Genomic DNA, 135,799 nt, shown 5'->3' with positions numbered 1-135,799 from the left:
ACCAAATCAGATTCTCCAGATTTGGAGACTTCCTTTGTACCCGTTGGTACCCGACGAGAACATGCGGACCGAACGGGAAGCCCCTGCTCCGCCCTCATTAGCCTTCCCCTGCAACATCCTTTCCCACATTTGTAGGGCGGAACCAGTCCCTCCCGCCAGGACTCAGCGCCTCGCAGCTCGAGTTAGGTTTTCCTTCCCCGCGCCTCTGCCGTGCAGCTTTCCTGTGGTTCCCCGGATCCAGGGGCCTTCTACTTTCTGCTTGGCCCCTTTTCCTCTTTCGTTCCTTTCTCTATATCCTTACTCTCCACCTTTGGTGTAGCGTTGACTTAACGCCCAAAAGAGCAGTATCCAAGCCCAGGGACGGCGTGGGGGTATAGCTCAGTGGTAGAGCATTTGACTGCAGATCAAGAGGTCCCTGGTTCAAATCCGGGTGCCCCCTCGTAGTTTTTTCCTAAACTTATGTAACTAATATAATTCATTCTTGACTCATATTTTAACCTTGGGTTCTAGGTTAAAGAAAGAACTGAAAAGCTATTTAAAAATTCCTTCCTCATTTTCCAACCGTAACGGAAAGCTTTCGGCTTTATTTCGTACTCCGCAGGAGGAGGGGGTGGGTACAGGCACAAATCAGGTACAAAAGCTGCAGGTCCCCACTACCCACGCCAGCGGTATCAGGATTTCTGCGGTCACCGCTGGCAGCCTCAGGGGTGTCAGGCAGTTCCAGGAGCTGGTTCAAGAGACAAGACTCCCCCAAATTCGTGTTCAGTTTTGGGTGGGGCTGGGTCAAGGGAAGGAAACCCACAGACACAGACTTTCTCCAACTTAAACTTTCTTTATTACAGGTGACAGGCGCATGCCGTGTTCACCTTTCCCTATTGCTCATGCCACCGGCAGAGTGAAAGCACTTCGAGAACGTGGAAATGGCCAATGCCGACCCAAAAGTTCATTTACAAAAATAAAGTTACATCCGGATGTAAACTGATATAAACTAATGTAGTGGTTCTCAAACTTGAGCTTGCGTCAGAATTACCTGGAGAGTTTGTTAAAGCACCTCCCGGTTTCTGATTCTCTTGGCCTGGAGTGGGACCCCGAGAATGTGCATTTTTAACAAGTTCCCAGGGAATGCTGATGCTGCTGGACCACACTTTGAGAACCACTGAACAAATAATAAAAGGCCATCAAGTTTCATAACCTAAAGACAGGGACAGATATCTATTGGCTGCATGACTGACAGTATCACTGTTGGATCCGAGGAAAACGAGAAGGGAGCAAGGCCTCTCGACTAGGTTTTGCCCAAAAAAAGGAAAAAGAAAGGATAGTGGGAGAGGCATGCTTCTTCAGACAGGGGGCAGTTGTGATATTTTAAACTCGGAATTTGGTTGTGTCAGCCCTCGGGGCCCCGGGGGAATACTACTCGAATGCATTTTTTCCCCACGGCTCCCATTACTGTGTGATGCGTCGCGAAGCTGGACATGGCGATTAAACAGATCTGCTGTGCGGTGCAAAGCCCAGACCCGAGAAATAACTAATTTTTCATCCCTTTCCTGGACACCAGGCCTCAATCTCACCACCTGTAGGTGTAACAGGCCAAAGCCCTGCCTTTGAACTCATATAAAGAAGGAGAAAGCTGTCCACTTTTCACCCTCCTTCTTACATCTATGCTGTGTCCCGTTAAACTTCGCCACTATATAAACCTTCTGAACTTGGATTCTCTTCTAATCTGCCTGGTCAGAGTATGAACTAGGCAAAATAATATTGCCCGCCCCAACATTCCATCACTCACCCACCCCACAAAGAAACTGTTATTAACATTAAACCAGTAAGTCTTGAAGGGTCTCAGGGACTGGAATGGTCTCAGCCTTCTTTCTGCCTGCTCAAGCTTCTTGCCACTGAGTGGGGGTATTCAGTTGAAACATGGTAGAGTCACCCCGTGTGACTTCTGGGGAGAGAAAATATTCACCAGGTGCAAGAGGATCTCCAGGATCCTCTTTAGATCCTGGATTCAGAAACCTCAGACTCCTGCAATACTCGGGGTTAACCTGAGTGGCTGTGAAAAACAGACAAGTAGACAAGGGGGCACCCGGATTTGAACCGGGGACCTCTTGATCTGCAGTCAAATGCTCTACCACTGAGCTATACCCCCTCTATGGACAAAATGTTGGTAAATTCTTTTTAAATCCATTCCAAAGTTTTCCTTCTGAAAACATCCAAAATTAGTTTCTTCTTGTTACATGATACTGAATTTAGTAATAACGAGTTTAAAAAGACTAACTAAAAACATGGAATTTTGAAAACATGTGAACTTAGGTACCAATCAGCCTTTTCTAGGTTCAATTCTTTATCCACAATCCCACTCATCTCTTCACCCTAAGAAGTCAGAGAAGAGCTTCTTGCAAAACTGAATAGAGAATCCTTTCCCCTGGTCTCTCTAAAAAGAATGCAAACACCAGCTGAACAGACATCTCCACTGAGAGACTTTCCTGGGCTGTATTCTCTAGTGGTCCCTCTCTCTTTTTATGAAGCAACTACTATGTGCCCCACTCTAAGTGCAGAACATACTTTCAAATAGAAAGACACACAGGTTCTCAGTCTCACTGAGTTTAAAATCTAGTGGAGTCAGAATAGAAACAAATGAACAAATGAATAAACAAGGAAATGCCCAGTAGTAATAAGAGAAGTGACTAAAATGAAAAACAAGACGGTGTCTTAGGGAGGTCCAGGGGGGTATTTCAAGGCGAATAGTCATGGAAAACTTTTCTTTGCAGGTGAGTTTGGAGTTAAGATGTGAATGATATGAAAGTGACAGCCATTTGCCCAGCCCATCTGTCAGGGGCAGGCATTCCAGCTAAAGGAAATGGCCACTGCAAAGGCCCTAGGGCCAGAGTAGCTGGAGGAACAGGAAACAGGGGAGAGTGATTCAAGAGAGCTGGAGAAGTAGCCAGAGGGCCTTATAGGCCCAAGTAAGGAGTTTGGATTTTATTCCAAATGGATGAAAAGCCAGCCGTTGGACAGTTTTGAGCAGAGGGACTGGAAATCATCATTCACGCTATTGTGGGGGAGATTTACAGGGAGTGAAGAATAGAAACAGAGAATACATACAATGGAATACTATTCAGCCTTAAAAAGAAGGAAATTTTGCAATATGCAACAACAGGGGACATTATGCTAAGTGAAATAAGCCAATCATAGAAGGGCAAATACTGCATGATTCTACTTACATGAGGTACCTAAAACAATCAAACTTATAGAAGCAGAGAGTAGAATGGTGGTTGCCAGCGATGAGGGAGAGAAATTGGGAGTTGCTAATCAATGCGTACACAGTTTCAGTTATACAACATGAATACGTCTTAGAGAGCTGCTGTTGAACATTGTGCCTATAGTTAACAGCATTGTATTGTGCACTTAAAAATCTGTTAAGAGGGTAGATCTCATGTTAAGTGTTCTTACCACAATAAAGGAAAAGAAGAAAAGTGGACACAATAAAATTTTTAAAAAGAGAGAGAGAGAGGTTAGGTAGGATTCTATTGCAACAGTGCAAGTGAGAGATGGTAGCGATGTCTGAGACGACAGTGACGTATTAGTTTCCTGTTGCTGCTGTAACAAATTACCACATACTTATTTGCTTAAAACAACACAAATGTATTATTACCTTACGGTTCTGGAGGTCAGAATTCCAAAATCAATTTTACTGGACTAAAATCGAGGTGCTGGTATGCCCGCATTTCTTCTGGAGGCTTTAGAGTAGAAACAGTTTCCTTGACTTTTGTAGGTTGGAGAGTCCGCCAGCATTTCTTGGCTCATGGCCCCTTCCTCCATCTTCATAGCCAGGGTTGCATCTCCTTACCTTCTGATCTCTGCTCCTGTCCTCACGTCTCTCCCTCTCTGACTCTGATCCTCCTGCCTCCCTCTTATAAGGACTCTTCTGATTACTCAGATAATCCAGGGTAATGTCCCCACCCCAAGACCCTTAATCACATCTAGAAAGTCCCTTTTATTATGTAAGGTAACATATTCACAAGGGCCTTGGGATGTGGACATATTTGGAGGCCCATTTTTTAGCTTATCACAGGGGCAACAGCAGAACTAGAGAGGACAGCAGGCATCCAGATTGACCATGGCAGGGGAGCCATGTCCTTCCTGTACACTGGATGGCTTGAGAAAGATGAGGGAGAGAGAAGAATCAAGAATGACTCTTCTTTAGAGTCACTGTTGGTGGGAAAGTAAATTGCTGCAGCCACTATGAAAAACAGTATGGAGGTGCCTCAAAAAACTAAAAATAGAGTTGCCATATGATCCAGCAATCCCACTCCTAGGCATATATCTGGACAAAGCTATAATCCAAAAAGATACATGCTCCCCCGCGTTCATAGCAGCACTATTCACAATAGCCAAGACATGGAAACAACCTAAATGTCCATCGACAGATGACTGGATAAAGAAGATGTGGTACATATATACAATGGAATACTACTCAGCCATAAAAAAGAATGAAATAATGCCATTTACAGCAACATGGATGGACCTAGAGATTACCATACTAAGTAAAATCAGAAACAGAAAGACAAATACCATATGATATCACTTATTTGTGGAATCTAAAATATGACACAAATGAACTTACCTAAGAAACAGAAGCAGACTCACAGACATAGAGAACAGACTTGTGGTTGCCCAAGGGGCGGGGGAGGGATGGCTTGGGAGTTTAGGATTAGCAGATGCAAACTATTATATATAGAATGGATAAACAACAAGGTCCTACTGTATAGCACAGGGAACTATATTCAGTATCCTGTAATAAACCATAATGGAAAAGAATATGAAAAAATATATGTATAACTGAATCACTTTGCTGTACACCTGAAACTAACACAAAATTGTACATCAACTATATTTATTTATTGATTGATTGATCAATATATAGTTTTACCAAGTGAATCTCTATGTTGAAGGTATCTAGTCAAATCTTGCCAATAGTAGACATTATTTTAAAGAAATACACTAATACGCCAGCTCCCCCAAAAAACATGTTGTTATTTTACTTATTAGACATTACAGTGTCTTCCTTTGTTATATTACAAAGCTCTTAGGCTCTAAATTAATTAAAGTATGAGATGGGCAGAAAAATAATTGGAATGGGTAAAAAAATTTAATGTAGCATATTACAGACATGGCATTTCAAGTCATTTATGAGGAGAATTTTTCCAATGGTTTTCAAAGTACTCCCTGGAGCCTCTCCTGTAGGGAGGGGGCGAAATAGGGGTAGGGAGTGTTGCCAGGTTGGAATAACTCTCATCCTTCCCCATTTGAACCAAATTTAACTGTTTTACATAGTGAACTTATTGGTAAGCTGATCTGAAGGGTTCTGGACCTAGGATCCTGTGCTGCCAGCAGACTCTGGTCACTAAGCCCTTCCTCTCCCTAGACATTCCAGAGCTGTCACTGCTGCTCTCTGGAAAGAGTCACGCTGTCATCAGGATAGAAAGACTCTGAGGAGTCCTTCTTCACCGAGAGCCTTTCATTCCCCTTCCCTTCTAGGAGTCGTGAACTTCAGAACCTCTGCCTCCGACACCCACTCCCTTTAATTCTCCAACTATATTTTAATAAAATAAAATTTTTAAAAAAGAATAACTCTTCTTTTTTGTCTTCACTATCTGGGTGGATGTGGTTTCCTGAGATAAAGAACTGAGAAAGGAGTAAGTTTAGGAAAAACAAAAACAAAAAAACCCCTCAAGAGTTTCTTTTTAAAGCTCTGAAACAGAATGTAATAAAGTACAACCTCCTAGCCTCATAGACTTCACATTCTAGTATGAGGTCAATATGCTAAGTTTGAGGTGCCCTGTAGACATTTAAGTGGAGATGTTAAGTGTGCAGGTGGAGATCCAGTTAATTCTGAAGTTCAGGGAAATGTCCAGGTTGGAAACATAATTTGGGGAGTTGTCAGTGTATAATTGGTAGCTGGTGAAAGAGGGAGTCAATCCCAAAAGTGTGCTTCGACTCATACTTCGACTCATACTGCCTTGTGAGAACCAATTGTTAAATTTTCAGGAATTTTTAAAGCCAGTTGACTTCACTGGAAATTGACAGGTGGGCGAATTTGCACTATGGGAATTGGCAAATGCTAAAAATCAGGTCCCCTGGAGCCAGTCGTCAGCCATTTATCAGCACAACCCTGCTCCTGACGGCTTCTGACTTTCTCCAGAAAGGAAGAGGCCAGCTCTTCAGCACTCTCTGAGGAGGAAAGATAAGGTGTAGAAGGTTTGAGACTGGAGAACGTATGTGAAATAGTCATTTTAGAGAGTGAGAAAGTGAAACTAGTCAGTCAGTGGTGGAAGAGTCCTAAACAGGGAGACTGTCTGAGATTGGTGGAGCGACCCAGACTTCTGAGCTCTCCCCTAACAACATTTTGCTGCTTGGGTGCAAGCTCGGTAGAATGCCAGAGTTGAGTTTAATTAGGTTTGGCTGATAGGTACCACCCAGGGCTTATAGTGAACCAGGCACTGTGCCACTGTGGGGAATACAAAAAGAAATGCAACATGATCCCTGCCCTCAAGGAACTTACAGTCTAGTTGGAGAAACAAGATACATACTCCAAAGGGAAAAAAATACCTGACAGTCGAGAGAGTAAATGTAGAGAGTAACAGAACTATGGAGACAGGTTATTGATAAGGAGAGAAATGAAGTCACAGACTTTCTTAAAAATTGGTAGTGAGAAAGAAGAAATGGACAGGCGATAACAGCTAAAGGGAAGATTTTCCAGTCTAGGGAAAGCCTGTTGATGTTTGAAGGAGCCAAGCGAGTGGAAGAGACTGAAGATACTGGAGAGAATGGAGATACTGCGGGCATGTCTGGTACAAGAGCAGGGGTGTCTTGGGAAGGACAAGGGAAGCACTTCCTCTCCTGTGCAAAGCACAGGCTGGGGATCCAGTGCAGCTCGGGGTGCAGGCAGGGAGTATGGAAATTAGACTTAAAGAATTCCAAGATGCCAGAGGTACAAGAGGTGGTTGTTGTTGAAGGAGAGAAATCCCATCGCACACCCCACAGGACCTTCAAGCCCAGCTCAGACTGGACTTCGCCCTCCCCTTCTACCACCTGGGTGCGAATTGCCTTTTCTCTTCATTCTTTAGCATCACCCCAGGAAACCTGAAGCAATTGGTCATACATATCAAACTACTGTTAATCACCAATGCACTGTCTGGTCAGTAAACACTACAAATAAGCTGTAATCTCCTATTTGCCAGTAGAGGGGGTATAGCTCAGGGGTAGAGCATTTGACTGCAGATCAAGAGGTCCCCGGTTCAAATCCGGGTGCCCCCTTGTGCTTCCCTTTTAAACCTTAAATCATCCCAAAGATGGTACAAAAGAAAGGTGGTACTAACCAAGCGAATATTTGGTCATTCTTGAGTGTTTTCTGGGAATACAAAAAGTAATAAACTACAGCATCGTAGATTTTATATTCCAATGAGGTCAACGCGCAAAGGAATTTTCTGTGTTCTCTATCTCTACGTCAATGGTTCCCAGTCTGTGGTTTGGGAGTTGAATTCTTGGAGGTCTGCCTGTGAGACACTTTCTACATAGGGAAAAAGAATTTATTTCATACTTGGTTACTTACCTGTTTCATTCTTATCCATTCATGAGTACAGTGGAGCTTTCCAGAGGCTACATGATGTCACAACAGACTAAATGTGGAAACATGAAAATCCAGCTGTCTTTCATTAAGCCAGATATTAAAGGGATTTCTAAAAGAACATAAAGCAAAGCTACTCTTCTCATTATTTTTAAAATTTAAATACAGTTCTTTTTCATTTTAAAATGTTATGTCTTTTAACAGGCAGTGGATTCATTACCTTAAACATTTCACAATTTAAATTTCTAATCTGGTAAATGTCAATAGATATAACTGTATAAACACAACCTCTTTGGAGTTCTCAATAACTTAAGAATGTAAAGAATATTCAGACAAAGATATTGGAGAATGACTGCTCTAAGTAAAGAGGTGGTTTGGGGAAGAGCATGCTGGGGTTGTGAAATGGCACAGGGAAGAGATGGCTTGTTCAAAAATACATGACATCGAAAAGAGTTTTGAAGAACATGTAGTGAATAAAGCAAGAAAAAGTCCTGAAATCCTAAGCAGTTTGGTGTTTCTGGAGTGTGAAGTGTAAGAGGCGAGGTGATGGGAGATGAGTCCAGGGAGAAGGTAAGCCACTTCGGGAAGAGATTCCAATGCCATCCTAAGGAGCTTGGACTTTATTCCATAGGCACTAGAGGGCCAGTACAGGCTTTTAAGCAACCAGAGGTTATGGTCAGACCATTTGGAGGCTGTTGCAATAGCTTTGAACCAAGGGCAGACTTTTAGATGCACGGACAGAAAAATTAGTAGCACCAACCAAGACAACTAATATAGGCAGAAAAGCAAAATTTCTGGGAAAATCATGATTTCGGCTTTGGACATCAGGTTGGAAGTGCCTGTGGGGTGGAGGTGTCCCAGTCATTGGTTCCATACATTGGCTAGAGCTAAGCAGAAATGTCTGGGCTGGAGATACAGACTTGGGAGTTCTCAGCATATTGATGGTAATGGAAGCTACTGGGTGGTGTGATCACTCAGGGAAATACACTGAGAAGGGACAATGAGTAAGGAGGAGAGAGCAATACAACAGAGTGGCTTAGAGTCTGTGCTTTGGAATCAGCCAGACTCAGGGTGCCATTCCATCTCTACCTTTCATGATCTGTGTGATCTCGGACACATGGCTTAACTTTTCTATTTCTCAGTTTTCTCATCTGAAAAATGAGAAGAATAATACCTAAATCACAGGGTTGTGGGGAGGATTCAAGAAGCCACATTCCTGTAAAATGCTTAACTCAATGACTGGTACTTAGTAGCACTCCAAAAATAGTAATTTCTATTATTATTAGCATCATGGAAACCATGGGTGAAGAGTGTCAAGAAGATGGGAAGGGCCCCAGTGTGAAACGTTGTGAGGTCAAGTAAGATGAAGACTGAGGAGGGTCCTTGGATTTTGGAAAGAGTAGGTCATGGTGACCTTTCTAGTATAATTTTTCAGTATATATAATTTCTAGTATAATTTCAGTCATGTAGTGAGGACATAAACTACACTACAGGGGTTCAAGGAACATGTGCATGCAGGAAGTAAGGAAATAGAGACAGATCATTCCCAGACCTTTGGTTTTCATGGACCACTGAAATTACAAAGAGAAAAAAAAGGGCAGTGTTGGGATGGTAGAAAGTTGACAGTTGACATAGGAACATTTTTTAATTTTTTTTTTTTTGCGGTACGCAGGCCTCTCACTGTTGTGACCTCTCCCGTTGCGGAGCACAGGCTCCGGACGCGCAGGCTCAGCGGCCATGGCTCACGGGACCAGCCGCTCCGCGGCACGTGGGATCTTCCCGGACCGGGGCACAAACCCGTGTCCCCTACATCAGAAGGTGGACCCTCAACCACTGAGCCACCAGGGAAGCCCAAAAGGAACATTTTTAACAAGAAAGATGAAAGAAGATAATCCCAGAATAATAGGCAGTCCTTTAAATTGAGCAAATGGAGCTTTATAAGAAACTGTGTTTTTCAAATATTTCTAATTTTGCCATAGATGAATAAAAATTCCTTCACGCAAGGATGCTGACGTATGGAGACCATAGAGGTAGACTTCTTCATTTGTTCAGCAATCATTCAGCATGTATTTACTGAGCCAGGCCCTATGCTGAATGCTGGGGATATACCACTGAACACAAAGGAGAACATGGACTCAGCCTTTCATGGAGCATATAGACTAGTTGGGGGAGATCGTTATTCAACAAAGTCATCAAATATATATTGAAGAATTGAAATAAATAGTAAGAAGGAAAAATACTATGTAAGAGAGGTCAGGGTAGAATTTCCCTAAGGAAAAGATTTAAGCTGAGATCTGAAAAATCAGTACACGTGAAATACGTGATACGGGTAGGCAGGGTAGAGTATTCCAAGCATGTGTGAGGCCTACGGGTATTCAGGAGCATGGATGGTATCTGGTACCAAAACGTCAACCCTGCAGAGCAAGACAGAGCACAGTGCAAGATGAGGTTAAGAGGTAGGACAATGATCAGGGCCTCGTAGGCTGTGATATGGATTTTAACTTTGATTCTAAGAGTACAGAAACCATTGGAGGATTTTCAGGAGAGTGACATAGTAATGTTTACGTTTCTGAAAAATTATTTCTGGCCATTGTATGAAGAGTGAGTGGATGGAGGGGGGAGAAATAGAGGTCAAGAGACATGTTAGGAAGCTTCAGAAATAGTTTAGGCAAGAGATGGAGGTGACTAGGTCCAGAGCATTAGCAGAGGAGATGGAGGGAAGTGGATATATTTGAGAGACATTGAGAAGGCAGACTGAAGAGAAATGAACAGGAATCCCAGAGGGACACCTGGATGGATGCTAGTTTCATTTATCAACAGAGACAAATATGATAATGAAATCATATATTCAGAAACACATGGAATTTGGCTGAGAAGTGAAGGAGAGAGAAAAACTGGTAACTAGAGAAACTGGCAGGAGCAAGTGAAGGATTTAAGAGTGATAAGAGAAATTTATAAATGTATAGATTTATAGACCTCTTAACGTTGAAGTACCCCAGAGCTTAGCCCATGGTCTTTTTAATTTACCCTTGCTTCTTTGTGAACTCATCCACTATCATGTCTTTAAATATACTTATATGCTGACGACTGCCAAATTTATATCTCCCTCTTTCTGGAACTCCAGGCTAATATGTCCAACTTGCTATTTAAATCTCTTTTGGTTGTCTAACAGACATCTAACTCAACATATCCAAAACTGAACTCATACTCTTACCCCCAAACCTGTTCCTCCCATTGCTTTCCCCATCTCAGTTGATGGCAATGCCATCTTCCACTTGCTCAGAACTAAAGCCTTGGAAACATTTTCTTCTCTTTCTTTTGCACCCCACATTTTGTTGGCTCTACCTCCAAAACATATCCAGAATCTGATCACATCACATTACTTCTATTGCTACCTCTTTAGTCTAAACCACCATCATTTCTCTCCTGAGTTACTGCAAGAGCTTCCCAATAGATCGCCTTATTGTATCTTTGTGTTCCCTCCCACAGCCTAGTCTCAAATAGAGTGATCCTTCTGACACGTCAGATCATGTCCCTCCTCTGCTCATGGCTCATTGTTTTCCTATTTCAGTCTGTAAATGTCAAAGTTCATAGCAGTGTACAAAGCTCTAATGATCCAATTCCATTACTTCTGACCTTCTGTCCTACTACTCTTCCCTTCACTTACTCTGTCCAGTCACTCCTGGCTTCCTTGCTGGTCCTCACATTGTTCAGGCACAATCCCACCTTAGGGTCTTTCAATGGTTGATGACTCTATCTGGACTGCTCTTCCCTAGACAGTCATATTGCTAGCTCCCTCACCTTAAAAATCTTTGCACTAATGTCAACTTCTTCCATGAGGCCCACACTGATCATTCTATTTTGAAATGCAATCTGCCTCTCCTCCCACTTCCAGATCCCTCTTACTTTTTTCTACTTTTGTTTTCATAGTACTTATCACCATCTAACATACTATATACTGCAATTACTACGTCTATGGCTTAGTATCTAATACCCACCTTCACCACCACCCTGGCTGAATGTAAGCTCCACAGGGCATGAATGTTGATCTGTTTTGTTCTCTCATGTAGTCTAGCGTATGCCCAGAACAGGATCTGGCATAAAGTAGTCGTTTAATAAATATTTGAATGAATATATCGGCAGAAAGAAGTCCGAAGAATGGGAGAAGTTGAAGCAATGAAAGGAGTAATGAATAAAGATATCTAAAATACAGATGGGTATGGGACCAAGCACACACATATGGAATTATCTGTAGCGCTATAATGGTACTTCTCAGTTATATCACAACCTAATGAAACCGTTTCGAACTCTTTCCCTCTAGCCCCCGACGCCGTGTGTTCTTTGGAGGCCCCTATACAGCACAGACCGTTTAATCATTTCTGAACCTCTAGCGTCCATCCAAGTCCCTGGCACATACTTATTGCTCAGAGAGGTTTTCCGATAAATTAAACCAATGTTTCTGTGTCCCAAACAACTACTTTCGAGTTCGTATTCGGCGTACTGGGTACCACGTACACTCCTGCAGCCCTCAACCACTCCTCCGCCCACTTCACAGAAAGAGTTCTACGCTATGTCCAGGATTTGTGACGTAATAAGACCGCGCCCTGGGGAAGAGAGGCGGATTGAACGAACATCGGGTCACGTGACCATGTTGGGCGGGGCGTTGGGGTTGAGATCTCTGTGGCCTTTATCCCTACTTCCTTTTTGTCACTTTCCGGCTTTCAAGATGTCGAAGCGAGGTAATTTTTGGCCTTGGGAGATCCTTCGCCATCTGTCGCGAGGTGGCTGCTGGCCTCGCCGGGAACGGCGGCCATGGACAGCTGGGACGCTTTGCTCTGCTCCGGGCCGGAGAGGGAGGGGAGGGACACCGCGAGAGCACCGGGAGAGCCCCCGAAAGTGACGGGAGGGCCTGGAGGGTTGAGTTCGCAGGATCCAGTCGTGATTCTTGGCTGAATCCCGCGGGTTCACTCCGCGCCTAGCGCTTCAGTAATGGGGTTGGAGTTAGACTGGCTTAATCCCCAGAGTGGGCGACTTGTGCGGTCTCTCGCCTTGTAGGAAGAACTACGTGGTGCAAAAGTTGGATCGAGAATTGAGTCGTCCAGGTCCCTTAATCTCAATGTAACGTGCTAAGAGTGAGGAATTGGCTATTTGCCTTGAGAACTGGGTGGCACATGGGGAGGGGATAAGGAGTCCTAGAGAGAGCGAAACTACGGTGTACAGCTCCCCGAAGCACATGCGAATGATTATATAGCTTAAGAATGTGAAGGGACCTCTCCTGATTCCCTTCTTACTTACAGGACGTGGTGGGTCCTCTGGTGCGAAATTCCGGATTTCCTTGGGTCTTCCGGTTGGAGCCGTGATCAACTGTGCTGACAACACAGGTGAGACCTTCGGCTGCACTCTGCCAAACTGCCCCTTTTAAAAGCACTCAGTGGGCCTTTTGCTAATGACCCACTGAGCCGTCAAGAAAGGGCAGAGTGAAAACACCGCTTTTGGGTGAAGCGGCAGCATGTTGTGTTGTTTTGCTTCAATCGGTGGTGTGACAAGGTGTTCCACCTGGGGGAGGACTAACTTCTTGGGAGTGTGTGTGGAGGGGGAGGCCTTGGAGGTGTTGGAGAAATGCAGAACTGCCTAACAGGCTCTCAAGAAAAACGTTTTGTTGTTGTTTACTTCCTTGTATAGGAGCCAAAAATCTGTATATCATCTCTGTGAAGGGGATCAAGGGACGACTGAATAGACTTCCTGCTGCTGGTGTGGGTGACATGGTGATGGCCACAGTCAAGAAAGGCAAACCAGAGCTCAGAAAGAAGGGTCAGTAGAGAGACCAAATCCTCCTTTTGGTCTGTGGACAGTTGAAGGACTTCTCCCTCTATTGGAAAATAGAACAGTAGTTTTACCATTCTCAGGGCCTCTTAAAGCTTGATTTTCTTTGAGAGGCAGTGTGAGTTAACCTGCAGTTGAAGTTCTATTCTTGCTGTCTTAAAGACCATTCTTTTATTTTTATTGGCATATAGTTGCTTTATTTACAATGTTGTGTTAGTTTTTACTGCACAGCAAAGTGAATCAGCTATACGTATACATATATCCCCTCTTTTTTGGATTTCCTTCCAATTTAGGTCACCGCAGAGCATTGAGTGGAGTTCCCTGTGCTGTACAGTTCATTAGTTATTCTCATTAGTTATCTATTTTTCACATAGTATTGATAGTGTATGTATGTCAATCCCCATCTCCCAATTCATCCACCACCACCACCCCACCCCCAGTTAAGTTCTTAGTTGGCTTCCATCGTAAGCTAGGGGCTTTTCATATTTACCCTGCCATTTCTCCCAGCAAGTTCAGCCAATAGTTAACAGACCACCTCACATATTTATACCGATAGAAACAAAAGCTCTGTCCTTCTGGGATTTACAGTCCATCCACGTAGTTCTTTCCCCAGCTCTCCTTTTAGTTCTTGGTTTTTTTGTTCCAACTTAAATCCCTTCCTTTGTGCCTCAGATTTTTGCTGTGCCCCCTACTAGGGTTGTCTCTTCTATGAGAGCAGGTCTTTAATTAATTGCTGACTCCTTGGCTACAAATGAACATGGTGGTTCCAGGTGAGATCACAGCCTTAAGACTTAAGTCACCTCAGGCAAGTTTCCTTTTCAGGAACTACTAATTTGAAAAGGAATAATTATACATAGATGAGATTAACTCAGGGTTGTGACTTGTCAAAAGTTTGGCATGGTTGCTTCTAAATGTCTTCTGGTAGAAAGTAAAACAGGGAGCTGCTCATTGCTTAATCGTGGACAACCCCCGAAAGTTTTCCTACTAGATGTATGGGTTAGAGGGGGGGCCTCAGACACTTCTGACTTGACTGACTTTAGAGCTTCTGATACTCAGTGTACTTGAGTTTCCAGCTCCTGAACTTTTCTCCTGTGCCTGCTTAGTCTGTCCCTGGCCTGGGATGTTTTGCTTTTCCTGAGAAGTCCTCTTAACGCACAGTACACGTGTGACAGGTCTCAGCCGTGTATCACAGTTACTCTTTGAAGGTCTGTATCCTACTCTATCCCCAGGTGTTTAGCCTTTTGGTCAGAAATCGTACTTTGTTGACCTCTAATATTCACTTGGCTTGGTAGGCAAGGAATAAGCATTGTGCCTAAGCATTGATAAATCAATGTGTTGATTGGGATCAGCATGCAACTAGACAGGCTTTCCTCTTAGAACACTTGCTGGGTCTGGTGTGTGGCCTGGGGAGCTGTCAGGGAAGGGCAGAACAATTGTCCATCACTATGGGTGAGGTGGCAGCAGGGTGTGCTGTCTCTCTCAGTCAGTTGTGGGACAGACCAGAGGACACTCATGGTTTTAAAAATAGTTCTGACTTGCCAACTCTTAATTTTTTCTTTGGTCCTTGTTTCTTCTAAATGAATACAGTTGACCCTTGAACAACGAGCAACGTGAGTTTGGACTGCATGCATCCATTTACAGATTTTTTCCCCCCACAATATATTACTGTACTACGCTATCCGAGATTGGTTGAATCAGTGGATGCAGAGGGTCAACTATAAGTTACACATGGATCTTAGACTGCACAGGGCTGGCGCCCCTAACCCTTCATTTTTCAAGGATCAGCTACATCTCCTGGCCTTAGACTTAATTATAACATAGAGAAATGTGGCAAGGAGCAGGACTGCAGGACTGGAAATCCAGAGTCCTGTATTTGTGTGGCCTTATTTGCTGGATGCATTTGTGAGAATTTAACTAAGTAGATGAGAGTCCAATGGAGGAGGGTCTCAGCCAATATTATCTGTCTCTCAGTGTGTTTCCCATTGTTAAAAAACTCAGAGACCATCTATGTACATAGATAGTACTTGCTTCAAGGATAGCCAGGACCTCTGTCCTTAGAAGATCCTGCATTTCTAGTGTCTGATATTAAATATGGAAATGTAACTATTATCCCTACTTTAGAAGAGGAAAACTTGAACTCCAGAAGATTAAGTAACTTGTTCAAGGTCTCCAGGTTACTGTCAGTCAGGATTTGAATCCATGTTTTCTTTTAAGTGCAGTAGATGCTTTGAATGTCTGGAAAAATGTTCACTTTAGGAGCAGGTAGCGTTTTTTGTTTGTTTGGTTTTTAAAATTTATTTTATTTTTACTTATTTATTTTTGGCTGTGTTGGGTCTTTGTCGCTGCGCGCAGGCTTTCTCTAGTTGCGGCGAGCGGGGGTGGGGGGGACTGCTCTTCGTTGCGGCGTGCGGGCTTCTCATTGTGATGTCTTACCTTGTTGCGGAGCACGGGCTCTGGAGCGCATGGGCTCAGTAGTTGTGGCGCACGGGCTTAGTTGCTCCACGGCATGTGGGATCTTCCCGGACCAGAACCCATGTCGCCTGCATTGGCAGGCGGATTCTTAACCACTGTACCACCAGGGAAGCCCTGGAGCAGGCAGGATTTAAAAGTTACTTATGACCCTGGAAAACATTTCCTCAAAAAGTTAAACCTAGAGTTAATTAAATAAGAAATAGAAGTTGAATTTCAGTTACCCAGCTCTTAGACCTCCAGGGGATGATCGTTTTTAATATTTTATGTCCTACTTTCCAATGTAAATGGGACCATTACCTTCCCATAACCCATTTTTGCTTCACAAATGATTGTCTTGCATATTAAAAAATTACAGAAGTACATAATCATTTAAAATGGTTCTGTTCTGTGCATGTGTCCTGAGATATTTAGGTTAATTCCAGGTTTTGCTCTTAAAACAACATGTGCCCTGCAGTTAGGCATAAAGTACTAATTTTTAGGTTAAGGTTTGTTCTTGGAAGTTTTGATATAAATTGGGATGGAATATTGCATAATGAGTTAAGAGCTTGGCCTCTCCACTCATTCAGTGTGAGGAGGGTCCCATTCCCAATTCTATGGCATTAGGATCTTTTAAAAATTTATTTGGCTGTGCCCAGTCTTAATTGTGGCACATGGGATCTCTTATTTGCGGCATGCAGGATCTAGGTCCCTGACCAGGGATCGAACCCAGTCCCCCTGCATTGGGAGCAAAGAGTCTTAACCACTGGACCACCAGGGAAGTTCTGACATTAGGATCTTAAATAGTACCCACCTCTTGGGTGAAGTGAGGAAAAGTATAGAAAGTGCTTAGCAAGTTTCCTGCTGGTGTGTTGCTAATCATCCTCCCAAAGTACAGATTCACACCTGCAAGGAAATGCAGGCAGTTTGGACTTGAAATGAGTAAGGTCTTTCCTTAAGGGGTGATTGGTGTTTGCACTGTCTTTCACACTTGATTTTAGGAAATGAAAAGCTAATGAGTATACATTCTGTCCAAATGGGAAATGTTGGAGAGCTAGCCAAGGTGTAAGTTGCTTTCTCGTGGTGGCACTGGAACTTGGCAGGTTAAATGACAGCTGCTTTTTTTCCCCCCCTCAGTACATCCAGCGGTGGTAATTCGACAACGAAAGTCATACCGGAGAAAAGATGGTGTGTTTCTTTATTTTGAAGATAACGCAGGGGTCATAGTAAACAATAAAGGCGAGATGAAAGGTAATAAAGAATGCACATCATTGTTAGGCTTTTGAGATTGGATGATTTAACTTGAGTACAAGGAAAGGGCCCTCTGAGCTTATGTGTCACATCATTCTTTTATGCAGGTTCTGCCATCACAGGACCAGTTGCAAAGGAATGTGCAGACTTGTGGCCCAGGATTGCATCCAATGCTGGCAGCATTGCATGATTCTTCGGTGTATTTGTAAAAGAAAACAATGATAATAAAAATTATTTGCTCCATGTCACTCTTCTTGACACCACCTAACCCTTACCCCCTCTGTAAAATAAAACTACCCAGTGCAGACTTTCTGTGGGCATGTGTAAAAAAAGATAAACAGTCTTTGCACTTCTGTCAGCGTGCAGACTTTGGGGACTTTGCAATTTCTGCTGTAAAAACTTGAGTTTTTTAGTTCTTAAAATAAATTTCAGGTGGTAGATACCGCTTGGTGACAGGTTATCCCAGGTGACTGCCTTACAGTTAGAAAGGTATTTGAGATAAGGTAGCGTATGGTCAGATCCTGAACACTCATGGAGTTCAAGGAGTGATGTGAGTAGGAACCAGGTATACGCGTATATATGTGCACTTCTGCAGTTAACAGGTTTCCTTTGGGTAAGTTGGCACATAAATGAGTTTATATTTATAAAACCTGCCACATAATAATTGCTCTCATGGAAGATGACTAAGTTGTTAATATCTGCAAGTTTTTTGCTATCAAAAGTATTTTGACACGATGGTCTTATATCTGCCAAACCCTAGCTTGAGAATAAAAGATAATAGAATGCCAGCACGACAGGCATGAGCCCTGGCAAATTCTGCCTGAAGGTATTGAGCATTGTAGCTTTTTTTTTTCCAATCCATGACAGTTGATTTAGGTGACATTCAGGGTCTGGGGAAAATGAGCACTCCAGTCTGGCCTAAAGATGTTGGAAGAGGATTTTTACGCTAAGTTTGTGTCCACTTATCTAGTATCTGGAAATTGTTTTATCTGTAAGATTGGGTACGATGAAAGGCTGAGGATTAGAGTGTATGTGAAGACCCTAGCACAGAGTCACTTGGTGAGATGACTTCTCTTGTACTTCAGATTGATGTCCTTCAGATGTACCAGAACTAGAAAGCAGTGATATAAATTTATTCATTTATTTTATTAATTTTTGGCTGCATTGGGTCTTTGTTGCTGCGCGCAGGCTCTCTCTATTGCGGGGAGTGGGGGCCACTCATTGCAGTGCGCGGGCCTCTCACTGTGGCTTCTCTGGTTGCGGAGTTTGGGCTCTAGGCGTGTGGGCTCCAGAGCACAGGTCCAGCAGCTATGGCGCACGCAGCATGTGGGATCCCCCCAGACCAAGGCTCGAACCCATGTCCCCTGCATCGGCAGGTGGACTCCTCACCACTGCGCCACCAGGGAAGCTTGGTATCAAGACTTTCTAAAGGTCCCTAAGAGATTCTGAAGTGCAGCCAAGATTGAGGACCAGTCCTTTGTCTAGACTGAGTCAGTCTTGGTTTTAGGAATATTAAATTCCAAAGTCTAAAATAGACTGGTCTTCCTCCCCTACCCCATCCTCCAGGCAGGTGAATTTCAAGTCTTTAATGTGACATGAAGTCCCCAGGTACTCCATTTAAAATGAATCTTTTTTTATCCCATTGCATAATATGAAATTTCTCACCTGCCTTCCTCAAATGTGAGGTGAGAGTTGGGCCTGTCATTTTTTTTCCCCTCGTCCTCTCATGTTCTTTCCAGGTTCTCTTCACGTTTTAATAGAATGGGCTCAAATTATAGACTTCCTATAATTTCAAATTTGATTGCTAGGAGCTCGCCTGTCATAGTGTAGAAAAATTACATATGCTGAGTATTGAGATGCTGGGATTGGTGATTATTACGTGTAGGTATAATGCAACCTTTTTCTAATTAATACATGTGCCTTTGTATTATATATAATGTTTATGTTACTAGTATTATAATAACATAAAAGAATTCCTGGATTTATTGCTTCATCTGTAAAATGATAATAGCACCTCAGAGTTGGTGTGAGGAGCAGAATAATTTGTATAAGCCACTTTGATATGTAAAGCATCCATGAGTTTATTCAAGGGGGAAATTTGGGAAGTAAAAAATATAAAGGAAGGAAAAATCACTTGTAACAACAATAGGGAAGATCACTGTTCATGTTTTGCTGTATCCTATCATACATACATAATATTAGAGGGAAGTATGGTACTTACTGTTTTATTGATAAGTATACAACTTTTACTGTTGGTTTTTTAAATTTTAACGGGAGGAGGAATAGCTGATGAAAAGAATTGGGTGGGGAGGGGAGAAGTGCTTTAAGTGGGTTTACTGGAAATCAGGAGATCTGAATTCTGGTTCTGGATCTGCCACTAAATGGATTTAGGGAATATTCCAACATTCTGAGCTTCAACTTCCAGTTCTGTACAACGAGAGTTGGACGTAGATGCTCTCTGAGCTCTTTCTGATCCTTTGTGGGTACAAGCTTTTCAAGGGAACTGGGTTTGGGAAATGTATATAATAAAGTGGGAGCAGAGAACCTTGCTCTTAAAAGGAAAACAGGGAGCTGGGCCCGACTGCGTTAACACTGCGCACATTCAGTAACCCACCTTCTCTTCAATCTCTTGATTCCTCTTGCATGGTTCCCTCCTAGACATCCCTCACCTCTGGACCATTTAAGCAACTTCCCCCGTAGCCCCGAGAGCCTACCTCGTAGGATGGGGACAGTACGGTTTGTGTCACAGGGGTCTTTGACATAACGTAACAATGCGCAGGGGAGCCCCTACCTAGGACCCTCCGCTCCCTCTAGAAAAGTCCTCGGAGGCTGCGGTGGTTAGGATGGGGCATTTTTGCGCGTGTCCCCTGTGGCTGGAGAAGCGCTTCATCTTGGATGGAGTGGCCGTGAGCACCATGGCCCGCACCTATGAGCACTTGAGGCCTAAGCTCTGGTCGGCGATTCCACCCTACAACGCGCAGCAGGACTACCACGCCCACCGGTACTTCCGGAGCCGCGTGGTTCCGCCCATCTTGCGGAAAACCGATCAGGTACAGGAGCGCCGTGGAGGACCCCACCGTTTGTGCCCGCAGAGCTTGGCCCTCGTGGCGGGGCCGACTTCTCAGATCCGTCTCATGGCAGCGCCCTCACCACCAGGGAGGCTCCCCGACTCGCACCCTCTCAGTTTTCTTAATGAAACCCGGGAACTGGCGGAGGCGGGAGACAGGTGTTGAGCGCGAGCTCACTGAGCTCACAGAACCACCTTCCACGCCTGAACTTGAGAATGATTTCATTTTGGGTTTCTGCAAGCCTCTGCCAAACAAATGGGTTTCGTTGTCGTTTTTGGCATCACGGATCCACCCTTTTGGGTGACCTCCCGCCGCAAATTCTCAAAAAGCCCGACAATCGGTAAAAAGACAAAGAACTGCCTAGGTGAGGCGCCCTCGGTCCGGTGACGTCATAGTTCAAGAGGGCTCGCTCGCTGCGACCTTCTGTGAGCTGACTGGAAGGAAACCTCCCGAAGTTCTGCAGCCCTCGCTTCTCCCCAGGCCTTTTCCCTCGTGGATGTTGCCCCTCCCCCGCAGAGTACTTCCCCTGGATCAAAGATTCTGAGGCTATTATAGGCTCAGCTCCAATGTTTTTCAACACTTTTGCTTCCAATATTTGTGTCTATAATACATGTCAGTGACTTAGGGAGAGGAGGACTTAATGCGGGTTATTCTATTGAACAAATCTTGGGAGTTTTTGTGGTCCCGGGTGTTCGTGTGTGCACATGTGTGTTCAGTACATGCATATGGACACACACATCTGTGTGTGCCATGTTTGTGTGTGCTTGCTGTCTACTCGTGATTTTTATAGCAGAAGGAGCCAGAATCTGGGGGAAAACTCGAGAGTTTAAAAGCTTGAAAAATAATATGGTGTACACACTTTTGAATTTTTCTATGTTCCATTTTGTAAGTATTCTTTAATCGTCACAGACACCATTTGTGGTAGGTATTATTTTCATTTAAATGAAGATCATGTTTATTGAAACTTTAATATGCCAGGCCCTTTATTTGAAGGCCCTTTATATCTCACTTAAATTTCAAAGCAACCCACCATTTTACTGATGAGGAAATTGAGATCCAAAAAAGCTGTGTCATTGTCCTAAGGTCACACAGCTTGTTAGGGGTAGAGCTGGAATTAGAACCAGTCTCTCTGGTGTTAGACATTGAGCCCTTAACTGCCAAGCTACACTGCCTCTCCCTGAAAGGCAATAAGTCACTAAGTATATTTAATCTGTCTGGCCCTGTTACCCCTGGCTGTGACCTCTCCCTCCCTCCAGCAAGCCCAGAGGCAGGGGTTGGACTGTGCATCTCTCTGCATCATGACTGATATAGTCTGCATTTTCTCCCTCATTCTCAGGATCATGGCGGTACAGGAAGGGATGGCTGGATAGTGGATTATTTCCATATCTTCGGGCAAGGACAGAGATACCTCAACAGGAGAAACTGGTCAGGGGCAGGCAAGTGCGACACCTCCCTTTCCAGTCTCACCATGGTCCCACCTAGGAAGAGTGGTGTGCATTCCATAGAGAGAGAAACTGGGCCATAAAGAGACCTGGTTGGGGGAAGAGACCCAGGGTCTGACTGCATCCTCTAGCTCTTCTTCTCATACATGAGCAGATGGTGTCACAGTGCTCCCTATTAGTTATGGAACATCTGCTGTATGTCAGGTGCTTTTTACCCTCAGAGTATCCCCAGGTTACAGCCAGGGAAATTGAGGTTTAGGGAGTTAAAATGATTTGCTAAGAAGGGCTGAGCTGCGGTTGGAATTCTCCTCTTTCCAACGAAAGCCTGTGTTCTTCTCACTGCTCCCAGAGCAGGCTGTGTCCTGCTCACTCTCTAGGCCCCATTTAGCAGCAACAGGAAAAGGGAGAGTTGAGACCTGTTTTTCTGGCAGGGTGAACCCTCCTCCCACCCCAACTCCACCACCCTTTGGCCACATTCTAGTCACATGTCCCCTGGCACCATTGGCCAAATTGAGCTCATCCATTTTCTCCAGCTGGGTCAGATGCAAGGGGGAAATTTTCTCTGTTCTCCTGGCAGCAAAGCAAGTTCAGCCAAGCCCAGAAGTTTCTGGCCCTTCCTGTCCCAGCATGTACCATTCACGCTCCCCTGCATGCTAGTCCTAGGATGAGGCTTGGTTTCTAGGATGCCATCTGCCTCCTCCACCTCACCAACCCTTGGCTTTTCAGGATTGAGGGTTCAGCTGGGACATGGGAGCACAGTGACTACACCTGGATTGGCCTCCTATACCAGCCCAATGGGAGTGGGGAAAGCAAGAGGGGGCTGAATACAGGCTCAGGCCTCTCTCTCTGTCCCGCAAGGGCATTCCCTCCAGCAGGTGACCGGACATGACAACTATAATGCCAATCTGAATGCGACCCAGGGGTTCAATGGTCGGTTTGGCTATCGCCGGAACACCCCAGCCCTCCGCCAGCGCCCATCTGTCTTTGGAGAGGTCACCCAATTCCCTCTCTTCTAACAGCAGCTCTTCTCTTCACACTCCTCGACCTGAACTTCTGAGATGTGTATATGAACTCTCAGTGTTATTTGATATTAAAACTTTTGTGTGTGTGTCTCCAAGTGTGCCGTTTCTTCTTTGAGGCTGGTGGAGGGGGCAAGCTAGTTTCTCCGTCCTCGGCTTCCCTACCCTATGGAGGAGGTGAGAGGAGAAAGGGCATCTCAGGCTGTGCCTTAGACTCCATGCAAACGGAGTGCCAGGCTTGAAAGGAGAGGCCTCAGGTCTCCCCTGCCGCTGCGATAAGGAGGAACGACACTACTTAAGCCCACATCCAAGCTCTTCCCCAGGCATCGGGACGGCCCAGGTCAGAAGCTGGCTACCGTTTCCATCAAGAACGGAGCAGGCAGTGCGGCCACAGGGATTGGCGTTGGTTGCCCTGAGAAGGAGTTCCTGATTTTCCTGAGTCATCCCATCCGAAAGAACTGACATCTTCCTTCTCCTTCCCACCCTCAACTCATCAAGAGGCAGGGGACGACCAGAGTGTATCTGGGGCCGAGGATTCTGACACAGTAATACCGTGTATACGGACGCTTTCTCTACTAATGCTATGTCAGCTTCCTTTTCAGCTAGTTTCCAGCATGTCATTTTTCAAGTGCCCCACCCGGTTTATTGGTGGCCAAGAGGAAAACCAGAGCAGATGATGGATAGAAAAGGAGGTGGAGCTTTAAAATACAAAGCTTGCCGGAATTCCAGAGTGGGTGGAACCTGTTCGTATTGAATCACCGTAAGTGGACAAGAAAGAGAGTCCCAGGAGGCCATGGGGTTATAGCTCAGAGATAGAGCATTTGACTGCAAATCAAGAGGTCTCTGGTTCAATCCTGGTTGCCCCCTTCCTCCTTTATCCTTTTACTTCCATTAAGTGGAAGTGAGTAAATATTTCTTCACTCCCAGCCCCAGGGTCACTAGAGGAGGAAACAAGAATTCTCAATGGATTCTTGTTCAGAAATACTAGTTACTCTCACATTCTAAATGACCACTGAGAACAGATCCCTGGAGGACTCCGTTGGGCTTCAATTAAGACAAAGTCCATGAGGAAATTCTTAGTCTGAGATTAGATCTGAGCGCGGTGAACACAATTTAGCAATATGATGTATGACAGAGTAAAGATAAAGACATTTGTACAACATGTATTGTTGAGAACTTAGTACACACAAGGCTGCAGTGAATTAAAAGATGAAAGAGGGCAGCTGTCCTCAGGGAGATTTCAGTCTAGTGGAAGTTGACACGTTCACACACAGCCATCAGAGGAAGAGCACTCTGTAGCTCAAGAAAGAGATACCTTTTAAAAAGACCTATTCAGGGACTCTCACCTTTTAAAAAGGCCTATTCAGGGACTCTCCTGGTGGTTCAGTGGTTAAGGCTCAGTGCTTCCAATGCAGGGAGTGTGTGTTCAATCTCTCGTTGGGGGAACTAAGACCCCACAGGTGCTGTGTGGCTAAGAAACTTTAAAAAAGACCTACCCACTTTTTCTAGATATAATTTAGAGATCCAGCTCAGTCTTGTCCCTGGAAGTGTCCACTGCTTGTGCCAAGAACCCTAGGCACATATTCAGGACGATACCTCAAGTTTGAAAATGCCAAGTGGAAGCATTTGATTGGCCGAGCCGTGGTCAGACATGCATGTCGTTTTCCTCCAGGAAGGGGAGAAGGTTGGCCTTGCCTCACCAGGTTTGACAACACGAGATATTACCCCAGAATTGGAGGGGTGGGTGTTTGGATGTAAAAATGAATGCAACCTTTTTTCCTCCTTGAAGAAAGTACTGTAAGGAGAGAGCATGATAAGTTATAAATTTCAGTCCTGGCAGTCAAAGGTTTGCTTTCTCATACCCCTTTATTTCCCATTGGCTAAAATTAATTAAATCAAAAGTTTGTATTAAATCGTGTTCACATTTTATCATGATCATGTAAATACTATTTATTATTGAGTCTATCCATATATACTGTGATAGTATTTCCTTTCTTGAAAATTTTTCTGAAGAAAATTACCTCATTTTCTCATTTGTGTATTTTTCTTTGTGCCGATTGGTAATTTGAACTTCAACAGCCTCACGGTACAATTATTCACCTGCTCCAAACCTACCAAATTAATTTTTCAAGGCAGTCCTCCTGACACCCTCCATCCTTCTGTTTCAGGCTGTTTAGACCCGCCACCCAGTTTGGGGTGCCTTGGGAATTCCCATTCTGTCTCCTCTGTGTTGGATTCTCTCTGTTTCCTGGGCAATGTCTTCCTTTTTCTTAGTTTCCTTCTTTATATGGTGGAGAATAATCCGCAGGAGCTTCTTGAGAAAGAATATATGGGAGGCAAAATTCTTGAGTCCTGGCATGTCTGAGAATATTTTTATTTTACCCAAACACTTGAGAGATAGTTTGTCTGGGAATAAAATTATTGTTGAGAATTTTTTTTTCAGAAGTTTGAAAATCATTGTCTTCTAGCTTCTCTTGGTAGGTTTGATGTCATTCTTATTTCCATATGTGACCTGCTTCTCTCTGTAAAATCTTAGAATCTTTGTTCCTGATGTTCTGAAGTTTTTCAATGATGTACCTGGTGATCCCTTTCAATCTAGAGATTCAAATCCTATCTTAAGTTTTATTTTTCTTTTATACTTTGTTCTCCATTGTTTGCTCATCTGGGGACTTACCTTTTCTCCCCTACTGTTCCTTTGTCTTTTTGTTCCCCCCTACTCTTCATTTGTCTTTTTGTCGTACTTTCTAGGAGATTTGCTCATTTGATCTTCCGACTTCTTTGTTAGCTTTTTGATTTCAGTTTTCTCATAGTTCCAACTGCTCCTTTGCTATTACATTCTGTTCTAGTTTTATGGATACAGGTTATTCTCTGGTTTCTTTAAAATTATGGTTGTTTCTGAAGTATTCTTCTCCAAGTACTGTCTGTTTTTCCTCAGTGTCCTTTTTGCTGCTGTTTCCTTTGGTTTTAGATTCTTGTGTTGAGAGCATTCACCAAATAACTGGCACTCCATAGGGTAAAGGCCATTGGAAGCTCTATAGTCTTCAGTAGGCTTGCTGACTGATGGATTTCCCTGTGGGGAGTCCAACGGTGAGCCAGCCTTTTCATTTGGGAACTTCCAAATGTCTGTATCTGTGGACCACCATGCCCCTATTCCTTGGGTCATTTAGTTTCTCCATAGAAAAATTCTGAGATCTCCTGCCTGGGGAGTAGAACAAGGAGGAGGAAGGGAATTAGTGACGCCATTTTTTAATAAGCAGACTTTCGCTTAATCCCTACAGCCATTCTGAAAGCCCTTGGCCACGCAGTTGGAAGTGGAGGGGTCTCACAGGTTCAGTCTCCCCAACAGATCTTTCACCCTTGGGACTGGGGAGGGAGATTAAGGATCTTAACTGCTCCTTATATAGACTTTCACCAAAATTCCCTATTTGCAGCCCACCTGGCGGTGCCAAGTTCCCAGCTTTTCTGGGATTCCTCACGTATCAATCAGTTCTCTTCTCTATTCCTCTCCACAGTTCTCACTCTTGGAAAGCACCATTCCATTTTCTGTCTGTATGAATTTGACTACTGTAGTACCTCATATAAGTGCAATCACACCGTGTTTGTCTTTTCTGTCTGGTTTATTTTACTTAGCATAAAGTCTTCAAGATTCCTCCATGTTGTAGCACGTGTCAGAATTTCATTCCCTTCTAAGGCTGCATTTTATATATATACAAACATATATATATAAACACTTTGTTTATCCATTCGTCAGTGGACACTTGCATTGCTTCCATCCTTTGCTTACTGTGTATAATGCTACTATGAACAGTATGAACAGAATATACAAATATCTGTTTGAGTGCCTACTTCAGATTCTTTGGAGTGTGTACTCAGAAGCAGAATTGTTGGATCATACAGTAATTCTATGTTTGATTTTTTGAGGAACTGCCATATACCCAGAGATATTTTAAAATTTGATGCCTAGTGGGACCCAGGTCTCCAGATTTGTTTCTTTATCTCCCAGGTCCTTTTAATGTGCACTCAAGATGAAGAACCACTGTCAGCGCCAATACTTAGGTTTCAGCTTCCTCTTCTCAGCTAAATCACACCCCCCCACACTGCTTTCCACCTTCAAAAACTGTTTGACACAGCTCTTCTGTTCCGTCTCCAGTTCTCTTTGTCCTTGTCAAGTTATATATGCTATTGTTTTAGAAGAGTTTTGGGAGGGGATGGAGCTATTGATAAATACACGTTCCATGTTTGTTTCTCTATGATAATTATTTTTATATGGATTTTAAAGTGTGCATACATGTGGCCTATCTCTTGAGTTGGAATTCCTTAAGAGCGACTGCTTTGCTGTGCTTGCTCTTTCTTTACAGTGGCCAGGAAACAGTTTTCTTGCATTCTCCCATTCATTCATTCACTCATTTGTTCATGTAGCCACAGTACAGAACACCTACCACGTGCTGGGCGCACAGCGTATGCCCCACATAGGGGCAGTTTTTGGCCAAACAACAGATATAACTCTACCAACATACACATTTGGTCAAATGAAAGCTGTCTTCAGTTCCTTGCCCTTTTTGTTGTGTCTTTGTTTTGATAGACACATGCCAGGATGATATTTGAAGTTGCTTTCAACACACTGAGCCACGTCCACCTTTTAACCCTAGTAATTAAAAGGTCACCTTTCTATTTATTTATTTTTAATTAATTTATTTATTTTTTGGCTGCACTGGGTCCTCGTTGCTGTGCGCGGGCTTTCTCTAGTTGTGGCGAGCAGGGGCTGTATCAGTTGCAGGGTGCGGGCTTCTCATTTCGGTGGCTTGTTCCCAAGCACAAGCTCTAGGTGTGTGGGCTTAGTTGCTCCGTGGCATGTGGGATCTTCCCGGACCAGGGCTCGAACCTGTGTCCCCTGCATTGGCAGGCGGATTCTTAACCACTGTGCCACCAGGGGAGTCCCCCACCCTTTTAATTAAGTGTTGCAACACTTAACAGAATTTGGGCTTATTACAGCAGGACTAGAATCTTTCATTATCCAGCAGGAGTCCCAACCTCAAGTCCTACTGTTCCCTTTGCAATCACTGCACCTTTTCTGTGTCTTAGTAGTTTCCAGGAAACCTGGGGGCTTTGGGTCCAATTCTACCCAGTGTTGCTGAGAAAGTGTTTGAGAAAGGTCAGCTGAAACTGCCTTCATTAATTAATTAATCATCAAAGTGTGGAAGAAGGGACTTGCTGTCCCTTCCTTTTGCTCTCACAGGGCCCCAGCTGGGGAGAGAGTACTTCCTTACAGTATTCAGAAGGAATGTCTATTACTGGATGATGGCAATGCGCTGGTGGAGGTCAGAACTCTGTGGTGGAATAGTTCATCGCAAGGCAGCTGGTCCCTATTTCAATTCAGTTTTCTTTCCCAGAAATTCCCCCTCTATTTCTAAGAGACAGCTTAAACCCAATTGGCATCACTTTTAGAAGCCTGTTTGTACATTGATAGCGGAAATGCTTTTATGTCCCTTCCTTTGCCATTTAGTAAGAATTGCTTAAGTGGATGGAGTACATGCCACACACTCGGTGCTGTACTTTGGCTTCACATCTTGTACCTCAGTCTGTCCCAAGGGTGGGATGGGTATGCAGGTACGTGCAATTTGACAGCAGCTAGCCAACAGGTCACAAAAAACACTGAACCACAGAGTGAAAAAATGATTCCTTTTTCAATTCTTTTTTGTTCCTGAGTAACTTAAGGGAAAAGTTTTCTTTGGTGTCAACTGTCTAACACTTCTGAATCCTCTCTTTTTTTTAATCAGAGAGTAAATGTAACTATCTTGCTAGTGGGTTTTTTTGTGTGTGTGTGTGGTACACAGGCCTCTCACCGCTGTGGCCTCTTCCGCTGCGGAGCACAGGCTCCGGACGCGCAGGCCCAGCCGCTCTGTGGTATGTGGGATCCTCCCGGACCGGGGCACAAACCCGCGTTCCCTGCATCGGCAGACGGACTCCCAACCACTGCGCCACCAGGGTAGCCTGCTAGTGGTTTTTATTTGTTTGTTTTTGCTGTGTCACGCAGCGGGCCCTGGGCAGTGAAAGCATGACGTCCTAACCACTGGACCGCCATGGAATTCCCTAACTAGTGTTTAATAATTTGTATTTGATTTTCCATTCTATTTATGGCAAGTGATACTGGTTTTCCTTTTTCAATGACAACTTTATTGATGTAATTCGTATTTGATAAATTTACCTATCAAACATGTACAATTCAATTGTTTTTAGTATATTTACAGAGTTGTGAAATGGTCACCACAATCAATTGTAGAACACTTTCATCAACCCCAAAAGAAACCCCATACCCATTGGCAATCACTCCCCATTCCCTCCAACCTATCCATCTCTAGGCAACCACTGATCTACTTTTTGTCTCTGTAGATTTGCCTATTCTAGACATTTCATATACATTGAACCATATAACATGTGGTCTTTTGTGACTGGCTTCTTTCACTCAGCATACTGGTTTTCAAAGTTCATCCATGTAGCATGTATCAGGACTTCACTCCTTTTTATGGCCATATAATATTCCATTGTGTGGATATACCACTTTTATCTGGCCATTCATCAGTCGATGGGTATTTGAGCTGTTTCCATGTGTTGGCTCTTATGCTGCTATCGTCAAAGAAAAACAATAGTTGATCTAAGAAAGAAATGGAAAATTTTATTCAAGCCAAATTGAGAATTATAACCCAGGAACAGTCTCTCAGAAAGCTCTGAGAACTGTTCTGCCCATTGGAGGTCAAAGCACAGTTATATATGGTTTTGAGACTGAGGACTGTACATTAAATGACAGTTTACACAATCCAGGTCTACAGGTACAAAGCAAGTAGTGGGTGGGTCACGGGTCACAAGATTAAGAAGAAGGTTATCTCCCAAGGAGTTGTGACCCTTGATGAGATTAAGAAGGAATGTTATCTCTAAAGAGATCTGGTTAATGCAGATGCACACTAAAGGGGAGGGGGAGGAGGCTCAAATGGGCAAAGACAAATTTTCTGTTTAAATTTTTCTTGCTATAAAATATGAGTTTCATTTCATCACTATGGATATTCATGTACAAGTTTTGGTATGGATATATGTTATCATTTAGCCTACATATATACTGAGGAGTGGACTTGCTGGGTCATTTGGTAATGTTACTGAAAGTGGGGTCCGGCTGCTCACCGCTCAAAAGACAATAAAGAGGCAAGTTTGGTGGAAAGGAAAATTTGCTTTATTTTGAATGCTGCAAACCGGGGGGAGGGCAGACTCCTGTCCAAAGGCTGACTCCCCACCACTGACAATCAGTGGGCAAGAGCCTTTATAGATGGAGGGAGGGGGCTACATGCAGAAAGCTCTGACAGTTATCTTAAAATTGGTCATGCGGTGGTCTGACCAGCATCATCTTGATTGTTGTAAGTACAGTTAATCTTCAGTTCCAGGGTCAATTTGTTCCCATTTCCTTGAAGCCGGTTCTCGGAATTGTAGCAGCTTATGTCATGGCTACAGTCTGGTCATCACATAGTTAACTTCTGGGGGGGGTTCTGTATCTACAAGACAGCTCACAGGACATGGCTCAGAATATTATCTATAGCCCTTGAGAAGGAACTAAAGGTCCTTGACTATGCTTAATGACTAAACTATCTTATTTCTCTGATTAAACTTATTCTTTGGGTAAAGTTTTTTCACAGACAAAAGGCAGGCGGAGGTTATGGCGGGAAAGGACCACAGGGTCCTGCTCTGCTTCAGTAATTATGTTTAACCTTTTGAGGAACTGCTAGACTTTTTTCCAAAGGGTTGATTTTCTGTTAAAGTTTCTTTTTCAAATAAATTTAAGTAAATATTGACTCCGTATACAACAGCTACAAGAACTAATTAGTGGGGAATTCCCTGGTAGTCCAGTGGTTAGGACTCAGCACTTTCACTACCAGGGCCCAGGTTTGATCCCAGGTGGGAGAATTAAATTCCATGAGCATGTGGTGCAGACAAAAGAAATAATAATAAAATAGCTTCACAGTGGTGATCATTTTGAAATGTATAGAAATATTGAATCACTATATTGTGCACCAGCAACTTACATAGTGTTGTAGGTCAATTATTCTTCAAAAACAAACAGGGACTTCCCTGGTGGTGCAGCGGTTAAGAATCCACCTGCCAATGCAGGAGACGTGGGTTTGAGCCCTGGTCCGGGAAGATCCCACATGCCGCAGAGCAACTAAGTCCATGCACCACAACTACTGAGCCTGCGCTCTAGAGCCCACAAGCCACAACTACTGAGCCCGTGTACCACAACTACTGAAGCCCGTGCACCTAGAGCCCGTGCTCTGCAGCAAGAGAAGCCACTGCAATGAGAAACCTGCACACTGCAACGAAGAGTAGCCCCCGCTCGCCGCAACTAGAGAAAGCCCATGCGCAGCAACAAAGACCCAATGCAGCCAAAAATAAATATTTTTAAAAAGCTGCTGGATTCTGAAAAATAATGTAGTTATTAAAAACAAACAAACTCATAAAGAAGGAGATCAAATTTGGGGTTACCACAGGCGGGGTGTGGGGAGAATTGGACAAAGGTAGTCAAAGGTACAATTTTCCCGTTATAAGATAAATAAGTCCTAGGGATGTAATGTACAACATGAGTAATATAATTAACACTGTTGTGTATTGTATATGAAATTCGTTAAAAGTGTAAATCCTAAGAGTTCTCATCATAGGGAAAAATTCTTCTATTTCTTTTATTTTGTATCTATATAAGACGATGGATGTTTGCAAGAAAAGAATATAGGTGAAAGAATACATCCATGAGAAGGCAAATTCTGCTCAGGGAAGGAAGGATATAGAGACAAATACATCCAATAAATATTTGTTGTGTGTTTACTACATGCCTGCAGTGAGATCACACCCTAGTTGGGGAGACAGAAAATAAACAAATGCATAAATAATCCAATGTTAAGTACTGATATGGGCATAACCCAGGCAGAGGCATCCCCAAGCAAACAGCTGCATTTAGTGCTCAGCCACAGCAACAGAGAGGTGCTCATTCAAGTTCTGTGCCAGGTTTGGGAAGCATGCTTGGACCTACAGCCCCAACCCTGCTTCTTGAGCACTTAGGGGTGACATTTTGCCTTACCGAGTAGCTCTGTGTTGATTTCTTTCTGTGTGACTTTGATGCATACACAGAAAAGAGCACATATCAAGTGTGCTCCCACCCCAAGCACACCTGGGTAACCAGCATGCAGCATCCCTCACCAGGTGCCCTTGCAGTCCCTCTGCCACTAACGGTTACCAGTGTCTTGACACGAACACCATAGATCTGTTTTGCATGGTTGTGAACTTTATATAAGTGGAATTAACAGCACATGCTCAGTGCATACTCTCTGGTTCTTTAACTCAAGATTAGGTCTGTGAGATATATTCATGTTGTCGTCTCTATCAGTGGTTTGTTTTTTTCATTGTCATCTTTCATTGTCTGACTCTCACAGTTTACTTACACATTCTCTTAATGGACATATGAGTCATTTCCACTATTCTCTCTCTCTTAAAATTTTATTGGAGTATAGTTGATTTACAATGTTGTATTCGTTTCAGATGTACAGCAAAGTGACTCAGTTTTATATATGTATATATATATATTCATTCTTTTTTTGATTCTTTTCTCATATAGGTTATCACAGAATATTGAGTAGAGTTCCCTGTGCTATACAGTAGGTTCTTATTACTTATCTATTTTATATATAGTAGTGTGTATATGTTAATCTCAATCTCCCAGTTTAACCCTTCCCCCCATGTTTCCCCTTTAGTGTCCATAAGTTTATTTTCAATATCTGTAAGTTTTCCACTATTCTTTTTTTTTTTTTTTTTTTTTTTTTTGGCCAAGCCACGCCAAGTCCTAACCACTGGACCGCCAGGGAATTCCTTCACTATTCTTTTAATAATTTTTTTCTTGCTAAAAAAAGAATAAAAGTGAAAGAAAAAAAACTATCAAAAATAAAATAGCATCACACACACACACAAATACTGGGACTTCCCTGGTGGTCCAGTGGCCAAGACTGCGCTCCCAATGCAGGGGGCCCAGGTTCGATCCCTGGTCAGGGAACTAGAGCCCACATGCACGCTGCAACCAAGAGCCTGCATGCTGCAACTAAAAGATCCCTCATGGACTTCCCTGGTGGCCAATGCAGGGCACACAGGTTCGAGCCCTGGTCCGGGAAGATCCCACATGCCGCAGAGCAAATAAGCCCGTGCACCACAGCTACTGAGCCTGCACACTAGAGCCCGCGAGCCACAACTACTGAGCCCAAGTGCCACAATTACGGAAGCCCGCGTGCCTAGAGTCGGTGCACCACAACAAAGAGTAGCCCCTGCTCGCCGGTACTAGAGAAAGCCTGTGCGCAGCAACGAAGACCCAGTGCAGCCAAAAATAAATAAATTAAATAAACTAAAAAAAGAAGATTCCCTCATGCCGCAGCGAAGATCCCACGTGCCGCAACCAAGACCCGGCGCAACCAAATAAATAAATAAATATTTAAAAAATACTTAGGGGGGCTTCCCTGGTGGCGCAGTGGTTGAGAGTCCGCCTGCCGATGCAGGGGACACGGGTTCGTGCCCCGGTCTGGGAAGGTCCCACATGCCGTGGAGCGGCTGGGCCCATGAGCCATGGCCACTGAGCCTGCGCGTCCGGAGCCTGTGCTCCGCAGCGGGAGAGGCCACAACAGTGAGGCCCGCGTACTGCACAAAAACAAAACAACAACAACAAAAACTTAGGAATGAACTTAACAAAAGATGGGCAAGACCTCTATTCTGAAAATTACAAAACACTGCTGAAATTAAAGAACACTCAAATAAATAAAAGAATATACCATGTTCACATATAGAAGACTCAGCAATGATAGGGGATGTCAGTTCTCCAGACCCATAGAAACAGCACAATCCCAATCAAATTCCAGCATTTTTAAGTTGTCAAGCTGATTCTCAAATTTACACGGAAATACAAAACTCCTAGAATATCCAAAGTCATCCTCAAAGAAAGGAACAAAATTGAGCGACTTAACACTGCCTGTTCTCTATACTTTATATAAAGCTATGGTAATCAAGACAGATGGTACTGGCATAAGGATCGACAAATAGATCAGTGGTGGAGAATTGAAAGCCCAGAAATAGATCCCACTTATGTGGTCATTTGATTTTTAACAAGGCACCAAAATAATTCAATGGGGATAAGAAGTCTTTTCAAAAATTGGTGCTAGAATAACTGGGTACCCATATGGAAGAAGATGAATCTCATACCATACACAAAAATAAATTCCAGAGATGGCTCATCACTACCTAGGGTAGACCCAAAATGTAGTGATGTGAGCTAGTTAAGCCTAGAGTTGACTATGATTTCAGTGACATCCAGAAGTGTGTACTCTTCAAGGCTCTCTAGAATACAGGAAGTCTCCTTCTCAATAACCACAACACCAGGCAAATGCTACGGGCTAATGACCCAGCCACAGAAAATGCAGACTGGTGAACTGGAGACTATTATTATGCTCTGTGACTCCTATTAAAAAGCAAAATTCAACTGAATAAATTTGAAGATCTAGTTGGTTTTATATAACAATTCATAAGGAGCTCTGAGGAGCTGTACAAAAATGGAAAACTTATCGGCGGAAGGGGGCAGAGCAAGGAAGTTATTCTAGCAAAGAATGGATTGTTTCAGGCAAGGTCACCTTTCTTTGGGGATAGTTGGGGGGGGGGGTCTATCAAGTAGATTACCTCACTAGTGTTGACCAGGTAATTCCAGATTGGTCACATTCCTGGGAGAAGCTGAAACTGCAGTTACATTAGGTATTAAGTCTTGGTTTGCTGATGTGAGACTTAGCACAAGTGACTCCATTTGGGGGCCTGTTGTTTACTTTTTTAACACTCTCTAATAGTTTCCTAAGCATTGTGGCTTGTTTTTGAGTGGCATGTCAGTACCTTCCTGGTTGTATGTGGCCTCTTTCCATTGGAGTTGTGAGCATTGATGCTTGCAACCCCAGGCTGAACACATTTTTATGATGTCCCCCTGTTTAAATGACCTTATCCTGTGTAATAAATAAATGATTGTCTCCAAAAAAATTAATTCTAGAAGGATCATAGACCTAAAGATGTTAAAGGAAAACATAGGAAAATATCTCTCTGACTTTAGGCTAGGCAAAGGTTTCTTAGTGCATGACTAGGAGTCTCTCCATGAGCAAACTTAGGCATGCACACTCTTCTGAGTTCTCTCCAAACTAAGCCTTGACTTTTGGACTTCCGTGTTCCTCTCTGCATTGTCCAATTTTAGCAAGAATCTTGCGAAGTCAGTTTAGTTAGAATCAGAATCCTCCCTCCACCATATCTGACCTGGTCCTTCATCCCCCATCATCCTGCAGGTGATGTGTGATCATTCTGGCCTGCCTTTAGTTTGATTTAGCCAGAATTCTATCCCTACCCCTGATGTTTTTTCTTAGTGATTTTCCATCCACTAACCCCTGCACTGCTGCTTGGCTGTAAATTCCCACTTGTCCATGTTTCATTCAGAGTCGAGCCCAATCTCTTTCCCACTACAAGACCCCATTGCAGTGGTCCCTATTGGCCCTAATCTTAAATAACATTATTCTTTAACAAGTGTCATGAATAATTTTTCCTTTACCAAGAGGACACAAGAAGCATAAAAGAAAATATTGATAAATTAGACTTCATCAAAATTTAAAGTGTCTGCCTATCAAAAGAAAATGAATGGGCAAGTCTAGACTAGGAGAAATTATGTGCAAAATATATATCTGACAAAGAACTAGCATCCAGCATGTGTAAAGAACTCTTACTACCTGCAAGTAAAAAGATTGTAAGCAATCCAATTAAGAAATAGAGAAAAGATTTGAAGAGACATTTCACAAAGGAGGAGATACAAATAAATGGCCAATAAACCCACGAAAAAATATTTAATATCATTAGTTACCAGAAAAATGCAAATTAAAATCACATTGTGACACTCCACATGTATCAGAATGTCTAAAATTAAAAAGACTGACAATATCAGATACCAACTCTCAAGCAAATTGGTGGGAATGTAAAATGGTATATACCATTCGGGGAAAAGGTCTGGCAGTTCATATAAAATAAAATATATTGACCTACCTCTCAGCAATCCCATTCTTAGGATTTTACTCAAGATAAATGAAAACATATGCTCACAAAAGACCTATACAGAAACATTCATAGCAGGAATTCTCCGGTTGTCCAGTGGTTAGGACTCTGCACTCTCACTGCCAAGGGCCTCGGTTTGATCCCTGGTTGGGGAACTAGATCCCTCATGAATGACACAACTAAGGAGTCCACATGCTGCAACTAAAGATCCCGCATGCCACAACTAAGACCCGGCACAGCCAAAATAAATAAATAAATATATTTTTTAAAAAAGTGGTTGCCTGTTGGGGGGAGGGACAAAGATTAACTGGGAAGGGGAATGAGGGATGATGTCAATGTTCCATTTCTTGCTGGAAGTTTGGGTTACACAGAGTTAGTGAACATACACCTAAGATTTATGCATTTCATTTAATGTAACTTTAACATAAACACTGTAAAAACTGAATATCTAATTATAGTTAATGATATGCATGCTGAAGTATTTAGGAGGAAGTGTACTGTGTGTCTGCAACTTACTTCAAAATGTACTTAAAGGGACTTCCCTGGTGGCGTAGTGTTTAAGAATCCGCCTGCCAATGCAGGGAACATGGGTTCGAGCCCTGGTCCGGGAAGATCCCACATGCCGCGGAACAACTAAGCCCGTGTGCCACAACTACTAGGCCTGCACTCTAAAGCCCACGAGCCACAACTACTGAAGCCTGCCCGCCTAGAGCCCGTGCTCCGCAACAAGAGAAGCCACTGCAATGAGAAGCCCGTGCACGGCAAAGAAGAGTAGCCCCCGCTTGCCGCAGCTAGAGAAAGCCCACGCGCAGCAACGAAGACCCAACGCAGCCAAATATAAATAAATAAAATAAATAATTTTTTTAAAAAATGTACTTGGGCTTCCCTGGTGGCGCAGTGGTTGAGAGCCCGCCTGCCGATGCAGGGCACACGGGTTCGTGCCCCGGTCCGGGAAGATCCCACATGCCGCGGGGCGGCTGGGCCCGTGAGCCATGGCCGCTGAGCCTGCGCGTCCGTAGCTGTGCTCCACAACGGGAGAGGCCACAACAGTGAGAGGCCCGCGTACCGCTAAAAAAAAAAAAAAAAAAAAAGTACTAAAAATAGGAGGACTTACTGGATGGAGAGAAGGATAGATATATGTATAGAAATGTAATAAAGCAAGTAGAATAAAATGTTAACTCTAGAATCTAGCTGGTAGTTATATGGGTGTGTCATGTAAAATTCTTTCACCTGTGTTGAATGAAAAATTTTTGTAATAAAATGTTGGGGACTTTTTAAAAAAGGTGAATCAATGTAAGTAAAAGTATTAAATATCATTGTTTTATGAATGTGACAAAAATTTTGAGAGCAGTACTTGAATGACTGAAGTGGAGAAGTAGAACGTTACTTCATTGAATCTGCACAGCAACTTTATGAGGTCGGTTAGGTACTAATAAAATCATTGTTTTAGTAATGGGGGAACTAAGGCACAGAAAGGTTAACCGACCTGCAATGTGGCATGCCAGGATATTAACCCAGGTATGTTTGGACTCCAGCACACACTATGCTTCACTGTTTGTGCAAAAAATCTTTATTTCCCCGGGTTAATATATTACTTTGTATGTTTCTCAATTATGGCCTTTGCTACACTATAGTGATGTCAGGTATTTAGGCATCCGCCTCCTCTTTTATACCATAAAGGGGTATAAAGGCCAGGGGAAAGTTTCCATCTTTGTAGCCTCCATACTTAGCATTGTTCTTAGTATAGTGCTAACTAGCACATAATAATCTTTCCCTTAGGCTGCTGAATGGATGCAGGAAGGAAGAAAGGAATGCTCTCTAACTTGGATGATGCTTTCTGGCTTAACCTATCTCAACAGCGTACTCTTCCACCACTTTCTGCAGGATTCGTGCCTAACCAGACCGTTTGATCAGGGCCTATAGTTGTTAACCTGACTTAACAGCTGTGGGGCTATTTATGGTTACTTGACTGTAGGGCTGGCTTGTACAAGCTCCAAAGCAGCAGAATTTGGGAAAACCATCTCTGGAGTAGCTGAGGAGTAGCAAAGACCTGACTCTACCTTGGGAAGAGCATTTATCAGTTTACAGACTATGGCTATAGTACAATTTGGCCAGAGCCTGACATCCACTGAATGGACAAATGAATGAATAAATGATGATGAAAGGCAACACAGATCAGTCATGGCAATTAATTCCTTGATTTGCCTCTCATAACGCCTCTCTCCTCATTGGGAAAACAGCTCTGTATTACAGTGTTTGTAAATAACCTTTAGGTTTCCTGGCTTAAGACAAGACTATTTCATTTATTTATTTATCTTTGAAAACTAACTTTATTCTAAAGCAGTAGTTTTCAAACTCTAGTGTGCACATGAATCACATGAAGAACTTTCTAGAATCTGAGAATCTCACCCCTGGAAAGTCTATTCAGTGGTTCAAGGGTAGGGTCCAGGAACATGTCATGTTTAAGAAGACCTTCAAGGTATTCTATTATAGGTAGTCCCCAGGCCACACTTTGAGAAACATTAGTGAAAAGAAATTGGCTCATGTAGTTTCTGCAATTTCAGTTATCTCTGCCTCAAAAATAGCCTTGTCTTGTTTTCAAGTACTTTCCACCACAAAACTATGGCACCACTGACTTTTAGAACCATCTCCTTCCTCCTAACCTTTAGTGTCAATCAGCCCTAGAAGAGAAGTTACTATGGATATTGGTAACTTTGTGGATAGAATTGTTATCATTTATTGAGCATCTACTATCTACCAGAGACTATGTGAAATGCTTTACAAATGTAATTGCACCTAATTCTTACAACTTTGCAGGGTAGGTGGTATTGCTCTTATTTTAAGGATGAGGAAAAACTCTCAGAGAGGTTATGTAACTTGTCCAAGGTCACGTAACATAGCTGACAGACTTGTGATTCAAATGCAAGTCAAAGCCATTGCTTTTTCAAACATATAACCCCCATTATTATTGTATGAAATTATTAATATTAATGGTTATTATTATTTCTATGAAGTCATGCCCTAAGCAAAACACTTTGGTCAATGGTGACTTCAAAACACAGGGCCTTTAAGGCTCATCCATCCATTCATGTATTCACTTAACAATAATTAAGCAACTACTATGTGCCAGAAACTGTGCCAAGCACAAGGGACACAAAGGTGGAGGTCTCTAGCATTATGGAACTTACATAGGCAATTATAATACAGAGTAAGTGCTATAATATAATTCGCCTAATTAATCTACAAATTTAATATATCTCTCAATAATTACATAAAAAACACTGTCTCTGGAACTGGACAAGCTGACCTGAAAGTTCATTTAGAAAAATAAAATTGTAAACAGAACCAGGAAACTCCAGAAAAAGAAGAGTAGTGAGGGAGAAGTAGGCCTACGTCATTAAAATAAAGCTATTAGGGCAGTTTGATAAGACCACATGAATAGATGGATTAATGGAATGGAATAGAGAATCCAGAAACAGACTCAGATACAAATGGGAATATAGTATATGTATATATGTATGTATTTCACACCAGTAGGGAAAATATAAGATTATTCTGTAGAGGTGTTGAGGTGAATCAACTAGAAAGACCAAAAAAAAAAAAATTCCAAATGGATCAAAGACTTAAATATGTAATATAAAATTATAAAGGAAACATGGGATAAATGAACGCTGATTGAGGAGGGTATAAGGATGGTGGGAGGCTTCTACTGCATTGACTTTTTTTTGGCCTCACCACACAGCAGCAGGATCTTAGTTTCCTGATTGGGTATCAAACCAAGGACCCCTGCAGTGGAAGCGTGGATTCTTAACCACTGGACTGCCAGGGAACTCCCTACTGTGTTGACTTTTGTATCTTTTAAAACATATTTACAATGTATTACCCACTAAAAAATGTTTTTTTGTTGTTGTTAAGAGTGTTTGGCTAGGGAAATAAAAGTTTAGCTCTAGCATAGTGAGTGAGAGGTAGGGAGTCTTAATGAAGCTGGAGAGGTAAGAAGAGTCCGATCATGAAAGAACTCGACATGGCCGCACAGCCCGGCTTATGGGATATTAGTTCCCCAACCAGGGATTGAACCCGAGCCCTCAGCAGTGAAAGTGCAGAGTCCTAACCACTGGACCGCCAGGGAATTCCCAGGACTTCACATTTTTTAAACGCGGGCTCTATAGTATGAATAATGGGGAGCTATGAAACGTTTTAAAGCGGTGGGTTGATACAATCATATCTGCATTTTAGAGAGATCACTCTTAGCTATAAAAAGAGTGCATAGATCTATAAGGGATAAAACTGAAAACGGGGAAGTGGACTTCTACCGGGTGAGGGATGATGATGGCCTGAACCAGGTAGGTGGTGAATGTCATGGTGAGGTGGACAGATTTGAGAGATGTTGAGCAGTTAGAATCTTGTTGATTGGATGTTGGAGATGAGGGAGAGATCTAAGAATGACGTCTGGATGGAGAAGTGGTGGTAGTAGGGGATTGGGGGAGTAAGTATAGGTGAGATAACACATTTAGTTTAAGTGACTTCCAGATGTCCAGTTGGAAATGACTAATAGCCAGGCTTAAAACCCTGGAGCTTGAAAGAGGGCTATGAGTAGAGCTAATGAATTTGGGATTCATTAGCATATAGATGGTAACTGAAACCCTGTGAGTAGATGAGATCACCCAAGGAGAGCACCTTTCACCTTAGGTGAAAGGACCTAAGACAGAACGGATGAGGAAGAAAAAAAGAAAATGTTCCCTGAGAAGGATCTAGAGAAGGAAAATTTGGAGAGTGATGGGAAGAAGTCAAGTGAAAAGTGTTTCGATAAGGAGAGAGTGCTCCTCAATACCAAAGGCTAGGGGTAGTCCAGATGAGGATGAAATGTGTTTTTTGATTTAAATACAGGGGTATTACTGAAGATCACGGGAAGAATAGTTGAGCGGAGGGTTTAGGTTAAGCAGAAGATGAAGCGGAAACATCTTGTCTCCGAAGTGCAAGCATCTTGTCTCCGAAGTGGAGACAACTTGTTTCAAGTTCGCTAAAGACGGAGAGGAGAGTGCAGCAGCTGGGGGAAAGACATGAGCTTTTTTCTTTTTTAAGGATCAACTGAGCGTATCTAAAATGATGATGACAAAGAACCAATACTTAGGGAGATAGAGGAGAGAGGGAGGAATTGAGTAATACCAGATGCGAGGGGTGGGATCCGAGCAGATGAACCGCCGTGCCTTAGATTAGGAGGGATGCTTCTTGCAGCGTAAACGAAGGGGAAGGAAAGGGGAAAGCTGGCAGATTCTAAAGGTTTGGTGCAGGGAAGCTGATGGAATTTCGGTTCGATGGTTTCTATTTAACTCCGTAAAATACGCCTGGAGTAAGGGGGTTGGCTGTGAGTCGAGGTTTGAGGAGACTGCGGATTTGAAAGGCCGTTTAGAAATTCCGGGAGGCCCAGGCTGATCCACGCTGGGGCTTCGCTAGGGAGGCCCCGAGTGGAGCTCCGAGGGGGACGCCGCGGTGCGTCGCCATGGCAACCGAACCGCCGGGCTAGGCCCAGGACCAATTGTAACTCGAAACAGCCGCAGCGTTTTAACTCACTACTCCAGAAATCAGGGGAGGAGCCAACCCGAGGCGACCAAAGTGAAACCACAGATCCCGCGATATCACGGCCGCAACCTGCGAAGCTGCACGTGACGCTACCGCCACGCAGCGCGACAGCGAGTATTAAACGTCATGGTACCGCGACGCGGTCGCTCTAATACAACGCCCTCCCGGAAGTGGTCTCTGGATCGGGCAGTGAAAGTGGTAGCCAGTCGTCCCCGGGATCAGATCTCCGGAGGTCGTAGCTGAACTCTTTCTCTGCGTTTCGCCTCGATCCTTCCTGAGTCTTCCAGGCTCTCCACCATCATGGGGGGCGGAGACCTGGTAAGTGAGGGAGCCCAGGGCTGGGGCAAGACTGAGGCCGGAGACCGACTGAGGCTGGGGACGGAAATTGGTGGGGGTGGCAGTGGGTATTCTTGCAACGCAGCCGTTGGGGACAGGGAGCTGTAGCACTGGACAGGGGACGGATAACTAAGGCCATGAGGGACCGGGCGGAGACTTGGGAAGATATGTGAGGTGGGTCGCCAAGGAGGGGAGATGGTGTTTGTTGACAGGGAGCTCTTCTGGCTGGAAATTCTGGGAAGACTCGGGGGCGGTTGGAACCATGGCTAGGAAAGGAGGCAGGTATGGAGGACGTGTCACTTTGTTTTGTATATCTTGTCTTGGGATACATCTCCTTTCCTCAGCTAGGAGTTCAGTCATGTCCTGGGCTGTAGTAGGGGTGATTTGTGCCCCCGTTCTCCTCGTCCCTGAGCCATGTCCTGGGGTCACGGAAGATCTTCCTCATGTTCACTTTTCTGACTTCCACTCCTTCTTCAGTGCTGCATTCTGATCTGTAGTGGCAGAGCTTTCTTCTGAATTCATAGCACTTAATATAAGTTGTGTGGCTATTTCTCTTAAACTGTATAGTTCATTTGTAGGGGGCTAAGCCTCCGAATTGGGCAAATGTACCCATAAGAGCATGGTGCAAGATCAGAAAAATGCTAATCTCCTGAAAGTGTAGCTAATTGAATCAGCAAATAGATTCGTTTAGCCACCTGTCCAGTAGCTATATTAGAGTTTGTCAGGTGTTATCAGTTAGAATGAGTTCCAAGATACCATCAAGGTTCTTCTGACTTACTGTCTTCAAGTAGCTGCATTTAGGGATAGGAAAGCTCTAATCCAGAGTTTCTCAACCTCAGTGCTATTGACATTTTGGGCTGGAGATAATTCTTTGTTGTGTGTGTGGTCCTGTGCATGTAGCAGCATCCTTGGCCTCTAGCCAGTAGCACCTTTCTCCTTCAGTTGTGACAACCAAAACTGTCTACAGACATTGCCAAATGTTCCCTGGGAGGCAAAATCACCCATATTGAAGGCGAGAGACGAGGACCATTAGGACAAGGTGGAGGGTTGGGGAGGAAGGGAGGAAGGACTGAACAACCTGATGAGGGGAAAGGGAGTACAAGAAGAGAGAGAGAAAAGGAAGCCCTCATTAAAAAAAAAAAAAAAATTATTTTGGCCACACTGAGCAGCATGTAGGATCTTAGTTCCCTGACCAGGCATTGAACCCTGCCCCCTACAGTGGGAGCACGGAGTCCTAACCACTGGACCACCAGGCAGTTCCCTCATTTAGGTTTCTTAACTGGTCTCCTGGTTTTCAATCCTGATCCTCTCCAATCCATTCTTTACATGCTAGGCTGGTCATGCCTCCCACCTGCATATGAATGTTTAGTGTTTTCTGCTGTCAACAGGATAAAATCCAATCCCTTAACATGGCTTATAAGGCCCTTAATCTGTTGCTTTCTTAGTTGGCTTCATCTTGAGCCCCTTCCCATCAGCTTGCTCTCCTATCTCCAGCCATGCTGAATTATTTGTTCTTTCTCACCACTGGGCTGGCAGTTGTGTGTGCTGTTACCTCTGTGTGGAAAGCTACCCCACTCCTTCCCGCTTCCTGCATCACTGGGCTAATTTATAATTATCCTTGGATGTCACTTCCTCCAGGAAACCTTTCCTGGTTGGGAAGCTGAACCAAAGCAGTGGCTCATGGGGAGGAGGGAGAGGAGAAGCATTCCTTGAGGGTGAGGAGGAAGATCAGAACCAGGGGGAGATTCTTGGGAAGGAAGGTTGAAAGAGGTACTAGGTGGGGTTGTAAACCATGCAAGTTTAAGGCACGTTAAGTGGACTCAAGGAAAAGAAGGCTGTGTTCATAAGAATGAACGTCCAGTGCCAAAGGCACTTGAATTCTTTTGCCTTTCAGAGTCTATACTTTCCTGCTTCTCTACCCCATTCCTCCTGTATTGTCATCACCAACCCTCACTTCAGGCATGGCCAGTAGAAGTCAGACTCACACATTTAAGGATAGAAGTATTTGAAGGGAATCTCGGAGGGGCCTGTTTTATCCTGAAGCTTTATGTACTTGAACAACCTCTCTCCCGCCCCGCCATGTGTGAGATTTTTGGGTGCCAACCTTGCCATTGTTAAAGACGTCTTGCCCTTACATGCCTGCCTTGGCATGAATATAGGGGTGGGAAAGGGAGGGCCAGTTATACTCACCACCCACCCACTGCCCGCATTGTTTTCTCCCTCCTTTCATTTACCTCAGAATCTGAAGAAGAGCTGGCACCCGCAGACCCTCCGCAATGTGGAGAAAGTGTGGAAAGCTGAGCAGAAGCATGAGGCTGAGCGGAAAAAGATTGAGGAGCTTCAGCGCGAGCTGCGGGAGGAGAGGGCCCGGGAGGAGATGCAGCGCTACGCGGAGGACGTTGGAGCTGTCAAGTACGTGAGGAGCTGGAGCGATTTGGCCTGGGGGTGTCTTGGTGTGTGGGGAATTGCAGAACTGCCTGCAGGTGCATCGTCCAGTTGTTGCATAATAGCTGGTTAAGAGCGTGAGTTTGGAATCAGACTGGCCTGGGTTCTGAGGCTGGCATGGCATGGACTAGCCTAGCTGTGTAACTGGGAGCAAGTTTGGGAGCCTTGGTTACCTTGGTAGAACCGGGGTAATGAGAGTACCCAACTCCTAAGGTTTGTTGAGGATCAAATGAGATGACATGTAAAGGGCTTAGTGTAGACCAAGTTCATGGTAGATGATTGCCAAACACCTGTGGCTGAGGATGATTGCCTATACCCTGCTTCTCAGTACGTGTTGAGGCCTCAGTCCTGCTTTTGTTTATTTATGGATTGCAGGCTTATTTTAGGGAGGCAGAGAGGTCCCGTGGAAGGAGGTAGATGGTGTGTCTGTCAGTAAAAGCTGTGTGAATGTGGACAGTCTCATTCGATATTCCCTGACTTCAGTTTCCTCTTGTATAATATAGGATAGGAGTAACAGACAATAATTACTCTACCCATCTCATAAGAGGGGATGGGAATAAATGTGTTCTGAGAAAAATTAAAAGCATAAAATATGCAGTGCAGGTTTCCCGGAACCTGGGATTCTAATCTGGGGTGTGAGGATAGACAGTGGGAATGTTCTTCTTTACTGATTTCTGTAATTTAATAAGGCGAGATCAGCTCCGGGTCCAGCCGGGGCTCTTGACCGGGAAGTGGCCGCGCAGTGGGGAGGGTGCTCTCAAGCGGAGGTTCCACGGCCCAGGGAGGGCAAAAGCAAAGTCTAACTTGTTCTCAGAGGGAGGTTTCTTGAGCCAGGGAGGTGGTCTATGGTGGCGCTAATGGAGTTAGCACTGGATAGAAGCTAGGTGTTGTGAGAGCGCCCCAATTTTTTTTTTTTAAAGCCGATCCAAATTTCCATCTCTATTTTCTTTACTCTTTCTTGTTTCTAAATGTTCAATGTACTTTTTCTGCAGCTAATGAAAAGTGAAGGTCTTCAAATGTCATGTTTGAGAGTACAGGTAGTATTCAGTGGAAATTGGGAGTCGTCAATATGTTTTTTTTTATCCCAAGAACATAAAACAATCTGTACATACATATTTTTTGTAAATCTTAAATGTAAGAAAATATAGTTAAAAATCACCTGCTTTAAAATCAAATGTAAAATTATTCTTTGGGAATTGTTTTTTTAAAACAGTGAAAAGCAATGAGTAGTGAATATACTAAAGCTATTTATAATCTCTGACTTATTTTAATATACTTGAAATTTTGTTTCTGGTAAGAGCTATTGCTTTCTTGTTTGACTTCCTGATTAAGTTTCAGTAAAATGTGCATATAATAACAACAAACTGTATTCTGTATGAAAAAAACAAATCCGAGAAAACCCACGTCTTCACTGCAACGATCACCAATAAATCGGCATTTTTTAATTTAAAAAAAATATGCAGTGCATTCCTAAATCAGAATTGAATAAAAACTCCAGATAGACTAAAATTGACTTATCTGTACTATCCCTTGTTCATATCCTAGTGGGCAAGTCTCCAGGGTGACATGTGACATACTTCCCCTGTTGGATATACAGGACTTTTCCTTAGTAATTTCATGACAGGAGGATTTGTGACATTCAGAGGCATGTGTGTTTGTGAGAGAGAAAGAGAGACTTAGTTTCAGTTCGTGGAAATGGCATTATGGAATTTAGGCAGGATAACAATTACATTCTTTCTTTTTGTTTGTTTGTTTATTTTATTTATTTTTTATATAGCATGTTCTTATTAGTTACCTATTTTATACATATTAGTGTGTACATGTCAATCCTGATCTCCCAGTTCACCCCCGCCATTTCCCCCGCTTGGTGTCCATACATTTGTTTTCTAAATCTGTGTGTCTATTTCTGCCTTGCAAACCGGTTCAACTGTACCATGTTTCTAGATTCCATATATATGTGTTAATATACGATATTTGTTTTTCTCTTTCTGATTTACTTTTACTTCACTCTGTAGGACAGGCTGTAGATCCATCCACATCTCTACAAATGACCCATTTTCGTTCCTTTTTATGGCTGAGTAATATTCCATTGTATATATGTATACATTCTTTCAGGATTGGCAGAAGGCCATTCTGACTTAAGTATAAAATTTGAAATGTTTTAAAATAAATGGAGTCTTGGAGTTTTTAAAGTACAGCACAATATATTTAGGGCATTAATATATAAAATGAGGTAAAATAATGAAATTTTATAAGTTTTTTTTAACCATAGATACACATTAAATTATTTTACTTTATATACTTTGTATAAATTATATTCTTTATAATTTAAACTAAATAAATTTCACACATTTGAATTAATTCCTGGGCAGCTTATATGACATTTTTATATGTGAGTTTTGAGATTTTTTTGAACGCTTGATTTTAAAACAAATGTCAATTTTAGACGGAATAGCCATTAGTTATAAGAGTTTACTTTCCCACTAACCATAAGTAAAAAATTATTTTGAAATTTTTATTCAGCCAAGCATTACATATTCTGTGCCTGATACGTCAGAAATTTGGACTTTGCAGAGTCTAATTAATGAGGTCAGAGTATAGATGAGCAGCTTCAGAGCCGGGAGTCAGTGTATATCCTGTTGCTGACCCTCATGCTCTCTTGTCTGTTGGGAATGGGAGGAAGGTGATTTTATATTCTTTTGATTTTTTTGCCCCCTCACATATTCTCCAATGTTATGAAACTCAAAGGTTAGCACGTAGGTCCCTTTTTTTGGTCTTTACTTGCAGATGTATTTAGACGATCTGCTTGTCCAGCTGACTGGTTTGTGTAGTTCTTTGCATAGTGTCGTGCTTTTCATTTATCCAATACAACCCTTTGCTATTTAACAATTCACTTGTATGGTTCAGATAATCTTTTCTGTGTTTATTATACAGCTCTCTTAGAACAAAGAAGAAACCTCAATATGCATGTTATCCTTGATCTCCATCCAAATCCCTCTTTGCAGTAGAATGTTGTTTAAGTATTTACTGATAATATTAGAAAATTGTGTTTTCTTTACCAGCATTTTTCAACGCTTGCACTTTAGGGTGTCCTTGGAAGATTAGATAAATGAAGATGGGAGTGATTCCCACCCAAGCAGACTCTCTAAGATTAGCAGCGGGGGTCTGGGGCGAGGGCATCTGGATACTTTAAGAGCTCCCCGGGTGATCCTCATGGGCAGCCTCAATTGAGAACCTGTTCTATATCCTTAGTGATAGCAACAGCAAAAATCTATACACCATTTGGTTTTTATATGACTTTTACCCCAAATGTTCTCTCATTTAAAAACTCAGAGAGAGGGTCTCACTTTAAAAATGATGAGAAATGGCAGTTACTAGCTCCATTTTAGACGTGAGGATATGGAAGTGCGCAGAAGTAATTTGCATGTTTACCCACCTGGGTAGTGGCGGAACCAGGTCAAGTCCAGTGGCACTGGATCTCAGCGATACAACATGTTCTCTTACTGGAGGGCCTGAGCAGGACTGATATTAGTTGAGTCCTTTTAAGAGTAGCTGTAGCCCTGAAAATACTACTTTATAGAAGTATCTGTCTTCATTTTATCTATCCTTTCTTCTGGATACGTCTTGCTCCTTTGCCTGCATATTCCTGGCCCTCCTACCTCTTCATACTGTCTCTTCTCTTTTATTCACTTGCTTAGCTTCTTTTCCCTCATCCAGTAACTGCTCCTGCTTCCCAAGGCTCACTGTTCTTCTCCCTTCACTCCTGTGGTACCAGTGTCTGCTGCATGCTGACGACTCCCACGTTTATCCCACACAAACTCTTGTACCTCTGTATATTCAGGCAGTTCTTTTTTTTTTTTTTTAATTCAGGCAGTTCTGCTTCAAGTGTCCCACAGTTACCCATCACATACTTAGCGCTCAGCAGCACTGTTCAGTAATTAGTTGACCTCTGTGCCTCATCTGGTAGCCTGTGAGCAACTCAGCTGCCTGAATCTTTGTCATCTTTCTGACCTTCTTGCTCTGCCTGGCACATAGGAAATGTGCCAAGTCATTGTTTACAAATGAATAAACAAATATTTATTTCCAGTTTCCCCATCTGCATTCGTGTCAGGCATGCATAGACATGATCCCTTGAGCCATCTTTGACAAGTCCTTTTAGGATCCCCCCCTACTCGATCACTGAGACCTGCTTTTCATTCAAAAAGTACTGCCAGTTCCAGACCCATTGCCCATGAATTGTCAAACACTGAACATATTAGGCAACTGTCTGGATTCATTCCAGCCATCTAGGAGTTTAAAAAAACCTGGTGGGAGATACAAAACACATACATAGAGAATAAAAAGACTAGCTAGTGGGAACATCAGTGATTATCGCCAGGGTAAGAAGACATGACAGAACTACAGGGTAGGTTATGGGATAGGAGGGGCAAAGAAATTATGAAGTACATATTTTATCTCAATACATTTATGTTTCTTCTGCCAGTTGATGAGTTGCCCTTGAAGTAAAACAAAGACAAAACAAAACAGACTAGCTAGTGTTTATTTAGTACTTACTTTGTGCCATGCACTCTTCTGAACACCTTAAAAATTCATTGACTTATTTAATCCCCAACAACCCTATGAGGCAGGTACTCTTTTATCCCCATTTTACAGGTGAGGACACCAGTGCTCAGATGAGTTGCTTGGCTTTAGAGCCGGGATTCAAATCCGTGTTGCCTGACTCCAGAGCTTGTGCTCTTAACCATTATGTTATACTGCCTTTCAGGAAAATGAGCTTGCCAGAATATTCTAGTCACCACTGATCTTCTTGCTTAGACCTCTTTAAGCTCTTATGTAGTCTGCCTTTCACAGTCAGTTCCCTCCAACCCCCAGGAGTTTTTTATTGTTTGAATAACAGAACACACAAAACCAGGCAGAGAAGTCTCCAAGGAAATGATGGTTGTGTTTCACTGTTATTTGTCCCTTGGTTCTTCATCTTCTAAGCACTTATTACAGTTTCTTTTAAGGCTGTTAGACATGTATTTTGATTATAAATACAGTCCAACTGTGAATAAATAACTGTATTGTCTTTTTACACCCATCCCCCATGTTCCTTTAAATAGAAAAAAGTGCTCAATATCTCTTAATAGCCTATTTGGCCATGGTTGTCTCACCTGTGATTTAAAAATACATTGTATCTTGATCTTCCAAAATCCTTCTTGAATTACAGCTTATTCTGTTAAAGAAATTCTGGGAAAGAAGTCATTGATATTGTTGATAGTCTCCAAAAGGTGAGGGTGGTAACTGAGTTGAAGGCACCTGGGAGGGATCTTCAGCAAACCGAGGACCATTGGGAAACTACACAGAGGCAGATCTTGTCAGTAAGATACCAGCTCTTCCAATTAACCCTAGGAGAATGCCACCAGTCACAGCTGACCCAACAACTGTGGCCACTGGTCCCTTTTGGCTGCCAGTGTGACTCCTGTGAAGGCTGCACTTGTGACAGAATTCCAGAGGTCTTTCTAACATGCACCATCCAGCAGAGAATCATGGAAAACAGACCTCCCCAAACTGCAAAGCCACCTCCCAACTGTGGAGGCCTGCTTTTTTTTTTTTTTTTTTTTTTGGCGGTATGCAGACCTCTCACTGTTGTGGCCTCTCCCGTTGCAGAGCACAGGCTCCAGACGTGCAAGCTCAGTGGCCATGGCTCATGGGCCTAGCCGCTCCGCAGCATGTGGGATCTTCCCGGACTGGGGCACGAACCCGTGTCCCCTGCATCGGCAGGCGTACTCTCAACCACTGCGCCACTAGAGAAGCCCGGAGGCCTGGTTTTAATAGCTGTCAAACTCCCACGTAGTCTCTGGTTTACTCCCACTGGAGAATGGTGAAAACCTTTAATTGCATAAAAGACACTACTACCTGTGGTACCCATCATAAAGGCCCCACCACAGTCTTCCACATAGTTCTCCGGGGCACGGCTCTCACTCTTGCTCCTCCATCTTGACCCCAGTGGTGTGAGTGAGGTTGGGTAAGCTGGGTGGAGCCTGACCCCTGTGGCCCACAATCAATTCTTTTTTTTTTTTAATAAATTTATTTATTTATAGCTGCACTGAGTCTTTGTTGCTGCACTCAGGCTTTCTCCAGTTGCGTTGAGCAGGGGTTACTCTTTGTTGTGGTGCATGGGCCTCTCATTGTGGAGGCTTCTCCCGTTGGGAAGCACAGGCTCCAGGCACGCGGGCTTCAGCAGTTGTGGCACACGGGCTCAGTTGCTCCGCAGCATGTGGGATCTTCCTGGACCAGGGCTCAAACCCGTGTGCCCTGCATTGGCAGGCGGATTCTTAACCACTGCACCACCAGGGAAGCCCCACAATCAATTCTTAATCATAGACTATAGTGTTTCTCAAGCCAATCCTTATAATAGGAAAAGAAATCTGAAGGGTTAGACCCTCTATTATTGGTTTAAATTATTTTTATTAAAAATATATGCAAAGATATAACTAGGAAGGTATTATTTATGCTCATAGTTGTTATATAATCTTAAACAAAAATAAATATACAAAATTTAAAAGTCATAGTCAAAAACCATTGCACCTAATGTTATAGATAATATTGTTTCGATGAACCTACTTTGCTACTTGTAGTGTGAATGTGATATTGGCTGCTCCAACACATGCTCTTATGAATGAATTCAGCACACCTTTACTGTCTGTTGTGTGAAGGCTCAATTTTCTCACCACTTTTTTTCTCTTAGAACCACAGGAAAATATTTGGCATGATACTGTGACATAATTTGGCTTCCCTCTTTTGGCTTGAAAGCATAACTTGTTATTGCTGGTCTTTTCTCATTATCCCCTCGAATGTAGTATATTACCACTGGTGCCAAGGTGACAATAAGCACCAAAACACACAGTAAACACAACTGCATATGTGGTCACTGAAATCGTTTTGGTGATGAGCTGATCCAGAACATGCATGTTAGCTCTTTCAGATTATCCTCGAAATGAAAGCACAACATAAAGACTTTGTAAAGGAGACTTGAGAAACCCTGAGCAGAAGATCCATGCCACAGGCTGAGGAACTTTTTTTTCCTCAGAAATTGCTTTAGGTGTGTGGAAATGATCTCTCTCCTAAAATGTAAACTCCATGACAGTAATTACCGTTTCTTCCCAAGTGCCCCATGGAGTGTGGTGTTTAGCCCTTGCTAAGGGGCCTGTAGAATGAGTCCAGTTCTGACCAGCTGTGCCTTTTTTTTTTTTTAAAGTTTGGCCACGCCTTGAGGCCTGCAGGATCCTTGTTCCCTGACCAGCAATGATCAAACCTGCACCCTTGGCAGTGAGAGCATGGAGTCCTAACCACTGGGCCGCCAGGGGATTCCCCCAGCTGTGCTTATCTATCTCTCATGTTCAGGTTTTGTGTGTAGGTTTGAGAAGTCTACATTTTCTTTGACTGTATTTTTTTTTTTTCTTCAACTAGGAAAAAGGAAGAAAAATTGGACTGGATGTACCAGGGTCCTGGTGGGATGGTGAACCGTGATGAGTACTTGCTGGGGCGTCCCATTGACAAATACGTTTTTGAGAAGATGGAGGAGAAGGAGGCAGGCTGTTCTTCTGAGACAGGACTCCTCCCAGGCTCTATCTTTGCCCCATCAGGTGCCAATTCCCTTCTTGACATGGCCAGCAAAATCCGGGAGGATCCGCTCTTCATCATCAGGTACTGATGAGCGGCTGAGAAGGGGGTTTTTATTACAGAGATGCTTAGCAGAGATGTTATCTCACCTCTCGCTTTGCAGTTGGTTTCCTGTTGGCTTTTGTCTGCCATGTAAAAGGATTTGTCTCCATTTGGGCTTCTGATGTTGAAAAGGAGGCTCTATTAAGGGTGCCTGAACTAGGCTGTTTGGGAAGAGATTGGTAAATGTACCAGGCCAGACCAAATTTATTCACTTACCTTTGGCGCTTAAACAAAAATAAGAGGTAGAAGCAAGGTGAGAAAGACTGGCAGCTTCTTAGAAATTGGGGGATATGTGTAGAGTTGGCTGGGGGGTTGAATAGGCCTTTTCCCCTCCCCTCTACCCCTCCCTTTTGTTTGCTTTTTGCAGCAGAACCCTTTGAAAAGAAACTTTAGAATTTTATTTAACCCTGATATGTAACAGATCAAGTAGAGTTGCATTTTGGGTGTTAAATGAAATCATGTGGTGCGTTTTTTTTGTTTTTGTTTTTAATTTTCATTATTTTATTTCAAGTGTGTAAGGTTGAACATTAAAAAATGTTTATTTCTTATTTACATTTCTTTTGAAAATTCTTTTAAAGTTATCTATATATTACAGATATATATTTATATGTAAATATTTTCTCCCATTTTGTTAGCGTCTTAATTAATTAATTGTAGTAAAATATACATAACATAAAATTTACCATCTTAACTTTTTTTTTCTTTTTTTTTCAAGTTCCTTAAACTCACCAGCGTACAAATGTGAGCAGGCACTCTTCCCACACTCACATTGTATCATGAGTACATGTTTGGGTTTTTTTTAATAAATTTATTTATTTTTGGCTGCATTGGGTCTTCACTGCTGCACATGGGCTTTCTCTAGTTGTGGCGAGCGGGGGCTACTCTTCATTGCGGTGTGCGTGCTTTTCATTGCGGTGGCTTCTTTTGTTTCGAAGCACAGGCCCTAGAGCGCATGGGCTTCAGTAGTTGTGCCGCGTGGGCTCAGTAGTTGTGGCTCGTGGGGTCTAGAGCACAGGCTCAGTAGTTGTGGTGCACAGGCTTAGTTGCTCCGTGGCATGTGGCATCTTCCTGGACCAGGGCTCGAACCCATGTCACCTGCATTGGCAGGCAGATTCTTAACCACTGCGCCGCCACGGAAGTCCCATTTTAACTATTTTTAAGTGTACATTTCAGTGGCAGTAAGTATATTCACAGCATTGTGCAACCATCACCACTACCTATCCTTCTCCAGAACTTTTTCATCTTCACAACTGAAACCTTATACTCATTAAACAGTAAGTCCCCATTCTCTCCTCTTCCCAGCTCCTGGCAGCCACTTCTACTTTCTGTCCCTATGAATGTAACTACTGTAGTTACCCATATAAGTGGAATCATATGGTATTTGTCCTTTTGTGACTGACCTATTTCACTCAGCATAATGTCATCAAGGTTCATTTGTGTTACAGCATGTGTCAGAATTTCCTTCTTTTTAAAAACTGTGGTAAAATACACATGACATAAAATTTACCATTTTAACCATTTTAAGTATATATATAATTCAGTAGTAAGGGTATCCAAATTGTTGTGCAACCAACCTCCAGAAGTTTTTCATCTTGCATAACTGAAAATCTGTATCCATTAAGCAACAACTCTTCATTTCCTTTTCCCCCCAGCCCCTGGGAACAACTATTGTACTTTACATTTCTATGAGTCGGACTATTCTGAACCTCATAAAAGTTGAAATCTTTCAATATTTGTTTTTTTGTGACTGGCTTATTTTACTTAGCATAATGTCCTCAAGGTTCATGCATGTTGTAGCATGTATCAAAATTTCCTTCCTTTTTAAGGCTGAATAATATTCCATTGCATGTGTATACCACATTTTTTAATCCATTCATCTGTCGTGCACATTTGGGTTATTTCCACCTTTTGGTTATTGTGAATAATGCTACTATGAACATTGGTGTACAAATACTGTGCATATTATTTTATAAACTCCTTTTTATCACCTAGTCATATATATGGGACATTTTTCTGTGTTGCTGACTATACTTCTGTCACATCATTTTTAGTATCTATATTGTATGGATATACCATAATTTATTTATTTATTTTAAAACATTTTTTTTGACACCTTCCCTTTCTTTTTTTTTGTTTTGTTTTTTAAATTTTTTATTTATTTATTTTTGGTTGCATCAGGTCTTAGTTGCGACACGCAGGATCTTTCATTGTGGTGCGTGGGCTCTCTAGCTGTGGTGTGTGGGCTTAGTTGCCCCAGCATGTGGGATCTTAGTTCCCTGACCAGTGATTGAACCTGCATCCCCTGCATTGGAAGGCGGATTCTTAACCACTGGCCCACCAGGGAAGTCTCTACCATAATTTATTAATATTCTCCTGTTGGATCCCTAACTTGTTTCCAAGTTTTCATTGTTATAACATGAACACCTTTTTAGTGACCTTCCTTGATTATATCCTTTCAGTAACAAATTCTTGAGGAAGCATTTGTAAGACTAAAGAGTTTGTGAGTATGTACAGGCTGTGATAAATGTTGCCGAATTGTCCTCCGGGAAGGTTGACCAGTTTACCCTCCTATGAACCCTATGTGAGAGTAAGACTTCTTGAAAGAGGTATCCATTCTGTTTATTTCCCAGGGGTTATCATGCTAAACAGTGGAGGTAGTATTGAAATGTTGCATACGTTTGATACACAAGATGACATACATTTACTTGACCAGTTGGGAAGCCCTGAGCATGAAGCTTAATAAGCAACAGACCAAACTCACTTTCTTGCACAACAGGGAACCAGTGTGAACTTTCCCCACAATAGTCAATCCCTTATGCAGATTTGGGAAAGATTTCTGGCTTCCACGCAATCATGCAGATTGCACCATGGGGCCTGTCTGCCTGCACTGAGAAAAAAGATTGCTGTATAGAATTATGGAGAGTAGAATGAATGGTTTAATCCCCTTTTGCGAAAGAAAGAATCATGATTTTTATAACTTCTCTTTAGGAAGAAAGAAGAAGAGAAAAAAAGAGAGGTATTGAATAATCCTGTGAAAATGAAGAAAATCAAAGAATTGGTAAGTAGTACATCAAATAAGCATCAAGAGCTGCTTAACATGAAAACTCCTCTCCATTTACTCTTACGAGAGGGAAAGCAGCATGGCTTTAAACATTTTTGTCTAAATTTTAGAGACCTTCTCCTGGTGATTTTGTGCAATCTTAACATATAAAGCTTAATTATGCTTGATTTTTCTCTTTTATGTCTTTTGGTTGGAAAAACAGCATGTTATATCATTCTTCCAGAAAAAGAGGGGTATTGGGATATGCCTGTAGAAAGCATGATCATGCAGTGTGTTCAGGAGATCAGGTGGTATCAAGCCTTTAGGGCCCATTCATCACTCATGTGACATATTATGTGATTGTTCCTTGGATTAGTTGGTAAGGAAAATTTAAAGATTGATCTTGTGGTCCCTGATTACTGTCAGCAGAGTTGCAGTCTTTTGACAAATGGGAATTCCTAAGCAGTGGTTCTGGGGACTGTTTGAAAACACAGATTCCCAGCCCCACCCACCAGAGAGTCTGTTCAGTAGTCTAGGGGTGTTTGTGCACAACCAGGGTCCAGACCCTCCACTCTTGTCGACAGGGGACGTCTGATCATGTCCTGGACCCCTGTAGACCCTGAGGCCTGGAGGCAGGTAGTTTACACATGACCCTGTCCCCTCAGAGGGACTGACAGGGGTCCCAGTAATCTTGCGCGGTTATGTTCTGGGCATTTTCTAGTTGCAAATGAGTCTGGAAAAAAAGGAGAAGAAGAAAAAGAAGGAGAAGAAAAAGAAGCACAAGAAACATAAGCACAGAAGCTCAGGCAGCGATCGTTGCAGCAGCGAGGATGAGCACGGCCGGGAGAGGTGAGTGTGTGGAACGGCGTCCTGCACCTGGATTCACTCACTCATTCATTCCACAGATACGAACTGAATACTTGCTCCGGGCCAGGAGCCACCAGGTTTGGGGGTTCAGTGGAGAACACTTGCACACCGGCCCTCTGCCCCCAGAGCTGGCCAGCTAGCATTTGAGTTCCCGGAGGAGTTGGCGAAACCCCCAGGGGAGCTGGCTGTAGCTGTGTCAGTCTTAGGTCAGACGTCCTGGATATGACTTTCATCTCAGCTCTTGATTCCTGCAAGACTTACGTGGGTTTTATGGAGGCTTTTTTTTTTTTTTTCCAAATGCATTAATGGGCCCATCTGGACCTGTTCTGTGTGTCTCCGTTGCGGGAGCCGCCAATGCTGTCTCTGCTGACTCACTCGTAGTCCCTAGAATAGCAGCACGAGGTGAGAGGAGAATGTGCTCGGGCGCTGGGGCTGAAAAGCAAGGCCCACGGTTTTTCTCAGTAAAAACATGACTGTGCTGATGCATCTTCCCGCAAAGCTAGAGAAACACACTCCCATGTGAGAGCCGGGAGGTGGGAGAGGTCACGTTTGAAACAGGAAGCACGTCTCAGCACAAGAGCTGTAAACTGGACCTTTAGGCATTTTCTTTTTCAATGAATATGTGTTTTAATCTCTTAGATCTCAAAAGAAGATGGCAAATTCTTCCCCTGTTTTGTCCAAAGTCCCTGGATATGGCTTACAGGTAAGGATATGGGCTTCTCAAAGGGAGTGACTGTGGGACTGGAATGTGCCAACCTGGGTACCTTTTTGGACACAGAGCATGTTTAGCCGCCAATCAGACGTGCGGAAAGAAGGGAGTTTGGGCAGCACAGACTGGAGAACAGGCCCATTCCTTATCCCTGAGCCTCTGACTATGGCTGAGGGCCCTCTGAGCAGAGAGGCTAAACTACCAGTGGGCATTTAGGCATTCCGTCCATCCCTCTGCATATAACTTACATGAAATGCGTACATGTTAAGGGTTGATGACTTTCTGATTAATGTACATCCCTCTGGATTCCTTTTTTCCCCTGAGTGTGTTTAACCTGAGGTCCTGTCCTCCGTATTCTGCCTCCTGCTCCTCCTTCGGCTGTAGCAAAGAGCCAAGCCAATTTAGGTGGTTGGGTGATACATCCTTTTAGGGCGTTCTGAGGATAACTTTCCTCAGTTTATACAGCTCTCAGTGATAACTGTGTGATGGGATCGGTATACCCAGTTGGCTCCTTACAGAACTTCAGTGCTTACTCATTTTCTTGTTTCACTGCATCTTCTCCTGAGCTGCTAGATTTTCCTATGAATAACTTTTCTTCCTTTCCTTGATGATATAGGTCAGGAACTCTGACCATAGCCAGGGACTGCAGGGTCCTCTGACAGCTGAGCAAAAGCGAGTGCGTGGGTTGAAGAATTACTCCAGGTCCAGAAGCTCCTCTCCCTCACCTCCCAGACATGGCAGCAAGAAGAGCACCAGAGAAGCAGGGTCTCGGGACAGGAGGTCTCGATCCCCGGGCAGAAGGTCACGGTCCCCAAGGCCAAGCAAACCGTGAGTATGGGAATTCAGCGGGAAATAACCTGTGTATGTGGGGGCCTGGTTACAGCTGGTATTTGCTTTTAGCGATGTCTGTTCATCAACTCTTCCAAAGTCTTTGCTTTGTTATTATCTTTACTTTTTTTTTTAATGTAAAGCTCAGACCCCTAGAACTACATATTTATATATGTGGAATCTCTAGAGTGAGATTAATATCAAATCTTACGTATCCTAATGCCTTTGTTTTTCTTCCACTTCTTCCCTCTATTTTCTTCAATTTGGATTATAGTTCTAAAACTGTTAGCTTTTCTTCCATCATTTGAGGGACATGATACAAGCCACTGTATTGAAAAAGCTCTTCTCCTCTCTGCCCTCTGTGTCTGTTACAGGCACAACTCTAAGGTAAATAGGAGAGACAGAGGCCGAAGTAAGAGCCTATCACCTAAAAAAGACATCTACCAAAGGCGGCATGGTCATGGGTACACCAGGTGAGTCAAGAGCCCAGTAGGTTAACTTCAGACTTTCAGGCCTGAGTCTTGGAATGGCTCAGACCAGGGCAAGTGGATAATCTATATCACCTTTTTTGCCCACCCCTCTTTTATTCATCTTGGTCAACTTTTAACCATCTGCCCTGCCCCCAACCCCATGCGAGTCACATTGAAAGGACAAAGTAAATAGTTTTGAACTATTGAACTAATGACCAATTCACTAAGTGATTGTCTCTCAACACCTGTAAACATGTTATTCTCACAGAGATTTCTACAGGAAGCTTTTCTTAAGAGTGTGCTCCTTTCTTGAGGCATCAGCTGAAAGGGAAGCAGGAAGGTGGTCTCCTTGAGGGCAGACACCCTAAGATAAACTCTGTGTTTGAGTTGGGTGTGGTGTGGGTCAGACAGAACATGGGTGTGCAGTCATGGGACCTGAGGGGAGTTGGCTGTGCCCATGAAAGGCTGTCCCTAGGGGTCTCGATTGCTCTTAGAAGTTTAGATGAGGGAATTCCCTCGCAGTCCAGTGATTACGACTCGGCGCTTTCACTGCCGTGGGCTCCAGTTCAATCCCTGGTCAAGGAACGAAGATCTCATAAAAAAAAAAAGTTTAGTTGACTTGGGCAACTTTTGTGTACTTCCTTTAACTGCCTCCCCCAGTTGGCTGCACAGTAGAATCACCTGGAAAGCTTAAAGAAAAACCAAAATCCTAATCAATCCCTTGTTGAACCCCAGCCCTATTACATCACAATCTCTGGGGATGGGCTCAGACATCAGTATTTTTAAAGCATCCCAGTAGTTCCAGTGCACAACCAGCACTGAGAACCACTGAGAGTTCCTAACAACCTCTTTTATTCAGTATGCTGTTAGAAGAGAGGCAAACCCTAAAGTCCCTTTTAACTTTTAATTGCCTGATTCCCTAAGTTTAAGGTTTCATTTTCACTGGCAACTTTCCAAAATACCCATGTACATATTTCCCTGCCTTCCCAGAGAGGGAGGGTATATTATGCATAATTTAATCTTTTATTGGTGACACTGGGTCAGTTCTTCTGCTGTAATTCATGCTGTTCTTAGGGATGGATGCTCATGAGTGTTTTTTTTTTTTTTTGATGTATCTTAAGGCTCTTGGTCAGCGCAAGGTCTGCTTTTTCAGATCCCGCTTTGTTTTTCTGTCTCTTTTGCCATCTGCCATCACTTAAATTTGTCTCACTTTGTCAGCCTTTCTTATCGCCCTTAGAATCTTTGTTGAATTTTGTGGTTTAAAATGAGTTAGAATAAACAACAAGGTCCTACTGTATAGGACCAATAGACCAATACTTCAATAAAGTTTTTTTTTTTAAATAAATCTATTTATTATTTTTGGCTACGTTGAGTCTTCGATGCTGTGTGCGGGCTTTCTCTAGTTGCAGCTAGTAGGGGCTACTCTTCATTGCGGTGTGCGGACTTCTCATTGCGGTGGCTTCTCTTGTTGCGGAGCACGGGCTTTAGGCATGTGGGCTTCAGTAGTTGTGGCACTTGGGCTCAGTAGTTGCGGCTCACGGGCTCCAGAGCTCAGGCTCAGTAGTTGTGGCACATGGGCTTAGTTGCTCCGCGGCATGTGGGATCTTCCCGGACCAAGGCTTGAACCTGTGTCCCCTACATTGGCAGGCAGATTCCTAACCACCGTGCCACCAGGGAAGTCCCAGTAAAATTTTTAAAAATAAATAAATAAATAAAGTGAGTTAGAGCCCTCAAGACTTTTGTCTTCCAGGAATGGAAACACAGAAACTTGAAAGCGTGGATTCTATGATATCTCTTTGTTTTGGTTTGGTGTTCCAGGGAGTTGAACACCAAAGATGTAACCAAGATGGTGCTGAATTAAGACAAAAGAAAAGTTATGGCTGTGAAACCTTTCTTAGCACTAGTTCCACGGTTTCTCAGATTGAGAGTCACTGGATATTTCCTCAAGGGCCTGAGAGTTCTGTAAGGATTTAAAATTTTTTGAGTTATCTTTTGTATGTATGTTTTGTTTTAATTAGTGATCTAAAACAACTTTTTGTCAGCTGAAGGATGAAGCTTTTCTTTAGCAGTGAGGCTCTCAATTTAAAGCGATTTTTACAGACTAAGACTTTTTTTTTTCTCTTAAGTTTTTCTTTGGGGGACTGAGGGATTCCACATTATTTTTCCATTGCTTTCAGTGCTTCCTAAATTTCTTACAGTCAACACAGCACTTTTAAAAAAAAATTATTCAAGTATAGTTGATTTGCAATGTTGTATTAATTTCTGCTGTACAGCAAAGTGATTCAGTTACACACACACACACACACACACACACACACACACACACGCACGCACATTCTTCTTCATATTCTTTTCCATTATGGTTTATCACAGGATATTGAATACAGTTCCCTGTGTTATACAGTAGGACCTTGTTTATGCATTCTATATGTGATAGATATCACGATATCACAACACTTTTTAAAAAAATTTATTTAATTAATTTATTTTTGACTGCGTTGAGTCTTCCATGCTGTGCGTGGGCTTTCTCCAGTTGCAGCGAGAGGGGGCCACTCTTCATTGTGGTGTGCAGGCTTCTCATTATGGTGACCTATCTTGTTGCAGAGCATGGGCTCTAGGTGCGCGGGCTTCAGTAGTTGTGGCATGCAGGCTCAGTAGTTGTGGCTCGCAGGCTCCAGAGCACAGGCTCACTAGTTGTGGTACACGAGCTTAGCTGCTCTGTGGCATGCGGAATCTTCCTGGACCAGGACTCAAACCCACATCCCCTGCATTGGCAGGCAGATTCTCAGCCACTGTGCCACCAGGGAAGCCCCACAACACTTATAATTTTAAAAAATGTGTATGCTCAAAACAAACTAACAAAGATCACTACTCTAAGGTCACACCCCAGAAGTGGCTAAAATTCCTTCTGTTGGGCTTGTAAATTGCCCAGAACAAAGGTGGCAATAGGAAATAGAAAATGGAGTTACTATTCTTGCATTAATTACTATTATTAAGGCACAATTTCTTTAATTGTTTTGATCAAATAATAGACACCTTTTTTTTTTTTTTTTTTTTTTACGGTACGCGGACCTCTCCCGTTGTGGAGCACAGGCTCCGGACACACAGGCCCAGCGGCCATAGCTCACAGGCCCAGCCGCTCCGCGGCATGTGGGATCTTCCCGGACCGGGGCACGAACCCATGTTCCCTGCATTGGCAGGCGGACTCTCAACCACTGCGCCACGAGGGAAGCCCCAATAGACACCTTTTTTTAAAGTGTAGTTTATTTATAATATTATATCAGTTTCAGGTGTACAACATAGTGATTCAATATTTTTATAGATTATACTCCATTTAAAGTTATTATAAAATATTTGCTATATTCCCTGTGCAGTATAATATATCCTTGTATCATATTTATTTTATACATAGTAGTTTGTACCTCTTAGTCCCCTACTCTTATCTTGTTCCTCCTCCATCCCCCTCCCCACTGTTTACCACTAGTTTGTTCTCTACATCTGTGTGTCTGTTTTCTATTTTGTTATAGTCATTCATTTGTATCATTTTTTAGATTCCACATATAAGTAATAACATACAGTCTTTCTCTGTCTGAGTTATTTTACTAAGGATAATGTCCTCCAAGTCCATCCATGTTGTTGCAAATGGCAAAATTTTCATTCTTCTTTATGGCTGAGTAATATTCCATTATATACCACATCTTCTTTATCCAGTCTTCTGTTGATGGACACTTAGGTTGCTTCATATCTTGGCTATTATAAATAATGCTGCTATGAACATTGGGGTGCATGTATCTCTTCAAATTAGTGTTTTTATTTTCTCTGAATATATACTCAAGAATGGAATTGCTGGGAATTCCCTGGCAGTCCAGTGGTTAGGACTCTGTGCTTCCACTGCAGGGGGCACAGGTTCGATCCCTGGTCAGGGAACAAAGATCTTGCATGGCGTGGCAGAAAAAAAGAGTGGAATTGCTGGTTCATATGGTAGTTCTATGTTTACTTTTTTGAAGAACCTCCATACTGCTTTCCATAGTGGCTGCACTAATCTACATTCCCACCAGCAGGGTAAGTAGGGTTCCCTTTTCTCCACGTCCTCACTGACCTTTGTTATTTGTGGTCTTTTTGACACCAGCCATTCTTCAGGTGTGAAGTGATATCTCATTGTGGTTTTGGTTTCATTTCCCTGATGATTAGCAATGTTGAGCATCTTTTCATGTACATGTTGACTATAAGAAGACTAGCCAACATGCACAAGAAGATATAGAAGACTATATCTTCTTTGGAAAAATGTCTATTCAGGTCTCCTGCTCATTTTTTAATTGGGTTGTTTGTTCTGATATTGAGTTGTTTGAGCTGCATATGTAATTTGGATATTAACTCTTTGTCAGTCATATCATTTGCAAATATATTTTTCCCATTCAGTAGGTTTTTTAAAAAATCAGTTGTATTTCTTTTTTTTTTAAAGTTAATTAATTTATTTATTTTTGGCTGCATTGGGTCTCCATAGCTGCGCACGGGCTTTCTCTAGTTGCAGCGAGCGGGGGCTACTCTCCATTGCGGTGTGCGGGCTTCTCACTGCAGTGGCTTCTCTTGCTGCAGAGCATGGGCTCTAGGCGTGTGGGCTCAGTACTTGTGGCATGCGGGCTCAGTAGTTGTGGCTTATGGGCTCTAGAGCGGAGGCTCAGTAGTTGTGGCACACGGGCTTAGATGCTGTGCGGCATGTGGGATCTTCCTGGACCAGGGTTCAAACCCATGTCCCCTGCATTGGCAGGTGGATTCTTAACCATTGCGCTACCAGGGAAGTCTCATTTTTTTTGTTTTGTTGATAGTTTCCTTTGCTGTGCAAAAGCTTTCAAGTTTAATCAGGTCCCATTTGTTTATTTTGGCTTTTGTTTCCTTTGTCTGAGGAGACAGATCTAAAAAAATAATTGCTGTGACTTATGTCAAAGAATGTTCTGCCTATGTTTCTTTTTTTATATATTATTTAAAAAAATATCTTTATTGGATTATAATTGCTTTACAATGTTGTGTTAGTTTCTGTTGTACAACAAAGTGAATCAGCTATAAGTGTACACATATTCCCATATCCCCTCCCTCTTGAGGCTTCCTCCCATCCTCCCTATCCCACCCCTCTAGGTCACCACAAAGCATCGAACTGATCTCCCTGTGCTGTGGAGCAGCTTCCCACTAGCCATCCATTTTACATTTGGTAGTGTATGTATGTCAGTGCTACTCTCTCACTTTGTCCCAGTTTCCCCTTCCCGCTCTGTGTCCTCAAGTCTGTTCTCTACATCTGCGTCTTTACTCCTGCCCTGCCACTAGGTTCATCAGTACCGGTTTTTTAGATTCCATATATGTGCGTTAGCATACAGTATTTGTTTTTCCCTTTCTGACTTACTTCACTTTGTATGGTAGACTCTGGGTCCATCCACCTCATTACAAATAACTCAATTTCATTCCTTTTTATGGCTGAGTAATATTCCATTGTATATATGTGCCACACCTTCTTTATCCATTCATCTGTCGATGGATGTTTAGGTTGCTTCCATGTCTTGGCAATTGTAAATAGTGCTGCAATGAACATTGTGGTACATGTATCTTTTTGAATTATGGTTTTCTCAGGGTATTTGCCCAGGAGTGGGATTGCTGGGTCATATGGTAGTTCTATTTTTAGTTTTTTAAAAAACCTCCATACTGTTCTCCACAGTGGCTGTATTAATTTACATTCCCACCAACAGTGCAGGAGGGTTCCCTTTTCTCCACCCCCTCTTCAGCATTTATTGTTTGTAGATTTTTTGTTGATGGCCATTCTGACTGGTGTGAGGTGACCCGTGTCCCCTGCATTGGCCGGCAGACTCTCAACCACTGCGCCACCAGGGAAGCCCTCTCATTGTGGATTTGATTGCATTTCTCTAATGACTAGTGATGCTGAGCATCTTTTCATGTGTTTGTTGGCAATCTGTATATCTTCTTTGGAGAAATGTCTATTTAGGTCTTCTGCCCATTTTTGGATTGGGTTGGGGTTTTTTGTTTGTTTTTGGTTTTTTTGTGTGTGTGTGTGTGGTACGCGGGCCTCTCACTGTTGTGGCCTCTCCCCTTGCGGAGCACAGGCTCCGGACGCGCAGGCTTAGCGGCCATGGCTCACGGGCCCAGCTGCTTCGCGGCATGTGGGATCCTCCTGGACCAGGGCACGAACCCATGTCCCCTGCATCGGCAGGCGGACTCTCAACCACTGTGCCACCGGGGAAGCCCCTGGGTTGTTTTTTTGATATTGAGCTGCATGAGCTGCTTGTAAATTCTGGAGATTAATCCTTTGTCAGTTGCTTCATTTGCAAATATTTTCTCCCGTTCTGAGGGCTGTCTTTCTGTCTTGTTTATGGTTTCCTTTGCTGTGCAAAAGCTGTTAAGTTTTGTTAGGTCCCACTTGTTTATTTTTGATTTTATTTCCCTTAGTGTAGGAGGTGGGTCAGAGAAGATCTTGCTGTGATTTATGTCAAAGAGAGTTCTGCCTATGTTTTCCTCTAAGAGTTTTATAATGTCTGGCCTTACATTTAGGTCTTTAATCCATTTTGAGTTTGTTTTTGTGTATGGTTTTAGGAATTGTTCTAATTTCATTCTTTTACATGTAGCTGTCCAGTTTTCCCAGGTGCACTTATTGAAGAAGCTGTCTTTTCTCCATTGTATATTCTTGCCTCCTTTGTCAAAGATAAGGTGACCATTTGTGTGTGGGTTTATCTCTGGGCTTTGTATCCTGTTCCATTGATCTATATTTCTGTTTTTGTGCCAGTACCATACTGTCTTGATTACTGTAGCTTTGTAGTATAGTCTGAAGTCAGGGAGCCTGATTCCTTCAGTGCCGTTTCTCTTTCTCAAGATTGCTTTGGCTATTAGGGTCTTTTGTGTTTCCATACAAATAGTAAAATTTTTTTTCTAGTTCTGTGAAAAATGCCATTGGTAGTGTGATAGGGATTGCACTGAATCTGTAGATTGCTTTGGGTAGTACAGTTATTTTCACATTGTTGATTCTTCCAATCCAAGAACATGGTATATCTTTCCATCTGTTTGTATCATCTTTGATTTCTTTCATCAGTGTCTTATAGTTTTCTGCATATAGGTCTTTTGCCTCCTTAGGTAGGTTTATTTGTAGGTATTTTATTCTTTTTGTTGCAGTGGTAAATGAGAGTGTTTCCTTGATTTCTCTTTCTGATTTTTTTGTTGCTAGTGTTTAGGAATGCAAGAGATTGCTGTGCATTAATTTTGTATCCTGCTACTTTACCAGATTCATTGATTAGCTCTAGTAGTTTTCTGGTGGCATCTTTAGGATTTTCTGTCTATAGTATCATGTCATCTGCAAACAGTGACATTTTTACTTCTTTTTCAATTTGGATTCCTTTTATTTCTTTTTCTTCTCTGACTGTTGTGGCTAAAACTTCCAAAACTATTTTGAATTATAGTGGTGTGAGTGGGCACCCTTGTCTTGCTCCTGATCTTAGAGGAAATGCTTTCAGTTTTTCACCATTGAGAATGATGTTGGCTGTGGGTTTGTCACATATGGCTTTTATTATGTTGAGGTAGGTTCCCTCTATGCCCACTTTCTGGAGAGTTTTTATCATAAATGGGTGTTGAATTTTGTCAAAAGCTTTCTCTGCGTCTACTGAGATGATCCTATGGTTTTTATCCTTCAGTTTGTTAATATGGTATGTCACATTGATTGATTTGCGTATATTGAAGAATCCTTGCATTCCTGAGATAAACCCCACTTGATCATGGGGTGCGATCCTTTTAATATGCTATTGGATTCTGTTTGCTAATATTTTGTTGAGGATTTTTGCATCTATGTTCATCAGTGATATTGGCCTGTAATTTTCTTTTTTTGTGACATCTTTGGGTTTGGTATCAGGGTGATGGTGGCCTCATAGACTGTGTTTTGGAGTATTCCTCCCTCTGCTACATTCTGGAAGAGTTTGAGAAGGATAGGTGTTAGCTTTTCTGTAAATGTTTGATAGAATTCGCCTGTGAAGCCATCGGGTCCTGGGCTTTTGTTTGTTGGAAGGTTTTGTGGTTTTTTTAAATAAATTTATTTATGTATTTGTTTTTTATTTGTGGCTGTGTTGGGTCTTCGTTGCTGTGCGTGGGCTTTCTCTAGCTGCAGCGAGTGGGGGCTACTCTTCGTTGCGGTGCATGGGCTTCTTATTGTGGCTTCTCTTGTTGCGGAGCACAAGCTCTAGGCATGTGGCCTTCAGTAGTTGTGGCTCGCGGGCTCTAGAGTGCAGGCTCAGTAGTTGTGGCGCACAGGCTTAGTTGCTCCACAGCATGTGGGATCTTCCAAGACCAGGGATCGAACCCATGTCCCCTGCATTGGCGGGCAGATTCTTATCCACTGCGCCACCAGGGAAGCCCCTGTTGGAAGGTTTTTAATCACAGTCTCAATTTCAGTGCTTGTGATTGGTCTGTTCATGTTTTCTGTTTCTTCCTGGTTCAGTCTTGGAAGGTTGTACTTTTCTAAGAATTTGTCCATTTCTTCCAGGATGTCCATTTTATTGGCATATAATTGCTTGTAGTAGTCTCTCATGATCCTTTGTATTTCTGCCGTGTCATTTGTTATTTTTCATTTCTAATTCTGTTGATTTGAGTCTTCTCCCTATTTTTCCTGATGAGTCTGGCTAATGGTTTATCAATTTTGTTTATCTTCTCAAAGAACCAGCTTTTAGTTTTATTGATCTTTGCTATTGTTTCCCTCATTTCATTTTCATTTATTTCTTATCTGATCTTTATGATTTTTTTCCTTCTGCTAACTTTGGAGGTTTTTTGTTCTTCTTTCTCTAATTGCTTTAGGTGTAAGCTTAGGTTGTTTATTTGAGATGTTTCTTGTTTCTTGAGGTAGGATTGTATTGCGATAAACTTCCCTCTTAGAACTGCTTTTGCTGCAGCCCATAGGTTTTGGGTTGTTTTGTTTTCATTGTCATTTGTTTGTAGGTGTTTTTTGATTTCCTCCTTGATTTCTTCAGTGATCTCTTGGTTGCTTAGTAGCATATTGTTTAATCTCCATGTGTTTGTATTTTTTACAGGTTTTTTTCCTGTAATTGATATCTAGTCTCATAGCATTGTGGTCGGAAAAGATGCTTGATACGATTTCAGTTTTCTTAAATTTACCGAGGCTTGATTTGTGACCCAAGATGTGATCTGTCCTGGAGAATGTTATGTGTGCCCTTGAGAAGAAAGTGTATTCTGTTGTTTTTGGATGGAATGTCCTATAAATATCAATTAAGTCCATCTGGTCTATTGTGTCATTTAAAACTTGTGTTTCCTTCTTTATTTTCTGTTTGGATTATCTGTCTTTTGGTGTAAGTGGGGTGTTAAAGTCACCAACTATTATTGTGTTGCTGTTGAGTTCCCCTTTTATGGCTGTTAGCATTTGCCTTATTTATTGATGTGCTCCTATGTTGGGTTCATAGATATTTACAATTGTTATATCTTCTTTTTGGAGTGATCCCTTGATGATTATATAGTGTCCTTCCTTGTCTCTTGTAATAATAGTCTTTATTTTAAAGTCTATTTTGTCTTATATGAGTATTGCTACTCCAGCTTTCTTTTGATTTCCATTTGCATGCAATATCATTCTCCATCCCCTCACTTTCGGTCTGTATGTGTCCCTAGGTCTGAAGTGGGTCTCTTGTAGACAGCATATATATGGGTCTTGTTTTTGTATCCATTCAGCCTGTCTATGTCTTTTGGTTAGAGCATTTAATCCATTTACATTTAAGCCAGTTATCGATATGTATGTTCCTATTACCATTTTCTTAACTGTTTGGGTTTGTTATTGTAGGTCTTTTCCTTCTCTTGTGTTTCCTGCCTAGAGAAGTTCCTTTAGCATTTGTTGTAAAGCTGGTTTGGTGGTGCTGAATTCTCTCAACTCTTGCTTCTCTGTAAAGCTTTTAATTTCTCGATCAAATCTGAATGAGATCCTTGCTGGGTAGAGTAATCTTGGTTGTGGGTTTTGCCCTTTCATCACTTTAAATATATCTTGCCACTCCCTTCTGGCCTGTAGAGTTTCTGCTGAAAGAGCAGCTGTTAACCTTATGGGGATTCCCTTGTATGTTATTTGTTGCTTTTCCCTTGCTGCTTTTAATATTTTTTCTTTGTGTTTTTAGTTTTTGTTAGTTTGATTAATATGTGTCTTGGCGTGTTTCTCCTTGGCTTTAATCTTTGTGGGACTCTGTGCTTCCTGGACTTGATTGACTATTTCCTTTCCCATGTTGGGGAAGTTTTTAACCATAATCTCTTAAAATATTTTCTCAGACCCTTTCTTTTTTTCTTCTTTTTCTGGGATGCCTATAATTCGAATGTTGGTGCACTTAATGTTGTCCCAGAGGTCTCTGAGACTGGCCTCCATTCTTTTCATTATTTCTTTATTCTGCTGTGCAGCAGTTATTTCCACCATTCTATCTTCCAGCTCACATATCCGTTCTCCTGCCTCAGTTATTTTGCTATGGATTCCTTCTGCAGTATTTTTAATTTCAGTTATTGTGTTGTTCATGACTGTTTGTTTGCTCTTTAGTTCTTCTAGGTCCTTGTTAAAGGTTTCTTACATTTTCTCTATTCTATTTCCAAGATTTTGGATCATCTTTACTATCATTACTCTGAATTCTTTTTCAGGTAGCTTGCCTATTTCCCCCTCATTTATTTGGTCTTGTGGGTTTTTATCTTGCTTCTTTGTCTGTACGATATTTCTCTGTCTTCTCATTTTGTCCAATTTACAGTATTTGATGTTTCCTTTCCTTAGGGTGCAGGGTTGTAGTTCCTCTTGCTCCTGTTCTCTGCCCCCGGTTGTGGGGTTGGTCCAGTGTCTTGTGTAGGCCTCCTAATGGGAGGGCCTGGTGCCTGCGTTCTGGTGGGTGGAGCTGAGTCTTTTCCCTCTGCTGCGTAGGGCCGTGTCAGGTGGTGTGTTTTGGGGTGTCTGTGAGCTTAGTATGACTTTAGGTAGTCTCTGTGCTAATGGGTGGGTTTTTGTTCCTGTCTTGTTTGTTGTTTGGTGTGATGCATCCAGCACTGGGAGCAGCTGGTAGTTGGGTGGAGCCAGGTCTTGGATTCATATAGAGGCCTCCGTGAGAGCTCTCGGCGATTAATCTCCCCTGGGGCCAGGAATTCTCTACTGGTCCAGCATCCTGGACTTGGTGCTCCCACTCCAGAATCCCAGGCCCGACTTGTGGTTGAAGGACCAAGACCCCGCAAGTTGCTCATCCCAGCAATAAAGGGGATTAAAAAATAGACTAACAAAACCCCAGACAAATGGTAAACAGTAAAATCAAACAAACAGAAACAAGGAAACACACACACACACAAAAGAAACAAGAACAGAACTAAATAAATCAAATAGCAAGGTAACAACCAGACAAACAAAAGAACCCAAGAACGAAATCAAACAAGAAGAAAGCTGACAGAAGCCCCGAAACAAAACCAAAGCAGAGCACCAACCGAAGAATGAAGCAAAGAAACGAAACAAACCGACAAAAAGTGATGTAAAAAAAAGAAGAGAGAGAAAGGGGAAAGAAGGCAGAACAACAGAAAAGCAGCGTAGAAACAGAAATACAAAACAATAAAATAGAAAATATATTAAAGAAAAAGACAAAACCCTGGAGAAATGGTAAAAACAAAATCAAACAAAAGCAGAAACACTCATGTAAAAGAAACAAAAACAGAGCCCAATAAAACAAAAAGCAGAAGAACCAGACAAAGAGAAGAACTCAAAAATGAAATCAAACAATTAGGATTAAAACTAACAAAAACACATGATCTAAAAACAAAACCAAAGCAGTGTGCCAGCTGAGGAGTAGAGCAAGGAAACAGAACAAACCGATAAAAGTGATTAAAAAATAATAATAATGAAAGAAAATAAAAAGGGAAAAAACACAGGACGACAGAAAAACAAAGTAGAAATGAAAAGATTCAAAAAAGAAAAAGAAAATGAGGAAGGAAAAAATAAGGGGAAAGAACACAGAACAGCAGAAGAGCAAAGTAAAAATAAAATTGGATAAAAAATAAAAATAAACAATAAAAATATGTAATAAAACATGGAGATCCCAAAAGACTGAAAAAAAACTAAAGCAACAACAAACAAAAAAAGAAAAGAAAAAGAAACCAAAAAAAAAGCTAGAACCAACAACAGAATGAATCAAAACATAATAAAATTAATAGTAGTAATTATGTTTCCCTGGGGTCTCTGCTGTAAGTGTCCTTGCACATGCCATGAGCCACAGCCCACCTCTGCCTCCCCAAGAGGCTCCTCTGCCTCTGGGCTGGTCTCTGGACCTGCTGTGGGCCCTGTGAGCACCACTCAGACTCTGATCTGGCCCAGTGCCTGTGTGTGCTTGCCCCCAAAGTCCACAGCTGCCAGAGCTAGACCGTTTTCATTTGTGGGAAACACTCATTGTCTACTCAGATATTCCATAGATGCAGGGTCTACCTAGCTGATCCTGGGGATTTAATCTGCAGCTTGTATGCTGATGGAAAGATTTTCAGTCTTCTTCCTTAGTTTCCCTGTCCCTGGGGTTCAGCTTTGGTTTTATCCCCACCTCTGTGTGTGGTCCACCCACAGGAGTCTGGTCCTGAGGCTGCCTTGGAGCTCTTGGGTCTGCCCCTGTGAGGATGGGGTACAGAGGTGGTCTGACTGCTTGGATCGCAGGAGCCCGGACAGTGCCAAATGCACAGGGAAGCCGGCGGCCACGAGCGCACGAGATATGGCCCTAGTGAGGGCCTTTTCTGGCGCCCAGCATAAGGCACGTGAAGGCCAGCCCCGGCCGGGGTTTTTCTGGCATCCGGCAGTAGGCGTGTGAGGGCCAGCCCTGAGCGGGCTTCTTTTATTGTCATTGGCAGGCGCCGGCCGTGTGGGGAGAGAGAGGTTACAGTAGTGGCTCCTCCCCATGCATGTGACTCAGCAGTAGCGCCTGCTTTCATGGCAGTCCAGTCTTCCTGCATAGGCATTTCCTGCTGCAGATTTCCTCCCTCTCATCCCCTCAGTTCATCTTCCCACATCCAGCAGCGGTTCTCACTCTGGGCCCGTTCTCCAATCCCCATGCACCAGCTCCCAGCCCCCTTGCCCACCTGTGAACACATGTCCCAGTCTGGGGCACGCAGGCCCGCGGTATGGGCCATCTGTGTATTTCTCACTCTGTCCCGTCTGCCACAGATTGGCCACTCCACCCTCTTCCAACAGCCTCAAATGCTTCCCTTCTGTCCCAATCGATTTTCCCGTCGGAGAGGGGGTTTCCCCGAATTCAGGACTATCTCCTCTGCTTCAGTTCCCCCGCCCCAGAGTGCAGGTCCCCATCCGCTTCCTTTCCTCCTCCTTCTCCCTTCTTTTTTTTCCATCCTACCCAGTTATGCAGGGATCTTTATAGTCCTTTCTGGCGTCCAAGGTCTTCTGCTAGTTTTCAGCCAGTGTTCTGTGAGAATTGTTGTATTTATAGATGTATTCCTCTTGTATCCGTGGAGAGAGATGAACTCCACGTCCATAAAACTAGGAGTTTTATGGTTTGCTGTCTTACATTTAGGTCTTTAATCCATTTTGAGTTTATTTTTGTTATGTGATGTGAGAAAATGTTCTAATTTCATTCTTTTACATGTACCTGTCTGGTGTCATTCTCCTGTGTGGTTCAATTTCTCAGAAACTACTGGAGGGTCTACCTTCTAGAGGGTCTGCTGTAGATGTTTGGGAGAGTAGTCACAGGCTTCCCCGAGTCAGGCATGAGGACCCCAGAATGTCTTAATTGCTCCTTATACAGACCTTAAATTAGTCCCTTTGTTTTCAACCCTGTGCACCACCCTCCAAAGTGCTTGGTTCCTGCAGTCCCTGAACCTTTCCTGGGTTTTGCATTGTGAATATCTTGCTTCTGATCAGTATCAGGCACTTAGGATTCAGTTTCCTCTGATCTGCTAAAGTGGTTACTACTCCTTCATCCACTTCCATCTTCTGACAGTTTGTTCACATCTCTTATTTAGTGTTATTTCCTCTTCCATCTTCTTGTGCTTTTATGTATTTTAGTTAGTGGGGTGTTTGAAGGGGAGGCTTTTCGTTTCGCTATAGATAACTAAATGTCAAATTTTAGTATCTTAATTTTCTCAAAATTGGGCTCCCACTCCCTTATGGGACTCCGATAATTATTTTTCCTTTTAAAGGGGGATCAGTACATCACACAAATTTGAGAAGCAGTGGATTTGGATGTCTGACATTGGTAGTGATCGAGCTGGTTCATCACCTCCTCTTCTTGCTCTTCATTTGCAGTGAGTGCCAGGAAATACCTACCTATTACTGTCCGAGGCTAAATTGAATTCTTCAGGCATCTTGCTTCTAGCTTAGTCCTAAAGTGGTATACTCATGCACTACGTCCATGAATTTCTAAGCACCTCTAGTGGGTAGGTGGCAGATGTTAACCGTTACATGGATGAACTTAGTCCCCTGTTTTATAAGTTGTTGAGCAAACAACTGGAATATAATTGCCCTAGCCTGAGGCTCCTGATTAGTTCTCAGTTTATTTTTTGTATTTATTGTTTCAGAGTAATTACTCCCGAGATTATTGAGTGAGAGTATGGAATCCTTCACTAAAAGTCTTTGAAATTTGAGTGCAACCACCTGAACAAGATATTAGGAAGGAAGGAAACTCGTGCTGAGTGTGGCACTGGGCTGGGCATTTCCGAGAGAAGAGAGCCATGGGCTGGAGAACCTGGGGTCCTACTTGGTTTCTCTTCTCCCTGTGGTGTTTCTCTATTTGTTGTTGTTGCTGGGAGAGAAGTAGACCTTAGGGTGATTTTTGTGTTCAACAGAAAGCTCTCATCAGAGGAGCTAGAGCGAAAACGGCAAGAGATGATGGAAAACGCCAAGTGGCGGGAGGAAGAGAGGCTGAACATCCTCAAGAGGCACGCTAAGGACGATGAACGGGAGCAGAGGCTGGAAAAGCTAGACTCCCGGGATGGGAAGTTTATCCAGTGAGTGCATCATTTTCCTGCCTATCAGCTTTTGTGGCGATGGTCCCAAGGAGGCAGTTGGGCAACTGGTTCATTCATTGTGTTCCCAGTGTTTCTGTGTCGCTGCGGAGCTCAGCCCCCAGACACCATTGTTACTACTCCCAGCTTCTGGCCAGACAGTGGGACGTTTTTCATCTGAGGGGAGAAGTGAGTTGGTATTTTCAGTGAATCTCCTTGGCCTTCTCCTAAGAATTCATGGCTCAGGAAACCTTTTTCAAATGAAGCTTGGACTTACTTTCCAAAACAGATACATTTCCCTTATAAATTTATAAAAAATTGAGTTCCAGATGGAGTCACTCGAAAGTTATCTACATGGGCTTAAGAGAGCTTGTGCTTCTACAGCGGCTTTATGGCTAGCAACCTGTTTCTTCTTACTCTGCCAGATAGTTGACCAGTTGATAAGTGCATGTTACTTAACTTTCACCTGTCTTCTCTTCCCAGCCGCATGAAGCTAGAGAGTGCATCTACCTCCTCTCTGGAAGATCGGGTGAAGCGGAATATCTACTCTCTACAGAGAACCTCAGTAGCTCTGGAGAAGAACTTTATGAAAAGATGAAAGCCATCCCCTCTCTTGCTGGTTTTCCTGAAATTTCCAGGGAGGCTGCTGATCCCTTAAAAATTCTCTTTATAAGAGTTCAAATGGCTTCTTCCACAGATGTCAAACCACCACTGTTCAAAGTGACTCTCCTCTATGGATTCCAAAAACAGCCCACTTCTTTTGAGAACCAGTGTGACTTGCTCTATGGGACCCTCAGTAACTTGCTGGGTGCAGAGCAGGTCTTAACTGTTGTTAAATGGGTGAGCACTGGAACATCAAGGTGTGAGCACTCATCTTGCTCTGGAAGGAGGCTCCCTTATGCCTCTTCCCTCCACCTGTGTGAACAAACCTATTCTCCCACCTCAGAATAGACTGGACCTTTCAGAAACCTTTCTCCCCAGAGTCACCCAGATAGTTTGTGCTTACCAGGGTAAACGAACATTTACTTGATTTAGTAGATAATGTGACAGATGATGTCAGATTAGGGCAGAGCCAAGGGAGTGACAAAGAATCTGGAAGGGAAAACAATGCAAAAAAACCCCTAAATGAACTGTTGAACTATTTGGACTATCTTTCAAACTGTAAAGTATATTGTGTATATGTAGAAATGTGTAATTTTTACATGCTTTAAAAAAAAGTAGTTAGCTTTGTTAGAATATCTTGTTTGGTAAGTGACTTTACTATGTAATAGAACCACATTGTATCTTGTTATCCAGTAACACAGTAAGGCAGGTCAGCTTTTCTTTCCTCTTGGAATCTGGCTGGTTGTGGAGGGGCCTGGGTTTGTTGATAGGATCTAGGGTATCTCTCCATTTACACTGCTTACAGCCTCTGATGTGGGCAGTGCCGTGTTGAAGTCAAATGATTTTAGTAGTCAGGACCAAACTACCAGTATGCTCCCTGGCTCTTAAAAGAAAATATAATGGAAGCTGTTTATTTCATGGCTTCCCTTTTATCATGTAGTAATCTTATTACAATTCTAGATTTTCAGGAGTTGTTTGCTATTATTTTTTAGTCAGGTATTAAACAAAACAAAACAAAACAAAAAACCCAGACTCATGGGATCCATCTCCTTGTCTTTACCCCTTTCCCTTCTCTTTTATCAGAAGCCCTCCTTTGACCCAGGAAGTCCTAGGCACTCTTGACCCACACATTAGCTGGGCCAGTTCCTTGTTCTGCTCATTCCTAACTCTGCTTAAACTGAATTTGGATTTATATTTTTGAGCACTTATGATGACAGACACTGTTATGCTTAAAACCCAGTCTTTCCCCAGAGAGAAAGTAACATACACTTGTTATGCATTTAATCACCTTATCCTGCTTCCCTATACTGGGGTTAATTATGTCTTTTATTTTATTAATCGGTAATAAAGGCTACATTTATTTTTGTAACTGTGCAAAAAGCCACCTGTGCTGAGTAACGAATTCCCATACAGAACAATATTGATCCGCAATTTGTGTCTAGTATAAAATGGAGAGCCTTAGTCTGAGAGGAATTATGTAACAAACCGTGGACAGTTTACTCAAAGATTTCATCGAGTGAGCCAGAGAGTAAGATGATTATAATTCTCTACCGAAGGATAGGTGTCTTACGGTGCCGGCCTGTCCCTTAACTGGACCCTTTGGCGGGAGGAGGTCGGCAGCCAGTGGGTGGGAGCGGGACCCATTCATAAAACCCAGGGCTCCCGGCTGGCTCCTCTCATTGGCCCTGGGGGGAGGAGGCGTGTCCTGCGGGTGGAGCGAGCCCCGGGGCCCAGGGGAGTGGGAAGATCCACGCCTGGGTGCAGCGAGGGGGCGTTTCTTTGCTTTCCCGGCAGGACTTTACCCCTCGCTGTGGTCCTCCTCTCTCCCCCGGGGTGGGGATGGTACGTCCCACCCTCCTCGCATTCCCGCCCCTCCGCCCCTCCTCCCCTCCGGAGCAGTGGCGCCGCCGCCATCTTGGCACGTCAGGTTGAGGAAAGAGCCAAACGCTAAATTTTGGGGCCCCGAACAGGGAGACCCTCCCGCGGTAGACAGCGAGACCTACCCAGCCCTCCTCCCCTCCCCGCTCGGCCGCGGGGCTCTGAGGCGCGCGGAGGCCGGCTCAGTTCCTGTCAGGCCCGGGAAGGAGGAGCGGGCCTGGCGGCCGCTGCCTCCCCAAAACGGGCGATACCACCCAGGCGGGGAGGAAAGGGCCTGGTGACTGCGGGGCTGCTGCACCGCCCGGGGGCGGGGTGCGGAGCGGGCCTGCCGGCTCCCTGGGGCGGGGCGAGAAGGGCGGAGCGTGGGGCGGACGGAACCACCGGGGCGGGGTGGGGAGGTAACGGGACGGGCGCGACCATGGCGCGGTGAGGGAGCGGGGGTGGGGATCGGTCCGGGGGAGGCCTGGGACCGCTGGCTTGTGTGCCGTCTCGGACGCCCCCCCTTTCGCTGCCGCCGCCGCCGCCCCGGGCATGTCGTCCAACTGCACCAGCACCACGGCGGTGGCGGTGGCGCCGCTCAGCGCCAGCAAGACCAAGACCAAGAAGAAGCATTTCGTGTGCCAGAAAGTGAAGCTATTTCGGGCCAGCGAGCCGATCCTCAGCGTCCTGATGTGGGGGGTGAACCACACGGTAACCAGCTCCCCGGCGCGCGCCCCTCCGAGCGCGGCCCCGCGCGTGCTCACGCCCCCCGCAGTCCCGGGCCTTTGCCCGGCGGGCCCCGCCAGTGACGCCTGCAACCCCTTGGCAAGCCAGTTGCACGCCCACCCCACCCTTGCACGCCGTCCCGGCCGGGTGTGCCTCCCCGCGCGCCACGCGAGGCCTGGTGTCACCGTCGGTGGTATGCCGTCGCGTCGTTCCCTCCTCTCCAGTCCCTCAAGCTTCCTGCGTCTGGCTTCGAGCAGCTCCTGGAGCGCAGAGGGAAGGCCTGGGTGGGGTGGAATGGCTTTCATCCCTTCTTCCTCTCTTCTCGCCTCACCCCGTTTGTTGCATTTGTTTTCCCCCATGTTCCTTATAATTGGCTGCCTAGCTCACTGTCCAGTTGACAGGGCAGGTGGCACTGGCCTGCCTGAGTATTCCTCTATTTCTGGTCGTTTGGTTGGTGTGACTGCTCAGAGTTTCCCCATCCTCCAGACCTCCTGGCCACTGACTGGAAATCCTCCTTGGGTTTCCTTTTTTCCTTCTTGAACGAGATGTATCAACTGAAGAAGCACAGGCTTCCTTGGACCACAGACACTTTACCAGGGTCTTCCTGGGTTAGGGAGAAGGGAGAATGTAACCATTTGAGAGAAGGTGAGGCCTGCTTATGAGGACCACTCATAGTAGAAATGATGTGTCTTCCTGAATACTGTGGTGTTCTTGTCAAAGATGTTGACTTCTCAGTTACTGAGCTTTCTACTGTATGGTCATGAGGATGTGATAATGGACAGTGATTAAGGTGAGAGAGAGGTTTCCTGGATCCTTGGGGTGTTTTGAGATTGGCCAACAGCTCCTGTTAGGAAGTTGGAGCCCCGCACAGTGTTTGATCTGGAGGACTTCGTTTGTGTCCTGTTTGTTTGGGATCTTCTTTCTCTTCCAGCCACTTGCTCCTTGCGTTCTGACCATTTCATTGAGTCCCTACACCGGAAATGAGAAGAGGAAGTAAGAGGACCTGAAATGCCAGCTTCACCAACTAAAAGTTTGGAATGAGAAAAATGAAGCTAATGGCTTGAGTTTCCCGTGAATATCAGTTCTTTAGGCTCCCTGACTTTTCTGAGCACTTGAAATTGCCCACAAGACCAAATGATGACAAAGGGGCGCAGGGCCAGCAGGACTTTTTGCTTTGCTTTTCTAGAAGAGCCTCTGGCTGGAGATTGATGAACCATAGTCTGAGCCGGGGTTTTAGATCCTTACTGCTAATACAGAAGTGCACATGGGGGTCTTGGGCAGGTTACTGTTTTCAGTAACCCCACTGAGGTGGACATCCTGGCCAGGGTAGGGAGAACCGCTGGTTTAATGCCTAGACTTCTGGGAGCTGCTTTGATTCAGTAGTCCAGCAGCATTTGTTGCCACTGCTTCCTGCTGCCTCAGGGGTCATCTGACAACATTGCAAGGGAAACTGGGTCATCAAAATGTGAACCCTGTGTCCCTGCCTTGAAATCAATCCTTGATTTTGTTGTGCAGCTTGTTTCTCACTAGAAAGCATCCTGTCTGTATGGAGAATTGGTAGAGGTCTGAGAGTCAGGAATGTTACAGCTAGTCGTAAGGGACTTCGGGCCCCTTATTTTATACGTGAAGAAATGGAGGCCCTGGATGGAGGATTAGGTCGCCTGTGGTTACAACAAAAGACGCAGCTCGTTGTCCAGTACTGTGGGCTGTGTTGGCCGATGGTGGTGCTTGAATAGGAGGTCTCGTTTTCTTTGCCTCCTTTTCCTTGTCCTGCCTCTCATCCAAGTGCCAGGACAGATGGGAATTATGGTCTTGTTAGAGAACCTGAATGTTACGGTCAGGAGTGTGTGCCTGTGCCTGCCAGTTCCCAGGAGTGTATGTGGTGCTTGGTTTTCTGATAGGCAGGCAATGAGTCTCTGGCAGATGAAGAGGCATCTGTGATTCCTAGTCACCCTCTAGTTTTGCTAACTTTAAGAAAGTTTGTTTGAGAGCTAGCTGGGAAGGCATTGACTTTAAGCAAGACCCAAGCCTCTGGACATAATGAGCGAACACCTCAGGGGGAGATGCACTGGGCACCACTGCCCTGGACAGGCCGAGCTTTGGAGCTCAGTTAGTCAAAAGTTTTCTTGCTTTCGCTTAGCCTGCAATAAGGTCTAGGACTTCGTGGGTCCCCTTGGGAAATGGAGCATCTCCCCAGAAGACTATAAAATCTTGCAGTTCTCAAGGGGGTCAGGACCACATTGTTTTGGTGGATTGATGGCCTTTCTTGGAGGTCACCTTCCTTCAGAAGCCCATCGTTGCAACTTTTTGCAGTCTAAGTTTTCAGATACCACCTTTTCTTTGATTCTTTAGTTTCTCACCCATTTAAGCATTTAGGCTGTGAGGGTCTATGGTTGATGGTATATGAGACATGAAGGATGGATATGTCTTTATCTGTAGTACAAGTCAGTTACATACTCTCTCATGAGGTGGTTGGTTTACTTCTGGGTGGAAAAAGAGGCCTTTGAACTCAGTGTTGTAACAGGAGCTCCTCTTGTGGACAAGAGATGCAGCCCCTGGACTTTGCAGAGGAAGACTGTGTAGGAAACAGGGAGAAAAAAATAAGAAGACTTTGGATCTGTCAGGGGAGAACTAATAGAGAGAGAAAACCAGAGTTTTAGTGAATGAAATACAGCCCAGAGGGTCTGGAGTTAGGGAAGAGGTGGCTTGGGAGAGGGGTGTGGAGACCGGAGGAGGCAGACCTGGCTTGATAACCTGTTGGCCATTTTAGGAACCGGGTATGTATGAAGCCTCATCCCAGTGATTAGAAGGAATAGGGGAAGTTGATGGTAACTATGTTTAACTATTTGGAAAGCTGCCTGACTGGTTCTTCAAAGTGACTGCACCATTTTACATTTCCACCCGCAGTGTGTGTGGGTTCCAATTTCTCCACATCCTGTCAACACTTGTTATTGTCTGTCTTTTTCATTACAGCCACCCTAGTGGATTTGAAATGGTATCTCATTGTGATTTTGATTTGCATTTCCCAGATAGCTAACAACGTTGAACATCTTTTCATGTGCTTATTGGGCCAGTTGTATATTTTCACTGGAGACATATCTATTAAGATCCTTTGCCAATTACTTTTTGCCCATTTTTAAATTGGGCTATTTGTCTTTTTATTATTAACTTGTAAGAGTTCTTTATATATTGTAGATACAAGTCCCTTAGCAGATACATGATTTGCAAATATTTTATCCCATTCTTTGGGTTATCTTTTTTACTTTCTTTTTAAATTAATTAATTAATTCATTTTTGGCTGTGTTGGGTCTTTGTTGCTGTGCGTGGGCTTTCTCTAGTTGCAGCGAGCAGGAGCTACTCTTTGTTGCAGTGCATGGGCTTCTCATTGCAGTGGCTTCTCCTACTGTGGAGCATGGGCTCTAGGCACGTGGGCTTCAGTAGTTGCAGTGTGCAGGCTCAGTAGCTGTGGCTCGCGGGCTCTAGAGCACAGGCTCAGTAGTTGTGGCGCACGGGCTTAGTTGCTCCGCGGCATGTGGGATCCTCCCGGACCAGGGCTTGAACCTGTGTTGCCTGCATTGGCAGGCGGATTCTTAACCACTGCGCCACCAGGGAAGCCCTTTTTTACTTTCTTGATGGTATCTTTTGAAGCTCAAGTTTTTAATTTTGATAAAGTCCAACTTATCTATTTTCCTCTGGTTGTTTGTACTTTTGGTGTCATATCAAAGAAGGGTTTGCTTAACCCAAGATCGTGAAGATTTACTCCTATATTTTCTTCTAAGAAAAACTCAGCGTTTTCTAAGAAAAACTCTTTTAGTTTTAGCTCTTACATTTAGATCTGTAATCCATTTTGAGTTAATTTTTGTGAATGGTGTGAGGAACAGATTTATTCTTAAGTCTGCTCAGTTCTCTCCCACATTCTACCCCCATTCTGTCCACACATTTTCTTTGCCTAATGCAGACCCAGAACCTCCTTTCCCTGCCTTTTTCTCTTTTCCTGCTACTTTAAAAATCTTTAGTAAATAGGGGCTTCCCTGGCAGTCCAGTGGTTAAGACTCCGCGCTTCCAATGCAGGGGGCATGGGTTTGATCCCTGGGAGCTAAGATCCCATGTGCCGTGCAGCGTGGCCAAAAAAAAATCTTTAGTAAATATTCCTGCTCTAGTGAAGCCTTTGGATGAATTTGTCCTTCAGCACACCTTCCCACCTCACAGAGAACACTGGGGACTCAAACAGGAAAAGAAAAACCAAGGTGTAAAAAGGAGGAATAAACCCAGGGGTGGATTTGTTGGCACCTGTGGCTCTCTGTTCTTGCCCCTTTCCTTTCTGGAGTTTCACATCTCGCTTGGACCTCCTTGGTCTCGGGAATGTGTTCCCCAACACGTCATGTTTTCTGATGGTGGCAGGTAACAAATGATTGTCAGTGGTGGCCAGCCCATTGATGAGCCACCCACAGAACCCTGGGACATGTCAGGAAGCCTGCATGCCCAACGCGCGCCTCCTGGGTAGCAACCCCTATGAAGGTCGCAGAGGGAAGTGGAGGCTTCTGGAATCAGCAGTTCACCGGGCTAGAACTAGTGACTGAATTCTCATGTCCAGTAGGATCAGCACAGGGTAAACCCTCTGCTTCTAAGTTGTTTCTCACTCAGCTTGTTTAGCCTCCTCATTATTTATGCTGATGGCTCATAGAGTTCATCTTGTGGATAATCCAAAAACCACTTACATGATGTGAGATACAACAGATTTACCATCCTAATATGTTCTGTTTATCGTGCTACTCCAATGAGTTTGCATTCCGCAAGTGCACTTCTGCTGAAGGTGAAGGAGGTTGGCCGAGAAATGTGCTAGATAGTAAAGGAAAGGCACGTCTTCCCGAAACATTGCTTTAGTCACAACCTTTCATGCTTCAAAGCTTTTGGTCACTCTCCTTTATTCTTCTCTCCCTGGCATTTAAGACTCTTTACATTCTGGTCATAGCCTCAGTAGCTAACCTTAATCATCTTTCCCATCTTCCAGGCCATGAACCTTAGGCATGGTCACAGCAGCTTTGCTATCTCTTTTTCTTTTTATCCTAGTGTTAGCCATCTTTCAGTCCCCCTTTTCTAGCCATCCATCCCTCCAACCAACATTTATTGTATAACTAATTGTGCCAGCCATTCTGCTAGGGACATAAAAATGGGTAAGGTAGTCTCTTCCTTCTAGGGGCTCACAGTCTAGTGGAGAAATGAAACATGTAAGCAAACAATAACCCAGGCGAATGTGATATTTACGATATAAAGATGCACATGGGAATGAGTAACTAGTTCAACCTGGGGAAGACAGGGAAGCTTTCACAGAAGTGTTATTTAGTGAGATCTTGGCTGATTCTGTTAGCTTTATTCAAGCTTCTTCTAGTCTTGCTGCCATAGTCTACTACCTGAACTATTGTAATAGCCCCGTAAATGGTCTTGCTGCTTCTTACCTTTGCCCTGTCCAATCCTTACTTGATTTTGATTTCAGAATTACCTTCCTGTATCACCCATCTGATCATGTGAATTCCCAGACTTAAACCTGAGAGGACTTAAACCTGAGAGGACTTCCCATTGCCTGCAGAGTTAAGTCCAAATTTATCATATAGTGGACAAACTAAGTTCAAATTCAGGCTATGTCCCTTAGTATAGCTTTGGCGTAGTAATTTTTCTCTCTGAGATTCATTTTCCTTTTCTATAAAATGAGCATAACACTTTCCTTGCAGATTATTAGGACAGAGGAAAGGAATGGAAAACACTACCTTAGCCAGGGTAGCTGCCCATAAGAAGGATTGCACAGCACAGTGTAACAGAGCCCAGGTTTGGGCACCAGCAGACCTGGGAGCAAATCCTGACTCTACACATATTGTCTGTGTGACCTTGAGCGAGGTGCCTTGAACCTTTTGCAAAAGGCAAAATCAGATTAATAATAATTAATGTGACCATTAAATATTAGAAATATAGAATAGGATATATATGTGAGATATATGATATATATAATAATATAAAGCACTGGCCACTTACAGACATTCCATAAATAGAAGCAGCTGTTATTTACTAATATTGATAATATGTGAGGCTGCTCACCTGTCTTTCCTGTACTGTCTCCCTCCACTACTTATTACCTCTGTCCTACCCTGCCACTCTCCCCCCGCCCGCCTACCTAAAACGGGCAGTATACTTTTACAGCTCTGAGGCTTGTTTCTGACTGTTCCCACAGCTGGGATTCCCTTCCTCGGGTTTTGTGTTTTGTTCCTTTTTTTTTTGGAGAACTACCCTCGTAGGCCTTTCTCACGGGTATTTCTCTATAGCTTCCTCTAGCCACCAGCTCTCCCATGCCCAGGCAGAATCAGTCATTTCTTAAGCTACTTTTCCGTCTACCTTTATTCATAACTCTATAGCACTCATCACGTTGTATTTGTTATTTGTTATCTGTCTTCCCAGGTAAACAGAGACCATATCTTTTCATTTTTGTATCCCCAGCTTCTGGCACATAGTAAGGCTACACTGAGTAGAAGTTAACTGAATAGAAGTTTGGCAGAGTCTGAGCCAGATCAGGAAAGACCTTAATTGCTAGGCTGAAGGAGTTAAAACTTTACCCTGAGGTTGGTGAGGTGCCGTGGAAGATTTTTAGGCAGGGTGTAACGTGATCTTGTTGTGGGTTCTTCCAGTGTCAAGTGCTCTTGGCAATACCAGGAGGGGCATTAGGTTCCGTTTCTAGCCTGAGGTGTAAGGGCTGGGCGTCTGACTCTGACCATATTAACCTCACCCTCCTCTGACATGGCTGTTCTGTTCACCGTCCCTGTGTTCTCACTTACTTAAATGCTCCTTGACTTCCAGATTTACTGTATCATAGGTTTGTGTCATCTCCCGGATAAAAGGATAAGCCTCCCACTTTTGTGTGCACAGTGCACACAACGCTTCCCTTGCTGCACACCCCCTTCTCCCTAACATAAAATGAAGCATGTAGTAGGTATTTCGGTAAGTGCTTGTTCAACTGAAATTGAATAGAACTCTCTGGGGATGTAAAATTTAGCACAACTAAAAAAAAGAAAAAATAGTACAGCTGATCCCTAGAGTGAATCATCTGCATGTGGCCCAGTGGAAATGAGGGTGAGTCTACGTAGTTCAGCTTATGGATTGTTCAGCAATATATTATCTGTTAGAAATTCCTATAGTCAAGAATAGAGATGAATTGAGAACTAAAAACTGACCAGCTTACAACTATTCAAACTATGCTGCACTTAGAATTACACAGAGAATTAACGAATGGAACATCCCTGAATAGCTCTTATTAGAATAATTCATCCTGGCTAAGGGGCAATTGACCCCTCGCAAGCAAGTGTTTTAGTCTTTCCTAGTTCTCCCAGTAACAAGCCCTGGCCATGGCATAGAGTCTGGATTTTAGACTAACCCAAATCAATCAGTAGCAGATACTAGAACCTTTTGGTATAAAACCATATTCTTTGAGCCAGTGTTATGTTCTTTCTAGCATGGTGGAATAAGCTAGAAAAGGCAGAACTTAACTTTTTAAAACTCTCAGAGCCAGGCTTAATATGCCAGGAAAAAGGAAGTGGGACAGCTACAATGAATTGTTTCTATTGGCAGAAAAATGATGCGAAATGGTTTCCTCTCTAGTCGCTCACTAAACAACCAGCTTGCCCTGTGAGCACCCCCTGGAATGGTAACTGGCAGAACTTTTTTTCTGTGGCTGTTGAGCCAGTGGTGGGCATCTCAGACCTGGATGCTGGGAATTTTAAGTGTACGATTTGAGGACTTTCGACAAAATGATGTACTCATGTAGTCATCATCCTAAACAACATATAGAACGTTTCTAATAGCCTAGAATTGCGCCTCTTACGTCCCTTTATAATCATCCACACCCCTCACAACCCAGGCAGCCTCTTACTGGATATCTGTCACCATAGATTATAGAATTTCATATAAATGGAATCATACACGCTGTACTTTTATGTTTATGCCAGTCAGTTATGCCAGCAGTTTATTGTCTCTGCCCCACTGCCAACTTACACTGCTACCCTACGGCCCCTCCCCATACACATACACTCCTATGCCTTCCTTCATTTCCCTGTGAGTAAATTGAGTTTTTCACCAGTTCTAGGAAGGTATGGTTTCCCCAGCCCAGTTACTACATTAACTTGAACTTCCTCCATCCTCTGACATTTCTAAATAAAAAAGGTTTGGAACATGAAAGGAGCAGCAAATTACACGGTATTTCCCCCCATTTATGCTCCTGGAGGAGTCCTAATGACTAGGTTATTCCCTCACTGCCACATGGGGCCTCATTGAGATAATAGGATTTGCAACGAAAGTATCCAGGAGACACAAGACTGTGCTCCCCCTGCTCCCTATCCATTAAGTCGGGACTAAGGTTTCCTCTCTAAATCCTGAATGCATTAGTGGCAACTGGGTTGAGGGTCAAATGTCAAATACTCTGCTGTGATGGGAGAGGACATCTGCGGCTAATTAGACCACTAATTGGCTAAACTGGGGATGGGGAAGGGCAGGAGCTGCCCTCTCAGCTCTGCACCAATGGGAAGCCAGTTCCCTGTGCAGCCTCCAGCTCCCTGAAGGGGGGATGAAGGACAATGAGAAGGTTTGTTTGCAGTGGGGGCAAGGCACCCTCCCGCATCTCCCCCAGTTCAGCACAAGAGAGGACACGGCTTTAGGGCCTGGCCCTGCTTTAATTAGGAGAGTAAGAACGAGCCAGTGGCCAGATGTCTACCTCTTCTGCTCACTTTAAATTTAATCCTTTACTTTGGAGATAAGAGTTACATACCCACATAAACCCATCCAGCTTTTTTCTTGCCCCAGGCTGATTTCTTGAGTGATCCCCAATTGTAATGAAGATGTTCAAAGCCCTCAATTAATACTCACATAGGTTGGGTGATATTTATTCATAGATCCATGTATTATTGCATTTGATAAATACATATATAGTACCTGCCATATGCAAATCGTGGTGCCAAGTACCATGTGTGGAGCCTCCAAGGTCAATTAGATGATCTTTGCTTACAAAGATCAGTGATAGGATCTTGCCTAGCTTATAGTCAAGCAGGCTTGTGAGGTTTGTAAGCATTAACTGCAACGTGAGGGAGGCTGTGAGATGGCCAAAGGATGGATACAAACAATGCTTCAGGAATCCCGAGATAGGAAAGAACATTTATGGTCTAGAGAATCATGGAAAGCTTCATAGGGGAGGTGCCTTTTGAGCTGGACCTTATCAGGTGGAGAGAATTTCAGTAGGTAGAGATGAAGTTGGGAACTTATTTGAAGAAAAGAACAGAAATAAAGACAAGGAGGGGGGCTTCCCTGGTGGCGCAGTGGTTGAGAGTCCGCCTGCCGATGCAGGGGACACCGGTTCATGCCCCGGTCTGGGAAAATCCCACATGCCACGGAGCGGCTGGGCCCGTGAGCCATGGCCGCTGAGCCTGCGCGTCTGGAGCCTGTGCTCCGCAGTGGGAGAGGCCACAACAGTGAGAGGCCCGAGTACCGCCAAAGAAAAAAAAAAAAAAAAAGACAAGGAGGGAATCCATGGACATGTGTTTGGTGAGATGGTGGCATCCACGGTGTAGCATATTTTCTCTCTGAGGCAGGTGCCTTGGCTGAGAACCTCACTTTGCCCTTGCTTTGCAGATCAATGAGCTGAGCAATGTCCCTGTCCCTGTCATGCTAATGCCAGATGACTTCAAAGCATACAGCAAGATCAAGGTGGACAATCATCTCTTCAATAAGTAAGTTGCCTGCTGAGTGGGCTCAGGTTTTGTGGCAGTTCCTTCCCTCAAGGCAGAGAGCTTCCCAAACCTCACCGTGGTGAGGACAGGCAAGCACCTAGCAGGGTGTGACAGCAACACCTGGCTCACAGAGCTGAAAAACTGGCTGGGAAAATGCATTCATTATGTGCCTCTCCCCCTTGTGCCGTCCTGTCATCTCAGTCCTTTATCAGCCTACCTCCAGTGTCCCTCAGGGCTTGTGGCTCAGCCCAGAGTGATTCATCTAGGGCCAGTTTAGTTAACAGTGAGCTGCTCGGGAGCTGAGGTATCTAGTACGAGGCTGACAGCAGTGGCCCTATCTTGATCTTAGTCTGAGGCAAGAAGCTGCCAGGCATGTTCCTGGCCTGGGATGCAGCCAAGCTTCTTTCTTTCCAACTAGCGTGTGAACAACAGGCTGAGCATGGTGCCCAGGGGCGCTATCTAAAATCATTCTTCCCATTTTTGCTCATTGTGGCTTCTTGGATTAACACTGGTGTCTTTGTCTCGGACTTTGATGGCGCAGCTGCCTCACCTGGCACAGTTTGGGGCTTGCTGTAAGCCCTTTAGAGGCCTTGCTTTTTCATCCTCCTGTGGGTCACCCAAGGAAATATTTGCAGCTCACACTCTCTTCCTTTCTGCATTTGAATCCTGGTTCCACTCTCCATTGTCTCACTGTCTCCACCACCTCACCAGCTGGGCTCTGTCACCCCACCATTCCCAGACTGTTAGCCCAGAGGAGAAGCTTGATTTGAAAAAATCCATTAGTGGCCTCTCTCTGCCATAGTAAGTAATAACATCATATTCTAGAAGCTGTCTGTCTTCATAGCTGCTACTTGCTAAGTGGCCACCTGTATAGAAGAAAAACTGTTTCTCCTCTACTCTCACATCACTACTCACTTCTAATACCAAATGTGTGTGTTTCCCACACATCAAGCAATTCTGTAGGACACTAACTAGGTGTCCTACAATTCAGTTCAGTTCTGACACTCTCGACCTGGAGTTAGCATCAGGTCTCACAGGTTAAGGGCTGAGTCCCACAGGACTGCCCCTCCACCCCGCTTCGGACCCCAGTCTCCAGTCCAGGTTGTCACCTGTGCTTCTGACCAATTTGCTGTAGCTCAGAGGTTCCCATGACCCTCCCCCTTGGGTTGGATTAATTTGCTTGAGTAGCTCACAGAACTCAGGAAGACAGTTTACGTACTAGATTACCGGTTTTTTATAAAAGGATACAACTCAGGAACAGCCAGATGGAAGAGAGGCATAGGGCAAGGTATGTGGGAAGGGGCAGGGAGCTTCCATGCCCTCTCCAGGCACACCACCTGCCCCAAACCTCCACGTGTTCACCAACCTGGAAGCTCTCGAACCCTGTCCTTTTGGATTTTTATGGGGACTTTTTTATGACAGCGTGATTGATTAAGTCGCTGGCCACTGGCGACTGATTCAGCCTCTAGCCCCTCTCCCCTCCCTGGAAGTCAGGGATATGGGACTGAAAGTTCCAACCCTCTAGTCCTGGTTGGCTCCCCTGGCAAAGAGCACCCATCCTTAGAGGCTTAACAAAAGTCACCTCGTTAACATAAATTCAGGTGTGATTGAAGGGGGTTTGTTACAGATAACAAGACACCTTTATCACTCTTACCACTTAGGAAATTCCAAAGATTTTAGGAGCTCTGTGCCAGAAACAAGGACAAAGACTAAATATATATTTGTTATTATATCCAGTATCACACCACCTAAGGAAAGAGAGGCAGTGCTACCCTGTGAGGCAGGAAAGGGGATTGTTCTGTGCCAGAGGTCCGGGCTCAGGTGTGGCCATTATTGTACCAGGGTCCATGGTGTCCACCACATTGACATCTTGGCCTAAAGTGGACATCCAGTATCTTTATTTGTTTTTTCATCTTTCTTGATTCCTTTTGTCTTTTCAACAACTGTTTACATGCTAGTTATAAGACTGCAGTGCTGTTTACTAGAAGATCAGGCCCCTGCCTTCATGAGAGGCCACTGCTTTTTATTTCCTTGAAGTCTACCATCCTGGAGTAGTCAGAGGGACGTATTTCTTTTTTTTTCCCCTCAGTTTTATTGAGATATAATCGACATACAGCACTGTGTAAGTTTAAGGTGTCCAGCATAATGATTTGACTCACATACGTCATGAAATGATTGTCACAATAAGTTTAGTGAATAGCCATCCTCTCATATAGACACAGAATTAAAGAAATAGAAAAAAAATTGTTTTCCTTGTGATGAGAACAGAGGGCCATGTTTCTGAAAGGGAGTTCCCAAGCAGGTTGACTGTTGTCAAGATGGAGGATTTGGAGGAGGCATCCCTTCAAGGTGATCTCCTTCCTCCTGGGAGTCTGTGGATTGACTAAGGAGTGGGGAGGACGTAGACTGCTGCCAGCAGCCAGCAAACGAGGCTTCATGGAAAGATGGGATCCCAGTCAGTTGACTGAGGACCTCTTCAATCTAAAGCACCCTCTCCTTCCATCCCAGTGGAAGCCAAGGGCAGGACTTGCTGGGTGTAACCATCTTCAGGATGTATTGATAGGAGCATCTCCAGAGGAGGGGGGTCCTTTGATGAGAAAAGCCTTTCCCTTTAGCAGTCAGACTGACATTTACCTCACAGCAGCTCTTCACATGCGGCCACCTACCTGCAGCAAGTACAGCACTTGTGAAGTAGGGCCAACACTCAGTCTCACTTCTCTGCAGGTAAGGTTTTTTTTCCCTTTAATGTAAATTTTATTGAAAGATAGCATGTACTCAGAAAAAGTACACAAATCATAAGAATACAGCTAGATTAATTTTTACAAAGTCTATACAAGGAATGTGAGGTTTTTAAACTTTTACATGCTCAGAATCACCTGGAGTGTGTGTTAAAAATGCAGATTTCTAGACTGACCTCGAGAATGCTGAGGGCTTAGCAGCCTACATTTTCAGTGCTGCAGATTGTTCCGATCCAGGTGACCTGTGGACCACACTTTGAGAAGTCCTGGTGTATGAGTTAGAGGAATAAGAAGTTCACAAGAACATGTCTCTGCTTTTCCCCAGAGAGAACCTCCCCAGCCGCTTTAAGTTTAAGGAGTACTGCCCCATGGTGTTCCGAAATCTCCGGGAGAGGTTTGGGATTGATGATCAGGATTACCAGGTATGGGGTGTCTTTGCAAAATCGTAGGGGTTAGGGAGTGGAGGGGGGTCAGGAAGCCACAGGACAAGTAGGGAACCAAACGTGTCTACTGTTCTTGTGCTGCGTCTTCCTGTCATGTCTCACTCCAGCCCAGACAGTCTTTCTCCAGTGTTGGTGGGCTCTTGGAGGAGTGAGGGCCTTAGAAGTGCTTTTCATGATGCCTCACAGGCTCAGGCTCCTCTCCCTGGGAGGGAGCACAGTGGGAGGGAGAGGGGTCTACGGAAGCTGCTTCATTTTAGTCTGACATTCCCAGTCTAGGCTGAAGAACCCTTCTCCTTCGTAGTTTGACTTAAAAGAGAGAATTATTGCCAGCGGGAGATGAGGCCTCTTAAAGCTGATAAGACAGATTATAAAAGGAAGACTTCAAGGGTAGTGTAACTTCTTGCCAGGTATGAGTGCCACCTCCTAAACTCCCCTGTCCTAACGTTGGGAGGGGGGCTAGGCATGGCAGGGCAGCTGCCCCCTTCGGGGGGTGATCATGTCACAGAGGCCTTTGGCCTATTGGGAGGAATCAGTCCCAATATCAGGGACATTCTAGTCTGACTCATTGTCTGGGGCTTCTGTTACTTCTCCACCCAGCACCTTCCTTGGACTTCCTCCCCTGGCAGACAGCCTGGTGGTGAAGGTGGGAGAATTTTCCACTTCACTTGTGCAGCAGTGAGAAATACAGCTGATTTTCAGTTGTCTGTTGGGGGAAAAAAGGAGAGTACAGCCTAGTGAAATCTAAAATGCATGCTCACATCTTGTAAGATGCTGTCATTCCTCCCATCCCGCTCCCAGGAAGTCTTTCACAGAGTAGATCATGAGAAGCAGGGTCTCCTTCTCCTCTGTCCTCCATCCAGGGGGCCTCCTGAAGAGGAGGGTGAGGGAACGTGAGAGGAGGAAGAGATGCCAGAGACTTGCACAGTCAGGACCAGCCGTGTCCAAGAGGTGCTGGGAGGGCCTCCAGCCCCTCCTATTGGGACCAGACCCTGAACTAAGTCATGCCCTGATGGGAGCATGAGGTTTTTGGAAAACTTCTTGCCATTATTGGCAAGGTTGCTCGGGTATCTTCCTTCCATGGTGGCTCTTTCCCTTCCCCTTGGCCATCTAGCCACATCCTGTATTTTTTCTCTAATAGACTTTTGGGCAAATAATGGTGCTCAAGACTGAAATAGGGGCAGGGAAGATGGTGTTCAGGGAGGGGACTCTCTGCTCTTAGACTACCAGTGACTTAAAGAGACAGGAAATGCTGCCTGGAAATGAGGCAGGGGTAGAATTATGCTTGTCAACCCTCTGTCTTGTGACCTCCCGAAGGTCTTTTCCCAGCATCTGCTCGGTGAACACATCTCTTTGGTTGACTCACACCTTCCCCTATTCCCTCCCCGCTTGAGGCTTCTCCTGCCTTCTGATCCTAATGGGAATGGGCCTCCGAGAAGGAGCAGGGACAGAGCTAGAAAAGCTCCCCGGATCTGCCTCGTAGCTCTGCAAAGACAAACAGGAGTCTGAGGTCAGGGGAGAGGTGTTGGGCAGAGTGGTGAGGACCAGCTTCCTGCTTTGGGAAAGGTTTTCCAGCATGAGGGTACATACAGGAGATAAAGATGACTGTGTCCACTCCTCCTTTATGCTTGACTTCTTGAATATTTCCTAAGCTTTGTCTTCGTCACCCCCAAGAGACTGGGACAATCATCTCATGTTGCAGGTGAGGAAACTCAAGAGTAGAGAAGTTCCGTGGCTCACCCAAGGTCCTATTACACGTGAGCATCAGGATTAGAGCCGAGGCCCCTAACATCTGAGGCCGAGTTTTAGTTTTTAGAGCAAGTTCTCTAGGATCAGAATGAAAAGAAATATTTCAGTCAGTCCTCTTCCCATCCCAGTCAAGGATTAGGAGCAGGTGGTAAGGAACAACCCTTGTCTCTCTTATGGAAGACTTTTTGGGAAAGATGTGAATTTCCCATGAGAAATGGGGTGGGTAAGGTCCCATCTGTCTCAGTGTTGTTGGCCTTAGAGCAGTCTGACCCGTAAGAGAAGACTCAGAATACAAGTCAGAATCTTCATTCCCCTCCCAAGACCAGCTTTTGTCTTGGTCCATCAGAATTCAGTGACGCGCAGCGCCCCCATCAACAGCGACAGCCAGGGCCGGTGCGGCACACGTTTTCTCACCACCTATGACCGGCGCTTTGTGATCAAGACTGTGTCAAGTGAGGATGTGGCTGAGATGCACAACATCTTAAAGAAATACCACCAGGTATGGTGAGTCAAGAGCCTCAACAGCAGAGGATGGGTTGGTGGAAGAGGGAGAGGAGCCCCCGGTAGAGCTTCTTGGGGAGGGCTTGGTCCTCTTTGGTAATGGCAGGTACCTCCTGATAACCAAGCACTTGCCCTCCCCCAGGGCCGTGTTTCTGTGAGGTGAAATGCCTACTTGAGAAAAAGAGAAAAGAAATGAAGGCACGTTATGGATGCAGGCCCAGTTGAACAGCTGTGTCTCGTCAGAGTTGGAAAGTTTTCACACTCTGGCACCTGCCTCATTTCTTCTAAAAGAGGTCCTGTCGGCTCAGCAGGGCTACTGCTTTTCCCGCTCCCATTCTCCTCTCATCTGGAACTTGCCCATGAGAAAGGCAGGGAGTGCCTGTCCGAAGCCTGCCTGGGTCTTCAGGGAAAGCTGGCTTCTCTCTGGCCACCTGAGAGGTGGTGAAAGGGACTTCTGGTGTTTCGGGAGTTACAGCAGAAAACCCCGGGGCCTGGCATGGGCGAGAGCTTTGGGTACGAAGCCATTCAGTTTTCCCAGGCGACCCCATCACAGCCCTGCCTCTGCATCCTCTCTCTGCCCTTTGGCTTTCCCATTTCAGGCTGGCAGAGAAGATGCAAGTCCTAGATCAGTGATTTTCCTGCAGAATCCCAATCGGATGAAACCAAAGGGGCTCTGCACTGCCTGCTCAGCCTCTCCCTCTGCCTTGCCGGTTAGGGGTGGTGGCAGCTGTTACCTGTTGTAAGTCTGAGGAACCCCCATGACTTCACAGAATCCAGTTTGGAAACCACTGGTCTAGAGGCTAGAATCCCAGGGAGCATGTTAGCCCAGGAAGAGCCCCGTCCATCCTGGCACCTTCACCTGTTCCTTCCCTGCCTTCCTTTCTAGTTCATAGTGGAGTGTCACGGCAATACCCTTCTGCCACAGTTCCTGGGCATGTACCGCCTGACTGTGGACGGCGTAGAAACCTACATGGTGGTCACCAGGAATGTGTTCAGCCATCGGCTCACTGTACACCGCAAGTATGACCTCAAGGTAAGGGGCCCTGTGTTTCCCAGCTCTGTGGCCTCCCTCTCCCTGAGGCTTGGAGGGGCCACGACTCCAACTTCCACATAATGGGAAAGCCGGAGTGTATGTTTTCGCATGGGCAAGTGGCTCTGGAGTTGATGTGCCTAATTCTTAGGAGCCAAAGGCTGTCTCAAGTCCAGGTGACAGTGACAAGAGGTTATTGAAGCCCCCAATGTACCATATTTATGTAACAATTGATGTTTTTCCACCCCTGTCAGGGGGATGTGCGCACAGAGGGCAGCAGTACGGGGACAGGCTGTGCAGACGCAGGCACCCTGGCAGCTGTCCAAGCCCCATGGACTGACAGCACAAGCACATTTCTAGACACGGACAGAAACACACGTGTGCCTGTGAACCACAGCACTCCGTTGTTCTTGAACCTGGCTTCCTGACTCCTGTCTCCTCACACCACTCTCCCTCTCTCTGCTGCGGCTGCACTGGTTTCCTTTCCGTTCCTGCAGTGCCCGTGCTCTCCGCCTCCCCAGATCTCACATAGGCTGCCTGTGATCTTTTCTCTCCCTGCCCTTTTCTCCACCTCCACCTTCCCCCACCTAATTACGTCCTACTTAGCCTTCCGAGCTCGGCTCAAAATCAGTTCTTCTAGGAAGCAGGCTTTGGCCACCGCCCTTCCCCAGTCTGGACCCTGCCCCTGTACTACATGCTCTCAGAGTCCTGCCTTCTCCCCTGTACCACTGAGCACCATTGGAATTAATGGATTAATTAATCGTGTAACTCCTGCTTACTATCTGTCTCCCCTGTTAGAAGGAGAGTTCCTTAAGGGCAGCGACTGAGTCTCTCCATTCAGCCCGATATTCTGAGCATGTGTCTGGTATATAGTCAGAGCTCTGTAAGCGGTCTGTGACAGAGGAAGTGAACAAGTTGCTGCCTCCTGGCCCCTCTAGGAGTCTAACCAGCCTACTTGAGTTCACCTGCTGCCTCTCCCTAAAGACCGGTGCATGTTTTTTCGATCAACGGAATTTGCCTCAGCTGGACTCCTCCTGATGGCTCTTATCCTTTCAGGGTTCTACTGTTGCCAGAGAAGCGAGTGACAAGGAGAAGGTATGCTGGGGCCTGTGCTGATCACTTGTGGAATGGGTCGCTGGGAATCAAAAACACCTTCTGTTGGCCATCCTGTCCCTTCCTCTGCTGCCGCCCCAGCCTAGTTCCCAGACATGCGGTCTGTTGATGTGAAATGCTGTGTCACTGAGCTTGTGTCTGTCCTCATCCTTGGCCTAGGCCTTGGTCTCCGGCCTTTTCCGTTGCCCTTGCTGGGTTCTTCGTAGTCCTGGAGGGCTAGCAGTTTCCATCTCAGGCCAGCCTGAATCCGTGGGTGGCTGGCTGCTTGAGCTCTGAGGTAGTCTCAGGGCTCAGCAGGAAGTCCTTTGGTCAGTCCTCATTGTCTGACTCGTGCTACATATTTGCCATCCCTGCCTGCCCGAAGCTGGGACTGTAGACCCCTGGACTGAGCTGTTGATTTGGCAGCTTGGCCACCTTTGTGCTGAGGATCCTTTCCTTTCCTGTACCATTGCCCCCAGCAGAGGACTCCTTGGGGTGAACAAATCAGGCCACCAGCCTAACACTGCTATTGCTCTCTCAGGCCAAGGACTTGCCAACCTTCAAAGACAATGACTTCCTCAATGAAGGGCAGAAGTTGCACGTGGGAGAAGAGAGTAAAAAGAACTTCCTGGAAAAACTGAAACGGGATGTAGAGGTATATATTTACCCTCGTTTTTACTTTGGTTAAACAGGACCTCCCCTTGTCCCCAGAGCAGAAACCTCTTTAATCTTAAGAAAAATTGAATTCACCACTTCCCAGGAGTGTAGACAAGAGGAAGGGTGGTGATTTGAGCCATGTAGGTAGTTATTTGCATCTAAAGCTAGTGCAAATGTACATTCCATTTGGGGGGACACAATTTGTGCCAGTGGAACGTGTGTAACTCGGTTTGGAGTGCTTTCCCTCATCTCTTCTCTAGTCTGTTCCAACCCCTCTTCAAGCTTCCTTTCTGGTGGTGTCCCCGTAGTGGAGGGGGCATCCAGCTGTCAGAGTGACAGGAAACCAGCTGTTAAGATCTGCCAACCGTGCCTTTCTCTGGCTCTGATTCTGCACTTACCTAGCAGCATTCTGGTTGGAACAGGACTTCCTGTGGAGAAGTTCCTTTGGGGAGGACAGGTGGTAAATAATGAATGTGATGTCTGATAATTCAGTGTCTCCTATTTTTTTTTTTTAATATTTATTTGGCTGTGCCAGGTCTTAGTTGCAGCACGCGGAGCTTCATTGCTGCGTACGGGATCTTTAGTTGCGGCATGTGGGATCTAGTTCCTTGACCGGGGATAGAAACCGGGTCCCCTGCATTGGGAGCACAGAGTCTTAGCCACTGGACTGCCAGGGAAGTCCCAGTGTCTCCTATTTTAATCAGTTGGGAGCCTGTTCATTAAAACCAAATTCTATAAACTTCAGCAAATGTTTTATTTTTTTTATTGTGGTAAAATATGCATAACATAAAATTTACTATCTTAACCATTTTGAAGTTGAGTGGCATTAAGTACATTGACATGGTTGTGCAAGCATCCCCACCATCCATCTCCAGAACTTTTTCATCTTCTCAAACGAGAACTCTGTACCCAGGAAACACTAATTCCCCATTCCCCCTTCTCCCTTGCCCCTGGCAACCACCATTCTACTTTGTGTCTCTGTGAAATTGACGGCTCTAGGAATCTCATATAAGTAGATCATACAGTGTTTGTCCTTTGTGTCTGGCTTATTTTCACTTACCGTAATGTCTTCAAGGATCATCCATGTTGTGCTATGTGTCAGAATGTCCTTCCTTTTTGAGGCTGAGTAATATTCCATTGTATGAATATACTACATTTTGTTTACCTGTTCATCCATTGATGGACACTTGGTCACTAGTTAAGGTTAACTAATTAATCTAGTTTCTAGTCTCCAGAGAAACAGAATGGGGTGTAGAGAGATAGGTAGATGTTTATTGTAAGGAATTGGCTCACATAATTATGGAGGTTGACACGTCCCAAGATCTGCAGTTGACCAGCTAGAGACCCAGGAGACCTGATGGTGTAGCTTTAGTCCAGAGGCCAGCAGGCTTGAGACCCAGGAAGAACTGATGTTTCAGTCTGCATCTGAAGGCAGGAAAAAACTGATGTCCCAGCTCAGAGGCAGTTAGGCAGGAGGAGTTCCCTTTTACTCACAGGAGAGTCAGCCTTTTCGTTCTTCTCAGCCCTTCGACTGATTGGACGAGGCCCACCTACTTTAGGGAGAGCAGTCTGCTTTACTCAATTTACCAATTCAAATGTTAAGCTCATCCATAAACACCCTCACAGACATATCCAGAATAATATTCGACCCAATTTCTGGGCACCCAGTAGCCCAGTCAAGTTGACACATAAAATCAACCCTCACATTTGGATTGCTTCATTGTGAATAATGCTCCTGCGAACATGGGTTTAACAGACTTATTTTTGTTAGTAAGCTTTACCTTAACCACCCCCTACTACGTTTGTGCTTTTATTCTGACATTTGGTTTGTCCAGAGTCTTTCTCCTCCTTTTCCTCCTTTTCTCCCTACTCTGCCTTCAAGAAGAATTTAAGGCAGTTAACACAATTCATTTGTTTTCACTTGCATGTTACTTTATAAATGTTTGCAGATGGACGGGAGGGGGTGCGGCTCACAGAGTCTCTCTTTTCTGGGACACTGGTCCCTTCTCCTTCGGCCTTCAGAGGGCATTGTCCAGAGGTGCTTGCAATGGTGCCCCTCACCTTTCTTTCCTGAGGAGATTCTGCTGATCTCCTACCACTGGGGCTTCTTATGCTTTTAGTTGTCTTCTGGGCCTGTGCATAGAGCCCCTCTGGTCCTATTATGATTCTCCGTCTAGTCAGTCAGACAGTTTCCTGCAGTGCTGCAGGTTCATTTGTGACCATGGCAGGATGCCTGGCACATGGCTGATGGTGGCTGCTGGCTAGTTCACAGAGGACTTGGACCAGTGGCTGTGGCGTCACATTAGTTAAACTGGAATGCCAGTTGGCCATTTCCACCCTGTATCATTCCCACGCTCTTTGTTCTTCTCCAAGTCGTTGAGTCCTGGCTCAGGAGACTTAGATACCATCCTGCTCCCAGCACTTGTTATATGGATGAGAAATGCGCAGTGCAGCGTTCCATTCTTTCTTTCCTCCACCTCACCTCACCTCACCTCTTGATCCCAGACAGAGTCGGCTCTTCCCTCTTCCTGCAGTGCTCCTTCTACTTTTACTCCCACAGCCTCTGCCTGCCTGACTGCTCTTCATTCATTGGGTCAGGCTCAACTCCTTTCCTCAGGGAGGCCCTCTCCCCTCTGCCGTCGACTCCCACAGCTCCTCGCCCTTGTGGAGTGACTGTCTTCTCCATTAGATAGTGAGCTCGTTGAGGGCAGAGGCTCTGATGTCTTATTCTCTGCTGTATTTCAGAATGGGAGAATTAAGTTGAAAGGAATGCCTTTTCTCTCCTTTCCAGATGCCACTTTGCCTCTCCAGATGTCCCTTGTAACCTCTTCCTTCCCTCTCTCCTCCCCCCACGCCCTAGTTCCTGGCCCAGCTGAAGATCATGGACTACAGCCTGCTGGTGGGCATCCACGATGTGGACCGGGCAGAGCAGGAGGAGATGGAGGTGGAGGAGCGGGCGGAGGATGAGGAGTGTGAGCACGACGGGGCGGGGGGCAGCCTGCTCTGCTCCTACGGCACACCTCCGGACAGCCCTGGCAACCTCCTCAGCTTTCCCCGGTTCTTTGGTCCTGGGGAATTTGATCCCTCTGTTGATGTCTATGCCATGAAAAGCCATGAAAGTAAGTAGGCACCTCTGCCTGCCTGCCCTGCCCCCAGCCCTCATCCTACCCGCCCTCCCCCTCTTCAGTGGGCCTCCATCTTAGTAACTGCTGACTTTGGCCCCTTTCTGCCTCCATCCTGGGTCACCAGCAGTAACGCTGTCTTCTGGGGCGCTGGGGTCCTTCTCTGTCAGGCCTTCCTTCACCTCTTTGCTTGTCCTGGATAGCTGAGGCCTGGTTTGGCTCTGGTTCATGGGATGGACAAAGCCTCCTAAACGGTGTCACGTCAACCCCACAGGGTGGCTGTGAAGATCACATAAGATAAGAGCTATGAAAGCTTCTAAGAAGAACTCCATGGGTCATTCCTTTCCTCACATTCAAAGTGATAGGGATGAATCTGGGTGTCGTATCTGGAGGGTTATGTATGGACCCAGCTGCTTTCTGCTCTTCTCCCTGCTCTTCCTCCTTTCCTGCTTCCCCTCCCGCTTCAGGTGCCCCCAAGAAGGAGGTTTACTTCATGGCCATCATCGATATCCTCACGCCGTACGATGCTAAGAAGAAAGCTGCACATGCTGCCAAAACAGTGAAACACGGGGTGAGTCCTTCGTGTCTCCATCCGGGCCCGGGGGTGGGGCCTCAGACCCCCAGGGTGAGTCCTTCGTGTCTCCATCCGGGCCTGGGGGTGGGGCCTCAGACCCCCAGGGAGGCCTCCTGCTCGAAGGGGATGCTCTCGTGGCCCCTTCTCCCAGGACAGGGACCAGGAAGAGCAGCCTGCCTGGTTGCCTTGTGTTCTTTCTCTGCCATCTACGTCCCATCCCCTCCCTGCAGCTGGCTGATATGCCCAACTTGCTTTGTTCTCTGGCTCCTTCCCCCAGGGCTGCTGGGCATGTCGTGCATCTTGTTGACCGCCAGTAATAGCCTTGTTTACATGCCCACACTGCTCGCCAGAGGCCTGTTTCCGCATGGGCTTCAAGCTACTGTTCTCTAAACAGGGGCCCCCCAGAGCTCTGGGGCCCCTCTGCCGTCTCCCCATTGTCTTGTTCCTGCTTCAGTGGGAGCAGCCCTGGGATTGTGAATCAGAGGAGCGGGGCCAGGGCACTTCTGAGACATGGGAACCATTTCTCAAGGTGGCCTGCCCAGTTGGGGGCGGGGGGCAGTATTCAACTCTAACGTGGAGCCAGAGGCTCCTGAATACCCAGGCCCCTCCTAGGTACAGCCTCCTGATTAGGGCCTCTGTGTATTACAGGCGGGAGCGGAGATCTCAACTGTGAACCCTGAGCAGTACTCCAAACGCTTCAACGAGTTCATGTCCAACATCCTGACGTAGTTACCCTCTACCTTCAGCCAGAGCCAGAGTGCTGGATGTGGGGTCGGGGATTGGAAGAGGGAGAGGGTGTTATTTGGGCTGGATGGGAGGGTGGGGAGCAGAGTGGCGGGTAGGGGAGGGCTTTAGCAATGCGACTGCAGCCTGTGACACTGGAAGAGACTAGCTGGAGAGGAGGGGATGTGCTGTGTGTGCGCGTGCTCACAGGATGTAACCTCACCTGCTTACCCTTGATTTCCCCCCCATTTGACCCAGGTTAAAAAGGGGTTTCCTTTTTGTTACCCTGTAACTTTTTAAGATACCTTGGGGCTAGAGATGACTTTGTGGGTTTATTTGGGTTTTGTTTCTGAAATTTCGTTGCTCCGGATTTGCTATTTATAACGATGTATGTCATCACCCTATCCACCCTCCCCATCCCTGACCTGCTCTCACTTCCCTTCGATTAGAGAAGCACCCATAGACCCAGCGAAGGGTCCTCTCAGAGCAAAGCGCTCTGGTGCCACAGGAGAGGCGGTTAGACGCCTCTGCCCTCCCTGCTGCATTTGATCTTGTCGAGGTTAACTTTTAACTTCATGGAGTATTGTGCACAGCTTCCTCCACTTTTTCAGCCTCAGCTCCAAGTGAAATGTTACATGATTCCTCCATCTAAGTGCTGTTCTTCCCGAAGGAACACTCCAGATCAACATCAGGCATCTTGGATCAGAATCAAAGATCTCAGAGGGGAGTGAGTTCATCCTCATGGGATGGTAAGGGGTCGGGGGCTGCTGGGCTCTTGGACAGCTGGTTCTCAGAGAACCCCATGATCACCACCCAAGCTCCTGGGCTCTCTCGGCTCCTGGAGTTCAGATGTCTTCTCTGTAAAGCCTCCCACTGAGTCAAGAGGAACTAGAAAGCACCTTTGGCTATAACAGGACCCTCGTGCTTATTAAACGGTTATTTCCCCTTGGGAAAGCCCAGCAAAGCTGATGAGTATCGAATGAGGTCCTATGCCCTCCATCCATTTACTTCCTTCTGACCTTCTCCCAGGCACTCTCATTTGTAGGTGAGCTTTTAGTTGGGGGCAGATCTCCATGTGCCTGGGGTGCTCCCTGCAGAGATACCTCTTCAACTCCCAGGGCTGCCATGTAGGTAATCTGCCTCCCTGTGGTTTGTCACCTGGATGGTTGTGGCCAGCAGGGAGTGGTGCCCCCCACCTTGGAGCGTGGCACCCAAGCCTGAGGTTGCTTCTGAGCCACTTGAGGATCTGACCTGGGAAATCCAATTTGGAGGCTTGATGTGCGATTCAACCTGGCCCCAACCTTGGATCTGGTTTTCCTCGATGGCCCCCCAGACTTTTCGCAGATCTGCCACCCGCAAGCCTCCTCAGGAGTGGCATCCTGCAGCTTCCTTCAGGATCTCTACCCACCTTCTGAGCCGGCTACCTAAGCCTCAGAATTGTGTCCTTCTGCGATGCCGTCAGAGCAGTCTGGTCTGGCTAGGAGAGAAGACAGCCCTGTGTTGGGGGAGGTACATTCCTGCGTCTTCTCACCATCTCACCAGGAACTGGGGTCTTGGGATGAGACACGGTAAAACCTGTAGATAACTCCGCAAATGGAAGGAAAGTGTGTGGAACCATTTTGAATGAATGGATTGGTTTCCTTGGCTCCCTGCAAACCTGGCCAGGCTCAGCTTCTGGAGCAGGAACAAGCACCATCTCTGTGCCCAACCCACGGTATTTAGGTCAGGGAGGAATGGAGACCGCATTCTTGGACTCTACTGGGGCTGCTGGAACCCTTCTGGAAGAGGCAGACAGGGGCCAAACAACTGCCCTGGCCCCAGGAAGGGGCTGTAGGTAGCTCTGAACGTCAGCAGCAAGACCGCGAAGTGACCGGAAGAACTTGGAACCAAGTGGCTCGTGGAGAAAACAAATTTGACTTAGGAAGGGATTAGTAGGAATAATGTTTGGACTTGATTTCCCCACCTCCTAATCAAGAATGAAAATTTGGATCTGCTCCTAGGCGAGCCCAGCATCTCCCAAGCTTTTCAGGCTGTCCTCTTGCAGCCTCCACAACCTTGGGCTCCCTCGGCTTCCTGCATTTGGTCTGCTGATCATGTCGCCATCATGTGTACGAAAAGTGTAACCAGTTGTGTTCAGTTGAAGGTGAGCTACCAGGTATCTAACTTCTTTAACATCGAGTTTTTGTGGGCTTTTGTTTTTGTTTTGTATATTGTTTACATTTTGAGAGGTAGCATTCTGTTTTAAATGCTCTTTTTGTTTTTCTAACAGTATTGTTGACTGGGTCAAAACATTTAAGCTGTGGTTTGGTGGATTTTAAATTTTGTTTAAAGCTCATTCTCTGTGCTATCTTCGAAACCTTGGGTGTGGTCCTTTAGCTCCTTTGGCTTCAAATGTTTGAAAGCTATTTATCTGGTTTTATACAAGTTCTTTCTCTTCTTTTTGTAACGATGAAGATGTTAAATTTGGTTTGCAGTCTGAATGTAGAGAAAGTGAAGTCATCCCCAAACCTTTGTGTTTTTTCTCCAAGTCCCACCATGCCCTCTCTGGGCAGGTGTCTGAGGGGAAGTGACTACCCTCACCATCACTCTTTGGAGCCATGAAGAAAAACTGAATGGTCTTACGGCATCCCAGAATAATTTGGTCTCCCAAGAACAAAGGCATAAGAATAGAATGTGGCTGACTGGGTGAGGCCTGGATGGGGACAGGGCAGGATTTTTCTCCATTCTCTCCCTCTGCCATTTAACCAGTCACAGCTTCTCCCGCCCTGCCCCTCTTCTGAAAGTCTATGGCTGAGAAAACTCTAGTCTCCCAGGTCTCCCCACCAAAGTAAGGGGTTCTCTGAAAACTCCACCTAGACCACTAGAAGGCGGCCTTTGGCCCTTGTTCCTATTAATAAACCACTGAGTCTTTGTCCCCTAGTGCAAGCTCATTCCCTGTGCCCTGCAGTTTGGGGGTTATGGGGCAGGCTAGGAAGCCAGCAGTTCCAGAAGCACAGCCTGAGGCAATGCTCGATGTCTCCTTATCTAGCTCAGGGGTTACTGGTCTGTGGGATGTGCTATGAGTCGCCCCTGTGGCTGCTCTCAGTGGCACTCCCTAGGTTCCCTCCACAGGCAGCTCGTCATCCCTTCTCCCTCTTCCTACTTCTGTTTCTCTTGCCTGTGCTTTAGGCCTCAAACAGGTACCCTGGTAGCGCTCAGGGCTTGGGACTACATACTCCTGCCCTACTGACTTTCCCCTCTTCACAGTCTGCCAGGGCCTGCCCCAGGGAGGTGGACCAAAGACCCAGGACTTTTCTCAGTAGCCAGTCCCACCCTCCTAATTGTCTTTTTACCAATTCAGGTTGGGAGAGAAGAAATTTCAGCAATCCCCAGCATTTGAGCTACTCAAGTGTTAGGGGCCAGAAGGGACAGTGTGTTTAAAACAACCCTTAGGAAGCTCTGGCCTTAGACCTGTGGCTCCCCCAGTACCAGAGACCTCACTTTTTTCTGGCAGAAATGTGGGGAGGAGGCTCCAGCCTGAGCACAGGAATCAAAGGGAAAACATTCAAACTGCCCCCAAATCTACCAGCCATCTGCAGGCGGCTTTGTGACACAGCCCTGGCCTTCTTCTGAAACGTGCCACTTATGAAGAGTGTCTCCAGAGGGACGAGGAGAATCGGCTGTCCCCGGCGGGCAATCCTTTGGAGGCTGGGGAGGAAACTTCCAGAGGAGCCCCTTCCCCTTACTCAGAGCCATTTTGGGAGGAAGTGGGAACCAACAACCTTTGGGGGAAGGCCTGGTGCGGCTCAGCACACCCAAGCATCAGGTCGGGTCATTGTAATAAAAAAATGTGAATGAAGTTCAGATTCAGCTTTTGGGGGAGCAGGATAAACGACCACCCCACCATATGCGTGTGACTTCTCAATTTCCCACTGCAATTTCCATTTTTTTTAAATAGGAATTTTCAACCCCCTGTGCTTGTCTAATGTCTGCTCGGAACAGTTCGAGACCCTGTTACTGTTTTAAGATGCATGCATGTTAAGGTGAATCTCCAACCCGAGGAAAAAAATAAAATTCAAAAAAGGTTTGTGTACACACCTGTTATGTATGAGTCCTTCGGAAATAAGCCTTTTATCTATCTTTTTCATAATTAAAAGGTTTTGGTCCCAGTTTTAGGGGCTGCTTGGGCTAAATCAGGGTATGGCTTGAGTTTGGGGAAAGAACAGTCAATGACTTTGGTCACCCACTCTCAGATGCAGTTAATAAGCAATGGTTAAGAGCACAGGCACCGGACCATCTGCCTGTCAGCTGCCATTACCACACTCGCTGAGGAATGGACCAACAGCCCCTCACTTCTCCAGCCGCGTAGAACCAACACTTGCTGGGAGCCACACACCCGACACACCTGTCCTAGCTCTCCCTTGACTAGCTATGTTGCTGACTTAACAAGTCACCTCTATGTGCCTCCGGTTCTCCATCTAAATGTTTAGCTTAAAATCTAGTGGTTCTCGGGCTTCCCTGGTGGCGCAGTGGTTGAGAATCTGCCTGCCAATGCAGGGGACACGGGTTCGAGCCCTGGTCTGGGAAGATCCCACATGCCGCGGAGCAACTAGGCCCGTGAGCCACAACTACCGAGCCTATGCGTCTGGAGCCTGTGCTCCGCAACAAGAGAGGCCCGCGCACCACGTTGAGTGACCCCCGCTCGCCGCAACTAGAGAAAGCCCTCGCACAGAAACGAAGACCCTGGACCAGCACCTGGGAATCATAAATTCTTAGGGCCTTCTGCAGCTCTGAATCAGAAACTGTGCTTTAACACAGTGACCCCCAACCTTTTTGGCACCAGGGATTAAAGACAATTTTTCCACAGATGGTTGTGGGGGATGGTTCAGGCGGTAACACGAGCGATGGGGAGCGGCAGATGAAGCTTCGCTCGCTCGCCTGCTGGTCCGAGGCCCAGGCACTGCGGACCCCTGCTTTAACAAGCCCCCCAGCGTCTAATGGAGGCTAAAGTTTAGGAACTACTTGCTTATTAGGGCATCTGCTACAGGTTGCAAGCTGGAATCACTTGGGGAACTTTTCGAAAAAAGAGGTGCCCCAGCCCCTTTAAAAGGCCAGATAAATCAGGGATGGGATCAAAATACCTGTGTTTTAGAAGCTCCCTAGGTGACTAATATGCAGCTAAGGTTAAGAAACACTGATGTGGGGACTCCCCTGGTGGCGCAGTGGTTAAGAATCCACCTGCCGATGCAGGGGACACGGGTTCAGGCCCTGGTCCGGGAAGATCCCACATGCCACGGAGCAACTGAGCCCGTGTGCCACAACTACTGAGCCTGTGCTCTAGAGCCCGTGAGCCACAACTACCGAGGCTGTGTGCCACAACTACTGAAGCCCGCGTGCCTAGAGCCCGTGCTCCACAAGAGAAGCCACCGCAATCAGAAGCCTGAGCACCGCAACAAAGAGGAGCCCCCGTTCACTGCAACTAGAGAAAGCCCGCGCGCAGCAACAAAGACCCAACGCAGCCAAAAATAAAAAATAAAAAAAACACACACAAAAAAGAAACACTGATGTGCAAGGATATTACTTATGGACACTTGGCCAAATTTCTACCTGAAACAAAGAAGATTTAAGCGTTTTCCGAGAGTTGAGTAAAAAGGATGCTAGGCTTTGGAGTCAAATGGAACATGGGTTGACATCTTTGCCCTATCACAAAGTGGCCCTGGCAAGTTATTTAACTCGTTAAACAAGGATAATTAATGTATATTACCTTGAGTCAATATGATGATTAAATTTTAGAATGTGTAAAGCACTTTGTGCAGGGCCTAGCACACAGCAGGTACCCAACAAGTGATTTGTAGGTACTATCCCCACTGGTGGACCGGTGGAGCACGCTGCAAGTCAAGAAAACCTGAGGGCTGAGCTATACCCCGAGTAGCTATTTGTAACTGCCCAACTGGGGACAGAGATGTGTGGTAAAACACTCAAAGAAGCAGGAGTGAAAGAAAATCTTTTATTTAAAAAAAAGAAAAAAAGTGGGCTCTGGGAAGAACAGAGTTAGTCCATCCGGGCCTTCAGTGTCCTCGTGGTGATTTTGTCCTTCTCACTGCAGAGGGAGAAAGTCACAGAACGTCTACACCCATTCTAGACTGCAGAACAAACTAGAACAGCTGTCCTAACTCTGGGGTTAACTGTTTTGCCCACGTTACACTAATGTTAGCTTGTTTTCCTGGCCTGTGGTGAGGAAGGGGAGAATGGAGAAACTTCCATAGGTGGAGCCGTCAAGAGTTGGGATGATTCAGGGCTGGAGTGTGAAGCGCTCCAAAGCAGGGAAGGAGCTCCCCAGGCCTAGAGAACAAGTAACTTAGGAAGGAGGTGTGAGGTGTTTCACTCCAGTGAAGGGAAAAGATCCTTGGGGTGGTAAATTGTCTGTATTAGCCCCAACCTGTTTTTCACGGTAATTAAGCAGGTTACCCCATAACAAAAGGGTCCAAATGCTTGTTCTGGGAGGTTCCCAAGGAAAGCTGTTGGGAGGATACCAGGTTCCTGGTGACAGCCCCAAATAAGAGGGAAAGAGGGTGGCAGTTAGGCATCCGGCTGGGGGGTTGGAAAACACTCCCAGGGCTCAGCACACCACACAGTTGTGGGTTCCATGCTGGTGTGAGCTGGGAGAGGACAGGAGCCACCCAGGATTTATTCTGATCAATCTGCAGTAGCTCTGCTGGGGCTCATCCCCACAAAGGTCCCTGAGACTTTGGGGACAGTGCTCAGGAAGGAAAGAAATGTGTATTGTGAGCAAGGGGAGGAGACTCGGGGACACAGAGCCTCACCAGACGGAGGCCAGGGGAAGCTGGGTAGGCTCCCACCTTAGCTGCCACCCTTAGGAAGCATGGATTTCTGCTATTCCGGGCCTGCTGCAAGCACCCTTCTTATTTCACACCTGACTAGGGGGCTGGGAAGATGGGGTGTTTGTGCAGGAGGGGAGAGGCACGTGTCTGCAGAGCTTCTAGACTTCTCCCAGTGCACACTTACATGATGTGAACAATGACTCCCATGCCTGACACCGCATCCCTGTCCACAGCATTCAGCATGGCTTGTGAGATGGTTTCAAACAGGTGTTCTGGGTCCTGCCGACAGAGCAGAAACCTTTCAATCCCCAGAGCCTTGGACCCTCACTTGGTCTGGCCCATTAACTCTCTCTTCTCTAGGCTCAAGGTGCCCAGCTCTGGCCCCTCCCGTGTCTGGAGTGAGGGATGGTTCCCTGGATGCGAGAAGCCCCCTCACCTCCTTCTCAGAAGGCAGCAAGGTTACGTAAGATATAGTTCAAGCCCTGCACTTCCTCCGCTAACCAGCATTGTGACCTTGAGCAAGTCAATGTCCCTTCGCTAAGCCTCAATTCCTCTTCTGTAAAATGGGGGAAGAATCCCCGTGGCTCCTATGTGCTTTACCAGCTATCTCATGGACTCTCCTCCTGGGTGGCTCAGAGGTATTGCACAACTCAACCTGTCCAACCATGAACCCATTTCCCCCCAAACCTGTTGCATCCACCACATCCTCTTATCTTGGTTGGCTTAGCTAGAAAACTCAAGTGTCCTCAGCATCTCCACCTCGCTCACTTCTGTTTTAAGTGACCAAGTACTCTAGACTCTGGCTGCCCCGCTCCCCCACTGCCACTCTCTTTGCTCAGGACCTCAGTGCCACACCGACCTGCAGGCCTCTGGTGCCTCAGGTCTCTTACTGCCTTTGACACCATGTCAGAAGAAAAAGTTCCAATGAGGTATCACCTCTCACCAGTTAGAATAGGCATCATCAGAAAATCTACAAAAAACAAATGCTGGAGAGGGTGTGGAGAAAAGGGAACCCTCTTGCACTGTTGGTGGGAATGTAAATTAATACAGCCACTATGGAGAACAGTATGGAGGTTCCTTAAAAAACTAAAAATAGAACTACCATACGAACCAGCAATCCCACTACTGGGCATCTACCCTGAGAAAACCATAATTCAGAAAGAGTCATGTACCAAAATGTTCGTTGCAGCACTATTTACAATAGCCAGGTAGGTCATGGAAGCAACCTAAATGCCCATCGACAGACGAATGGATAAAGAAGATGTGGTACATATATACAATGGAATACTACTCAGCCATAAAAAGGAACGAAACTGGATCATTTGTAGAGACGTGGATGGATCTAGAGACTGTCACACAGAGTGAAGTCAGAAAGAGAAAAACAAATATCGTATAATAACGCATATATGTGGAACCTAGAAAAATGGTACGGATAAACCAGTTTGCAGGGCAGAAATAAAGACACAGATGCAGAGAACTCACGTATGGACACCAAGGGGGGAAAGCGGGGTGGGGGGGCGGGTGGTGGTGGGACAAACTGGGAGATTGGGATTGACATGCATACACTAATATGTATAAAATGGATAACTAATGAGAACCTGCTATATAAAAAATAAAATTCAAAAAAAAAAAGTTCCAACTGCTTGGCGTGGCATCCAAGGCATTTCCGAGTCTCATCCCGATTTCACTCTCCTCCTTCCTCTCACCCCACATTCTGCCCACACGCCAGCGGCCACAGCAAGCTCTCTCCAGTCACTGAACACACTGGGCCCCTCCTGTACTTCTGACCTTTGCACAGGCTGCTCCTTCTGCCAGCCAGGCCCTTTCTTTCCTCCTGTTCCTGGCAAACTTCATTTCGGCAGGTATCTGTGGGTCTGTCTTATTTCATTAGGCTGCAATAAGCCCTCGAAGACAGACTATCTGGCTTCCCCGGAGCCTGGCAGAGCTGGCGCGACAGCCGACCCTGTCAGGTACTGTTCCAATCTTCCCAGGTGATTTCCTCACACCACCACTCATAAAATAGATTCTGTTATTATCCCCATTTTACAGCTAAGGAAGTGGAGGCACAGAGAAGTAAAGTGACTTACCCTGAACATAACTAATGAGATGGTAGGTGGATCTGGGTTTCCAACCCAGACAACCTGACTCCACAGCCCATTCTCCTGAGCTGCCCCTAACCCTATACCTTGTTAAATGTGTGTTCAATGAATGGATATGAGAACCCTGTAAACCCAACGTGGGGAATTATTTGTTGTTGTATCTGACTGAGGTCTCTTCATGGAAGGTGCTCTCCCTGGGAGCCAAGGCCCTGGCAGATGGAGTTTCTGGATGCCCTTCCAAGGCTCAGCAGCTGTGGCTTTCTTTCCTACCTGCACCATTCTTCCCATTACCTGCCAGGTAAACACATTTTCCCCTGATGGCCAAGGGGCGGGCACCTGAGAACCCAGCCCCGCTCCATGCCACCAACTCACCATGTTGGGTTCCCAGAGGGACTCGCACATCCCGTACATTTGTTCAGTGCAGGTACCACTGACTACAAAGTCTTCAGTCACCATGGGGCAGCCGATAAGGTCTAGAGAGCAAATGAAGGGCTTAAAGGTCTTCGGGTCCAATCCAGCAATGACCGGCTCAGTGTAGTAGGGCCCAAACCTGTGGGGGCCAGGAGCAGAGAGAGAAAGTGGAGCTCAAGAACATTCACTTTCCTGTTCAGGCCTGTTCAGACAAGGCCCCGGCCCAGACCCAGGGAGGAAAGTGGAGGGCCCGTTTGGGACAATCCCCTTTCCCCCTCTCCTGGCATCTAGCAATGCTCTAAGACTTTTTCTTCTTTTCTCTGACACTTACCTTCATATCCTCCTCACCCCGACCCTCTCTTCCTCTTCCTTTCTTTGGGAATTCTGTTGTTTTTTTAACCTACTCTCCCTATTCTCATCCAGGTCCTATCACCATTCAATCTTCTATTTATACACCTATACCTTTACTCCTTTCAAAAAAGGATTTGAAGCAGTTTGTAGAAAAAACACTGAAAAATAAAACCAAACAGCTAAAACATAATGCCATTTGCAGCAACATGGATGGACCTAGAGATTACCATACTAAGTGAAGTAAGGCAGGAAAAGAAAGACAAATACCATATGATATCACTTATGTGGAATCTAAAATATGACACAAATGAACTTATTTATGAAACAGAAACAGACTCACAGACATAGAAAACAAACTTATGGTTACCAAAGGGGAAAGGGAGTGGGGAGGGATAAATTAAGAGTTTAGGATTAGCAGATACACACTACTATATATAAGATAGATAAACAAGGCCCTACTATATAGCACAGGGAACTATATTCAATATCCTGTAATAAACCATAATGGAAAAGAATATGAAAAACAATATGTATATATATGTATAACTGAATCACTTTGCTGTACCAGAAACTAACACAACATTGTAAATCAACTATACTTCAATTAATTTTAAAAAAAAAAGTCCTTCCTATGCACCAACTAAAGAAAAAAACAACCCCAAAATCAAGAATACAAGACACTCAGACAAAACACAAAGTTTTGTTCTGAGTCTCCCAGCAGACAAAGCAAAGAAGGATACTCAGTGAGCTGGGTTATTTTCATTGTTTGCCATTAGGAAATAATAGCTTATCAGAAACTTGTTCTAGACACTGAGCTTTAAGAAGAATCAATCTTAGGGATATTTAAATAGAAAATAGAAAATACTCAAAAAGTAATAGCCACTATCCTCAACAGAAACAGTAAGTAAACAGACATTTTCCATGTCTTATATCAGCTCTCAGTAATTTCTACGGGCATGATCTTAAGTTACAACTCTGTAAAAAAATAATTCTAAATAAAAAAATAATAATTGTAAGGTGGAGGAAGAGGTTGGAGTAGCGTGCTTTGATCTGGCATTTCTCAAACAGATCCCTAGGTATCAAATTTCTCTAACAAATCTTAAATTTTGTATTTTCCTCTCAATAAACTGAAAACAAAGTTAATATAAGAATGTCCTGTATTATCTGGGTAACAACCTTAAAACTAAATACAACATGGCTCAGGGCCTGCGTTTGTACTTCCAGTCGTGTCGATGTCACGGTACCACCTAAAGGTCAGTGTTTCACAGAGGTGCTTGGATGGATTCTCTGGGGTCCATGAGAAGTTATTTACTTTAAAAAGGGTCTGTACATGGCTCAATTTTGCAAATCACTGCATTAGCCTATCCTGCTGGAAAATCAATGATTTCAGTTGGGCTTGTAGAGAAAGCCCCTGGTTACAGTAGCTGAGAATCTAGAATTTTCCAGGTCAGCTTCAATGTCCTGTATTTTTATTATGAGTAAACATGAGCCATTAAATATATACCGAAATGTGAGTTAATCTGTACAACTTTGTAAGACTTCCTCCCTATATCTGAAACTAATATAATATTGTAAATCGATTACACCTAAATTAAAAAAAGAAAAAAAGAAAGAAAAATAAAGACCTCTCCCCCCACCCCCATGAACCAGTTTTTTAAAATCTCTTGGGGCTTCCCTGGTGGCGCAGTGGTTGAGAGTCCGCCTACCGATGCAGGGGACACGGGTTCATGCCCCGATCCGGGAAGATCCCACATGCCGCGGAGCGGCTGGGCCCGTGAGCCGTGGCTGCTGAGCCTGCACGTCCGGAGCCTGTGCTCCGCAACGGGAGAGGCCGCAGCAGTGAGAGGCCCGCGTACCACAAAAAAAAAAAAAAAAGCTCTTTTGTTAAGCCTTTCTCAATTTGGGATTTTGATAAACATGGTTACTACATATGGCAGACAATTCATAGCTGAGGATATTAACATAAACCTAAAAAAAAGGTAACCATTTGTTTTGTTTATTTTTTAATAGTAAAAAGACAGTAATATTGCTCCAGGTATGGAAATGGCAAAAACTTAGTTTTGAAAGCTAAAGAGTACTTCTGCAACTTTTCTATAAAGTCTAAAATTATTTCAAAATAAAAAGTTAAAAAAAAAGGAAAGAAAAAAAGCTTAACCTGTCTTCTTGCCACCCAGTCTTTTTTTTTTTAATGGCCATTTTTTTCTTTTCTTATTGGAGTATAGTTGCTTTACAATGTTGTGTTAGTTTCTGCTGTACAATGAAATGAATCAGCTATATGTATACATATATCCCCTCCTTTTCGGATTTCCTTCCCATTTAGGTCACCACAGAGCATTAAGTAGAGTTCCCTGTGCTATACAGTAGGTTCTCAGTTATCTGTTTTATACATAGTAGTATATATATGTCAATCCTAATCTCCCAATTCATCCCACCCCTCCTTTCCCCATTTGGTGTCCATACGTTTGTTCTCTACATCTGTGTCTCTATTTCTGCCTACAAATAGGTTCATCTGTACTATTTTTGTAGATTCCACATATATGCTTTAATATACGATATTTCTTTTTCTCTTTCTGACTTACTTCACTGTGTGTGACAGTCTCTAGGTCCATCCACGTCTCTGCAAATGGCACAGATTTGTTCCTTCTATGGCTGAGTAATATTCCATTTTATATATGTACCACATCTTCTTTATCCATTCCTCTGTTGATGGACATTTAGGTTACTTCCATGTCCTGGCTATTGTAAATAGCGCTGTAGTGAACACTGGGGTGCATGTATCTTTTGAATTATGGTTTTCTCCACGTATATGCCCAGGAGTGGGATTGCTGGCTCATATGGTAGTTTTATTTTTAGTTTTTTAAGGAACCTCCATACTGTTCTCCATAGTGGCTGTATCAATTTACATTCCCATTTGCCACCCAGTTCTGCCCAGAGGTGGGTGGGGAAAGTACCTACAGGGTTCTCCCTTCAATTTCATCCCAGCTTCTGCACTGAATTCTACAGTTAGGAGCCCCTTCTTTTCTCATCATAAAGTCCTCAAATGTCAAAAGTTAACATACCCAATTCCTAGGTTCCGTGTATTCCAGAGTATCTAATGACAACAGAATAAGCTCTTGGGTAAGGGTGGCTGGGAGACGCCAGGGCACACTTTGGTAGCGTTAATTTTGTTTCCTGGGAGCAACTTCACTTGCTGCTTGCATTCCCTGCCTTCTTCTGAAGTAGCCCTTTCTTTCCTATTTGGTTGTTAGGTCCACAGAAAAGACTCAGAAAATAAGGATACTATCCAGCAAATAAGAATGAGTCAAAGAGGAGGAATCTCCTTCCTGGGTGCCCCCCTCCATACTACTTGCCCAATCAAAGGTCTCTGCATTCCCCGAGTCCCAGGCTACATTTCTACTCACCGTTTCTCGTACAAGAGGTTGGCCACCATGCTCATGAGAGTGTAAGGCTTGATCTGCCGACCTTCCTTCAGCTCATACAGGTTCAGCCGGAACTTGAGGCGCTGGGCACTGTGGTAAAAGGAGAAAAGTGAGTTAGTATGTCATTGCTGAATGTCCCCTGGTGTCCGCCTCATGGAGACACACAATCCCAGCCCCTGCCGAGACTCCTCCCCATCTGCCAGATTTTCTTCTGATTTTCTTACCAGAAGTCCAGCCTCACATCCGCTTCTCAGTCTTGTCCAACACTTCTACCCATAAACATGCCACTCTGCTAACCCTTTTTCTCATACTTTTTTTTAGGGTGAGAAAAGGGGAGTTAAGAAGTGGATTCTCCCCCCACTTTTTTGAGGAATAGCTTATACAGTACACTCTGGGTAGGAGTCTGCCTGCAGACATAATGATGGCGGCTTACAGTAGAAAGAGCAGTGAACTGAGAGAGCTGACCTGGGCTAAGCCTTCGCCTTACCACTTAAGTTTTCCATCCCTAAGATAGGGACAAAATAAGTCACCTTATTTTGTGAGATAATGTATGGGTGTTAATAAGCAGCAGCTGCTGCTAATGGACTGAAAGGCGCCTAAGAAAGTAGGCCGCACCTCCTCCAGTCCCATCTCAGAGCCCGGGGATAGGCCCTGCAGGGAACAGACCAGTGACATACATGCTGGAAGCAGAGCAATGAGTAACAGGACACCAGAACAAAGAGCCTTAGACACAACCTAAGCATCATACAGGTGAGGAAACTGAGGCCCAGCAAAGGTAGCAATTACTGCCCACAAACATGCAAACTCGGTGAGAAGAGGCTCCTGAAGAAAAGGAAATAGTGTGAAGGGAACAGCAGTGACTGGAGAGAGGAAGGCTGATGGGGGCCTTCATACTGACAGGAATGCTAAGCCGTCATTCTCTGATTCCACCAACAATGGAAAAAAAGGGCTGGTTGGGTTAGATTTCAGGAAGAATTTCCAAAATATATGTTCTTGAGACTTTAGAGAGGTTTAAGGGAAATGAGAGAGAAAACTTTCTGACAAGCTCCCACCCACCTTAGTGAACTATCAATCGTCTAAGAACAAAGTCCAGGAACTGCTGCTCCTTAGGCCACCTGTGACCACATCTTCCCTCTTGAAACGTTGACCCTCTTTTCCACTGGCCTCTCTTCTTCCCCAACTGACTGCTGAATATACAGTTCAGCTCTGGAGCTGCAGCTTACTTTTTCCCTCTGTGTATTCTGTCTCTCCAGAATCTGTTCCCATAGATTTAACAAATCACCAATGCCTATCCAGCCCTGAGATATAATCTCAAGACCCCAGCTGCTCAGAAGATGTTTCTACTTGGCTTGCCTTGTCCCTTTAAAATTGGTATCAAAATCAAAGTCGTCACCTTTCCCCTAAAACCAGTCTTCCCAATTCCCGTATTTCAGTCAACATGCTCAAAACAGAAATCACCTTTAAAACACTTCTGGATTGCCTACATGCCAAGTACTAGAATAGATACTAATAACAAATAAAAAAGACACGAACCCCGACTTCAATGGTTAACTCTTTGGCCTCACAGTATCCAAGTAGCCACTAAGGTTGGTCAGCAACAACTCTCAGAAATGCCTTCTTTTCCTTTCCCACCTCACCACCCCATCAGAACCACAACCTTCACACCCGGACCATCACAAGAGCCACCTATTTCATCTCCCAGACTCTCCCTTCTCTCACAGAACCACTGTCAACTAGGTAACTGCTCTATTTGTTAATTGCTCTATCAGTTAATAAGGGTTAGTTATCTTATTATGGGTTAGTTATCTTTCTGTGTGCCTGCCTTTTCTCCCAGCTAGACCTGAAGTTCTTTAGGGGCTGAGCATGGGCTTTGGCCTCAGAGATTGGGATCCTGGGGGTCATTCATTAGCTTACATCTTGGGCAATACACTCTCTGTGACCCTCAGTTTCCTCATCTGCAAAATGGGACAACATGGTAACGTGGTTAAGAGGATTAAAGTCCATGGATGTAAGGTGCTTTCCACCGTGTCTGGCACAAAGTAAATGCTGCTAAGTTGGTTAGGATACCACTCTATCGCTTATGGTGTTCGGCAATGTCTCAGATTCACTGATGTTGTTTAGTAGATGACTAACACCCACGCCACTCGAGCCGCTAGGCAAGAATGGTCCAAGAAGAAGCCTGGGTGTAGGTGGGGACCCCCGACACTTACACTGTCTGGACGTCGGTGGCGAGCCCGGCCAGGCCGATGTACAGCCGGTCGCCCATGGGAAAGATCTTCTGGAAGTCCGTGGTCACCATCTGGGCCTGGATCCCGAAGCGCCTGTCGGCAGCGATGGCCACACAGTTCTTCCCCTTCATGGCCATGACGGCCCCTCCGTTATAGGACATAATAGACTGAAACAGAGCGGAAGGGCTCAGCGCGCGGGGCCAAACGCGGCCCGGCGCAGCTCCTGATTCGGAGGCTCCTGTACGCACCGTCCTCCACTCTGGAGGCGCCTGGATGCCCTGAACTCCAGCTCTGAGATTAACGCTGGGAGGCTGCGAGGAGCCCCATTCCCTGCCTCGGTCCTCACCGCGGTCCGCTCCCCCTTCAAACTGGAGCCGCTTCCTTCAATCGACCACCAGGCCTCTACGCCTCCCAAACTCCCCATGACACCCCTCCCCATTCCTCAATCCCTACCCCGTGTCCCTTCTCCTTGCTCCCCACCTCACCATGATTGCGGCGTATTAGGACCTCCAATAGCCACAATTCCAGGAAACCTGCTACGGGCCTCACTGCGCAACCACTCTCGCTGCTTTGTCTCTATTGGCTGGGAGGCCGACCCTTCCGGGACAATTTGGCTTCCTATTGGCTCTGTATCTTTGTCAGTCGTCAGACGGGAGTTTGGTTGAGAAGCCAAAACCAAGGTGAGGAAAGCGCAAAGTGAAAAGTCACTGTCGGTGCGGAAGAGCCCGGCGTCGCGGTGCAAGCTGGTATAGCGGTGGACTCAGTCTCTGGGCGCAGGAGACGCCGGCCGGAGTCTGCGCCCACGTGGGCTAGTGAAACCCGAGATAAGGCCCTTTGGCTCCAGTGAAGGGCCACGGGGTTGGTTAAGAGCACGCTGTGTGGGTCGGGCATATTACTCATGAAGTTTGTTTCATTTATTCATTCCAGAAATCCTTACATCTGTTGTATGCCAGGCACCATGCTAGGCTCTGGACATGCACTGGGCATGTGCCTAGTATTTAAGAGGTGCCCGTAAAGTGCGTATTTACTCTTGCGAGGAGGGAGGGGCACAGGGAGGGTGTCGCGGGTATTCAGCGGCTTCAGGGATTGGGCTGCAAAGGGGACGTTTGGAAGCCGAGGGTGGTTCTGCTTTGGGGGACTCTCAGCAGGTCGACTTCACGTATCCCCAATATCAGATCACCCTAAAGAGGGACATCACGGGCTTCCCCAACTTTAAGATCCAGAGGAGGCAGGCGACGATTTCCGCCACCCCCGAGCCAATGGAGGGGAGGCGAGCACGTCCCGCCTGCTCCCCTCCCCAGATCCGGACCCTTCTTTGGGTTTGACTTCTTTAGTCCGGTTATGGAATTTCCGAGTTCTGCGCTGTCGCAGGCTCACTCCCATTGACTCGGCTCACTGCGACACAGATAGTTGCCACCGTCTCTGTGGCGCAATCGGTTAGCGCGTTCGGCTGTTAACCGAAAGGTTGGTGGTTCGAGCCCACCCAGGGACGCTATCTGCTTTTTTTCCACCCTGAAAAGGAAAACCTAAATGAATTATTCTCCCAACCGCTGTAAAGCCAAATTTTGTATTGAAATAGCGGACAACACTTTTTCTATAGCTAATCAGAGGGTCGTTGTGACTGAAAATTCGTTGTTGTTCCGTTAATGACGGGATAATGTCTCCAGCACTTCCCTCCTCCGCCTACCTCCCACCCCGCCCCCAAGCTGGATTGCAGGAAAGGCAAAGACAGGTTTTTGTCTCACCATGCAATACGTTTAACGTTGCATTTTTCGTAGGATTAAGAATGAATTTGCAGTGGAGGTTGAACAGTTTTACATTGTCTGCTTCAATCAATGTTACAATCTCGAAATATTACATTTGGAAAGGAATAAAGTAGTGCGAGAGACAAAGGCAGCGACAAATTGAGGGATGAAGAGAAAGGTGAGAAAGGAAGAACACAGCTGTGATATACGGAGAGAGACAGAAAGAGGGGACACGACAGAGAAATAGGCGGGTGAGTGGAAGGAAGACCCGGAAAAAATGGATAGAGGGAAAAGAGAAGCAGTTAATATGAGAAGCATGAGGAAAAATAAATCAACAACAACAAAACAGGTTTTTTTCTAGAAATACAGAGACGTGGGGAAGAGGATGGGGAAATAGAAGCAGAATCTGACAAAGGACATTGTTTTGGGGAGAGAGAAGAGTAAAGAACACAGTTAAAGACAGTCATAATATCACTAGAGGAGCTGCCCTCTCCTACCATTGTCATCCTCTTCCAGGAGATCTTATCCTCGCAGTATCTCTTCGTATATGTGCTGGAAATAATTACTTAGATTCCTGAGTTCCTGCCCTCTGGAAACTTCTAGTCTATGACACACACAGTGACTCTTCTGATGAAGAGTTTGTCAGCTAGGTGACCTCCTGAAATACTACAACTAACCCAATGGAGGGGAAGCTTTGGCATCTCACGTCCGCCAGAGGTGCTTCCCTGGGCTGGGAGTGGGAGGCTCCGCTTTTAAGTGGAGCTAAGCTAAGGACTCTCTCAAGCAGTTCCCTTCCACATTTGGTGCCTCCTCAAGACTGGGCTCAGAAGAAGCCTCTCTGAAAGCCTTCCCCAGTGCTCACCCACTCTTACCTCGAGCTTACAGGGGCGGGGGTGGGGGGCGGTAAGTGGCAAACGGAAGGATACACAGTGCCCATGAAAGCTAACGGGACAGGCTGCGTAACCCTCCCGCTTGCCCCCGCCGGCCTGTGAGCACCCTGTGGGGCAAAAGCCCGGCTCATCAGCTTTATATTCCCTGCGCTTAGTGTAGTCTTTGACAATGGCACAGGACAGGTACTTCTTTGTCGGGAAACCTGGGAACTTCAGAAGTGAGAAAGGTTTGGTCAGAGGTTCTCCTGATAAAGCCAGAAAGGCCAGGGATATGGGGACTGGAAAGTGATGGAAGTGATTAAAATGAAGCTTTAGTGGGTAGTGGGGTCTTCTGTCTTGTGTTTTTTCTCGTGATTGGCGCTTAATAACTGTCTGAGGAACAAATGAACGGATTCCCAGTGAGCACGGTCGTCCCCTTGGGCAGCACTCCAGGATTAAAGGGCTGCAGTGGGGACTCAGAGGGACGTCAGCCTTCTTCCCAGTAGCTGATATCCTCCCACCTTCATCCAAGACAGCCCCTGGGTGCCCTCTGTGGATCATGGGTGAGACCGAGACCTTCGCGAAACCCCTACAGGTTTCTCTTGCCCGGGATCTTCTAGCCCGAAAGAAGTGGCAGACCAGGAGTCCTTGCTGCTGCACTCCCCTCCCCGCAGGGTGACTGGGGGACCGTAGAGGATGCGCTAGCCTTCCCAGGCAGAGTCCAGGATGCCAGCAACACACTTGCCCCAGGGACAGTGGGCGTGTCCACGCCAAGAGCCCCCTTTCCGTGAAGGGCGGCGACCTCCCGGTCTCCCCGCACACGGAAGGAAAGGAGAGCAGGTGACCGAATCCTCCCCGGCCCAGCTCCCGCGGGTTCTCAGACCACCCCCTCTGGGCGGAAATCTCTCCAGCCCTTCCTCTTCCTCCCCGCCCCGACTCGGTGGGTGTGCGCCAAAGACTGAAGCTGGGGTCACTTGGCGGCCAGTGTCCGCAGGTCTTCTGGTCGCCAGCCAAAGGGTGAAAGCATTCAGCACGGTGGCCTCAGCTTCGGGTCTGCCTGGGCTGCGAAAGAGGAGGGAAGGAGGAAGAGGAAGGCCGTCGGATGCTTGCTGAAGATTCGTTTCCTAATTTCCTAACTTGAGCCACCCACCGCCAGTGCGCTTAATGGCGCTTCTGGCCGGTTAATCGAGCTCTTTGGAGTGACTGACATAATGATCATCCCTAATCTATACTGAATAACGAATACGCGAATCGACCGTCCTAATCTAATGAGGCGGGCCCACGCTAGTCTCCATAACGTAGTATCGATCGGCTTCCCCGGCGCCGGCCTCAGCTGCTGCTCCAAGGTTTTCCAAGCTCCCTCCTAGTCTTCTCCTCCGGCGGGAGCCACAGGGTACCGGAGCCCGGAGCAACGATCGGAGTAGGAGGGCATCAGCCGCCTTTGCGCTCGCCGGACTCCCGCCGCCTGGGCGAGCGAGGCGCACCAACCTTGCAGAGGTCGGGGCGCAATCGGCGCGCGGGCGAAAAATGCGGGAATAAGTGCCCGGCAGGAAAAAAGCGCGGGCCCACTTCCGAGCCCCGGCGCCTTGTTTTCGAGTGCATTCGGGCCTCTCGCGTTAGGCCGGGTTACTGTGTCCCGGGCCCGGAGCCTGAGCTGACGTCTTCAGCTTGCCTCCCGGTCCAGGTTGCGTTCCGATCTTGACCGAGCACACCGGAGGCGCCAGCCTCCACCACAGCAAACCGAGCCCTCGCCGCGAGACGTCCTCCAGGCCTCTGCCTCCGTCCTCCCGGCGGTTTGCTCCCCCGAAGCGCCCGGGCCGGGTCTCGGGCTCAGCGTTTCAGAGCCGCCGATCGGGCCGCCGAGAGGGCAAGGGGAGTGGGGAGGAGACGCTCGCTCTCACCCATGCAGTTATTAATTTCAAGGGAGTGTCACTTAAGTGAATGAAAATAACCCAGACTCGTGGCCAGAAGCGTCGCGTCCCCCGCCTGAGCACATTGCCCTTTGGTCGCGGCCGAGGGGTGGAGGGCTGCAGAGCGAGCCACATTTCAGCCCAGTCCTCATCTCACCATTTTCCAGGCGCTCCAGCTAGGGGCGAGGATCGCAGGGTCAGGGGGTAGGGGGGGCGCACACATATTTTGGGGGCAGGGGTTAGTTGAGGAAGGGTGAGGTCGTGGTCTAGTTTTGGGGGGCCCGGCACCCGGTTGGGGGCGCAGCCTTGTTAGCCTCTCCCCCTCCTCCTCTTCCCCTCTCCGCAAACACCCTGAAGGAATGAGGTCACGTGGGTGAGTGGTGGGCGGGACCTACTCTTGTCTGGAGGAAAAAAGCCATTTTGTCTCCCCCCCGCCTCCGAACTCTGGTCCCTCCCCTCCCCCCTCCGTCCCCTCCCCTCCCCTCCCCTCACTCCCTCCCACCCCAAACCGCTTTCACAAACTCCTTTCTTACCGTAGGTTTCTCCCCTCTCGCCGCCCGAGCGAGCGACACGGCTGCGGCCCCCCTCCCCTCCCTTCCCTCCCTCCCTCCCATCCCCCCCTCCCCGAGACCCACCGGACCCCGAACCCAGGTAAGCGGACGCGGACTCCCCTCTCCCTCCTTCTCCTACCCCGTAACCATCTGGGGACTGGGACTGGGAGCCGGTACCTCCTTCTTTACAAACCCCTGTGGGGGTAGGTTCTGAGCCGGGCCTTCTCGCGTCTCCGCCCCACCCCCGCCGGCCCCTGTCCTAGCTCGCCCCGTCCGCCTTTCTTTCTCCCTTTTTTCTCTCCTTTTCCTCCCTTCCAAGATGGCCGAAGTGCATTCCCCTTTTAACGATTTGGCGTCTCCCTCGACCACCACCTCTTTGTGCCTCAGCCCCCCTAGACCCTGCTCCCGAGGTAGCGAGGGGGAGGGTCCGAGGCAGCCACAAGGGCTTTGGGGCTCCGCGCTGGGGCGGATCTCTGCCCCACTAGCCCTCCCCACGAGCCAGCTCAGCTCCTGGACCTCTCCCACTACTCCTTTCGGTTTGGGGAGGGGTCGCTCTCGGTTTCTTCGTTGGGCACTGGGGCGTCGTGGACGCGCGAGGACTTGAGGCGGGGAGGAAGGGGACGAGCTTTTCGATTGCTGCGGGGCCGGGGGAGGGCGCTCTTCCCTGCCGGGACCGGTCGTCTCGGGCACCCCCCCCAGTCGGTCCCTTTCACCCCGCCATCCCGGGACTGGGCGCCCCGCCCCCTCCCCTCCCCGAGCCACCTCGGCGGAGCCTCTTTCTCCGGAACACCCCTCCTCGGGCCCCGCCGAAAGTTTGGCTCTAGGGAAGGTAGGAGCGGCCACCCGGTGACTGGGGTCTCTGATCTTCTGACCCAGGTTCCTGGGGATGCCGGGGTGGAGGGAGTAGAATGGAGATGGGGAAGATTTATCGCGATATTTCCTATCGCCCGCAGATGCAGGAGGGGGCTGGCGGACTGGCCGGTCTTCCACTGGGGAGCCCGGCTGCCCCCTCCTTTCCTAGGTCCTCCTGCTTCTATTTCTGAGAGGATGGGACCCCTCGGCGAGCAGACACCCCTGCCCCTCCTGTCTCCACGGGGGGCCCAGGCATGCCTCTCTCCCTCCCCCACAGCCCCCGTCTGCCCAGAATTGCTCCGGATGGCTTGAGGTGGGGAAGGAGGAGGCCTGGGGATGGTGAATTTGCCTGTAAATATTGTGGAAGCGTTGCCCCGCGCTTGCCCCTGGTCTTTGTCTCTCAGAGAGCCCCCCCAACCCCCGCCGTGCCGCCTCAGTCTCCAGGGCTCCCTGTCGCTGGGGGCGGGGGGCGGGTCTCCTGCTTGTCTCCCACTCCGTTCTTAAGCCTCCTTCTCTGGGCCTCTTGCAGTTTGCATCTGTTCCTGAAACTCTATAATTTCTCTTCCTCCCCCTCTCCACTCTGTTCCAAGGTGCTAGTACTTGGAGAAGGAGCATAAAGGCAGCTCTGTTATAGCTTTTCGGTGGGGAGGTTTTCCCCGGGGTTTCCTGGTTTGGAGTTGGGGGTTGAGGTCTGAGAGCTGTCTTTGGAATGAGGCAGGAAACAGGCCTGAGGTGAGTCTTGGGACTTGGGATCCAGAGTGTAGCTGGGTGGGGTTCAAGTTGAAGTCTTTGTGGGGGGTGCTCTCTCCTGCTTCTGGTCTTCCCTGGGAGATCTTGTTTGATGGAGCTGTTGCCATGGGAATGGAGAGAGCCTGAACAGGAAGAGGTGACATCTTCGTGCAGGTAGGATGCCCACCCCACTCCTCCAGCCTCTGGCCCCCAGAGCAAGGCTGGGAGCTGCACTGCCTTTGTTGCTGGAAGACTTATGTTATAATTTACCCTCGGTAGACCGGGGATGCGCAGAAGGGTGGTGTGTGTTTGCAGCTCTGGTTTCAGGCAGGGATGTCAGACTCTGTGCTCCTGGGGTGGGTGGGGGCGGCTTGTACATCTGGCAAGCGTGGGCCTGGCTCTGGTCTGGCTGTATGTGTGATGGGGTGTGTCTGTGTGTGTGTCTGGCCAAGTGTCTGGCCTTGTGTGTTGTGAATGTGAGAGAGAAACGGAGGGGGTGTGTCTGGCTGTGTGTGCATATGTGTGTGTGTATCTGTGTATATTTTGGATTTTTGTCTTTGTTTGATCTTAGGAAGCTGAGAGGTGGGAAAGGGAGGGAAGGTAGGGTGAGCCTGTCTTCAGGAGACTAGAGGACTTTTTTGATGCTGCTGGTGGGAGGCGCAGATCCTCCACCCAGGGTCAAGGATCAGGGAACATTGAGAGTTTGACAGCGTCCCAGACAGACCTCCACCCCCTACTCTCCCTACACACACACAAATACACAGGCTTGCACAACTGAACCCGAACTCCTGGGACCCAGTACAGTCTGGCTCACTGAGCTTCCACAGAGCCTGCTTCCATATCTGTATCAGGAAAGTCGGGTGAGGCCATTTGCCTCTGCCCCCTCTTTCTACTTCAAGGCGAGAATGTGTGCTGTTGGTGATGTTTTGGCCCATATGGCTCACTGAATGGTCTTCTGTGGAACCTGGAGTCCTGCTACCTTCCGCCTGCCTGGATGGAGTCAGGCCAGGCTTACTGGTTCCTTAGATGAGTAGGAAGCCCGGCCTGGGTGCCAGTGTGGAAAGAGCACTGGAACGGGAGTCAGGCTGCGTCTAGTCCTAGAACTGCCACTGAGTGACTGCATGACCTGAGACGAGTCACTTCTTTCTGAGTTTCTTCATCTGTAAAATGAAAGGACTCGACAAGATGCTTTCTAATAAGATTCCTTCCACCTCTGCCATTCTAGATGTCTGGATGTGACCTTCAGTGACTCTTCCCAAGACTTGGAGATTTTCTAGTGAGGGAGTTGGGTGAATTTCATGTGGAGGGAAAGCAGAGCAAAGAATTCTGTAGCTGGGCATCTGAAGGAGCAGAAAGGAACCTCTGGGTTATCAGAGATTGGCTATTTCTGCAGTGGAAAAAGAAAAAAAACTAACGCTGAGAGAAGTCTAAATTACGGGGGAGCTTCCAGAAAAAGACTGGTAAGAATGGAGAGATGGGGGGTGATCTCTATAAGTAGGGGGCTTTGAGAATGGGGAAAGACACAAGCCAGGCTTGGGTGGCAAGGAGGAGTTGCGGTTGGGTGCTGATCAAGCTCCTTTCCTGCCACTATAGCTGAAACCCGGGCCACCAGGGGCCAGGAGCAAGGGCTGTTCCACCATGATGCCTTTGCAAAGACAGTGGTTTGGGGACAGAAGATATTGAAGGACTTGCCCCCCGGTTGGGGGAGGTATTGTGGGTGGGAAACAGTGCTCAGGTCCACTGTGGGGATGTGGTCAGTACTGACCTGTGAAAGCCTCCAGAGCTCCACAGGGCCACTTCCAAATGGCCCTTGGTCTCCCTTTTTCTGCTTCTTGGGACTTGTCTCTCCCTCTCCTTCACCCTCAGGCTCTTCCCTAAGGTGATGGGAGCTGGAGGTCCAGCCAGTTGCAGCTGGGGAGGAGCTGAGTGTGAGGTGTGGGGCCCTGGGGCCTCATGGGGGGAGAGAGATGGTGAGTGGGTGAGGGAACAGAGCTCCTGTTTACAGTTGTTCTTGGTACCTGCTGGCAGGGCCCTGCAGGTAACCATGGCAATCAGGTGAGGAACCAATCAGTGCTTCTCCCCACCCCCAGCCCCAGAGGTCTGAGGCCCCTGGGGATGGGGCAGGGGGAGCAGGGAGTGTGGCAAGGGGGCTCATTTCTTAAAGGGAGAAGGAGGAGCATTTCATCCAGTAAGCACCACAGCTCTCGCCTTCACCCGTGCATCCAGAACAGAGCTTGAGGGGTAGTCTTGGTCTGAGTGCTTGCAGAAGTGAAAGGGTGAGGGTCACGGCCATTTGCTTAGGAGCTCTCCCACGTTGAGGCCACAGTTGGCCTGGAAGGAACTGCATGAGAGTTCTTAAAAGCAAGTGTCTGTTTTGAAAACACAGTGAGTATGTGAATGAGGTGGCTAAGGCAGTGTGAAGCGAGCGTGTGTGTGTGTGTGTGTGTGTGTGTGTGTGTGTGTGTGTGTGAGAGAGAGAGAGAGAGAGACAGAAAAGAAGGCATGAGATTTGCCAATAGCAACCAGGACCCTCATACATTATCAGACCCCCAAACGTTTTGTTTCTGGCTGTGCACACACCCTGAGATTCATCTGGACAAGGCGCACACATGGGGCAAGTAGTCACATGAGGTGCCGTTGGGGGTCCAGCAGCATGTACGCATCCGATAGAGATTACACACGCTCAGCGAGTCAGCCACTTGGAGTTTGTTCCCTCCTCCGGATGGTTGTAATAATATTTGGGCATCTTGCCAGGGGTTACTATGGGAACGACCAAACAGTGTAGTAGCCAGCGAGGCTTCTACACAATTATGAAGAGGGGACCCGTGCAGGGAGAGCTGGCGGAGGGGAGGCGGGAACCCCTTTCCTTCCTCGGGCCATGTCTGCAGGTCTTGGCCGCCGCGTCTCCACTGGCTCTGGGCTTGCTTGTTCCTCTCCGTCTGCCCTGCAACTTGGTGTCTCTCTCACATGTGGCCTTTGTGTCTCTCCATCTCTTTCGGTCTCTGGCCAGCCTCTGTTGGCTGTTTGGGTCTTGGCCAAACTCATTCTGGGGTCTCTATAGAAACTGCTGATTCCCAGCTGTGAATTTTGGGTCCTAGAAAACCCAGCGTGTTGGCTTTAGAAATCTTTCTGGAAAGGAGAGAAGGATGTATGTTGTAAAAGAGCTGTCGGGACTTGGCCGCCCTCCCCAGCCCTGCCCCTTGGGCTTCTACTCTGGGAAAGAGGGAGGTACCATTGCTCCTGGGCGCAGGCTGGATTTCTACACCAAGAAGTAAGCACGTCAGCCAGTCCAGACCTGGGCTGTGCCTTTCCTCCCCGGACCCCGCCCGGGCCTGGCTGGGCACTCGGTGGGCTGTGGGGAGAACTTTCTGCATAGCTTTGGCAGGCATCTCTGAGAGCCTGTGGTCTGTCACCGGGCAGCTTGTGGCCGGCTTGCAGACAGGATACGGCGGGTGGGTAGCAGTGCCCACGTGGGGAGATTCCTGCGCGCCTGGGAGGGGCAGCGTGCAGCAGGCTCTTTGTCGGGGCCCGTGGTGGCCTTCCTGTGGAAGGGGCAGTAGCAGTCTTTTTGCCCAGACTTTGCAGTTAACCTGCAGAGTCCAGGGCTGGGCCACGGGGCGGGTTGAAGCCGTGTGTTCCCAACTTTGGGCACATAAGGACCATCCTCAGTACTTCCTGCTTGAGCACCAGGCCTAGAGCCTGCATGGTCAACATATGGTGCATTTCCAGGGAGCTGCTCCGGGGCTGGGGCTGGATGCAGCAGTGCAAGGATGAGTTATGGGGTGCCCCCTTCAGCCTTAGGGCGGATGTGCCCCCAGTGTTTCCAGGGAACGCATCCTGGAGAAGGAGTGATGGGATGGAAGGACAGTAGGATGGATTAGAAAGACCCAGTCAGGAGTCTAAGTTTCCTCATAGTTCTTAGTGAGTTCACTTGAGTGAATATGGCTTGGGATCAGGGAGATTTTTTAAAACTCCATTCTCTTCCATTTTCATGCCTCCCCACATCCTCTGGAGAGTTGAGTAGTACTTCCTGTGGTCTAACCTCAGTCTTTCTGCTGTCCTGAGATAGAACCTGACCTTGTTGCTCAAGGTCGTGAGATCTCCAGAGCCCCTGGCACCCAGTGAACACTCACAGGGGGTCAGAAAGAACCATCCCCACATGTGCACCTTGTCCGGCCTTAAAGGGAAAGGAAGGGCCTTGGGCCCAGGAGCGGTGTCGCTTGTGGGGCAGGTGGAGTAGAGTGTGGGAGGGGCTCTTGGCTCTGTGGGTTCCTGATTCCATGTTTGTTTCCCAGGGTGACGCTCCCCAGTCCCCTGCCCCCCACCCCGGCATCATGCATCGGACCACACGGATTAAAATCACGGAGCTGAACCCTCACCTCATGTGTGCCCTCTGCGGGGGGTACTTCATCGATGCCACTACCATCGTGGAGTGCTTGCATTCCTGTGAGTTGAGTCGAGGGGCTGCTCCTCGGGTGGGTGGCCTCTGCCCTGAAGAGCAAATACGTCCATGTGTCTGGTGAGGGTCCCAGGTCCCTGAGAAGCTGCCTTGGAGGGGATACTGGAGGGTTCAGCTCAGAAGTTCATTTGGGGAACTTTTACCTGAAATCTCAGTTCTCTCCTTGCATCTCTGTGCCTGAAATTGCGCTCCCGGAAGGTGCAGGTGCCCTGGTGTGCACCACGGGCTTGTGGCTGGGGGTCGAGGACCCTGCGATAGGGTGTCTAATAGGTTGGCGGGGCTTGGGACTTGGGACTCACCTTTACACACACACACACACACACACACACACACACACACACACACACACACAATCTGTCCACACACACAATCTGTCCACACACACACACACCACACACACACACACACACACACACAATCTGTCCACACACACAATCTGTCCACACACACACACATCACACACACACACACACACACACACACACACACACACAATCTGTCCTCCCCCAAGGATGGATGATAAGGGGCACAGTTGCCATCTGTGCGGGAACAAGGTGGAGAAGAGGGGATACCTGAGCCCGAGCAGGGGGCATGGGGGCTGGTCCTGGGGGATGAAGGGGACTCTGACTCTTCCTCCTCTCTCCACACCCTTCTGCCAAGTCTGCAAAACCTGCATTGTGCGCTACCTGGAGACCAACAAGTACTGCCCCATGTGCGACGTACAGGTCCACAAAACCCGGCCGCTGCTGAGCATCAGGTGGGCCCAGCACGTCCTCCTGTCCCCGCCCGTCCTCTGGGGCAGCTGCCCTCTGTCCCCCAGCCCTCCTTGCTTCCTGAAGCCAGGCTGGCAGGTGGAGGAGAAGCGCCAGGCATGGACCGAATCCCCATCCTTCCCTCAGGGGTGTATCCAGCTGAGAAGTTCTAGAGAGGTAGAGGCAAGGCCTCTAGGGACCCCCATGCCTGGGCCCTGGGTCTCAGGAAGGGAGGTGGGAAGAAGGGGCCCCAGGCTGGAGAGTCGGTGTGACGTGGTTGCCAGCAGGCCCCTATGTGCTTCTTTCCAGATCTGACAAAACCCTTCAAGACATCGTCTACAAATTGGTCCCTGGGCTTTTTAAAGGTACCTACACCCTTTGTTGTCCTGCCACCCCCCGCCCCCCACTGCCCAAGCGTGTTGCCCCCCGCCTCAGCCTGCTCCCTCTCTTCTAGATGAGATGAAACGGAGGCGGGATTTCTACGCAGCCTACCCCCTGACAGAAGGTGAGTGTGTTCACGTGTGTGTGCGTGGGTGCTGCCCCAGGTATAAGGGCCAGATGCATGGAGGGCCGGTGGGCACCGCACACGGCCTCCCCAGCCCAGGGGTGGCTGGGCGCACCGCACTGAGCTCTGAGATCCCTGGGTCCTTGGTGGGGCTCCTGTCCCCCCCTCCTAGGCCAACGCCTCAGAGCTCTCTCCTTCCGCAGTTCCCAATGGCTCCAACGAGGACCGTGGTGAGGTTCTGGAACAGGAGAAGGGGGCTCTGAGCGACGATGAGATCGTCAGCCTCTCCATCGAGTTCTATGAAGGCGTCAGGCAAGTCTGGCCCGTGCCTGGTCCTTTTGGGGTCCTAGGCTGGGTCCCTTCTCCCATGCCATCCCCATTCCCCTGGGAGGAAAGGGTGCTTCCAGGAGGGCCTTCCGGATGTGTGCAGTTAGATCCTGCCTGCACCAGGGTCTCCCTTGCTTCATTCCTTCTCCTTCTGCAGGGACCGGGAAGAGAAGAAGGGCCCCCTGGAAAATGGGGATGGTGACAAGGAGAAAGTGAGTGCTGGGGCCTGCCCAGGAGCGGGGTGTGGGCTGGGAGAGAGTGCCGGGGTGGACCCCAGCCCTTGGGTGCCTCTCCCCCACCAGACAGGGGTGCGCTTCCTGCGGTGCCCAGCAGCCATGACGGTCATGCATCTCGCCAAGTTTCTCCGCAACAAGATGGACGTGCCCAGCAAGTACAAGGTGGGTCCCTGGGCCCTTTCGAAAAACGCGTCCGTGTGTGGATGTATCTGACAATCTGTGCGTCTCAGCCACGGTTCAGGGCTGGCTGGGTGTCACCGAGGGCCTGCACGGTTGTGTAACTGAGCCCGTGTAGAAGGGTAACTGAAAACTAGATTGGGGTGGGGCAGTCTGCGTCTGCTGAAGCCAGCGTGCAGAGGTGCAGGAGACCAAGATGGTGTGTGTGTGTGTGTGTACATGCTTGCACGTTTAGAACTATGGCAGAGGCGTGTGTGTAAAAATGCAGGGCCTTACCTGGGCCAGCTGGCTGTGGGAATGCTGGTCTGAAATTGCCAAGGAGCTCGAGGACATCGCTTCTCAAATTTGAACATGTATGTGACCCCCTAGAGATCTTGTTAAAATGCAGATGCAGGTTCTTTTTTCTTTTGGCTGTGCCTAGAGGCATGCGGAGTCCTAACCACTGGACCGCCAGGGAAGTCCCAAAATGCAGATTCTGATTGAGTAGATTTTGCATTTCTGGCAAGCTCCCAGGTGCTTCCGGTGCTGTTGGTCCATGGACTCTTGAGGCTCTAGGACAGTGGATCCCAAACTTTGCCACATGTCAGAATTACGTGAGGGGTTGCCTATCGAGATTAAAACTCGATTCATGTCATACCAGTTAAAACCATCTCTGGGAGTGAGATCCAAGCACTGGTGTGATTCCACGGTGCAGCCTGGGTGAGAGTCGTTGCTCCACAAGTTCCTTCTCACCTGGGCCTTTTCTTTGCCTGTTAGCTCCTCTGGAGAACATGCCAGAGATAGAAGGGGACCCAGACCACCGTGTGGATTGCTGGGGCTGGGGCTGTTGATGATGTGGGTATCTTCGCTTCCCACCTGCTGGTCAGGAGTGATGTTGGAACAACTCTGATAGGGAAGTCGAATCCATCATGAAACCCCAGAGTAATGAGGGACCACCTGCTTGGAGCCTCTTTGCCAAACAGCTGGAGGCTTGAGCTGCGTCCTCCCGTTCCTCCTCCAGGTTGAGGTTCTCTATGAGGACGAGCCGCTGAAGGAATACTATACCCTCATGGACATCGCCTACATCTACCCCTGGCGGCGGGTGAGTGGGTGGGGTGGTACCAGCAAGGGGACAGGGCCGAAAGGGGACACGGGGCCATCACGTGGGCCACCTTGCTCTAATCACAGTTTATCCCTCGTCTCATGAGCTGGACATGTCCAGGGTGGCCTGCCACACACCAGGTACGCCTTCGGACGCTGTCTCACTGATGACTTTCCGCACTCAGAAGGAGAAAAGGACCCCTGGGCAGCCCACGTGCCCCAGCTGGGTGTGGAGGAGTGAACTTTGCCTTCTGCTCTTTGGCCTCCCTCTCTCCTTTTTCTGTCTCTGGTCTCACGTGCGCTCTCTTCCTCTCTGGGTCTCTGTGTGCCCCTGTCTCTCCGGCCTTGCTTGGTCAGTCCCACGTCGCGTGTCTCCTCCTCTCTCTCCAGTCTTTCTCCTCTCCAAGGCCCGGACCTTCCCTTCTCCCTGTTTGGGTGCCGTGGGGTGAAGGTGGGTGGCTGCCCCATTAGCCTCTTTCTCCTGACACCCTCCCCTCCCCTCTCCCTGCAGAATGGCCCTCTCCCCCTCAAGTATCGCGTCCAGCCAGCCTGCAAGCGGCTCACCTTGCCCACAGCGCCCACCCCCTCCGAGGGCACCAATACCAGCGGGGCGTCTGAGTGTGAGTCAGTCAGCGACAAGGCTCCCAGCCCTGCCACCCTGCCGGCCACCTCCTCCTCCCTGCCCAGCCCAGCTACCCCCTCCCATGGCTCTCCCAGCTCCCATGGCCCCTCGGCCCCCCACCCGACCTCCCCCACGCCCCCCGCCACAGCCAGTGGGGCCACCACAGCTGCCAACGGGGGCACCTCGAACTGCCTGCAGACACCGCCTTCCACCAGCAGGGGCCGCAAGATGACTGTCAACGGAGCTCCCGTGCCCCCCTTAACTTGAGGAAAGGGACCCTCTCCCTCCTTTTCCAGCTATGCCTCTCCACCCCTCCACTTTTTCTGGGCCCCCTTTTCCACCTCTTCTACTTTCCCCAGCTCCCCCCACCTTAGGGGTCGGGGATGGGTTTTATAAATAAATCTATATATATATGTACATAGGAAAAACCAAATATACATACTTATTTTCTATGGACCAACCAGATTAATTTAAATGCCACAGGAAACAAACTTGATGTGTGTGTGTATGCGTGGGGGATGGGGTGCTCAATTTTAGGCGGTCTTGTGTAATTTGCTCTGCTCTTTTTGGGGGTGCCTAGAGGTGGATTGGTGGGGCCACTTGAGGCTCGGTGAAGCCCTGCCCCATCCTCCTCCTGTTTCCCAAGGCATATGCGGTGTTGGAGGGGCCCCCACCAACCCCCAAAGCTTTAGGCACGACTCGAACTGGCTGTGTATGAGGTCCACCCTGCTTCTCTCCCCATCTTGGCTGCTGTCCTGCCCTGACCCTGACCAGTACCCTCCCCCCCACCATTGTTGAATGTCCAGAGAATTGCTAAGACAGTGCCTTTCACAAACGCAGCCTATCCCCTGGTTCTGAGGAGCAAGTGGGCAGTGGAGAGGGCATCTCCCTTACCTCCTCCTCTTGCAGTAGAAACTTTGTGTAATAGATAGTTCTGCCTTTTTTTTTTTCCCCTGTGTGTGTGGCCTTTGCATCATTTATCTTGTGGAAAAGAAGACTGAGGCCACAGAAGACCTCAGCCCTTGAACTTCCACTGTGGTGTCAACATTGTAAACCGCTTCACCCCCTTCTTCCACACCCCCCACCCAGGAGCCCGCACTAGCAAGGCGGATGGGGAAGTCTCACCTCGGGGCCTGTAGTGGAGAGGTGGAAGGGGGGGTGTTGACCTCAGATAAGCACAGACCCCAGATTTTGCCAAAGGCAAACAGTCCTCCAGTGCCCTCCCCACCCGCAGCTGAGGCCAAGTCAGGAAAGAACAACAGGCATCTAAAAGCACAAGAAGACAGAACCTGTGAGATCTGACCTCAGCTCCATCCCAAGAAGTCAAGTGGTCTTCCCCCTGAGGGGCAGACCCCAACAGACCCCTGCCCACCAGTTTTTCCTCCAATGGACATAGGTCAGATCGGGACGAGGGGAGGAGGCAAGACTATCACAGCCTATGTGTTTGGGGTCAGGTGTCCCCCAGTGGGTCTGTCTGTGTTCACGCCTCGTCCTGTGTCTGAGGTGCCATGGCTGTATCCTCCTCCTGGGACATCTGTATCTCCTGGCTTTGTAATAAATGCTGCGTACTCTCAGAGCCTGTAGTTCTTTGGGACAGACGGGACAGGGAAAGGGTGGCTGGGTGCCCTGGCCTCCTCCTCTTGTCTCTGGGCTCAGCCTGCCTTGGGGGACCCTATATGGAGTGAACCTCAACTGCCCCCTCCCTGTGGCCAGTCAGGTGTCCCCAGCCCATGTGAAGATCCTGAAGGGGGACCGGTCACGTCCCTCACACCAGTGACCACAAGAACGCCACTCTGGGCCGGCACGCCTATTTAATGCCATCTTTGCCAGCAGGCATTGGGGCAGGGGCCAGTTCCAGCCACCCCAGACTGGAGACCTCGGGTTACGGGAGCAAGTCCTTCACGAGCCAGCTACGGGTACTGGGGTCCCTGGGGTGACCCCTTCTTGGGCCGGTCAGCAGCCGCCCCCTCAGAGTGGGGAGCCCACTTCTGCCTTCTGCACCCGCTCACTCCTGTGGGTGCCATCGCAGTACGGGGGCTTCTGGGTGGCCTTGCAGGTACAGAGCGCCACCATGCGGGTCTCCCGGGCCTTGAACTTGAGTGGGGATAGGCCAGTGCGTTTGAAGAAGTGGGAGCCATCACAGAAGGGCTGGTGAGGGAAAGAAAGAAAGTTAGAGACCCAACCCCACCTGCTGAGGCCGGGCAGGGCTGGGAGAAGCAGCACACGGGGCTCAGGGCCCAGACTCCTAAGTGATGCTGCCTGTGTTCGCTACCACACCTGTCTCATCTGTAACGTGACAGTAAAAAGAGTAGCGTCATCCCAAGAAAATAAAATACATTATGGTTATCATGCACTTTGCCTGTAGAAAGTGTTCAGTAAGCATGAGTCTTTACAGGAGTAGTTTCTGGGGTTCCCAGAGGACCAGGACACAAGAACAATTTTCAAGGCGAAATGGGCCCTTAGGTATCAGCCATGTTTACGCTGATAGGCGTTTTTTTTGTTTTTTTTTTAATGGCTCTGAGTCTCCACTGGTTCACGAAATTCATTTCCTTCTCCACATTCTTGGGGTAAAAACTTCTCTGGGTGGGCTTTAAGACTGGGGTATCAATTTTGTTTGGCTCCAGGAAATAACTGGGAAGGGGGGAAGGGGACATCCCACAGCAAACTGGCTGCCTGGTGTGAGCATCTATGCCCTTCCATCCCGGAAGGTGTTCCTGGGTAATGGAAACAGGCCCAGAGAGGTGGTTAGCTAGTTAGTTAATGGCAGAGCTGGACCCAAGGCCTCTTGGCCTTGGAGTCAGGGTGGGATAGGAGAATGGATGAGAGAAGTGTGCAGATAAAAATAAGCAACCTGTCCCAGAGGGCAAGAGGCAGAGAGGCACAGAGGGCCCTCCTGTGCTAGGCCTCACCCGTGGGCTGCACAGCGCCACCCCCGTGAGGACCTACTCAAAGTCCACAGCAAATCGGTGGCAAAGCGGGACTCGGGTCCCTGGGCTGCTGACACCACGCCATGCTGATTGGAGGAACACAGTTCAGAGCCCGCTCAAGAAAGAAAGGGACCCCGGAGGCTAAGAATATGGGGCAGGTTCCTGCTGGACGAAAGGCTCCTGGAGCAGAAGAGAGAAGGAGTTGGGAGCAGGCCGCCAGGCTGACAAGACAGCAAGAAACCAGGGAAGTCACAGAAACTGAGGGAGGGTTTTCAGGAGCAGATGCCAGGAAGGGGCACACAGGGCCAGAGAGGCTGTGCAAAGTCTGCCCAATGCTGGGGTCCAAGGCCTGGGAACCTTTGACCCAGATGCTTCCTAGGAGGAAGAAGGAGAGAGGGGAGAGAGAGACAGGGCAGAGCCCGGAGCCTCTGAGAAGGAGGGAGCACCGGAAGAGGAGGACAGAACCCTGGCTCCACCCGACCGGCCCGGGACTGAGTTTCTGTCTCTCTGGCTGCATCCTGAAGGAGGGATGCAGAGAACGGTGAGCTCAGGGCTGTGAGTGGCGCTGGCCTGAGAGTATCCCTCCTCACCAGTCTCCCTTGTTGTCCCTCAGGTGTGTGTGGGAAAAAGAGGAACGTCTTGGGTGGGAGTTCCTGGGCAACATGTAGCGTCCCCAGCCACAGCTGTCATATATCAACGGGAAGGGGGACCCAGGTCTCTCACCTGCTTCTTGCTGTGGCCACACACACACCACCTGTAGGTTTTCCCAGCCACCAGCTCCACCTTGATGGGTGTTTTCAGGGCCACCACGGACTTGGCTGGGGTTTGGGGGAACCATTGGGCCTGTGGCAGAGAAGATGAGGGAGTGAGGGTCAGCTCATGCCCTGGAAGCACTTTCTCGCCTGTGGCCTTGTCCAGTTTCCCAAGAGCCTTGGCTGGTGACAGGCTTCCTCTGCAGGAGGCTGATCTGATGCCACCCTGCAAGGACACTCCCCCCAGGACACCATAAGGCCCCTGAGCTCCAGACAGAGAAGAGATTTCAAGGCCATGCAAGCACATAGGTTTCGGGGTCCAGGCCTTCCTTTCAAACCCTGGCTCTCACCTGGGTGCAAGGGACGGGAGGCTCAGGATCCTGCCAGCCTAGGCGGGGGTAACTGCACCTAGGGCTGGGTTTATCAGGCACCGCTGTTCTCAGGGCAGAAGCCTGCTCCCTGCCCTGTGCCCTCTGGCCACTCTATCTCCCCTGAGCCATCGGGAAGGTAGCTATGGACAAGGCAGTCTCAGGCTGAAATCTACAAAGCAGGGCTGACCCATTCTGGTTCCCTCCTCTGGTCTCTACCTTTGGGGTCTCTGGGCCTGGGGGACTAGGGCAGAGAGAAGTGGAAACGGGGTATTGGTGGGTAGTACTTACCAGCCAGGAGGTGATGTCCCGTCTCTGGTTCAGCTTCTGCAACGCAAGCAGGCATCGCAAGACGGTGGTTTGGAAACAGAAAAATATAAAGTCAACGGAAAGCGGAAGACTTCCAGAGGGAAGTCATCTGGGAGGGAAGAGACGACAGGGCTTAGGCGAGTGGGAGAAATACGAGGGTAAGAATAAGGGGTCCCAAGAGAGGAACGGGAATTGCTGGGGGAGGTGCTGGCACCCAGCGGGCGCTCAGGGAGGGCTGCGAAGGACCAGGCGACGTAGGGGCTTCAGGGACGCTCAGCCGAGGGGCGGGCGGGGCGGGCTCGGGAGGGGAGTCGGGGGGGCCGGCCGGCGGGGCCGCGGCTGCTCACCAGGGCCGCCGGCCTCAGGAGCGCCCCCGCGCCGCCCATGTCGGCCCCGCTGCCGCCAGCGCGCCGGCTCCGCCTCGCGCCCCGGTCACCTTCCCGCTTCCCCGCCTCCCAGCGGCCCGGCCCCGCCTCGGCCCGGAAGACGCTGCGGGGCTCGCGCGGTGCGGGCCGCGGGCCTGCGCAAGCCGACCAGCCCTAGCCGCCGGAAGTCGGGCCGAGGAGCCGACCCCGCAGCCGCCTAGGGGGCCCCGGGGTGTGGAGGGCTCTCCGGCGCCCCCTTTGGTTCCCGCGTGTCTGCGAATGACCCGCGCGGAGCATCGCCGCTCATTTCCTTGCCTGCGCCTCCCGGGCCCCTCACTTGCGAGCGCGGACCCTGACCGGAACCGTTTTCTCTTGCGGAGCCTTAGGGCAGTGCTTCTAGAAGCGCGGTGCGGACACATCTCGTCGCCTCGGGAGCTTGTTTTATCGGATTCGCGCCTGGCCCAGGCCTACACATTACATTCTTATGGGTGGGGCACAGGTATCTGCGTTTTCAATATGCAGGGTATTTCGGGTACGTTGTGCATTTTGGTCTGTGAACTACTATTCCAGGTGCTTAAAGAAATGTTCATTGACCATCCCCCGACCCCCGATCCCTTCCCAAGGCTCCCACGGATGGCACTCCCTCTCCCTTTCCCTTCAGTAAAGCCAGACAAAGCAGGATCTCTTTGGATTTTTTTTTTTTTTGTAAAACATTCTTTTATTAAAAGAACAAGTGCTGTTTACGAACTGCCCTTCGTACAAATAACATCCGTTATACAAAGATACAAGATCCGAGTTATGCACAATTCCAGGCTTGGAGGTGACGGGGTAGGGGCATTGCCTTTTGGGTTGAGGATATAAAGGAGGCTTTAGAAAGAATTAAAAAGGAGCCCCTGGGTTTGCAAACTGTAGCTTCCCCTCCCTGCTCCCCTAGGAAGGGTCTACTACATTGAGACAGGCTGGGGCGGAAAGGGGGGGACAGGCGAGGAGCCAGGGTTTGGGTCTCCAGTCCCACCACCTAAGTCCCAAGTTGGGCTGAAGGACGTGACCAAAGGGCAATGAAGGCACGCCCTCAGTCCCCAACTTTTCAGTAGATCAAGTCAAAGTGGTTGGGAGCCAGACACACTTTTAATCTGGTTTGATGTGACCGGAGGGAGCCAGGGTACTATGCCCCGCTTTCCTGCAAATTCCCAACTGAAGTGACCTTAATCCCTCCAGGCACCTCTCCCCAGGAAATAAATTGGGATAAAGGAGAACTGGAAGCAGGCTGCCTACCCTTAACTCCGGCCCACCACATACCAAGGAAGATGCTGGAAGCTGGCAGGGGGAGCCTGTGCCTTTGAAAACTTGTCTGCATTTCCAGTTTGGGAAAGGGCAGTGTGGAGAAGGTCACCCTTTCTCAGAGCTGGCTCTTTCTCTTTCCCAGGCTCTGGCTCCCTTCCTAGGAGTACTTCCCTAGAAGTCAGGACAGGAGTGGGCAGGGGTGCTCTCATCGGCCTCAAGGGAAGGGCGCCTGGAGGCAGCAAAAGACCTAGGAGTCTGAGGGGAAAAACTCATAAACAAATCGGAAAAACTTAGAGAAGAAAAGGCAACCTTTAAAGTGTCATTGTCTCTGGAGAGGATCCATCAGCTCTGAGCTAAGACAGTCAGTGCTTCACAGATACCCCCCACCCCGGCACAGCCCTGCACTCACACCACGCGTCACACACACAGGGACAGACGGACAGCCACAAGGAGGCAGCGCAGTGGGACAGGAGAGCCGAGGACCGGGAGGCCAAGGTCCTGAGGGCTGGTCCTGGCTCTGCCCCTGAGCCCCTGCCCTGCTAGGCTTGGAGCTATCACCTGTGAAGCAAGGAGCTGGCTCAAAAGACACCTAAAGACAGGTCCCTTCCAGCTCTGACATTCGTGCACTAGTTGTGACCTCAAGGCCAGACAGCGGCTCTGCATGCATACTGCAATCACACCTCTGCGCTGAGGGGGATGACGTACTAAGCGCCACTCTGCATTTTCAAACTCCACTTCCGCCCTGCAAACCACATCCTTCCCTCCCCTAGACAGAGCCATATATAAATCTGCATCCCTTTCTACTCCCCATCCAAATTCATCCTAGAAAAAGGGACTGAGGCTGGGAGCAGGGGCGCGGGCGGGGGGTCTCGGTAGCCATACCCCTTGCGCTGGGACCCCACTCCGTCCTGAAGCGCTCCACACCTTTCCTATTATAAAGCTCCCTCGAAAGAGGAAATGCACCACCGCTCTCCTGTCCCCCTGCCCCGAATTGAGGCACAGCACCAATCCATAGCCAGCCTGGGTCCCTTCTTCAAATCTAACCTGCCTACCTGCCACTGCACCCCAGCCTGGGGAAAGTCAGAAAACAGAGACTCTTGGAGATGAGAACCCCAGACTCTCGGGTGCTGGAGGCAAGGGGAGGTCTTGGTTCCAGTGCACTAAGTCATTTGGACCTCTCACTCTCTGCCACAGCGGCCTTGGGGTGGATTGACTTCCCTCACTGTCCAGAACAGAAGCTGACTTTGGCTGTAAGTGGGCCGGCCTCGGGCAACGGTGTGGGTGTGAATGAGCAACTCTTCTAAGAATCTCTGA

The 135,799-nt window shown here is 46.7% G+C and overlaps 7 protein-coding genes and 1 pseudogene across 11 annotated transcripts; 5 read left to right on the top strand and 3 right to left on the bottom strand.

The window, feature by feature from the left end:
• Positions 1-12,335: 12,335 nt before the first annotated feature.
• Positions 12,336-17,453, top strand: RPL23 (ribosomal protein L23). The gene is made up of 5 exons (XM_079904647.1): positions 12,336-12,363; positions 12,922-13,005; positions 13,307-13,435; positions 17,033-17,146; positions 17,254-17,453. The coding sequence occupies exons 1-5, from the start codon at positions 12,351-12,353 to the stop codon at positions 17,334-17,336; spliced, it is 423 nt and encodes a 140-aa protein (XP_079760773.1). The 5' UTR covers positions 12,336-12,350; the 3' UTR covers positions 17,337-17,453.
• A 2,536-nt stretch (positions 17,454-19,989) lies between these two features.
• On the top strand, positions 19,990-22,672 carry SPMAP1 (sperm microtubule associated protein 1; the record flags this gene model as incomplete). The annotated part of the gene is made up of 3 exons (XM_079904648.1): positions 19,990-20,196; positions 21,551-21,650; positions 22,515-22,672. The coding sequence occupies 3 exons, from the start codon at positions 19,990-19,992 to the stop codon at positions 22,670-22,672; spliced, it is 465 nt and encodes a 154-aa protein (XP_079760774.1).
• Positions 22,673-41,575: 18,903 nt separating this feature from the next.
• Positions 41,576-74,738, top strand: CWC25 (CWC25 spliceosome associated protein homolog). Of its 2 annotated transcripts, XM_079905939.1 has the most exons (11): positions 41,576-41,707; positions 43,965-44,137; positions 51,623-51,859; positions 54,866-54,935; positions 55,639-55,766; positions 56,424-56,487; positions 57,110-57,321; positions 57,696-57,794; positions 71,964-72,068; positions 72,609-72,770; positions 73,251-74,738. In XM_079905939.1, the coding sequence occupies exons 1-11, from the start codon at positions 41,690-41,692 to the stop codon at positions 73,363-73,365; spliced, it is 1,383 nt and encodes a 460-aa protein (XP_079762065.1). In that variant the 5' UTR covers positions 41,576-41,689; the 3' UTR covers positions 73,366-74,738. The 2 variants fall into 2 exon arrangements, with proteins under 2 accessions (XP_079762065.1, XP_079762066.1); XM_079905940.1 differs by lacking the exon at positions 71,964-72,068.
• On the bottom strand, positions 49,412-50,081 carry LOC307178057 (mitochondrial import inner membrane translocase subunit Tim17-A-like; annotated as a pseudogene). Its single transcript has 2 exons — positions 49,975-50,081; positions 49,412-49,749 (listed from the first exon to the last, which is right to left on the bottom strand). The product of its transcript is annotated as a mitochondrial import inner membrane translocase subunit Tim17-A-like (transcript).
• Positions 74,739-75,609: 871 nt separating the features above from the next.
• Positions 75,610-102,499, top strand: PIP4K2B (phosphatidylinositol-5-phosphate 4-kinase type 2 beta). The gene is made up of 10 exons (XM_079905946.1): positions 75,610-75,938; positions 85,614-85,711; positions 88,775-88,871; positions 90,985-91,137; positions 92,026-92,172; positions 93,226-93,264; positions 93,803-93,916; positions 96,779-97,037; positions 97,508-97,611; positions 98,263-102,499. The coding sequence occupies exons 1-10, from the start codon at positions 75,780-75,782 to the stop codon at positions 98,341-98,343; spliced, it is 1,251 nt and encodes a 416-aa protein (XP_079762072.1). The 5' UTR covers positions 75,610-75,779; the 3' UTR covers positions 98,344-102,499.
• Positions 102,500-104,305: 1,806 nt separating this feature from the next.
• Positions 104,306-114,256, bottom strand: PSMB3 (proteasome 20S subunit beta 3). Its single transcript, XM_079905867.1, has 6 exons — positions 114,152-114,256; positions 113,649-113,833; positions 111,421-111,528; positions 107,630-107,807; positions 105,343-105,437; positions 104,306-104,416 (listed from the first exon to the last, which is right to left on the bottom strand). The coding sequence occupies exons 1-6, from the start codon at positions 114,152-114,154 to the stop codon at positions 104,368-104,370; spliced, it is 618 nt and encodes a 205-aa protein (XP_079761993.1). The 5' UTR covers positions 114,155-114,256; the 3' UTR covers positions 104,306-104,367.
• A 4,042-nt stretch (positions 114,257-118,298) lies between these two features.
• PCGF2 (polycomb group ring finger 2) lies at positions 118,299-130,047 on the top strand. 3 transcript variants are annotated; one of them, XM_079904644.1, is made up of 12 exons: positions 118,299-118,386; positions 118,729-118,841; positions 121,548-121,782; positions 124,618-124,768; positions 125,442-125,538; positions 125,843-125,898; positions 125,988-126,038; positions 126,242-126,350; positions 126,523-126,577; positions 126,668-126,763; positions 127,779-127,859; positions 128,370-130,047. In XM_079904644.1, the coding sequence occupies exons 3-12, from the start codon at positions 121,621-121,623 to the stop codon at positions 128,745-128,747; spliced, it is 1,236 nt and encodes a 411-aa protein (XP_079760770.1). In that variant the 5' UTR covers positions 118,299-118,386; positions 118,729-118,841; positions 121,548-121,620; the 3' UTR covers positions 128,748-130,047. The 3 variants fall into 3 exon arrangements, with proteins under 3 accessions (XP_079760770.1, XP_079760772.1, XP_079760771.1); XM_079904646.1 differs by lacking the exons at positions 118,299-118,386; positions 121,548-121,782 and having other exon boundaries at positions 118,737-118,841; XM_079904645.1 differs by lacking the exons at positions 118,299-118,386; positions 118,729-118,841 and having other exon boundaries at positions 121,487-121,782.
• Positions 130,048-130,257: 210 nt separating this feature from the next.
• Positions 130,258-133,558, bottom strand: CISD3 (CDGSH iron sulfur domain 3). Its single transcript, XM_079904441.1, has 4 exons — positions 133,184-133,558; positions 132,819-132,854; positions 132,131-132,250; positions 130,258-130,628 (listed from the first exon to the last, which is right to left on the bottom strand). The coding sequence occupies exons 1-4, from the start codon at positions 133,220-133,222 to the stop codon at positions 130,449-130,451; spliced, it is 375 nt and encodes a 124-aa protein (XP_079760567.1). The 5' UTR covers positions 133,223-133,558; the 3' UTR covers positions 130,258-130,448.
• Between the last annotated feature and the right edge of the window lie 2,241 nt (positions 133,559-135,799).

Source organism: Stenella coeruleoalba (assembly GCF_951394435.1).
Source record: "Stenella coeruleoalba genome assembly, chromosome: 19".
Lineage (NCBI taxonomy): Eukaryota > Metazoa > Chordata > Mammalia > Artiodactyla > Delphinidae > Stenella > Stenella coeruleoalba.
This window is presented reverse-complemented; position numbering and strand designations above follow the sequence as displayed.

Coding starts and splice junctions, on each gene's coding strand:
- RPL23 (XM_079904647.1), top strand. Junction 13,006..13,306: donor CAACTGTGCTGACAACACAG/GTGAGACCTTCG, acceptor TTCCTTGTATAG/GAGCCAAAAATCTGTATATC. Junction 17,147..17,253: donor CAATAAAGGCGAGATGAAAG/GTAATAAAGAAT, acceptor TCTTTTATGCAG/GTTCTGCCATCACAGGACCA.
- CWC25 (XM_079905939.1), top strand. Junction 44,138..51,622: donor GAGGACGTTGGAGCTGTCAA/GTACGTGAGGAG, acceptor TTCTTCAACTAG/GAAAAAGGAAGAAAAATTGG. Junction 54,936..55,638: donor TGAAGAAAATCAAAGAATTG/GTAAGTAGTACA, acceptor GGCATTTTCTAG/TTGCAAATGAGTCTGGAAAA.
- PIP4K2B (XM_079905946.1), top strand. CDS start 75,780: ATGTCGTCCAACTGCACCAGCACCACGGCGGTGGCGGTGGCGCCGCTC. Junction 97,038..97,507: donor TGCCATGAAAAGCCATGAAA/GTAAGTAGGCAC, acceptor CTCCCGCTTCAG/GTGCCCCCAAGAAGGAGGTT. Junction 97,612..98,262: donor CCAAAACAGTGAAACACGGG/GTGAGTCCTTCG, acceptor TGTGTATTACAG/GCGGGAGCGGAGATCTCAAC.
- PSMB3 (XM_079905867.1), bottom strand. Junction 107,808..111,420: donor AACCTCTTGTACGAGAAACG/GTGAGTAGAAAT, acceptor TGGCCCCCACAG/GTTTGGGCCCTACTACACTG. Junction 105,438..107,629: donor CCCTCTGGGAACCCAACATG/GTGAGTTGGTGG, acceptor CTCTGTCGGCAG/GACCCAGAACACCTGTTTGA.
- PCGF2 (XM_079904644.1), top strand. CDS start 121,621: ATGTGGAGGGAAAGCAGAGCAAAGAATTCTGTAGCTGGGCATCTGAAG. Junction 126,039..126,241: donor AGCCTACCCCCTGACAGAAG/GTGAGTGTGTTC, acceptor CTCCTTCCGCAG/TTCCCAATGGCTCCAACGAG. Junction 126,764..127,778: donor ACGTGCCCAGCAAGTACAAG/GTGGGTCCCTGG, acceptor TTCCTCCTCCAG/GTTGAGGTTCTCTATGAGGA.
- CISD3 (XM_079904441.1), bottom strand. CDS start 133,222: ATGGGCGGCGCGGGGGCGCTCCTGAGGCCGGCGGCCCTG. Junction 132,855..133,183: donor TCCTGAGGCCGGCGGCCCTG/GTGAGCAGCCGC, acceptor CTTGCGTTGCAG/AAGCTGAACCAGAGACGGGA. Junction 132,251..132,818: donor GGGACATCACCTCCTGGCTG/GTAAGTACTACC, acceptor TCTCTGCCACAG/GCCCAATGGTTCCCCCAAAC.